This window comes from Hirundo rustica, chromosome 19 (assembly GCF_015227805.2).
Source record: "Hirundo rustica isolate bHirRus1 chromosome 19, bHirRus1.pri.v3, whole genome shotgun sequence".
NCBI classification, from domain to species: domain Eukaryota; kingdom Metazoa; phylum Chordata; class Aves; order Passeriformes; family Hirundinidae; genus Hirundo; species Hirundo rustica.
Window position 1 is genome coordinate 10,252,589 of NC_053468.1, and position 122,802 is coordinate 10,375,390.

At 52.2% G+C, this 122,802-nt stretch overlaps 3 protein-coding genes across 9 annotated transcripts; 2 read left to right on the forward strand and 1 right to left on the reverse strand.

The window, feature by feature from the left end:
* Positions 1-9,530: 9,530 nt before the first annotated feature.
* On the reverse strand, positions 9,531-107,302 carry LOC120761387 (S-adenosyl-L-methionine-dependent tRNA 4-demethylwyosine synthase TYW1-like). Of its 7 annotated transcripts, none has more exons than XM_040082587.1 (17): positions 107,121-107,302; positions 105,679-105,772; positions 105,370-105,536; positions 104,634-104,774; positions 103,992-104,093; positions 102,930-103,124; positions 101,300-101,581; positions 99,628-99,735; positions 89,019-89,124; positions 76,462-76,514; positions 73,221-73,339; positions 62,979-63,088; positions 57,229-57,406; positions 52,960-53,095; positions 32,177-32,287; positions 23,691-23,858; positions 9,531-10,570 (listed from the first exon to the last, which is right to left on the reverse strand). In XM_040082587.1, the coding sequence occupies exons 3-17, from the start codon at positions 105,502-105,504 to the stop codon at positions 10,349-10,351; spliced, it is 2,166 nt and encodes a 721-aa protein (XP_039938521.1). In that variant the 5' UTR covers positions 105,505-105,536; positions 105,679-105,772; positions 107,121-107,302; the 3' UTR covers positions 9,531-10,348. The 7 variants fall into 7 exon arrangements, with proteins under 7 accessions (XP_039938521.1, XP_039938522.1, XP_039938524.1 ...); XM_040082588.2 differs by having other exon boundaries at positions 105,679-105,812; XM_040082590.2 differs by having other exon boundaries at positions 107,160-107,285.
* A 36-nt stretch (positions 107,303-107,338) lies between these two features.
* On the forward strand, positions 107,339-113,421 carry SBDS (SBDS ribosome maturation factor). Its single transcript, XM_040082660.2, has 5 exons — positions 107,339-107,496; positions 108,197-108,326; positions 109,561-109,761; positions 110,305-110,469; positions 111,090-113,421. The coding sequence occupies exons 1-5, from the start codon at positions 107,369-107,371 to the stop codon at positions 111,216-111,218; spliced, it is 753 nt and encodes a 250-aa protein (XP_039938594.1). The 5' UTR covers positions 107,339-107,368; the 3' UTR covers positions 111,219-113,421.
* A 548-nt stretch (positions 113,422-113,969) lies between these two features.
* CCDC183 (coiled-coil domain containing 183) lies at positions 113,970-119,559 on the forward strand. The gene is made up of 14 exons (XM_040082839.1): positions 113,970-114,054; positions 114,138-114,259; positions 114,407-114,478; positions 115,155-115,322; positions 115,453-115,557; positions 115,708-115,815; positions 116,431-116,559; positions 117,117-117,171; positions 117,254-117,354; positions 117,607-117,767; positions 118,103-118,262; positions 118,382-118,501; positions 118,716-118,812; positions 119,447-119,559. The coding sequence occupies exons 1-14, from the start codon at positions 113,970-113,972 to the stop codon at positions 119,557-119,559; spliced, it is 1,596 nt and encodes a 531-aa protein (XP_039938773.1).
* The last annotated feature ends 3,243 nt before the right edge of the window (positions 119,560-122,802 follow it).

Below are 122,802 nucleotides of genomic sequence, written 5' to 3' on the forward strand. Positions count from 1 at the left end.
ACATCTCCTCCTGCACATCACCCGTGGGGAGCAGCGGTGATGTGTGCGACCCCCAGCCAGAGCTGACCTCAATAAGGGCGTTACAAAGGAGCAGATCTCCCTGCGCATCTCTCTCAGACCAGAGCACATGAGGGCAGTGGGGTCCAGCAGGCAGAGCTGGGGCTCAGGGAACTGGGACCATCCTCCAGGAGCACCTGGAACGCTCTGGAGCCAGGCTGTACCCACAGTGTGGGAGCCTGGAGCCGCAGCCACACCGGGCTGTGTGGGGATGTTTATGGGCTCTGTGGAAAAGGAGCTGATGCTGCCTCTCCCTGCGCCGCACAGCAGATTTACAGCCTCATCTGCACAGCCCTGCAAGGACACAGCTCCCCGTGCTCGGGAAGGACAGCCACTGCCTCCCCTCCTCCTCCGGGCCCAGCAGCTCCTTCCCTGCCTCTGAGACCTTCTAACAAAGGCCCAGCCCTGGCTCTTCCCTCCCCTTCCCTGGGCTCAGCTTTTGCTAGCCCAGCTCCAGAGCCACCGCAGCAGCTCTGCAGGGACCTGCCCAGAGTCACCCCCAGCCCCTGGTCCCCTCCTGTTCGTCCTTCCCAGCCCTGAGGCACCAAATCCCAGCTCTGCCTCCCAAACCCCTCGTGCTGTGTCCATCCCCATCCTCCTGGGCTCAGGCCCCTGAGGAGAGGGGCTCTGGGAGCTTTTCCCTGACCCCTGCACACAAATATATCCCCATGCTCCCAGAAATTCACGTCACTAACAGTGATGAGATTAAACATTTTCAATGGAACAGTTTCCAAGGGCTCTCCATTCCTTTTGTTTTCCCTCTCCCTTCCCACTCCTGTAGCCCAGAGGAGCCCATTTAGAGGAGATCCAGCCCTTGCTGGCCTGGCTGGAGGGACCTGGCCCTGCAGGGCTCCTGGAGATGTTTCTCCCCCTGGAACATGGGAAACAGCTCTGAGTGACACCGTTCATGCCACCAACCCCTCCTACCCTCCATGATGCTCCCTGAGGCTCACTGGAATTTTTGGCACAGGGTTTTTGGTTTGGTTTCATGGGTTTATTTTTTTTTTTTCTTCCCCCTTGCAAACAGGAAACTGCTCCTGCAAAATGCTGTCCCTGCTTTTCTGGCTCTTCCACTCATCTCTCTCATCCACTTCCCCATTTCCACCACGTTTCCTTCCCCTCCCTGCTGTGCCCAGGCTTTTCTCTCATGCATCATTCATCCCAGCTTAATGCCTTCTTTCAGGGCAGCCTTCTGGGAGCTGCAGATCTCCTCAGATTCCACTCCTCCTCCTGCCTCGCCCTGGTTTGCACTCACACCTACTTTCCCTGGAGTTCTTCTGGGAATGTTGCATCCACGGCAGAGCAGGAGGGAGGAGAGCAGCCTCCACACACCTTGCACCAAACCTTGGGAGACTTCCACCAAACTTGGATGTGCAGGGCCTGGCCTCGGGCTGGGCTGGGCTGGGCTGGGCTGGGCTGGGCTGGGCTGGGCTGGGCTGGGCTGGGCTGGGCTGGCAGCTCTGGCCCTAACACAGAGCCAGTAGGAGGGGCCAGGGTGACATCGTGGTGTCCAGCCTGGTAAAACTCGAGGTGGAATTGGTAAAACTCAACATGGAATTGTCTGGGAGCTGCCAGCAATGTTCCCCCAGGCTTTGGGAACGCTCAGGGTGCTGTGGTGGCTTCCCAGCCATGCTGATCCTGCTCCCAGCAGCATTTTTGGGAAGAGCTGCTACAGATCCCATCCCTGCACCTGCCAGCTGGAATTTTAACTGGAGCTCAAGCATCCACAGGCCACGGAGGTGTCCCTGCAGCTGCCACCACGGCAGTGTCCAGGGCTGAAAGGGACAGCATTTCCAGCCTGGATATTTCCATTGCATTTCTCTGTTGTTTGGTGGCTGCTCCTGGATCCCTGGAAACATCCCAGGCCAGGCTGGGCTGGGCTCTGATCACCCTGGGATGGTAGAAAGGGTTCCTGCCCACGGCAGGGGCTGGAGGAGATCGGCTTTAGGGTCCCCTCCAACCCCAGATGCTCTGTGGCTCTCCAGTCACCAGTGACAACTCAACACACTAGAAAAGTCCCCCAGATCCCCCAAAAGTGCACTCTTGGTGATACAAATGGCAGTCCCGGGGAGCACGAGCTGAAAGACGAACACAAACAGGAGGAAAAGCTTGGGAAGGGCTTTCCAGCCCCTTGCTGGAGACTCCCCAATTTCCATCGGTGACAGCGGCCTGTAAACGTCCCAGCTCTGTTCCTGACCCTCTTTAGGAGGTGAAAGCTGCTGAGGAATTCCCACCTGTACCCGGGGCTGCCAGGAGAGCTCCAGCTGGGATCTGGGCTCTGGCTGGGGGGAAGAAGGAGGCAGAGCCATCCTCACCTCCTTCCATCAGGAGATGCTCGGGGTGTAATTCCCTGGAGGGTGGGACAAGCTCAGTGGGCCAGAAACGCACACGGATTTTAGAGGCAGAACGTGGCAAATTACTGCCGAGGAGACAGAACTGCTTTGGCGGTGTTTTGGCCTGGACTGGATGGATCTGTCCCAGCAGCAGCTCCTCTGCTGGCTGGGAACCCCGAGAGCTTTTTCCAAGCACCTCCGTAGCTCTTGCGCCTTGGGAGAATGAATAAATAAAAAACCCTGTAACTCTAAATATTAAAATATAAATACAAATGTATAAATGTATAAATGTATAAATGTATAAATGCATAAATGTATAAATGTATAACAATAACAATAACAATAACAATAACAATATATGGATATAGATATAGATATACGTCAATAACTATAGCTATAACTATAAAACTGTAAATATAACCAATGCACACGGCAGCCACATGATCTTCCACCTCCTTTCCATGATTTTCCACCTTCTTTTGGGTTGTTGGATGTTTGGCTGCTGTCCCCCCGGGGGCTGTGGAAGGCCTGGAACAGGGAAAGCCATCAATGGGGTGGGATCTGGGCGTGGGCAGCTCCATCCAAACCACCCCTGGAGATCTCCTGGGAGCGCTGGAACTTCTCCAGGGTGGGTGAGGCACAGGGGAGGTGCCTTGGGACGCAGCTCAGCCTTATCCAACGGCAGATCCCGTGGGTCAGGGGTGCTTGGGCTCACCCCAGGGCTGAGCTGTGAGTTCCACCCAACGCTGGGATCCTGGCAGGAGGGGCGCCCATCCAGCTGTGCCACAGCACATCCCAGGAGAAAAGCAGGGGGCCAGCCCTAAAGAAGGACACCTGGAGTGCTCCAAGGCTCTGCCTGAGGGCTGATCCCACCTGGAACTCCAGGCCTGGAGGGCAGGGATCAGCTGCAATCCCTTACTCAGCATTTGCAAAGCCCCACTCACTTTGGAGGGGATTTCAGATTAAGCTCTTTAAGTAACAAAGCAAGATCTCTTTTTTAAACCTCTGCTTAATCCCATAATCCTGAGGGAAGGCCTCTCCTACCCCCGGGGAAAAAGGAGATGGAAGCTTTTTGCTGAGGGAGACATAATGACTTCATCCCCACATAATTGGGTGATATTTGCTGATCAGACACAGAAAGCCTTGGGAAAGTTGAATTTTGGATTCCAACTTAAAGATCTTTAAGGAAAAAAAAAAAAACAACTACCCACAAAACCACCCTAAAAGCTCGGGAAGAGCCAATGGGAGAGGGGGACAAGCAAAGAGCAGAGCAGGTTTGCCTTTGCTGCAGGAGGAACTCAGGGATTATTATGGACAGAGAGCAGAACAGCTGGACGTGCTGGGAGCCAGGAGTTGGACATTTGGGATGGCCCAGGGCAAAGCTCAGATCCTACATGAACAATCCCCGGATATTTTGGGATGGAAGGCACCAGTGGGGTCACAGCCGCTCGCTCCGGGGCTGGTCCAGGTCATGAATCCTTGCAGGGGCTGAGGCAGCACTGGAGCCAGACCCTCCCCTGCACCCTCCCACCTCCCCAGGGAACGCTGCCGGGGCAGGAACTGCCAGGGCTCCGTGCAGGAGCTTCGGGATCTCCAGGAACAGGGAAAGGAGAACGACTTCGGGATCTCCAGGAACAGGGAAAGGAGAACGACTTCGGGATCTCCAGGAACAGGGGAAGGAGAATGACTTCGGGATCTCCAGGACACGGAAAGGAGAACGACTTTGGGATCTCCAGGACACGGAAAGGAGAACGACTTCGGGATCTCCAGGACACGGAAAGGAGAATGACTTCGGGATCTCCAGGACACGGAAAGGAGAACGACTTCGGGATCTCCAGGCACAGGGGAAGGAGAACGAGGGTGATCCCTGCCGGTGCTTTGAAGGCTTTAGAGGGGAGATAAGGAACATCAAAACCTCACACTCTGTTATCAAGAGAGGAGTGAGGTCTGCAAATGGCCTAGAAAATCCTGAATGCTATTGATAAAAAATAATATTGACTCTCTAAACAATGTGAACACTCATCTTCTGTCTCGTGCGCATTTCTGAGTTTATTCAGCATTACTCGTAGTTAAAGTGATTTCAGCACTAATATCCAAAGGAAGCAGCCTCTGTGAGCTGGAAAGCTGTTATGGATGTGGAGCAGTGACTCCTGCCAACACTCCTCCAGAACTGCTCCTCCCTGGGTTAAAGTTTGGGATCTCAGGCTGGAGAAGGAGAAAAGCTCTGCTGCCTCTGGGAGCTGCTTGTGTCACTCAGAGACAGGAAGGGAGATGGAAACAGCTGATTGCAGGAGGTCCTGGGGGGTTAATGAGCACCTTGGGCCTTCCCACGCCTGAGAGAGGAGCTGCAGGTGTTTCTTTGGGGTGTCACACTTACAGAAACAGTCACACAATCTCCTGAGGCATAAGGACCCACCGGGATCATTGATCCAGCGCCTGGCCCTGCACAGACACCCCAACAACCCCACCCTGGGCCTCCCTGGGAGCTCTGGCAGCCTCGGGGCCGGGACCATTCCCAAGTCTGTCCAAAATCCCATCACCCCAACGCTGCCACCAGCCCGTGCTGGTGGCTGAGCAGGGATAAAGCAGCCCTTGGCTCACAGGCAGGTGTGGGAGTCAGCCAGAAAGAGCAAAGAGGAGATAAGGTTTGACCTGCCCAACCTGAGCCTGGGAAAGGAAAAATAAAACAAAAGTCCGAGTGAACCCTCCAGGCTCAAAGAACTGCGTCTCCACTGCTCTGGCTTTCAGCCATGGAACAGCTGGAGCTGTGAAGGGCTGCCCCCAGTCCAGAGGGGCTGAGGGAGGATGGGAACCCCCAAATCCCTGAAAGCCCCGGGCACCTGGATGTGCCCTGGAGGGGAAGGGGAAGAGGATCTGAAGCTGTTTGAGCCCGACCCCCCCCGGCTGTCCCCTCCTGGCAGGGAGTTGTGCAGAGACACAAGGTTCCCCCTGAGCCTCCTTTTCTCCAGGCTGAGCTCCTTTCCAGCTCCCTCAGCTGCTCCTGGGGCTCCAGACCCTTCCCAGCTCCGTTCCCTTCCCTGGACACACTCCAGCCCCTCAGGGACATTCTGGAGTTGAGGACCCCCATGGCCAGGATGCCCCAACAGCAGAGGCTGCACCAAACCCATCTCACTGCAGAATTTGCCAGCCAGTTCCCAATTCCATAATTCTGCTGGACCCACCTTCCAGAGGGGTTCAGTGCCACCCTCCCCCAGTGCCAGCCTGGGCAGGAACCGCCAGGTGCCCATGAGGCTCAGGGGATGGGGATAATTTGACAGGAGGCTCCAGCTTTCCCGGGCTGCTCGTTTTACAGCTGATTATTGCTGGCTTTGATGCTGTCGATGTTTCCCAACCAACACGGGTTCAGCACTGAGACGATTTAACAGCTGAGCCCAGGCCCTGGCACAGAGAGGGAGTTCAGCAGTGCTTGATCTCCCAGATGGTGCCCCAGAGGTGAGGATTATGTTGTTATCAGCATCCCTAAAAATCCCGGTGATGGGAACAGCAGAGACAGGGAGGGCATGGAGGATTTCTGTCACCAGGATTTCACCACCTTTTTTTGCAAGTAATTGCTGCTTTCTGAATTTTTTCAAGAGTTTCTTTGGGTTTTGTTGGGTTTTTGGGGTTTCTTGTCTCTTTGGTTGGTTGGTTGGTTGGTTTTGGTTGGTTTTGTTTGGTTTTGTTTAGGTTTTTTTTGTTTGGTTGTTTTTTTTTTCTGGACTTATTCCTTGCAAACCTCACTGACTTCAGTCTGTCCTGAAGAGATGGGGAATTTTTGGTTTAAAACTTTGTGTTTGGAAGATGCCCCCAGTCACTGTGCCCTGGGGTTCTGACTCCCCATGTCCAGGTGTGGCATCCACCCATCCCAGCAGCTCCAGAGGGCCTGGAGCCTGTCCTGAAATGGGCTGGGGAGAAGGTGGAACATCCTTGAGGCAGAACCCAGCCCCAAGGAATCCCAGAAAGGTTTGGGTTGGGAGGGACCTCAAAGCCCATCCAGTGCCACCCCTGCCATGGCAGGGACACCTCCCACTGTCCCAGGCTGCTCCAACCCCAGTGTCCAACCTGGCCTTGGGCACTGCCAGGGATCCAGGGGCAGCCACAGCTGCTCTGGGCACCCTGTGCCAGCCCCTGCCCACCCTCACAGGGAACAATTCCTGCCCAATCTCCCATCCAGCCCTGCCCTCTGGCAGTGGAAGCCATTCCCTGTGTCCTGTCCCTCCATCCCTTGTCCCCAGTCCCTCTCCAGCTCTCCTGGAGCCCCTTTAGGCCCTGGAAGGGCTCTGAGCTCTCCCTGGAGCTTCTCTTCGTCAGGTGAGCACCCCCAGCTCTCCCAGCCCGGCTCCAGCACTGGGAGCAGCTCCATGATCTCCCCTGCACCAGGGATGGGGCACTGGGTGCTGACAGCCATAAATCCCCTGCACTCCATGGGCTGGAATCTCCTCCACTCTCGTTGGCTTCCATCGTGCTGCTGCTCCCGGGTTTTAGGATGCAGGTCTGGCCTGGCAGGAGCTGGGGTGGGTCCCTTCCTCCCAAATGTCACTGCTGGACCTGGGACCAGCAGCTCCAGCCACCTCCAGTCCCTGCTCCAACTGCTTGGCTGGGGCAGGGAGGAGACCCAGGAGAGGGGGAACCTGCTGAGCTCCCACCTCTGGGAAAGCTCAGCTCCAGCAGGGCCTGGGCTACCTTAGAAAGATTTTGTGGGATTTATTGCCTCCCCACAGTGAAGGAGCAGATGTGTCCTGGCTGGGTTGGGTCCCAGCTCCTGCCTCAGTTTGCAGGTGACAAAATGAGGACGATGCCCTTCCTTCAATTCATTCCCACCTCTTCTTCCTTCCCCCTCAGGGCACGGCAGCAGCTCCAGCATCATAAATTATTTAGGAGCGGAGCCAGAGGAAGCCAAAGCTGATGGATGATGCTGATGCTCTGCTTGGGGGAATGTTTTCCTGCCGGAGGTTTTTAGGAAACAAATATATTTATCCTCATTCAAAATTGAAACACAGCCCCCACCCCAGGTGACTCAGCCCCTGAGTCAGGATCCAGCTGGAGCACAGCTGGGAAGAGCCCATGGAGCAGCCAGGAGGGATCCAGGCTGTGCCAGGGAACGGGGAACTGGGCAAGGCACAGGAGTCCTCAGGGCTCCTCAAATTCTCCCTGCCTTTAAGGGGTTAAAATGATTTTTTCCCCTCAGGATGGAACTTCCCGAGTCTCCAGGCTGGGTTTGGAAGCACCAGGTGCCCCTTTGCTGGAAGTGGCAGGCAGAACACGCTCTGTGCCTTGGCTTTGGCCAAACCCTCCCAGCCAGAGCGGGGGCAGCTCCTTGGGGGTCCTGGGCAGCACCGGGGGCAGGAGGGAGGATGGGGAACCCCCTGCACCCCAGCTGCACCATGGGCTGTGACCCAGCTCAAAACCTCTGGAAAATGGGTTGGAGTTACAGTCATTGAGTCAAATATTCTTAGGGCAGCGCAGGAGCATGGGCTGGTCCTGAATCGCGGCACCGGAGAGGTTCTCCCTGCCCTTGGCAGAACACAAACCCTCCCTGCCCTGAGGTCACTTTTCCCGGAGTGTCTCCCACTCACTCCCCTGTGCAGTCCCACACCTGGTGAGTGCCCGGAGCAGTCCCAGCTGAGGCAGGAGGTGCTGCTGCTGGAGGGCACCAAATCCCTGCTCCCGGCACGGGCGGGGCGGGATCCCGGAGCTCCTGCAGTGCCAGCCGGGTCTCCAATTCCCCGTGTCCCGAGAGCCCGAGGGCTGTGCTCTGGGGACTTGTGTTCTCTCGTCCCGCTGCAAGAGCTGGGCGTGAGCCATTCCTGGGTGGATTTGTGCGCTGCAAGATTCGCTCTGAGCACGAGGCAATCCCAGTGGAATTGCAGGAGCGGATCCTGCCCCAGCTGCCCTGGGAGCCAGATGTGGCCCAGTGGGTGTCCTGGTTCCCCCTGCCTGGCACTGGGGCTGTGCTTTCCCACCGGGCAGGGGAAAGCCCCGTTTTAGGACACGGCAGGTGCCAATTCCCGAGGGAACGGGTGGCACTGACCCCGTGCCACCCACATGGCCAGCTGGGAGCAGTGGGGAGCTGCAGGGAGAAGGGAGGGAATTTGGGAACATGGGGAGGGCCTGGGAGAGGATGGGGGGAGTGTGGGGCCATGGAGAGGATGAAGGGAATGCAGGGCCATGGAGAGGATGAAGGGAATGCAGGGATGGGCACACAGAGGATAAGGAAGGGTGGGGGGAGTGTGAGGACACAGGGGGGATGAGGAGATGGATGAAGGGAGCACAGGGAGGATGAGAAGAGGCCTCTGAGCTCCAGCAAGAGCTGTGAGCTGCCAGCGATCACAGGGGCCAGCAGGGAACTGGGATGGACTGGGGCGTTCTGTCCAGGAGGTGAGTGCAGGATGGAGGGAATTTAGGAAAGAGGAAGAGGTGCTGAAGGGCTAGGATCCATCGAGGGGGATGTGGTGGGTCCTGGTGGACACCGAACATGCCAGGCCCCAAAATTCCTGCTGATTGTCCAGGGTTAACTGGAGTCTTGTGTCCAGGGAAGGGAACGGAGCTGGGAAGGGTCTGGAGCCCCAGGAGAGGCTGAGGGAGCTGGAAAGGGGCTCAGCCTGGAGAAAAGGAGGCTCAGGGGGAACCTTGTGTCTCTGCACAACTCCCTGACAGGAGGGGACAGCCGGGGGGGGTCGGGCTCTGCTCCCAGGGAACAGGGACAGGAGGAGAGGGAACGGCCTCAGCCTGGGCCAGGGGAGGCTCAGGGTGGACATCAGCAGGAATTTCCCCATGGAAAGGGGGCTCAGGCACTGCAAGGAGCTGCCCAGGGAGGTTTGGAGTGCCCATCCCTGGAGGTGCCCAAGGCCGGGTTGGATGGGGCTTGGAGCAGCCTGGGACAGTGGAAGGTGACCTTGCAGGGGTGTAACAGGATGGGCTTTAAGGTCTCTCCCCACCCAAACCATCCCAGGATTCTGTGATATTTTCAAAATCTACTCGGGAAAGGCACCCACCATCCGTCACCACGCAGTGCTCTCCCTTCCACCCCACATCTCTTAGGAAAGGGCTCTGACACAACATCTGTGCTTCTCATCTCCTCCCAGCCAATCTCCCACCCTCCCTGACAGACCCTGCTCAGCAGCCACACACCAGAGGCGCTCTAGGCAAAACTCCTTTATTTTCCTTCTGCTTTAGAAACTCTGTACAGCTTAAGAAAAGAGGTTGGTTTTAAAAAGAAATGGAATCCCCATCCCAGGGATGCTTCATCTACAGCACTGGGTGCACACAGCTGGACGCTGGGCACACCCAGCTGGAGCCTGACAGGGCTCTGGGGGACTGGGCCTGTTGTTTAGGGCTGCTGGCAGTGGGATAACACTGCTCCTAAACCTCATTCCCAGAGCCATGAGGGTGGAAGACACTTGGAGAGGTGTCAGAAGCTGCAGATGGTATCCACGGGGTGCTGTTACAACATTCCCTGCTTTTGGCTTCTTGGCAATGGGGTTTTTTTTACAGGAAATGGCACCAGGGTTTAAAATACCTGAACCTGAACAAAGCCCCAGAAATGATGCTCCCAGCAGGGATCAGCTTTTGGATCCAGGTTTTGGATCTGCCTGCTCCAATCCAGCCTTGTGGGGCTGAATTCCCCTAGCATTTTTCCTTAGGGTTGTGGAATGTCTTGCTGTCAGGGTCTCCTTGCACAGGAGTCCAAGGAAACCTCTGGCCCCACATCCCACTCCGAACACTCCCCACTGAGGAGACCCCAGCACTGCCCACGCCCCCCTGCTGCTGAACCACTTCTGATTTATCTCAACATAAGAACCAATATTTTCATCCAGGAAGCCCTAAAAACAGGAGGGAAGGGTTAAATCCAGGCTTGACCCCCTTCTCAAAGATCAGGATAATCCAGGATGGATCCAAAATCAGTGTTAGCCCAAAATGGAGTCTTGGGAAGGCCAGGGTGTGGTGAGCTCCGGGCCTCAGCATCCCGAGATGTCCCGTGCCTTGTTCCTCCGCTGGAATCTCACATCTAAGGGGTCGAATCCCCGTTCCCTGGCCCCAAAGAGGGCCCAGGGAGGAGTCCTGGCCGTGTACTCGGCCGCTGTGAAGGTCCTGGAGCCGCCGCTCCGCTCGTACTCCCCAACCAGCTCCTGGAAACGGCTGTAGTCGATCCAGGTCCTCCACTCGCCATCCACCTGGAACTGGAGGAAAGGAAACTGTGAGAGAGCCAGGGAGAGCCAGGAAGCACCTAACCCGGGTTATGCTGAGAGCAGCTGGGTGGGGATGAACTGGGATCCCCAGCTGGGGTTCTTCCAGTTCCACACCACAGGGAACTGCAGGTAAAGCCATCCTGAGGCTCCTGTAGGATACAGCTTTAATAGGAAACAGAAGGAATTCATGTGGATAAGTACCCAGTGCCAGCAGGGAATTGATTCTCCACCTCTGCTCCACCCTTGTGAGACCCCCCCCTGCAGAGCTGCTTCCAGCTCTGGAATTCTCAGCACTGGAACAACCTCATTCTGTTGGAGAGCTCAGAGGAGGCCCTGGAGCTGCTCCCAGGGCTGGAGCCCCTCTGCTCTGGAGCCAGGCTGGGAGAGCTGGGGGTGCTCACCTGGAGAGGAGAAGGCTCCAGGGAGAGCTCAGAGCCCCTGGCAGGGCCTAAAGGGGCTCCAGGAGAGCTGGAGAGGGACTGGGGACAAGGGCTGGAGGGACAGGACACAGGGAATGGCTTCCAGTGCCAGAGGGCAGGGCTGGATGGGAGATTGGGCAGGAATTGTTCCCTGGGAGGGTGGGCAGGGCCTGGCACAGGGTGCCCAGAGCAGCTGTGGCTGCCCCTGGATCCCTGGCAGTGCCCAAGGCCAGGCTGGACACTGGGCTTGAAGCAGCCTGGGACAGTGGGAGGTGTTGTTGCCGGGATGGGATGGGATGGGATGGGATGGGATGGGATGGGATGGGATGGGATGGGATGGGATGGGCTTTGCTTTAAGGTCCTTTCCTATCCAACCCATCCCAGGATCCTGTCAAATCTCCATGAGGGCTGCACTGTTGGATGCTCTCCTGGAGCCTTGGAATTACCAGATCCTCCCCCACTTCAGCCCAACTTTCCAGGAGGGAGGCTCCTAAAACGCCTCCCAAAGCCTTTGCAGGCCTTCTGCCCTTGCCAGCTGACACTTTCACGGGAAAGCCCTTGGCACAGGGGGCTGGGAGAGCCCTGGAGTACAGGTGTGAATCTGGGGCCAAGCCCAGGTGCCCCTTGAGGAGAGATCTTGCCAAGGTCACCCCAACCCTGAGCGTGGGCCTGTGACTCCAGGGCAGCCCAGCCCGGGACAACGGCCCAGGAGCAGCACCAGAGCCACGTGCCAAGGGATTGGGATGGATCAGGGTGACTCTGGACAGAGGCAGGGCTGTGTTTGGGAACGGGGGAGATGAAGAGGTTTAATGACACAAATCCTCTTTCCATGTGAAGAATGGCTCACTTTGACAAGCTGGAGCTGCATTTGTCTCCCAGACCTCCTCTGCTCATTTAGCCCCAGCCTCGGCTGAAGCCTCAATTAGGATTTATCTCAGCTAAGAGCTTATTACGCATTTCATCCAAAAAAAGAGGGAAAACAGACTGGCTCCTTGGTTATTGTGGATTTTTTTCCCCCAAAACCTGATGGCTGTGCATTTCAAATGGCACTTGACTTTGTGCCCAAGAGCTAAAAGCTTTTTTGGTTGGGAAAACTGCTGACACCCCTGAAATTCTGCAATCAGCCGTGGCTGACGATCCTCCACCCCTGCCCATGGAATTACAGCGCGTCCCTGCCGGAGCCAGAGCCAGGAGGGGACACTGCAGAGTCACAGCACCGGGAATAAATCAAGGTGCCCAAGGCTCATTTTTCTTGTGCCAAGGTGGGGACACGTGTGAGGCCACCAGGAAAGCAACAGCAGAGGACACATCACGTCACCTGTAAAGGAAGGATCCCGATCCTGATCCCAAGGAGGATCTGGGCTCTGCAGCGCTGAGCTCCCTCCCGAGGTGGGGAGGTGACAGTGTCATACCTCGCATCAAACCCTGCTCCCTCCAGGTTTGATCCAGGAACACTCAGCAAAGTAAAGGGCAAACCCCAAACCAGAGGATCCAGCAAAGCCATTATGGCACAAGGGGGAATGGCTTCCCACTGCCAAAGGGTTGGATGGGATACTGTGAGGGAATTCTCTCCAGTGAGGGTCAGGAGGGGCTGGGATGGAATTCCCAGAGCAGCTGGGGCTGCCCCTGGATCCCTGGCAGTGCCCAAGGCCAGGTTGGACACTGGGGCTTGGAGCAGCCTGGGACAGTGGGAGGTGTCCCTGCCATGGCAGGGGTGGCACTGGATGGGCTTTGAGGTCCCTTCCAACCCAACCTGTTCCATGATCCTGTGACCCCATTCCTACCAGAACGACCAAACTGGGATCCATTCCAAAGCAGATCCATCAATAATCACCATTTTTAGTGCAGTGACAGCAGAGCCATGAAGCAGCATGCCAAAGGGGCAGGTGTGTCATGGGGAGAAATGGCTCCTCCAGAGGAATAAATCCCAAACCCAGAGTGGGGAAGAACAGCCACAATTGCTCCCAGGATTTACAGCTTGGATTTAACAATGTTGTGATTGTTCCACGGATAACAAAAGATTTAAGGCTCAAAGCAGTTCCACAGCATCCATATAACAGGTGAGCCAACCCCAAACATCCCTGGGATCCCAGCCTAACGCTGGCAGGGGTTTTAGGGAATTCTTCACTGCCTGTGGAGCCCTTCAGGGTGATAAATACATCGACAGGAGAAATGGCTGAGATCCCTCCCCTGGTTCTTCTGTAAGCTGGAATCTGTGTCACAGCTCCTTCAGCTGGCCCTGGGCTGGGCTGTCTGCATGGAAAAGAGAAACTCTCCCTCCCTGAGGGCCCTGCTCAGCGCTGGGGTCACTCAGGAGCCTTCCCTTGGAGCTCCTGTCCCCAGGGTCCCACCACCCACTGCTCCTCACAGACGTGGCACGGACACACAGCAAGGAAAACCCTGATGGAATTCTGCAGATCCTCCAGGGCAAGGAGCAAGGAGTTAATGATGGGATACAAGAGGCACAGGAATGAGGGGAAACTTTCAATCCCAGGCTGGGCCAGGCCTGAAGGGAGCACAGCGGGTCCCTGGTGCCACCTCCCTGCTCAGGCAGGGCCATCCCAGAGCACAGGGCACACGATTGTGCCCACAGGGCTCTGCAATATCCCCGCTGAGGAGACTCCAGCCCCTCCCTGGGCAGCCTGTTGAGGGCTGGGCACTGCCCAGGGCAGAAGTTGTGCCTCCTGTGCAGGGGGAATTGCTGGGCTCAGGCCCTGCCCGTGGCTCTGGTGCCACTGCTGGGCCCCGGAGCAGAGCCTGGGCCCTGCTCTGCCCCTCCCTGCACACAGGGACACCCAGGGCTGAGGGCCCCTCTCAGCTGGGGCTCCTCTCCAGGCTGAACAGCCCCAGCTCCCTCAGCCTTTCCTGGGCATGGAGATGCTCCAGCCCCTCCTCATCCTCACAGCGTGCGCTGGCCCCGCTCCAGGAGCTCCTGTCCCTGCTGTGCTGAGGATCCAGAGCTGGACACAGCACCCCAGAGGTGCCCCAGGGCTGGGATCCCTCCCTGACCTGCTGGGTGAGGACAATTAATTAAAACAATTCCTTAACCCCATGGCACCATTAGCCCCCAGGGCTCTCTGCTGACCCAGGGACAGTTCTTGTCCCCGAGCCCCCCCAGTACAACGGCAGAGCTGGAACGGGGCAGCCCCACGAGAGAGGTGCCAAGGGACAGAGGCACTGCCAGGGGCTGGGCTGGCCTGGCACAGGGCCCGTCCCTCACAGAGCCCCAGGCCAAACTGGGAAAGATCCATGGATCCACACATCCAGACTGGGAGAGATCCATGCATCCAATATCCAAACTGAGATATATCCATGTGTCTAACCTGGGATAGATCAGATCCATATATCCAAACTGGGATAGATCCATACATCCAAGCTGGGGTATATCCATATATCCCATCAGAAACTGGGAATGAGTGGAGAGCCATGCTTCCTGGGAGCATCTCCAGAGCCTGGCTGAGCTCTCCCCTTGCTCCTGAACTCCCAGGAATGGCCCTGACCAGGACATTTCTCTCAGTTCTCTCTGGCAGAGGGAGCAGCTCCTGAAGGAGAGGAGCCACACTCCAGATTTCTTTTCTCATCAACAGATTTGCAGCAGCAGTTTGGGGGGGCAGGGGGAGTGGGAACATGTGCACAGACTGAGGACAATCCAGGAGGACCATTCACTACATTCCCCCAGACATGAGCATCACCGGAAATAATCCCAGGTGTATCCAAGAGGATAAAATATGGGAGCGAGGCCGGGATGTGACACAGGGAATGCTGAGGAATGGAAGGCAGCAAAAACCAATTAGTTTGTCCTACCAAGGGTGATGTTGTATTTCCTTCAGAGCCAACCAGGGAGTGGCCTGAGCCACTCACTCGTCCTGCGCCACAAACATCCAGAGGATTTTCAGCACAGGAGAGAGTGGAGCAGAACAGGAGGAAAAGGAAGGAAAGGCTGTGCTGGCTCCTGCAGACCCCATCCCTCCCGGGCTGGAAGCACAGGGTCCATCTCCCCTCCTCGGAGCTGTGCTGCACTCCAGGATCCCTGCCGAGCACAGGGCGAGTGGGAGAGACCCCAGAGCTTCGGGGCTGCCACAGCTCCCCTCTGGTGAGAATCCTACAAACAGTGGGGGTGGAAAACTCCAGGATGATCGAGTCCAACCATCGCCAGCACTGCCAAGGCCGCCGCTGCCCCGTGGCCCCAAGTGCCACATCCCCAGGGCTGTTAAACCCCTGCAGGGACAGGGACACTGACACTGCCCCGGGCAGCTGTGCCACGGCTGGAGAATCTTTCAGGAAGAAATTTTCCGCAATATCCAAGCTGAACATCCCCTGGCACAGTCTGGTCCCTCTCATCCTGTTGAGGATTCAAGGATACAAAGTCTTTCGAAACCAACAAATGGATTTTCCCTGGGGGCTGCATGGGATTTAATGGTTAAATCCAGCAATTTTCAAAAGAGTTTTAAAGACCATACACCAAAAATAACAATCAGCGGCCGGCAGGGGAACCAGCCCCACAAAAAAACCCCACAAACAAAACACCCAACCCAGAACAAACAAAACCTGCCCCTTCCAAACCAAACAAAAATAACCACAGAAAAAACCCGCACAAAACGCTCCCCAAAAGATGAATCCTCAAAATCTCAGTAAATAAAAATGAAAGAAAACAACACAATTCTCCCAAAAAAATCCAAACTCCCAAAACCAATCTAAAACAGGAAAAAAACCTCCAAACCCAAATGAAATACTAGAACAAAACTCCAAATCCCTCCTCCAAAAAAATAAACCAAATAAACCTGAAGAAACCAAAATGAAGCAAAAAAAAAAAACCCAAATCAAACAAAAGAACCTCAAAGCCAACCAACCCCCAAACCAACCCAAGCTCACCAAAACCAGCTAAAAAAACCCAAACCAGACTAAGACTCCTCCCAAAGTAAACCAAACCCCCAAACAAATAAATGCAAAAGAACCCCCACAAGAAATTCCAAACCAAACCCAAAAGCCACACAAAAAACAACCAACCAAAACCCCAAAGCCACCAATCAAACACCCGCTGCAGAGACTTTTGGGAATTTTTGGGCATTCCTGGCCTGCAAAGATCCCGATTCCTGCAATCCTGAGCAGGAAGCAGAGGGAGTTACCCCTCTGCCTCACTCCTGCATCCATTTATCATCACTCCTGAGCAGAAATCCCTTCTCTGAATTATCTCCAGGAGCCCCTCGGCCTGGTTTTCCCAGTGTTCCCTGAGATCTGCTCTTTGCTGAGCTGAAATCCATTCCCTGGCAGTCCAGAAAAACCTTGTTCTGGGGACATGGGAGTAGCTCTGCACGTATGGCATGTTTAGCTAGTTTTAACTTCATTAATTCAGTTTTGGTTACTTTTAATCCCACACTCCCACATCCACAGAAACTCCAAAGTTTCCAGGGATCCCTGCAGTGCGTGCCCCTGAGCTGGGAGAGCTCCCTTTGGAGCTCCCTCCTCCCACACGGACACGCTGCAGGTCACTGATGTCAATAAATGTAATGTCTGTTAGCAACATTCTGAGCAAAAGATCCACAGCAGGGATTCTCCTCTCTTTGGGACCCTCTGGCAGCTGCTGGAATAACTCAGCCTCAAAACACAGTGAGATCCATCAGTCTGAGAGAGGGGAATATTCCCACAGATATATGGGAAGAGAGGAATATGAAATACATAAAGAGTATTTATATTTATTCTTCTATAGCTATTCAGAGAATCCCAGGATGGTTTGGGCTGAAAGGGACTTTAAGGATCAGCCCATTCCATGGGCAGGGACACCTTCCACTGTCCCAGGCTGCTCCAGGCCCCATCCAACCTGGCCTTGGGCACTGCCAGGGATCCAGGGGCAGCCACAGCTGCTCTGGGCACCCTGTGCCAGGGCCTCACAGGGAAGAATATTTTATGGATATGTATAAAAACACCCAAGAGCATAAAAATAATGTGTATTCTTTATATATCCTTGTATATAAAAAGGAGGTATTTATGTCCTATATAAAAGGGTTTACAGCATAGAATTCATATATAAAATATACATAAATCCCCAAATAGACCCATCCCTCCAAGGTTTTACCCTGGCCACTAACCCCCAGCATCCCTGGATTTTCTTCTCCCATTTGGAGTGTCCCTGGAGTGACCTGAGCCACCTGCAGAGCCCAGAAGGCCCCAGGTGGAGGAAGTCCCTGTGATGCTCACCTCTGAGGGGACACACATCTGGATTGTCCAGGGGGACAGGCAGACAGCCCGTGAGCTGTGTGCACAGGGCGCTCCCAGCTGATGGAATTGCAATCCCACAGCAGCAGCTGTGGGGCTGGCAAGGGCAGATCCCTCCTGCTCTGCTCCTGACCCAGCAGAATTCACCCCCGCATTCCCCCGGAACAGGAACATGCCACCTTCCCGGGGCTGCAGCAGGAGGTGCCAGAGCAGAGGTGACACCGTGCCCAGGTGGGACCCGGGAATGAGCCCTGAGCCCACAGCAGCCACTTCCCTGGGCACGGCATCAAAAGCTCCTGGGAACACGATCTGGGTGGCTCCGTCCCATCCCTGGGATAAAGCAGCAGCTTCGAGCCTCCCCACAGGCTGCCATCAAACACAGCACACTTCACCACCTGCCAGCACCAGCTCTCCAAGACAAACAAATCATTCCCACAATTATGACCGCCTTTCTCACCTCATTAAGGCTCACAGTTATTTAAAGCTCCCTTTGTTTGACAGGGAAAGTGACTGAACTGGAGTCGCTCAGCAAAACAAGGAGAAATATTGTGAGAAATTACTCTGAACAGGGTCACAGTGCCTGGCAAGAATCTGCAAACTTGGAGAATAATGGCCTTAAGAGGAAGGAGGGCAGGGACGGATGGGATATTGGGAAGGAGTTGTTCCCTGGGAGGGCAGGCCCTGGCACAGGGTGCCCAGAGCAGCTGTGGCTGCCCCTGGATCCCTGGCAGTGCCCAAGGCCAGGCTGGAGCAGCCTGGGACAGTGGAAGGTGTCCCTGCCCATGGAGGGGTGGCACTGGATGGGGCTGAGGTCCCTTCCCACCCAAACCATTCCCTGCCTGATCCCACACGCAGTGGGACGCCAGGCACACACAGCTGAGTCTCTCCACGCCCCAGTCCATGCGGCTGAAGGAAAACCAGCACAGGGACAGAGCACTGGGGAGAACCAAGCCTTGAATCCCTCAGCAGCTCCGCAGACAGGATGTGGGAACAGCTACCAGCAGCACGATTCCCATCAGTTTTGGGTGGGAACAGCAAGCAGCGGTCCCACCCTCAGTGACCAGCCAGTGCTCAGGAGCAGTCAGAGGAGCCAGGGCAGAGGGAACACCTCCAGAGGGAGCACATGGAATGTCTGGAAATGGAATTCACTGTTCAGGATTCCCAAAGAGTGGGACAGCCCGAAGTGCCCTGAGCTGAGCCCAGCAGTGTCACAGCCCATGGACCCTGTGCTGATCCCCTGACCCCAGGGAGTTATCCCAAGCCTGCTGCCGAGCGGAACAGCCAAGCTGCCAACAGAGCCAGGGCTCCATCTCAGCAGCTCCCATTTCCAGGATGCAAGCCGGATAACTTCAGCACAACGGAGAGCTGCTTGTAATCACGGACACATCCAGCCCAGCAGAGCCAGCCTCTTGCTGCCAGCAGACAAGGGAAAGGGAGAAAACCTTCGGGAATTCCACCATTCTGTTCTCATGCCTGCTCTTTGTGCACACCTGGGAACACCTTGTCCACACTGGGCTCCACTCCATGCCCTGCTCTGCTGCAGATCCCGGGATGTTCCACCTCTTTGTGACCCTGCGCCTCCCAAGTTTGGTTTTTCCTGTGATGCTGTCCCTGGATCCGGGATGTTGGATCCCAAGGACAGCTCCCACTCTGAAGGACGGAGGCAGGAAGGAACTAAACGTGATGGACTCTTTGTCCCTGATCCACCCCTTGTCAGGGGATGTGCAGCTGGGAGTGAAGTGCTTCCTCTTCCTCCCTAAATATAGCTGGGATGCTCAGCATGGGATGCTCAGCATGGAACAATTCAGTGCCTTCCCGGAGCTCTGGAGCCTCCCGGGCCCAGCTGAGCCTGGCGGTGCCAACACCAGGAGGAAAAGGCCAAGTTCCTCCTGGGTGGGACGATTTTGTGGCTGAAGGGAGGGAAGGGCACCTCTGGCCAGGCTGTTCCCTGTCCCCAACACCTGCCCTGGAGGTGCTGTGACACCCCCAGCGCTGCAGCCACACAGAATCCTGGGGTGGCTTGGGTGGGAAGGCACCTTAAAGCCCATCCCACCCCTACCATGGGCAGGGACACATCCCACTGTCCCAGGCTGCTCCAAACCCCAATGTCCAGCCTGGCCTTGGGCACTGCCAGGGATCCAGGGGCAGCCACAGCTGCTCTGGGCACCCTGTGCCAGGGCCTGCCCACCCTCACAGGGGAGTTTGGATATGGGAGATGAACTGATTTGAAGGGATGTCCCCAAAAGCCTCTCCCTTTGTGGATGACAAGGTGACCTGACCACGCTGGAGAACACAACGCTATCCCAGACCACAGCCAACAGGGAATAAATCCAGCTGGTGAGGCAAGGGAGGGCTGGAGCACACAGCTGCACCACGAGGGAATGTCTGGATGCAGGGGTGGACACTCTGCTTCTGCATGTCTTTGCTTATGCTGGAGGGAGGTTGGGTGTTGGTCCCTTCTCCCAGGGAACGAGTGAAAAGAGGAAGGACAAGAGGAAAACAGTCCCAGGTTGTGCCAGGGGAGGCTCAGGTTGGATATCAGGGAAGATTTCCTCACTGAAAGGGTGGTCAGGGCCTGGCACAGCTGCCCAGGGCAGGGCTGCAGTCCCCATACCTGGAAGTGTCCCAAAGGTGTGTGGATGTGGCACTTGGGGACATGGTGGCACTTGGGGACACGGGGGCACTGCTGGGTGGACAGTTGAACTTGATGACGGAGAGCTTTTCCAACCAATCCCAGGATTCTAAGTCAGGCCTATCAGATTAATTAATTGAAAGGGCTGATGGCAGCAGGGTGCTGACCCCACCCTGTTCGTGTCACCCTGTGAGCTGAGACCTCCAGAAAGAACAGGCACTGGAATTCCAGGAGCATTCCCTGGGCTGTGCATTGCCCAGGGACATGGAAATCAGCCCTGGGATCACAGGGATGCTCAGACATGGAACCCTCCAGTTCTGCCCCAGAACTCTGGGATCCAAGTGCCTCAGGCTGCCTCAGGGCAGTAGCAGCATACATTGAAACTCTCCAGAAATTATTGTAAAGCCCCAGAGATCTGGAAAACAACCACCTGCTCCAGGGGGTAAAGGGTTAAAGAACAAAACGGGAACTGCCAGGAAGTGCTTCGGGACAAGGACAGGGTGGAACACACACAGAAAGCAAATCCAGCACCATGGGGCCAAGGGGTTTAGTCCAGAAATGACCAAGATAGTGAATTTCCTACAGAGAAATCCTCCCTGCAAGGCAGCTGCAGCACCTCCTGCCCTCTCAGGAGCTTGTTTGGTCCTCCTCAGGATGCACTGACTGTCCCATCCAGGAACCGCAGCAGCCTCAGGCCTCGCTCTGGAAAAGGTCCCTTGAATTAACTGTTCCATTAGAAAGTTGCTCCTGCGTGGATATCTCAGCCCATTAGTTCAAAGTGATGCCATAAATCCCATTTTTGTGATTGTGGTTTATTGGATTTACTCGAAAGCAAAAAGAATTACTCAAGAATTCAGCACTGTTGCTAGAGAATCAAAGAGGATGGAGCTCAAACACCAGGCAACTCACAGAGAGGGATGAGAACCAGGGCAGAGCTGGGAGGAGGGTGCAGGAAGGGCAGGGAAGAGGAGCTCCCACCCTTGTGAGCCCAGGCTGAGCCAAGGGAAAGCTGCACTCAGCCCTGGCTGTCCCCACTTGTCCCTCAGGCTCCAGCAGGACCCAGCCATCCCTGGCAGTGTCCCAGGCTGGACAGGGCTTGGAGCAGCCTGGGACAGTGGAAGGTGTCCCTGCCCAGGGCACTGGATGGGCTTTAAGGTCCCTTCCCACCCAGACCAGTCCAGGATGCTGAGGACCTGACACCCATGGAAATCCATGGAAATCCCAGTAAAAGGTGGATCCTCAGAGCACAGGGAGCAGGGCACAGGGGTTGTTCTCTGGGAAGGGTAAGTGGAAATCAAACATCTTGCTGTGAGGATTCAGTTTTTAGGACTTTTTGAGCTCCCCTGGGATCCGAAGCTCTCTGAGGTTAAAGTAGGACCCGTCATTCTGTGGGTGCTGGGGGCTCCCACAAGCACCTGCCCTGTACTTGCAGACACCCCCAGAGAGCAGAACCCACTGCTGGCCTGCAGGGAAAAGGGATTTGTGTCTGGGAAGAGACCTGGAGGCTGAATGGGAGATTTTCAGGACCCTGAAGGCCCCCAAGTGCCCCAGTTCCCATCTCAGCACCAACCTGTGACCTCCAGAGAGAGAGAAAATAACACCAGACACAAAACCTGCAATTTGCTCTCCTTAAAATCCCTCTTCTCCCTAAATCCCTGCCCTTAAGAGACTTCAGAGCTCAAGCCCTGAACTGTCACTCATCACAAGCAGGTGCCAATCAATGATCCCATCCATCCCAGGCAGCAGCTGCAGGATGAATTATTCCTGACATTCCCAGACTCTTTCCTATAGGCTGGCATTCAATGGCAGCATTAAATTTATCAGGAGCATTGTTTGAACACCTCCAAACTCACACCTAGGAAAACACAGTGAAATAAATCACATTTCTTAATGATTTTTATTACACTCTTCCTGCAACTCCTTAATTTTTTAAAGACCCCTTTGATTTTGCAATTACTCACTCCAGTTTGATCAATCACAGAGCCCAGGTTTTCCTGCAAATAATAGGCACTGACAGATTTTATTCTCCACTAGAGCCTGAAACTAAAAAATTAAACCCTAATGAAAATAAATTTATTTTTCATTAGCTATTTTAGCACCGACAACAGATTGTTTCCTGCAGACACCCTCTGCTAATGGCTGTGGAAGGAGAAGCAGCTGTTGAATTCCTCCTGGGCAGGTACCAATTTATTCCCCTTGCTAATGGTGAAAGACTTCTCCTTACTTAAATTCTGCCTCAAGAAGCTTTCTGCAATCTGTTTGTTTGCTTTCCTGGACCTTACAATGCAAAAGATTTTACTTTCTCAGGAACAGTTGCCAGTGGCAACAGCCAGGAGTGAGACTGTAAATAAAGCCAATTTAAGGTGAGATCAAACACAACCAGTGCCAGGTGTCCTGGTTTTCAATGCTCCTTCCCAGCTGCTCCTTTTGCAGATTCCAGAGTAGGTTTACATTGGATACTCAGGAGAAATTCCTGCCTGGGAGAGTACTGGGGCCCTGGCACAGGGTGCCCAGAGAAGCTGTGGCTGCCCCTGGATCCCTGGCAGTGCCCAAGGCCAGGCTGGATGGGGCTTGGAGCAGCCTGGGACAGTGGGAGGTGTTCCTGCCCATGGAATGGGATAGGCTTAAAGGTCCTTCCAACCCAAAGCATTCCAGGAGTCTACAATTTCATCAGGTGCCCAGCTGGCACACTATTAACTTTTTTTGCTGTCCTTCTATTAATCTTTTCTGAAGCTCAGAAAGCAAATATGTACTCATTATTTTTCATCTCCTGCATCCTTAAAAACAACTTTTTTTTTTTTTTTTTTGGCATTTCAGTTGTATTTCATTTCCTTTCCAGTACTTGAAGGGGAGATGGTGACAAACCTTTCTAGCAGGACCAGTCGCAAGGCTGATGGATTTAAACAGCAGCAGGGTCGATTTACATTGGATACAAGACAATATTTTTTACCATGAGGGTGGTGAGGCCCTGGCAGAGGCTTCCAGAGAAGCTGTCATGACAAGAAAGACCTTGAGGAGTTTGAGCATGACCTGGGAAGGGAACGGAGCTGGGAAGGGTCTGGAGCGCCAGGAGCAGCTGAGGGAGCTGGAAAGGGGCTCAGCCTGGAGAAAAGGAGGCTCAGGGGAACCTTGTGGCTCTGCACAACTCCTGACAGGAGGGGACAGCCGGGGGGGTCGGGCTCTGCTCCCAGGAACAGGGACAGGAGGAGAGGGAACGGCCTCAGCCTGGGCCAGGGGAGGCTCAGGGGGGTATTGGGAACAATTCCTTCATGGAAAGGGTTGTTCAGCCCTGGCACAGCTGCCCAGGGCAGGGGTGGAGTCCCCATCCCTGGAGGGGTTTAACAGCCCTGTGGATGTGGCACCTGGGGTTAGTGGTGGCCTTGGCAGTGCTGGGGGTGTCATTGGGCTTTTCCAACCGAAATGATTCTGTGGTTCTCTGATTCAAATGTGGTGATCCTGCCTTTGGAGAGGTGGCTCAGACCAACAGGAAAATAACAGAGCATCCCTTGGGTCCAGGTGGCATCCAGGGGTGTGAAGGGCTGGAATACTGGGGCACACTATGGATTATACTGGCCAGTGACTGGAGGGGCTTGGGAAGCTTTGGAATGGGCTGGCCAGGGCAGGGGTGGAGTCCCCACCCTGGTGTAACACAGGTGTGCATGAGGCACCTGGGGACATGGGTCAGTGGTGGCCTTGGCAGTGCTGGGCTGGGCACAAAGACCCCAGAGGGCTTTTCCAGCCTAAACAATTCCGGATAACTCTGGAGAACAAGGCAGTTAGAAGCAAAGGCAGTTGTGCTGGCCCTCCCCAGAGCAGCCCAGGCCAGGTGTGACCGGGGCAGGCTCACCTTGCTGTGGGCCATCAGCAGGCAGTTGGAGTGCTCGTGCTCGCAGGCGATGCCGTATTCCGGGAGCAGCCGCGCCAGCTCCTGCACGAAGCTCACCACCTCCCCGTGCCACGGCACGTTGGCCATGGTCAGGCTGCTGGCAGAGCTCTCCCCGCAGTAGGTCACACCCTGGGGACACAGGGAAACACGACAGTCAGCTCAGCCCTCCCCAGCCCCGCCAGTGGCGGCCACAGCAAACTCTGCAGCTGCCACCTCTGTCCCCCTCATACTGGATCCCACGGCGAGGTCACAGATTCAAAGATGGCATCAAAAATGGGTCCCTCCCGCAGTGACACTTCCCCAGGGCACTGTGTTTGATCCTGGAACGCTGCTCTAACAGGAGTCAAAGGCAGGATGCTCCTGAGTGACCTTGGAGAAGGTCACTGGGGTTGGAAACGTGACAAGTCTGGAAGAGTCTCATGGACAACCAATGCCATGGCAGCGGGACACTCCCAGAGATCCTGTCCTTGTGCCACAGAGGGAACGAGCTCTGGACCCCTTCCTTCCAAGCCCAGGCTGTGATTTCTGCCCTGTCCTCCAGTATCTGTACCCAAATCCAGCAGGCCCCTTGACGGGCCGTCCCCATCCCGTGCACACAGCGGCGATGGGCACCAGGAGCACCCCATCCTTGGGCACAGCAGGGACTGACACAAAGCTCAGTCCCTTCCTGGTGGGGGCACTGGAGCCTTGGGAAGCAGCTTTTAGGCTGTGTTCTGCAGGCACCCCCAAAACTGACGCCGAGAGGTGAGAGGTTCAAGGACCCTGCAGATCCCGAGGTGTTCAGAGAAATGGGGCTCCTGCTCCCCTGCCAACCCCCCACACAGCCCAGAATGGGTGGAGAGCCCGGAGCAGGACACGTGTCCCTCTGTCCCCACACTGAGCCAGGACATGAGCACTGCTGCTCTGGGGGTGGAACACCTCCAGCTCTCCCACACCCCAGCCACCAGCTCCAGGCTCGGAACCCCAGAATCCCTGAGGATAGAAAAGCCTCCAGGGTCACTGAGCCCAGCCTGTGACCAGTCCCCACTGTGTCACCCAGCCCAGAGCACTGAGTGCCATGTCCAGGCCTCCCTTATCCAGCCTCACCATTCTGGGACCAGCTGCTCCTAGCTGGGAGATGTGATCACCTGAACCTCCTGAGTTACTGATTTATTCTCAGCCATTACCTCAAAATCGCTCTTCCTTTTTTCTCTCCCTTTCTCTCTTTCTTTCTTGTCATTTTTCTTCCCTTCTTTCTCTTTCTTCTTTTTTTCCTTTCACTTATTTTTCTCTTTTTCTTCCCTTTCTTTTCCTTCCTTCCTTTCTTCCTTCCTGATAAAATTCACTGAATTCTGGTTTAACCAGTGCATGACACAAAATCCTTTCACAGAACAGAACATTAAAACACTGAATGTAATGTAATTTGGCCCAAACCACAGGCAGGTCAGTGGGTGGTGAGCACTCAGTGTCACCCTCTTGGAGCGCAGACAGTGCTCGACTACAGGGTGTCCTTTAATGCCTGCTTGAAAATATTTCACAGCCAGGATCATGATCCACGTCAATTCCTCCCAATCAAATATTTAACTGCCGATTTCCCAGCAATTAATCCGCCATCGCTGAGAGGACATCACACACCAGATCCCAGGGCTGCTCAACCCAACAGGCAAACAGAACAAAAGGCTTTTCCTACAGACACCACCCAGTCCCTCTGCCACTCTCTGCCTGGTTCCAGCCCTTCTGCTCTTGGGCTGAGCTCTTTTATTCCAGTCACAAAATCCAATCAAGCACCAGCCTTTACAACACAGTTTTATGGATGGTTGTGTCTGGCCTGCTCGTGGTTTATCCCCGTGGGAAGAATACTTTGACCTCCTTTAAATGGAATTTGCATCCAGGTTCATGTGTGGCATGGCCATGGCACCTGCTCTCCGCTGCCACCACGCTCCCAACCCCTGATTTACCTGCATCTCCCTGGACATGGAATGTGCGGACACACCTTTGCCAACACTTTCAACCAGGGCACAATGCACACACAGGGCTGCAGGAGCAACAGCCTGCTGCTAATTGGGAACTTTACAAGTTTGGGAAGCAATTACTCTCTCACCCATAAATTTATGAGGGACTGCCCCCATCAATCTGCCCAGCACCGTAACTCAGAGCCAGCCTGGAGGATGATTGACAGGGCACAAGCCAGGGAATGCTCACCAGGGATGTACATTCAGGCTTTTTTAGCCCAGCTCTGTAAGTCTGAACCCAGAGTTTAAACATGTTCATTCTCTATTCGTCAGTGTTATATCAGAGCAACCAGCCACGCAAATCAGGGGTTTGGATCCCCAAAGTTCAGCTGGAGACACACAGCAATATTCTCCTCACACTCATTATCCAGATTATGATTTGAGCAGCATGAAAAATGTATGAGTACAGAGAGGGAAAATTCTTCAGAAGCTCCAACGTGATTCATGCTCTCAGTAAACTACAAAGATATCGTTTACAAGCAAAGAAAGCACAGAGGCAAATGGAATAAGTGAGTGTTTGGCTGGCTGATTAATTCCCAGCACAAATCAATGGGAATAAGCTTCCAGCACACCGAAGGAAAGCAGCTTTCTACTTCCCCAACTTCTTCAAACTGGAGTTAATTAACAGCTGATAGCACTTAAAACCCATGCGGAGTTGATGAGGGCGGTCACGTTCTGCTTTGCAGTAATACATGAAGACAGTTATTAAGACATCAAGAATTAAAAAGGAAAGGATCCCATTGTTCACCCAGAGCTCTCTCCCCAACCTCCCTGAGGCAAGAACAGCAACGATGCTGCCTCTTAATTACCTGCTTAATAAGGGTGCTTTGAGCAGCCTAATCCACAGAGCTCTGGCCAAGTACCTCGAAATGCAGAAGCCTTTGAAAAGCATCCCAGCTCTTCCTGGTTCTGCCAGGATGAGTGCAAAGCAGCTGTGCTGAGCACACTCTGGATTTCAGAGAATCACGGAATGGTTTGGGTTGAAAAGGACCTTAGAGCCCATCCTGTCCCATCCTAGCCATGGCAGGGACACCTCCCACTGTCCCAGGCTGCTCCAAGCCCCAGTGTCCAACCTGGCCTTGGGCACTGCCAGGGATCCAGGCCCTGCCCACCCTCACAGGGCACAATTCCCTCCCAATATCCCATCTAACCCTGCCCTCTGGCAGTGGGAAGCCATTCCCTGTGTCCTGACACTCCATCCCCTATCCAAAGCCTCTCTCCATCTTTCCTGCAGCTCCCTTCAAGTTCTGGATGGTCACCCCAAAGCTTCTCCTCTCCAGGTGAACATTCCCAGCTCTCCCAGCCTCTCCTCCCAGCAGAGCTGCTCCATCCCTCTGCTCATCCTGGAGCCTCCTCTGGGCTCCTGCAGCAGCTCCAGGTCCTGCCTGTGCTGGGCCCAGGGCTGATTTTCGGCTGTAATGGAGCTGAGTGAGCACAACTGAATTGACCAGAGCCTGGTGCCAGGGTGCTGGTGCTGTGGGAAGCAAGAGAAGCACATTCCTGCCCCCAGGATCTGGCTCCTGCCCCGGGATGCAGACAGCCAGCAATCCTTTCAATCCCCAGGGCTCTGAAGGAAACAACTACAGCTGACAGTGTTCTGTTTCTCCACTCACACCCCAGACTTCCCAATTTAATTACTGAACAAAACAATTCTCTCCACTCTGAGCCCACAAATTATAAATTTAATTGAGTCTCGTGCAAATTAACAGAGAACAAAGTGTAGGCCAAGCTGCTGAGTGACAGAGACGCTGTTTGAAATCTGGGGCAGCCATGACCCCAGACAAATATGAAAAGCCTCAATGCCTGGTGATTGCAGTCTCTACAATGAAAATGCTCCTGAGCTGAGCAGCAGCACTCCCCAAATTCCAGCCACAAGACCTCATGCACATCTCCTCCTGCTGCAGTGGATTCAGCTAGGATTCAACTCCTTGGCTGCTTTTAATCATCACTTTCAAGCTGATTTAACAAAAGCCATCAGTCCTTTGTGTCGCTTCAGTCTGCAGGGACGGCTGGAGATGGTTGGCTGTGCAGTGCAGCCCCAGGACTCCCCAGCAGCTCTCCAGACACCCCACACCCATGGGTGAGGGCCAAGAAGTGCTGGAAATCTGCAGGGATTCCCTGGAAGTGGAAACAATTCCTCCTGGGCAAGCTGAACTCAAACACAAGACCCAGCCTTTCATCCCAGCTCACCAAATGAGCCGTGTGGGGATCGAGAGATGAACGGCCACTGCTGAATCGCCCCCTCTGCTCCAGGGTCACAAACATGGAATTATCCCATGTGGAAAAGTCCTCCAGGACACCAGGTCCAACCTGTGACCAATCAGCCTGGAGAAAAGGAGGCTCATGGGGAACCTTGTGTCTCTGCACAACTCCCTGCCAGGAGGGGACAGCCGGGGGGGTCGGGCTCTGCTCCCAGGAACAGGGACAGGAGGAGAGGGAACGGCCTCAGCCTGGGCCAGGGGAGGCTCAGGGTGGACACCAGGGAAAAATTCTTCATGGAAAGGGTGCTCAGGCTTTGGAAGAGGCTGCCCAGGGAGTTGGCGCAGTCCCCATCCCTGGCAGGATTTAACAGATATATGGATGTGGCACTTGGGGACATTGGCAGTGTTGGGGAGTAGGTGGATTCAGTCCTGCAGGTCCATCCCAACCCAAATGATTCTGTGATTCTCTAACAGGAAGTGGCCAATGCTGGTCCAATTTTAGGTGTGGAGGTCATACATTATTTGGGTTTATTCACAGCAAGCACCAGAACCGGAGATTCAGCTCCATCTCTTCATCTAAATTCCAGCTGGGATGGCAGCAGGATCCTGAATGGGTGTCTGACAGGTGGGGGTAATCGCCTCTTGCTGCTTGCAATTAAAAACTCATTAAGGCACAGCTCATGTTCTTCATTATTTTAAGCAATTAAATAATCTTTCCTGTTTAACATGACAAGAGTGAGCAGATTGGGATAGACACTTCCCTCTGGCCCTTCCTTGTGCACTCACTCACTTCAATTCTGCAGCCAAGCCTCAGGCACCAGAGCAGGAGCTGAACCCAGACCAGCACCCTGAACTCAGCTGGACACCAAGATTATCCATCTACATCATAAAAATCAGCAGGAAAAGAGCTTTCAAGTGGCTGAAAACTTTCAAAAAGGCTTGGGAAGATTCTGTGCCATGACTTCGATCCCAGCTGTGCCCAAGTCCTGCCCACAGACACCATGGCACAGACAACCCTGGGACAAAGGGTCAGCCTGGCAGGTGTGGATTTCCTCCTTAAATTCTGAGGGATAGGGAGGAGTAGGAAGGCTCTGCTCAGGCTGGAGCTCACACTGCTGCTGTGAGCTGAGTGACACGGCTTCACTCTGCCCAGAGCAGCTGTGGCTGCCCCTGGATCCCTGGCAGTGCCCAAGGCCAGGTTGGACACTGGGGCTTGGAGCAGCCTGGGACAGTGGGAGGTGTCCCTGCCATGGCAGGGGTGGCACTGGATGGGCGCTGAGGTCCTTCCCACCCAAACCATTCTGTGATTCTAGAATTCAGCCCTAAGATCAAGCCCAGTGACTGACCCAGCACTGCTGAGCTCACCCTAACACATGTCCCCAAGTGCCATGTGCAGTCACCTTCCACACCCCTCCAGGGATGGGGACTCGAGCCCTGCCCTGGGCAGCTGTGCCAGGAACTGACCATCCCTTCAGTGAAGGAATTCCCCCAAATCCACCCTGAGCCTCCCCTGGCCCAGGCTGAGGCCGTTCCCTCTCCTCCTGTCCCTGTTCCCTGGGAGCACAGCCCGACCCCCCCGGCTGTCCCCTCCTGTCAGGGACTTGTGCAGAGACACAAGGTTCCCCTGAGCCTCCTTTTCTCCAGGCTGAGCCCCTTTCCAGCTCCCTCAGCTGCTCCTGGCACTCCAGACCCTTTCCAGCTCCATTCCCTGCCCTGGACACAAAAACGCTGCACATCAAACAAACCTCTGGCTTTCAAAATTCAAAGAAGGCACCATGGCAAGAAAATGAGTTCTGGCACATTCCAGACCTTATATACAACTATCAGCTCTGTACAAGTGTGACAGTGACATGCTGGCATTAGAACAGATTAAGGCAATGAATCAGTTTGATGCATTTTTAATGACTGAGTCTCCCTTTACTAGTGGCTTAAGTGGGAGAATGGGGTCCCACAGAGTTACAGCACTGGGAGGCACTCATGGAAATGAGAACAAGGATTAAACCCTGCCAGAATCTAAATCTCTCTCCATCCACCCCGTGAGCCTCTCTGGAGCAACACTGGATTAGCTCCCTTCCTCTGAAATGGACGTCATTTATCCCAAGTCTTCAACCAGAAAATCCCCAAGCTCAGTCCCATTGTTGGGCAGAGCTTTGCAGAATCTCCTCGTCACCCTTTGTTGGTTGGCTTTGAGCACCACCTGGTCCTGGGCTTTTTACTCTGGCACACTGAGGGGCTGCAGAAAAGAATGCTGAGGCCTATCCACGTCCCAAATATGCTTCATTCTCAAAGGAACACAGAAAATGACTTTGAAAATGACTTTTGGGGAAAATTGCCAAGTCCCAAATGCTGTGTGACCACCACAGTGTGAGGCTGGACCCCTGGTGCCACCATCCCACTACTGGATTCTGGGAATGTCACCCAGCCCTTCCCTGCCCCAGCTCACAGGGGAGCTGTGTTCAGAGCTCACAAACAGGGTTTAGAGATCCAGATAAATCCCTGTCCCAACTCTCACAAACAGGGTTCAGAGATCCAGATAAATCCCTGTCCCAGCTCTCACAAACAGGGTTCAGAGATCCAGATAAATCCCTGTCCCAACTCTCACAAACAGGGTTTAGAGATCCAGATAAATCCCTGTCCCAGCTCTCACAAACAGGGTTTAGAGATCCAGATAAATCCCTGTCCCAACTCTCACAAACAGGGTTTAGAGATCCAGATAAATCCCTGTCCCAGCTCTCACAAACAGGGTTCAGAGATCCAGATAAATCCCTGTCCCAGCTCTCACAAACAGGGTTCAGAGATCCAGATAAATCCCTGTCCCAGCTCTCACAAACAGGGTTCAGAGATCCAGATAAATCCCTGTCCCAGCTCTCACAAACAGGGTTCAGAGATCCAGATAAATCCCTATCCCAACTCTCACAAACAGGGTTCAGAGATCCAGAAAAATCCCTGTCCCAACTCTCACAAACAGGGTTCAGAGATCCAGAAAAATCCCTGTCCCAGCTGGAAGAGCACCAGGAGTACACCTGTGACCACTCACCTATCTCCTTGGCAGAGCAAGGTGGGATTTTTCCAGGACAGAGCTCTGGGAAAGCAGGACTGTGACACTGGGACAGAGGGAAGAGCAGCCCGTGCCTTGCAGGAGACAGATATTTGCCCTGGAAAGTTTCTGAGTGAATTCGTGCTGAAACATCAAGTGGCACCCACCTCATCTCACTAATTAACGTTAATGACCCGGGCAGAGCAGCCTGGGCAGCACCAGCCCCGCAGCGTCTGCTCCATCCCTGCCCTCTCCTCCCTGGCAGGATCCTGCACAGCCAGGAAGACACCCAGGAAGGTGGAAAACCGAGGGGTTTTCCCCAAACCAAACTCCAAACCTGAGCTGGGATGAACCTCCCAACTCCAGCAGCATACCTAGAGAGAAAAACCCCATGCTGAGAGAAGGTATCGAACCTCCACAGCAAAATCCAGGCTTTTTCTTCACAGCAGTAGTAAAAAAAGGTTGGGGAAAAAAAAAAAAAAAGGTTAAAAAATGAAAGGAAGTGTAAAAAATTATAAGAGAGAAGGAAAAGAGAGAAGATAAAGGAGAGTCCAGGAGTAACAGAGCTGCACAGAGTTAAGGGAGCTGTGCTGCTCTGCCGGGTGAAAATGCTCAGAGCACTTGGAAACGTGCCTTTTTTGCAAGTTTGTAACTTTTTCTACTGTATCTATTTACTAAATTGATTAAGCCCAGGATAAAGCTCCTCCTGCCCTGCCATATCTCACATCTCCTGCTGGCAGCCCTCAAATTCAGCCAAACAAAAACACATCATTGAACCTTTCACCCTTCCCCTGGCAAAATTTGAGACCAGAATGGGAAGAAACCTGCCCCAGACTACCTGCTTAACTTGGAATATTTTCTTTCAACTATTAATTCATATAAAGAAGGAATATCTATTTATCTTTGTTTCCATAGAAATACAAAAAAAGGCCAGAGAGTAATGATTCTGTTGGGCAGAAATCGTGGCTGGCTAGTACAGAGTTTGGTTTGTGGCACAGGGAAACCTGCTCCAAAGGCACACACAGGATACTAGAAAACATTATCTGAATGTTAATTAATTATTATTCACTAATATTAAAAGCAAGAGAAGAATTTCTTATGCATCGCTTTAGAAGAATTTTACTTACTCAGAAAGTTTAGACTAAAGGCAGGTGGGAAATGGGGACAAAACAATGGAAAATACTGCTGGAAAAACTAAAACAGCTCCATGCAGCTCACCTTGACCTCAATGAAGTCTGGTTTCCCGAGGGATATCAGGTCAGCATAAGCTTTGAGTTCATCCACATTCCAAGCTTTCACTAGGGTCAGCCTATAAACAGTGCGTTGTTGCTGGAATAAAGGAAAAATTCCATTATCATCCCACTCTGACCCAGAGACAAAGGAAAAATCCCACTGACATCCCATTCTGACCCAGAGACAAAGGAAAAATCCCACTGACATCCCATTCTGACCCAGAGACAAAGGAAAAATCCCACTGACATCCCATTCTGACGCAGGGAAAAAGAAAAAATCCCATTGACATCCCATTCTGACCCAGAGACAAGGGAAAAATCCCATTGACATCCCATTCTGACCCAGGGACAAAGGAAAAATCCCATTGACATCCCATTCTGACCCAGAGACAAAGGAAAAATCCCATTAACATCCCACTCTGACCCAGGGAAAAAGAAAAAATCCCATTGACATCCCATTCTGACCCAGGGGCAAAGGAAAAATCCCACTGACATCCCATTCTGACCCAGAGACAAAGGAAAAATCCCACTGACATCCCATTCTGACCCAGGGAAGATGTTCCAGCCTTGCACACAGATTCAAACAGGAAAAAGAAATTAAATCTTTTATTTCAAGAACTCAGAGATTGAACCAAACCAGATCCAAACCTGTTCCTTCAGGAAATCTGCTCCAGAGCACCTGGGCTGAGCCACCTCATGCCACACAAATCCTCCCTGTGCCAGACCTCATATCCCAGGCACTCTGTTTGCACAGGAATTTAACTAAATGGCAAAATAAGCAGGAAATGTCTCTCTTGGATTTGCTTCCCCAGGCACAAAAGCTCCCCATCAGTTAGAGGTGTTTTAGTGCACCCAGCTGGATCATCCAGCACAGGGGACTCTCACAGAAACAGGGAATGATTTATGTTAGAAAAGCCATCAAGACATCGAGCCCAACCTTGACCCAGGAGTACCAAGGCCACCACTGCCCCATGTCCCCAAGTGCCACATCCCCAGGGCTGTTAAACCCCTCCACCACCTCCCTGCACAGCCTGCTCCTGTGTTTGACGACTTTTCCATGAGAATTTTTCCCCAATATCCAACCTGAGCCTCCCCTGGCCCAGGCTGAGGCCGTTCCCTCTCCTCCTGTCCCTGTTCCCTGGGAGCAGAGCCCGACCCCCCCGGCTGTCCCCTCCTGGCAGGGAGCTGTGGAGAAGGTTCCCAGATCCACTTCCTCCTGGAAGGTGGCAGACAGCACTCCCAGCACTTCTCTGCTTGGAGTTATTCTGATTTGTCCTCTAAGGGCTGCTCTTCAAAGGAGTCACCGGTGACAAAAGGCCTCTCAACACAAGCACTTGGACATGGAACAAATCCACTCCTCACATCCGCTTGTTTCCATCCCTCCCCTCCCCTTCATCTCCTACTGATGTTTTATTTCACTTATTTTTGGAATTTATTTTTATTTATAGAGCAATTTTCTGGCAAATCTGCAGTTTGGATTAACTCCTTTGCTGTCCCTGCACACTGTGGATTGGAAAATGCAAATGTTGATCCCAGAGAGGGCACAGAGGAGGGATTGGGATTGTGCCCCCGTGCTCAGGTGAGACCCCACCTGCAGAGCTGCCCCAGCCCCGGGCCCAGCACAGGCAGGACCTGGAGCTGCTGCAGGAGCCCAGAGGAGGCTCCAGGGTGAGCAGAGGGATGGAGCAGCTCTGCTGGGAGGAGAGGCTGGGAGAGCTGGGAATGTTCACCTGGAGAGGAGAAGCTTTGGGGTGAGCTCAGTGTGACCTGAAGGAGTTGACAGGAAACATGGAGAGACATTGGACAAGGGCCTGGAGTGACAGGACCAGGAGGAAGAACTTCCTCCCTGTGAGGGTGGGGAGGCCCTGGCACAGGGGGCCCAGAGAAGCAACATTTCCATCCTTCAGGGCCTGACTGCCTCCTCAGTGAATTCTGCCCTCCATACGGAAATCATGGCATCGCTCCCCTACCACCCATTTCTGTGTGTTCCACATGGGGAAAAGTCATTTCTACATCAATCTGCTATGGAAACCTTTCAGGTTATTTACTAAGAAATAACTAGAGGAGAAACAAATGAACACCAGGAGCATCTTCCAAATATGTCAAGAACTAAACCAGCTGACCTCTACCCGTGGCATTTAAGTGGATATTTAAAGAACAAGAAATTCTTGTGATTGGAATGGATTGGCAAAAGAAAGGTCAAGAGACAAGTAGGAAATCAACTGTTAATTACTGAAGAGAGAAGAACAGTAGAGGAGCTAATACAGAAAAATAAACACGGTGTTTGCACAAAACAGAGGAAGAAGAAAGCAGAGGGAAAAGATCTAAGGAGGAGAATCTGCAGTGCACACACTCCATCAGTGCTGTGGAATGATCAGATACCAATTAATGAGAACTGGCTCCCCATGGGCAGCTCCCAGTGGGGAACAAGTGCAGCAGCTTCCAGGCACCAGTGAATACCAGTTTGTATTTAACATAACTGGTCCTGTTTCACAGCAGCCCCAGCGAAGGCAGCACATCCTCCCAGGCAGGGAAGTGGGGCTTTCTCCCATTTAATCTCATTTTACTACTCTCCAATTCACATCCCAGCTCATTTAGAAGTTTAAGGTCAAGGACTTCATAAAACTAAATGTGCTATGAGGAAATTTAAATCTTCTCCTCCTGTGGCAGCACTGACAAGCAATAACTGCAGCCTCTGTGTGTGCACCACTCCAACACCTGAACTACCCCAAAACCTGCATGAACTCTCCACGGCTGGGGGGTGAGGGAAGGAAAAGCAGGGAAGGAAATTGAAACTGCCAAAGGCAGACAGCAAACAGGTAGAAAAATCAGAAATTAATCTGGAGAAGCCTCCTTCCAGAGGGCAATATCTCTGCAGTGCTGTTGAGCAGAGAAATGCTGGTAGAAGGCACAGATCAAAACGAGCAGTATCCCAGAACGTTATCTGGGAGCAATCCTTGCAGACTGCCAGCAGTACAAACAGGCAGCCTGTTTTATTCACGGATTATTTGTATTTGTTGTACAATAGGGCCCCAGGAGATCCTCTCATAAGCACAGCAAAACAAGAAATAAAGAGCTTAAGCCGTGAGAATTTAACGATCTAAAGCATCAGGATATAAAAGCAGCCCAGGATGCTCCACACTCTGTGTTTCCAGGAAAAGCAGTTGTTACTCTGCTCCAGTCACGAGGAGAAGAGAGAGGAAGAGCAGATAGTGTGAGAACAGCCCTTCAGACGGCTGGCAGAGAAGGGTGTGGGTCTGGTTTATCTCTTTGTGCACAGGCTAGCCTGGCAGGGAGCGGCAGCTCCAGGGGTCCCAAAAACGCAAATCAGTGGGGTGGGTCCAGCTCAGGCTCCTGTTCTTCAAACTCTTGAGAGCAAAGGAGGGCAGAGTGAGCCAGGGGATCCCAAGCCTTTTCCCTCTGGGCAATTCCTGCTAAAATCCTGCCAGGCTACCCCAAGGAACACTGCAGCCTTCAGTGTCAGGACAGGGCACCCGGGAAACAAAGACTGACCAGGCTTAGGGGAGGATCCTGAGGATAAAGAATCCTTCCACTGGGTGGATCTGAGATCCTGGCCTCAGCACACCCAGCAATGGTCCCGGCCCCGAGGCTGCCACAGCTCCAGGAGCATTTGGACAGCGCTGCCAGGGATGCCCAGGGTGGGGTTGTTGGGGTGTCTGTGCAGAGGCAGGATTGCACTGGATGATCCCTGGGGGTCCTTCCAGCTCAGGATGTTCTGTGATTCTGTGAAAAAGACCAAACCTTCTGTCTCAGGGTGTCTCACGCCTCAGTCCCACACCGGCAGTGCCAGAGTCAGTGGCCAGACTTCAGAGTCAGGATTGGGATCACCTTAACATGGACAGGGCTCCTTCCCTCCGAAGGTTCAGCTGAACCCCCAGAGGAGTCCCCAGGCTGCTGCACCCTTCCTGCCTCCAGCAGCTCTTGCTGGAACACACCAGGCACTGGGAAGCTCCCTGGTCCAGCTCGGAGAGCAATGGGACTGCTCCCACGGGACAGCTCCCACGGGACAGCTCCCAACAGGACAGCTCCCACGGGACAGCTCCCACGGGACAGCTCCCACAGGACAGCTCCCACAGGACAGCTCCCACGGGACAGCTCCCAACGAGACAGTTCCCCACGGGACAGCTCCCAACAGGACAGCTCCCACGGGACAGCTCCCACAGGACAGCTCCCACGGGACAGCTCCCACGGGACAGCTCCCACGGGACAGCTCCCACGGGACAGCTCCCACAGGACAGCTCCCACAGGACAGCTCCCAGCTGGACAGCTCCCACAGGACAGCTCCCACGGGACAGCTCCCACGGGACAGCTCCCAACAGGACAGCTCCCACGGGACAGCTCCCATGGGACAGCTCCCACGGGACAGCTCCCACGGGACAGCTCCCACAGGACAGCTCCCACGGGACAGCTCCCACGGGACAGCTCCCACGGGACAGCTCCCACAGGACAGCTCCCACAGGACAGCTCCCACGGGACAGTTCCCCACGGGACAGCTCCCACGGGACAGCTCCCACGGGACAGCTCCCACAGGACAGCTCCCAGCTGGACAGCTCCCACGGGACAGCTCCCAAGGGACAGCTCCCAGCTGGACAGCTCCCACGGGACAGCTCCCACGGGACAGCTCCCACGGGACAGCTCCCACAGGACAGCTCCCACAGGACAGTTCCCCACAGGACAGCTCCCACAGGACAGCTCCCACGGGACAGCTCCCACAGGACAGCTCCCACGGGACAGCTCCCACGGGACAGCTCCCACAGGACAGCTCCCACAGGACAGTTCCCCACGGGACAGCCTGGAGCGCAGGGGCAGCGCTGACTTGAGCCTGTTCCCCAGGCAGGGACATTATCCCTGGAAGCTCTCCTCACATCCTCCTAGGCTCCTCACATGTACCAACAGACCTGTGCTGCCTGTGCAGGCTTTGCTGCAGGCCCAGCCTCAGCCCCAGCCCAAGCCCAGGACACCTCTACAGAGGACTCGGTGTCACTTTGACAGAGTGCTCCTTTCCCGCTCCAATAACCACCAGGGATTTGGGCTGCCTCTTTTTTATCATTTCTTTTTAATTCCTTCCTCCTCAACATTCATCTTTTCCTAGATCAAATGTAATTACTCTTCATGAAACCCGGGTCTAATCCCAGGAGGAAGAGGGAAGGGGGAGCACATCACCTGCAAAGAGCAGGATGCTGGAAGGACATGGGCTTGGCTGGGACAGGAGAAGCATCTCCCTTCTCTGGCCAGGACAGCGAACCATCTCCCTTCTCCAAGGGGAGCAGGGAAACATCTCCAAGGCCCTCACCTTGGATCCTGTCACTTGAATTCACTCTTTTGTTCAGGCTGAGTAACAATGTCCCCTGTTTGGAAGTAAATAGAATTACTGCTAGCTGCAGGATGCTGGCTTAGCTCAGGTATCCTGAACACTTACATGCATTTCTTAGGTACAGATAAAATTATTTTATTGCCATTTCATCCACAGACTCCTCCACCTATTTTTGCAGGTAATGAATCTCAGCACTCTCAACAGAAACACAGCACAGCTAGATGGTAAAAGCACTCTTAGGGGGGAGGAAATGATGCTGCAAACACCAAACAGAAGCTGCCCTTTGTTTCACACAACTTCACATCGCTTTGCCAGCAATGGATGAGGAGCAGGAACCACTTCAAAGGCAGCTCCTTTCATCAGGATTTTCCTCCTCTCTTCAAGGAAAGGCTCCATTTGCAAACTCTCTTCATAACACGTTCTCAGAGCTTCTGAGCTCTGATTGTGGTATGAAGCAGTCCCAACACGGGAGGTGAGTGCAGCCTGAGCCCGGCGTTCCCAGCAGGAGCAGCCCCGGAGCTGCCCCTTCCCAGCTCCCCAGGCTGGCTGTCCCCCTGCCCGGGTTATGCAAGGGCTCCTGAGCGAGCCAGCGCTCAACAAAGATATCAAAGGAATTTTCACACTTGTCACAAGGATGTGGATAGAAGGAAAAAAAAACCCTGCAGCCAAAATCTCTTCCCCACCGACGATAAGGAGCTGCTTTATGCATAAACCTCACCAGGGAGGAAAGATCCAAAATACAGCCCGAGGCAATCTCAGATCCCAACACCCCCCAGATTCCACTGCTTTCCAAAGCCTTCCAGTTCAGCCCAGAGACAGCGCCCCTCTAAAAGGGGTTACTCCTGCCTCTCCCAACTCTGCTGAGCTCCCCTGGAGCTCTGCAGATCACAGAATCCTGGAATAATCTGGGCTGGGAGGATGTTAAAGTGCATCTCATTCCACCCCTGCCATGGGCATGGACACCTTCCACTGTCCCAGGCTGCTGCAAGCCCCAGTGTCCAGCCTGGCCTTGGGCACTGCCAGGGATCCAGGGGCAGCCACAGCTGCCCTGGGCACCCTGTGCCAGGGTCTGCCCACCCTGCCAGGGAACAATTCCTGCCCAATCTCCCATCCAGCCCTGCCCTCTGGCAGTGGAAGCCATTCCCTGTGTCCTGTCCCTCCAGCCCTTGTCCCCAGTCCCTCTCCAGCTCTCCTGGAGCCCCTTTAGGCCCTGGAAGGGGCTCTGAGCTCTCCCTGGAGCCTTCTCCTCTCCAGCTGAGCACCCTCAGCTCTCCCAGCCTGGTTCCAGAGGTGTCCCAGCCCTGGGAGCAGCTCCATGACCTCCTCTGGACTCTTTGTAGGACCCATCACATTCCAGAGCACCCTCAGGGAAGGCTCAGTGTCCTTGGAAGGATGCAGATGAATCCATTCTGGTACCAGGAGCCCCCTGCCCACACGGGCTCCTCTCTGCACTGGTCCATCCATCACCGGAGGCGCCATCTCCTGTGACAGTCACAGGGCCGGGGAGGGCTCAGCTGAGCACATTGCACAGCACAGGAGGGATTTTTTTTTGCCCTAACAGCTGAACTCAGCACAGAGCAGAGAAGTTTTCAGCTTCCCTTCTTCAGGCAAATGATCGTTAAAGCAAACCCTGAGCAAGCTCCGCTGTGTAGGATCCCACAAAAACACTGAGCATTGTTCCAGCAGCTGCTGTTAATACCCAGGTGAGAGCAAGTGCAGCCTTTGTCTCCAGTGCTAAAAAGGTGCTCATTAGCATAGGCTAATTAACACATTAACTCTGCTGTGAAACCCCAGCAAAGCTCAGAGCAGGGGGGTTCAGTGCTTGAGAAGTCAGTGCTCAACCCAGGCTCCACCTGAGGCTCGGCTCCAGGGCCCTGGCTTCCCCCAGGACCTTCCAGTTGTCACCACGTCATCCCCAGGATGGGGACAAAGCCACTCTCGTGTTGGACCCTGCACAACATTTCACCTCTTATTTCAGGACCTTCTTTGCCTCCTGTCTGGGTGTGGGGAAAAGCAAAACCAAATTACTGAAGCTCAAGTACTTGGGGGTGTGGATTTTCCATGATTCTGGAGATTCTGAAGGTTCAAAACCTGGAGATGAATCACTGGGCCCTGTGTTCTCCTGCCTGCAGTGACCCAAAAGTTGCTGTAAACTCCAAGCTTAACTGGAATTGAGGCGTTTCTAATTCTCAGTCAGCCTTGAGTTTTCAGTCACACTACACTTCCAAAAGTGAGGTTTTCTTTGGATTTGGATAAACCAAGTTTATTACTGCATAAAACCATCAGAAAATCATTTGCTACATGGATATAACAAAAATGTGAAACAAAGGTATTTCAAGCAGGGCTCAGAAATGACCCAAAATTTGTCTTTTCAGGTATGTCTAAGCACAAAAATATCTCTTTAAGTGCTCAGTTTTTCTCAGCTGAGATTTAAAAACTTCCCTCAAAGCAGATGGAGTGGGTGGCACCTCTGCCCATGGCTGGGAGGTGGAAAGGGATGGTCTTTAAAGTTGTTCCAACCCAACTGATTCCATGATTCTGTGATCTGAGCGCTAATGCCAAAGAAACTGCCATGTTGCTAAAAAATAACCTCAAACTTATTAAAAAAACAAACATAAACCCCAAACCAAAGCACAAACCTGGCACTATTTTTCCATGCAAAAGCCAATCCTACTCCTTGTGCGGGAATCAGGAAAAAAACCTAATTAGGGAGTCAGGAAAAATACAATTACAAGGTGATGTCCACATGATGAGGACTGGTCCTGCATCTTGTCTGGAACCTGGAGCCCAAGGCAGTCCCTTTAAAGCAGTTTTTAATTCTTTCAGCTTTAATATAAATGTGTAAGAACCAAAATTGTCTCTCTGAAGTATAATTACTGTGAGGAGCCAAGCCTGATCTCCATATGAAATTCCTTGTTCTTCCAAGGCCTTGAAGATAAGATGCAAACTGTCCTGAATAATAATTAGGAAAACAGCGAAATTGGACATTTGGACCGCGTCAGGTTTTTTATCACCCAACACCACTGCCCTGGTGTTCCTCCCAGCTCCGAAATCCTGCCTGCAAAGAACAAGAAAGTCCTGCAATGAGATGAACTCATCAGCACTAATTCCCAAGCTGGAATTTTACACCAGAAAAGCCCCTCAGCCTCTGCACAGGCCTGCTGATGTGTGAAGCACAGTAATGAGGGATCAGGACTGGAAACCAAGAAGAAAAAAACACTAGATTTCACTCCCCTCCACCCTCACTCTTCCTGTGCTTGTTTGTAATCTACTTTATTGCTTCACACTTCAGCAGAAATTAATCAAATTATTGAAAAATCTCTAGAAATAAAACAAAGTAGAGCAACAGCTTTGTTTTGAGAGCTGAAAATGTTGCTCTTAAGTAAATCCAAACCATGACTGTTCTTTATCCATTTTCCATGGACTCGGTTTTAACACACCCTTGGAAATCAGCACCAACAACATTCCCGTGATTATTTCTTTCTTTTCCATATTACCAGCGCAGTTTCAAGGAATCATGTAAAATTTATACCCAGGGAAAAAGAAGCCCAGTGCAAAGGAACTTAAAATAGAACAGCATGAAAACAGATCCTATCAAACCAGCAGCAAAACCCACTTCAAGCTTGCTGTTAAAGAGGCTTGAGATGGTTCTTTTCCCAGGAAAGGATTGATGTTTAACTCCAAAAAGGCAGGAAAAGCCTCATCAGGAGCCTGGGGGTGCTGTCCCTGTGGCACAGAGCAGGGGCAGCACACCCAGGCTCCAGCCTGGGCTGGGAGGGGGAACAAAAACCAATTCCAGCAGCAGCAAAGCTCCAGCGAGTTCCTGCCCGAGTCCCTGTGACTTTCCCAAGACTCAAAGCAGCAGCCTGACGGGCTGCTGCCGTGAAGGCTCCCAGGACAGGCAGGATCAGGACCTTCTCTGTCCCTGGGTTGGAGCAGCAGCTGCAGCAGCAGCAGGGACCTGCCAGGCACATCCCAGGGGCCAGGGCCTTGTCCTGCCCCAGCTGCTGCTCTGCCTCATGACAGGAGCTCAGCCAGGCCTGACCTTGGCTCCAGCCCATCCCTCCCTGCCCTCAGAGCTGCCAACTCTGGAGAATCCCTGGCTCCTTCCCAGGGACGGTTCCTCCTCTACTGCCCCATGACAGGCCCTGCTGCAAGGGCATGGGATGGGGGACACAGACCAGGGCTCAGGGGGGAAAAGCCCTCCAAGGCTGAGCTCAGCCCTTCCCCCAGCTCTGCCAAGGCCACCACTGACCGTGTCCCCAAGTGCCACGTCCTCAGGGCTGTTCAATACGTGCTCGTGTCTGGTCAGGTGTGGGAAAGAGCCTTCAGAGGGGGAAGAGCTGAAGGCAAAATCTGGGACTTCCTCCAGCCTCCTCTCCTTTCACATCCCCCAAAATGTCCCAGACACAGCTCCACAGTCACATCCTGATGCCCCATGACCTGGTGTCTCAGGCTTGGCTCCTTGGCCAGGATGAGGGAGATCTTAGCAGTCTTGGAGAGGCACCATGGCAAAGCTGTCACCTCATGGTGACAAATGTCACCTCAGGGCACAGTCAGACCCCAGCAGTGCAGGGAAGGCAGGAGAAGGACAAGATTAAAGAATAAACTACAGGGGAATTCCAAAGAAGGTGCTTGGAGCATGTCCAGGGAAGGGAACAGAGCTGGGAGGGGTCTGGAGCCCCAGGAGAGGCTGAGGGAGCTGGAAAGGGGCTCAGCCTGGAGAAAAGGAGCCTCAGGGGGAACCTTGTGTCTCTGCACAACTCCCTGCCAGGAGGGGACAGCCGGAGGGGTCGGGCTCTGCTCCCAGGGAACAGGGACAGGAGGAGAGGGAACGGCCTCAGCCTGGGCCAGGGGAGGCTCAGGGTGGATTTTAGGGAAATTCCTTCACTGGAAGGGTGGTCAGGCCCTGTCACAGCTGCCAGGGAGGTTTAGAGTCCCCATCCCTGGAGGGGTTCAAAACATGAGTGGATGTGGGGACAGGGCCAGGGTGGGCCTGGAGGAATGGCTGGACTCAGCTCCCTGGAGGCTTTTCTAGCCTCAGTGACTGTGTGGCAAGAACTCGGCCTGTAACAACAACACATCAGTGTGTTAACACACGGACTGGGACACATCTGAAAGGGCCTGAGAGTGGCACAGGCAAAGAGGAATTGGGGGAGAAAAACAGCTCAAAAAGAGCAGCTCAAACCCAGCTGCACTTTAGGCAAAGGCTAGGCTGAGGCAGGAACTGAACTTTCCCAGAGTCACTCCAGATCCAGGCCTGGAGCCCAGCCTGCCCCATGGCACTGCCACCTGCTCAGGAGTTTTAGGCCATCTCAGTTATTTACACACCCAGCCAAAGACTTGGATGCTTCCTCACAGATCTCTGTAGCTGGAAATCTCAGCCAGGAAAACAACTTCCCACTGAGATTTCCCAGCGGCCTGAAAGAATATTCCTCAAAATCGCTGTGTTTTGCTCGGTAGTAGGGGACACAGGAAAGGAGAATAAACTGTGTTCTAAATAACCCTGTAATACTGAAGGATTGAGGGAGCAACTGCAGGATCAGCCTAGAGGAGGGAAAGTTTTGGAGTGACCCATTTGTGGCCTCCCATCACCTGAAGGATTCCACAGGAAGGATGGTGAGGGACTTTGGACAAGGCCTGGAGTGCCAGGACAGGGGGATGGCTTCCCACTGCCAGAGGGCAGGGTGAGATGGGATATTGGGCAGGAATTGTTCCTGTGAGGGTGGCACAGACAGGAGCTCAGCCACAGCCTGGGAAGGGGTGACTGTATTTATGGGAACAGTGACACTCATTATCCTGGGGAATAACAAACCAGCAATGCAACTTCCAGCGATGAAAGCAGAGATTAAGCTGCCATAAAAAACATAATTACCTCGTTAAAAAACACTCTTGCAGGCTGTGAAGCAAATGATTTATATTTTTCTTCTGGGTTTTGTCCAAATAATCTAAAAATAGATTTGAAAGCCCCACCAGGATTGCTGAAAATCCTGCCCAGCTCACTTCACAAGGAGCAGTGTAAACAAGGAGTCTGACATAAATTTCTCTTATTGATTAAGCAATCCTTGCAAACACAGTGCTCTTGTAAAGCCTTAATTCAAGAGTTGGGCTCTAAAAGAATGACAATTATGGTCTTGAAACACTTTAAGTGCCCATTCTGGTAAATAGGTGAGCCTGAGCTGGGGCTGAGAGAACTCCTGCAGGTGCTGGAGCAGAGCAGGGGAATGATAAAAATTGCAACAAAAGATTTACTCAAATCCTGACTGTCTGTGGATTCACAGTGCAAGGCGTGCTCCACCTGAGGAGCCTGCCCAAGGGAGACCTGGAATTCCATCACCTTCCTTTAGAGGCCCAGTGTCCATGAAACGCCTTCAGATCCTGCTGCTTCCACAGCAAGCTGCACTCAGAGAGGCCAGAGGGAGATCAGAGTCCCCTGGATTGTTAAGCAAATTCCAGCCACGAGCTAGAAGGACATAAAAGCAATGATGCAAACACACACACACTTGTACAGCTCTGTAAACAGTTGTTTTCTATTATTTGTATTTATTACGGATCATCAGCTCTCGAGTTCCAGGGCTCATCACCCCCAAACACTAACTGCTGGGTTTAGCATTAAGCTGGGTTTAGCACTGAGCACTTACAGGGATCGTTTGCACTGCATCTCATTTGGTTCTTGCACCAAACCGATTTTGTCCCCCTTGTCCTGTCACTCTCCGCCCGTGTCAAAGTCCTCCTCCCTCCTTTTAAAAGCCCTCTTCAGGCCCTGGAAGGGGCTCTGAGCTCTCCCTGGAGCCTCCTCTTCTCCAGGTGAACACCCCCAGCTCTCCCAGCCTGGCTCCGGACCTTGGAACATCTCCATGGCCTCTCCTGGACCTGCACCAACAGGTTCACATCTTCCCTGGTGAATTCTATGAATTACCACATTATAATCAGAATTATATGAATTCCTGGGAATTCAATGGAAGATGCCCCGGCAGCTTTGCAGCTTCAGAGGAGACTCAGAATCCTTGTGCTGCAGTTCCTGAACTCCTCCCATTGCCACACGCAACAGCAACTTCATCTAAGGAGAACACACAGGGCTCGGCTCCCAAGTGCACAGCCTGCAAGTCAACAACCTCCAGAGGGGTCACTGGAATAGCCACGGAAACCACGTGGTCTGGGAGGTCACACCAGCACTTAGAGCCACCAGCACACGGTCAGAGCCACCAGCTCCCAGCTCCCCATGGCCTGGTGGGGGTGGACAGGAACAAGGCCAAGGCACCCTCATCCCCATGGAACAAGGGAAGCAGCACTCCCTGGCATGAGCCTGTTTATTGCCCAAAGCCACCCTGCCAAAGGAAGTTTGGGGTCTCTGTGACCCAAAGGAGCTGAACAGGGAGCTGAGGGAGAAGATCAGTGAGCAAGCACTAAAGGCACAGCCATGCCCTGAGCTCTGCTGCCACATTCCTGCTGCAGGATCCTGTCCTGAAGGTCCAAATGAACTAATCAGGTCCAGTTCCCTTGGAGCCAAGCACACGGGTCTCACCCTGGGGCAGGAGAACCTCCCCAAGGCCACCCATAAGACACATGGCACTGAACAGCCCTGGGCACCGCGTCCATGTGCCCGTGTGTCCCTGTGTCTGTGTGTCTGTGTGTCCCTGTATCCCTGTGCCCGTGTGTCCCTGTGTCCGTCTGTCCCTGTGTCCAAGTGCCCCTGTGTCCCTGTGTCCGTCTGTCCCTGTGTCTGTGTGTCCCTGTGTCCGTCTGTCCCTGTGTCCGTCTGTCCCTGTGTCTGTGTGTCCATGTATCCCTGTGTCCGTATGTTCCTGTGTCCACGTGTCCCTGTGCCTGTGTGTGTCCCTGTGTCCGTGTGCCCATGAGGGTGACCATGTGCCTGTGTGTCCCTGCGCCCGTGTGTTCCTGTGTCCATGTGCTCCTGTGTGTCCCTGTGTCTGTGTCCGTCTGTCCCTGTGTGTCCCTGTGTCTGTGTGCCTGTGTCCATGTGCTCCTGTGTGTCCCTGTGTCCGTCTGTCCCTGTGTCCATGTGCCCCTGCGTCCCTGTGGGTCCCTGTGCCCATGTGCATGTCCCTGTGTCAGTGCAAGCCTGGATGCAGCATTCCAGCCCTGCCATCCAAGCACTCCTGCACACAGCCCATCACAACCACCCTTCAGGAAAGGATTTCTCCTCTCTCCAAAGCAATGTCCTCCTGATTTTGCCTTTCCCAAACCCAGGAGTGTGTTCCCACCATCACCGCATTCCCACAAAATCCCTTTCCTTGCTTGCAGTGCTTCTGTCTCAGTTCTGCACTCCCCATCCCAGATGAGCAAACACATCATTCCTGCAGATGCTTTGTCAACTTGTGTTTCCTGAAATGTCAAATGCAAGGATCCAAAGGAATGGATTCAATGAACCCAATGCATGCTTCTCACCTGACTCCTTGTGTGAGAGCTGTTGGTGATCGGTGAGTGAGGAGAGAAATCCAGAGTTAACGCATTTAGCAACTGGAGTATGCTGCACTGCTCTGCACAGGCCCCGTCTGTGCCATTCAGCACCGTTAGCTCAGCTTTAGCGGCTGAAAGAAAACCTTAGTTGAAAGCAAAGTGCAGCCCCAGATTTCCCTTGTTGCCACAAGCAAAATTTTAGGGTTGTTCTTTCCTTCTGGAGCGTTCCCATATAAACACACACAGGCTCAGCCTCCTCAGGGGGGCTGTCCATGAAAACTGCTCTAGTTCACAACCAGAGAACAAAAATGTGACTAAATGTCCCCAAGGCCACAGAGGCTGCTGAGGAAGCTGGGAACTCCCAGAGCCAAGCCCAGGGAAGGAAACAGCCCTTGGGTGGTTGGGTAATAAATAACCTGGAAGAGGAACAGAGACTGCTTTGAACCAAGCTCCCTAAAAGCCAAGGCTGACATCTCTCAGGCAGCTTCCAGAAGAGCTCAAGGCAAAGGAGAGATGCTCTTTAACAGAGGGTAAGAATTGCAAATGCTCCCTACACGCTCAGCAGCAGAAAAGCTGGGCGAGGTGGACAATGTCTGCTGCCTGAGGAGGGAAGGGATGAGTGCAGCTGCAAGGACAGGAGGAGGGCCCTGTTACTGCTCCTTCCCAAGGCCATGGGAGGGGGCAGGGGTGTTGCCCTGTCCCAGCCCCGAGATGGCACTGGGCACCCTCTGCAGCCATGGCCAAGAGCAAACAGTGCCAGGCCTGGGCAGAAATGAGAGGAGGGGCTTCACCTGGGATCACGGAGCGAGAGGACATGGATTCCATCCCCTATCTGTGCCTCGGGCTCTCCGGTTGGCCACAGAACCCTCCCTTCCCCCAGCCTCACTCTCTGCCTCCCCAGCACACACAGGACAGCAGTAGCTGGAATAACACATCCCTTTGACTGGAGCTGTGCTACAAACATTTCCCCCCTTCCTTGCCCGCAAGCAAACCAGGAGGGACTGGCACAGCCAGAGAAATGAGATTTCACTCCCTCAGAAGCCAAGCATCTTGCTGAAGCCTGGTTTGGATTGGTGTGAGGACACTGAAAGGACAGGATGGATTTCAGAGGCAATAACTCCATAATAACATCATACCTGTGTCACACTCCTCAGGCTGCATTGCCAAAGGCTTTTACCACAAGTCTCATTAGCAATCCCATTAAAACAAGAACACAGCTGGTGAGAGCATCTACTGTGCAGAAGAGTAAAATTCTTCTAGATTTATAGTGGCAAAATTGATTACTGATTCTACATCTGTTGCAGATTTTACATTTAAATTCTCCTTATAAAGTCCCCCAGCTCAGAAACATCAGACGTGGCTCCCCTCCCCCAGGAGCCACATAAATCATCTCCCTGCAAATCAAAAGTGTCTTTTCATAAAAACAATTGTTCCTGTCATTTATTACATAATAATCAGCACTAAAAACTGCTGAGGATGTAACTCAATGTATTCATGCTGTTTGTAATCACACAAAGACAAGGGTAACTTGGAAGACAGGATAATGTTGGGAAAAACAAAAAGAGTTAAGTAAATAACAGCAGATGTGAGGCTGGGAATGTTTAAATATCAAACTGGTCTCTTCATCACCCAGGAATATAACAGGAGCTACCTGTGAGCAGTGTGAACATGCAGACCCAGAGTTAATGGGAGATGTTTTTCTATCTCCTGTTGTACCTTCCCCTGGATAAACCACTCCTAGCACCTGCCAGCAAGGAATATCCAGCCACCAAACCTAGACAGTGCCAGTGTGTGATATCCCAGCACAGGCAGAGGGAACCATTTCCCTTCTTGATCTTTTTTTAATAAAGGAAAAACCCAGGTGTCTGCTTTACCTCTCCCAGCAAGCCCTGACCCTGGTTCTGCAGGAAATCCTCAGCCCCTTGAAGTAGAAAAAGGGCGAGGGCAAGGTTAGATCCCAGATCTGCAGCAGCGTCGTGTGTGATGTCCAAAGGCACAGTCTGAGCTCCTGGCAGTGCCAATGAGCTGCTTCCTTTGCTTTGTGACCCTCCTGGAAGGACAAGGTTCTGCTCCATCATCAGTTCCAGCAGTGCCACACCATCCCATTAACCTGCAGGGCTCGTTCCTGCTCTGTGCATGGCTCCAGTCTGTTTGAGAGAACATTGGCACCCAGCCCCTGCAGGTCCCAGCAGCCCAGCTCTGCCAGCCTGGCTCTGGCAGCACAGCAAGTCCTGCCAGGCCAGCCCATGCACGGGACAGGATTCATCACGAGGAACTCCAGGAGGTACAGACAGAGGAGGTGACACCACGCCAGGGCTGGAAGATGTTCCTCAGAGCACGAGTGACAGCAGGGACCTTCAGACCAGAGCTCAGCAAGCCCATGGACATGCAGCCACTTGTTCAAGAGCTGTTGTGCTCACCCCAGGTCAGGAGAGGCATTCCCAGCAGTTCAGGGAAGAATCCTGTCCCTCTGCCCAACCCTGGGGGCACCTCTGGGGTGCAGTGTGCAGCTCTGGATCCTCAGCACAGCAGGGACAGGAGCTCCTGGAGCGGGGCCAGTGCACACTGTGAGGATGAGGAGGGGCTGGAGCATCTCCATGCCCAGGAAAGGCTGAGGGAGCTGGGGCTGTTCAGCCTGGAGAGGAGCCCCAGCTGAGAGGGGCCCTCAGCCCTGGGTGTCCCTGTGTGCAGGGAGGGGCAGAGCAGGGCCCAGGCTCTGCTCCGGGGGCCAGCAGCGGCACCAGAGCCACGGGCAGGGCCTGAGCCCAGCAATTCCCCCTGCACAGGAGGCACAACTTCTGCCCTGGGCAGTGCCCAGCCCTCAACAGGCTGCCCAGGGAGGGGCTGGAGTCTCCTCAGCGGGGATATTCCAGAGCCCTGTGGGCACAATCGTGTGCCCTGTGCTCTGGGATGGCCCTGCCTGAGCAGGGAGGTGGCACCAGGGACCCGCTGTGCTCCCTTCAGGCCTGGCCCAGCCTGGGATTATGTGAAGGCAAAAAGCCCCCTCAGAGCTGCTGCCAAGGGATGTGAACCATGAATAGAACATGTGCTGCTCTGTTCATCACCATCTTCTATCCAGCTGTTTTCCTAGTGCTTGGGTAGAAATCCATAAGCACTTTGTCACACTGGGTCAGTGCATCCCCATTCCATTTCTCAGCAGGAGATTCCCATTTGTCCTAGCCAACATCCCTACTGCTTGGGAAAACACTCAGTGATTTATGGACAACAACCAGGACAAATTCCCAGAGTCCTTCAGCCTACAGAACTTGGTCCAGTCACCCCAAGGGAAACAGAACAAAGCAAGCACTAGAGGATCCTGAATCTGACTGGGGGGGATGAGAGCTCACAGACATGGGTTGTTTTCTTGCTCAGCACATCTGGTTAAAGGTATTTTGGAAAAAAAGCATCAACTTGATATTGAAATCTCTAGGGATGGAAAATCTCCCCCTTCACTCCTGAGCTGGACCCTCATCACTGGTTTGCAACCCATTCCTCATTGGATATGGATTAGGAAGCAGCAATGGTTGGAAGAAACATCTTTCAGCAGAGATTTCTCATCCTGATGATAAGGATTCACAGCCTCAGTGCCTGCTCCAAGCACTTGTCCATCAAGCCAAGTCACCTCTCAATCACTCTCACAAATTCAAGGCTGTCAGATGATGAGGCTCCAAAACCTAAATGTGGTGTTTGGGAAGGGCACAATCTAAATTGCACATGCTCATGTCTTTCCTTTCCCTCTTAATTTAATTTCGTGGGTAGAGGATTCAGGAAAAGAAACAAAGGGAGCCTTCGGGAGTCCACCTGCTGTTTAACATTAATTCCTCTCTCAAAAAGTGTTTCTCAGCACAGAAAATTTAACACAGAGATCATTTGAATGAGAGCAGCTCTAGAAAGGATCAAACTTGCTCCAAGCAGCAGTGGACAAAGGGAGAGGGGTTCATGTTGTTTGCCTGCAGAGAGAAATAGCACAAAAGCTTTTTATCTTTTATTCCTGGGCTTCCTTTGAAAATGGATGTAGCAACTAATCTCCTACATGTTGGATGAGGCTGTCAGATCATCCTGGGAACAATTTGTTACTAAATCCACTCTTTTACTGTGGCGCAAGAACCTTGTGCAGAAGTTCAGTCAAAAGCATGAACTCCAAGGCCAGGCAGGGCCAAGGCTAGATGGGGCCTGGAGCAGCCTGGGCTGGTGGAATGGGTTCCTGTGGGTTGGAATGAGGTGAGTTTAAGATCCCTTCCAACCCAAACCATTCCAGGATTCTGAGGTTCTGTAACCACCTCACTGGGGCAGGAGGTTTGAAGCCCATCTTTGCCTAGGCCCTCCCATATTTAACAAGACCTGGGCTTTGACTGGAGGAAAGAGAACAGCCAAGCCAAACATCCTCTCTCCTTTCTCACTTAAAACCGTGTCCTTCCCTCTTCCTTTCTCCTACTTCTCAGTCTTGGATTATCAAACCAGAGGATTATTGTGCCATCACCTAGGCAGGGGGTGAGCAGGACCAGCACCTCCCAAACGCCACAGGAGTGAGCACAGCAGGTACAACTCGTGTTCCTGTAAACTCCCTTTGCCCACTTCTATCTTTCAGTGTGCCCAGCTCAAAGCTGCCCATGACTGCGCAGCAGTGACTCAGATGAGCTGCAGTGCCAGCTCCTCTCGGCCTGGGAAGGACTGAATCAGCCTGGAAGGTTTGTCAAGAACTGGGAAAAACTGGAACTTTTATTTTTTCCAGATAAATTAACATCACCTTCCCAACACAATGCAGCAGCATCCCACACCCAGCCTTGAAAAGGGCCTGTATTTCACAGGAATGCGCAGGTGCTTTAGCTACCACCACCTCCTGTATTTCACAGTCCCACAGAGCAGCTCTTGCCAGTGCAAGTTCGGGCCAGGACAGCTGGGAGGGGAACAGAGAGGTGCTGCTGCACCTCGAAGCTTTGGGTACCAGAATCCTGTGTTTGATCAGTGCAGCCCCCTGTGCTGGCACTGCTGGGGCACCTCCACTCCAGAGTCAGTTTTGTGCCCCTCAGAATCATGCAGACCCTGAGGGGCTGGAGTGTGTTCAGGGCAGGGAACAGAGCTGGGGAGGGTCTGGAGCGCCAGGAGCAGCTGAGGGAGCTGGAAAGGGGCTCAGCCTGGAGAAAAGGAGGCTCAGGGGGAACCTTGTGGCTCTGCACAACTCCCTGCCAGGAGGGGACAGCCGGGGGGGTCGGGCTCTGCTCCCAGGGAACAGAGGACAAAGAGAAATGGCTTCAAGCTGTGCCAGGGGAGATTTAGGCTGGATATGTGGGAAAAAATTCTTCATGGAAAGGGTGGTCAGTCCTTGGTAGGGGCTGCCCAGGGAGGTTTGGAGTCCCTACCCCTGAAGGTGCCCAAGGAAGGCCTGGAAGTGGCACTCAGTGCTCTGGGCTGGTGACAAGGTGGGCATCAGGCACAGCTTGGACTCGATGGTCTGGGAAGGGTTTTCCAACCTCACTGATTCTGGGATTAAGAGAAAACCAATAAACAGCAGCTTCCCCAAGATTTCCTGCTGTCCCCACACATGATGCTGCCTTGTGCAGCTGAGCAGGGCTGGCAGAGCAGGGTTTCACCAACTGGAACAACCATTAACTGGCTCTTGTGTTATCAGTGTTTCAAGGACCCTTCAAAGTGCAGTTGCTCGGAGGAGAAAATGCACCTGCTAGTGGAGCTGCTTTCTCCTCTCCTCTTCACCTTGACCAGGGTATTTTTAGCTGTATGGACAGACTTGCCAATACTTTCACCTTCAATTGCTTGCAAGGAAACTTCTCCCAGTAATGAACACTCGGGGTCAAGAGAGGCAGCAGGAAAGAAATGACGGGCAAAAGCAACTTCCCAAAAGGCTTTTTCAGCATTTTGTGCCTTCAGTATTTTAGCTCCCCGTCTTCCCACAGATTTCCCTGCTAACAGAGAATTTAGTTTGCACTTGATTTCAATACCCTGAGTGTGGCCTGAGGCTTTGCACAAGAGCGCTGCACCTCCCACACAAAGCACCTGACCACGCTGCCCATGTGCCTTTGCAGCTGAAAGAGCCACTCAATTCCTCTGAGTCTCACAGATCCACTAAGCTAAGTTCATTTGGCAGAGAATGGTCCAACACTGTCATCTGAGAAGGCAGGAAAACTCATTATTCCAACAAAACCTCATTATTCAAAGGCAACAGTCTCTCTTGGCTGTTCGTCCCAGCAGGTAACGTGTCAACGTCTGCCAGATCAGTAAACACAGCCCTGGCTTCCATCAGAGCCCAGGAGCAGGAACAAGACAGGCAGACATGCTTGTGAGGCACCACTCTTATCCAGTCATCTGCTGCTGGGCCCAGACGTGCTTCATTAATTACTCAAGTCACCTGTCACACAGAGCCTGAGCTGACACCGCCCCAGGGCCCCAGGTCACTGCTCAGCTGAGTCCAACACACGCAGGGCAAAGGCTCCCCCTGCTGCTATGCTCACATCCCATGGGTTGGGTCAATCTTCCAGAAAAAAAAGCAGATTTCTCTGCAGCAGGAAGGTGACAGAGCTACCAAACTCCAGCATACACATTTTAACGTCCTTCATGTGATCCATTCAAAGGGAGCCTCTGAGAACCAGAGCAAAGGAACACAGGGGATTTACAACTCCTCCCTGAATTTCCAGCTCTCCTTCAAAAGCCTGTTTTTAGTGTAACTCCTTTGTTAGGACATCTATTATTTGATAATCTCTTCATCCCTCACAGCACCTTTTATTCACAGAGTTTACTGCCTCATTTGACACACACATTCTGCTCTGGAAAACCACTCAAAACTGCTGCACTTCACACACCTGAACACCCCAACCATGGAAGTAAACTCCCAACACACTCAGAACCCACTCCATGGTCCATCTTAAAGCCTCTCAAGTCTTCTACTTCTACAGAAAGTAGAAGCAGGTAAGGTGAGAAGGAAGAAAAAAGGTGTGGTGAGTCAGCAAAGTGTAGCAGGAAGGGAAAAGCCATTTAAAAGCCCATTCTTAAGTGGGTACCTTTTCAGCCAAGGCCTTTAAGCTGTCTAGAAACCTCTGCCAGAAGTCCTTGAAGAGCGGTCTGTCAATCCTCTTCAGGCTCTCCTTGGTGCTGGCATCCACACTGACATAGAGCTGGGTCACAGGCTCCAGCCTCCTGCGAATGGAAAAGGGAATTGCTGCTTTCACAAGTCTGCTGCTTGAGTTTGTGTTCTCCTACAAAAGCAGGAACAGCAACTGGACAGTATTTCCAGGGAAAGTTCATCTCTGCCAAGTGACCAGCAGCAGCAGCAAGGTGTTATAACCTCAACACCCCCGAGGCTGAGAACTCACGCACACAGCCCTTGGCTGACAATTTCACTGTCATTTCCTCCCTGCACCAGGATGGACTTCATTCCAGTGGAGCTGTAACACATCAGGAAAGGCTTCCCAAAGGAAGGGGTTCAGGTGAGGCATGGAGAGGTTCTGCAATCCACAAAGCTCTGCCCCCTCTCCATGACATATTTGGCCCATGGAAAAACAATCCCATTCAACAGAAAGGGACATCAGCAGGAATTTCCCCATGGAAAGGGTGGTCAGCATTGACAAGGGCTGCCCAGGGAGGTTTGGAGTCCCCATCCCTGGAGGAGTTCAAGGAAGGAATGGAGGTGGCACTCAGTGCTCTGGGCTGGGGACAAGGTGGGGATCAGGCACAGCTGGGTCCTGATGATCCTAGAGGGATTTTCCCACCTCAGGGATTCTGTGACTCTAAATTCAGCCCTAATTCAGCCAGTTCCTACTGCTGGACATGCTGAACTCCCCTGACCTGCAGCAGGATCATCAATGACACTTTTGAAGGGATCTCAAAGCTGTTTAGAAAATAAACCCACACACAAACCACCACTCCTTCCTTCTCTCCTTCCCCTGCCAAGGCTCTTATTCCACAGAAATCCTGGAGCAGAGCCTTTCTGGTCACAAGTGCTGGTCCCAGCACCTGGGAGCCCAACACTGGGAACTCCTGAAGGGACTAAACACCCTGTGGTGTGGGAAGAGCCTGGGTGGAGTCTGATCCCCTCCATAAATGCCAGGGGAATAAAGGAGAAGCAGCAACACCACAGTCCATCAGCAAAAGGATCAAAGGGATTAAGAACAACCTAGAGAGGAGCTCCCTCAGAATCCCAGGATCACCGAGGTTGGAAAAGCCCTTCAATATCACCAAGCCCAGCTGTGCCCAATCCTCACCTTGTCACCAGCCCAGAGCACTGAGTGCCACTTCCAGGCCTTCCCTGGGCACCTCCAGGAGTAGGGACACACCTCTAGGATGGAGATAAACCCTCTCCACTGACAGAAGTGACAAAGGCTGTGAGTGTAACACACCCACCCCTCGTGGCATCTCCCACCCCGAGGGCTGCAGCATCCACAACCATGTCCCAGTGTACCACAGAGCTCTCAACATTTGGGGGCAGCATTTTGGGAGTGTTTTGCCTTAAGTCTGTAATGAGCAGGCACCAGTCCCAGCTTCATTTGGTTCTCTAGAGAAGATGACAAGAAATCAGAAGCTATTGTTCAGCTGCCAAACAGTGCCACCTAAAAATACACTGTCACACAAAGGTGACAGAGGGACAAGAACTGTCCAGAGTGAGACTGACCAGAGCTCTTTGTGTCCAGAAAAAAATCCACTTAACATGGGCACTCAACCAACCATCAGAACACATCCTCTGTGTGTGTATTTAGACGGCAAAATGAAATAACCCAGAAAAAAACTGAACACTTCAGGTTAAAATCTCAGTTTGGTAAACAAGCTTGTCTGGACTGGCAGCCCAAAGCCACAGACTCCAAAATGACCAAATGTTCTGGGCCTAAGTGGATTGAAGTGCTCAGTTTCCAGAAATACTGAGCCAAACTCTTTCTTTACTCAGTGCTGTCCTTGCTTAATTAAAAGGGGCCCTAGTAAAGATGGAGCAGGTGCTTGTCAAAAGAGGGGCTGAGAAAAATCATCTTTTCTCAAACCTAGGGACAGGCAGGAGCACGACTCACTGTCAGCATGGGGGAAATGAAGGAAGAAGAAATGATCCCAGGGAGGGATTTCAGCCCCAAACAGGAATGGCCCACAGATTTCAGCACAGCTGGGAATCAAGTCAGGGTGAGCTGGGCACGTTCTGCCAAAGGGGAACAAGGAGAGAGGGCAGCCATGGGTGCAGTGAGATCAAGGACACAGACTGGTGTTCCTGGGACACAGCTCCAGTGCAGAATAGCAACAGATCTAGCTGTGTGGCACCAGGATGGATTTTGGGTGTGAATTTCCAGGCTAGCTCAAACACCTGAGGTGAAACGCAGGAGACCAAATGCATGGCATTCACACATGGATGGGGGCAGAAATCCTGATCTGAAATCTTCAGCTGAGCTGTGCCACTCAAATAAACTGACTTCAGGCCTCCAGCCCTGAGGTGGCTCCACCAGGCAGGTCCACAAGGACCAGGAACAGCTACGTCAAAAATGAGAATTTGCTGGTCAGCACTAATAATCATCCGCTCATTATTGGTATTGTTATTGATTATAAAGGTAAACCCACACACAAGGGTTGTTCACAGCTATGGATCAGAGACAGGAGCCAGGTACAGGTTCAGTAGGAGCTCACCTGGTGTAAAACCTTCCTCAGTTTATTGTGAGCGTGGGACAGATGAAGCTGCAGCCCAGAGAGGAAGAGGAGAGGAAGGCACAGGGGTCACCTGCTGGAGCGCGTGTCCTGCTTCCAGCAACACCCCAGGCCATGCTGCCCTCTCCTAGAAGGGGTTGGGAGGAATCTTAAAGTTCATCCCACCCTGGGCAGGGACATATTCCACTGTCCCAGGCTGCTCCAAGCCCCAGTGTCCAGCCTGGCCTTGGGCACTGCCAGGGATCCAGGGGCAGCCACAGCTGCTCTGGGCACCCTGTGCCAGGGCCTGCCCACCCTCACAGGAACAATTCCTTCCCAATATCCCATCCAGCCCTGCCCTCTTGGAAGCCATTCCTTGTGTCCTGTCCCTCCAGCCCTTGTCCCAAGTCCCTTTTATCTCTCTTGCACCAGAGGTCACCCTTCCTACCGCAGGATGAACTTTTTAACTACAGCTCCTCCACTGACAGCACAGAAATGAGCTGGGTCCTTCAGTTCCCATATTAAGCAAATCATCTGCTTTGATGAGCCAAAGATCAGCTGCAATTTTTAAGACAGCAAGACTAGCATTTCATCCCCTTCATTTTTGTTTCTTTTTTAAAAGGTTCAGCAGATCCAAAAAGTGCAGTTTCAAAATAGAGTGCGTGCTCTCTTTTTAAACTGCTATATTTAGGAAAGAGCAATTTCTATCTACCAGGCACATAATACATGACTTAAAGTAACTTGATTACACAATTATTCAATCATTTGGAATGCCTTTGTAGTGTATAATTACTCACTCATAAACTGCCTGCGCTCCTCCCTCAGTGCCAGATTCAGACCACGAGGAGTGCAAAGGAAGCTGTCCCAGGAGCACTGACACAGAGGAGGAGCTGGAATGAGCTGGGTGACACACCAAGGCCACCCTGCCCACAGCTCCCACAGCTCCAGGGCTGGATTTGCTGCTGTTCTGAACTGCTGGGATTCTGAGGAGCCTCCAGCCTCACTGGAGCTGAGTTTCCCCACAAGCTGCACTTTCTTGCTACACTGCTTCAGACTTTGGTAACAGCAGTCTGGATGCTCCAAAACATCAGAAAAAGTGATTCTTTACCTTTGTAAAGACTCTGAAAAACTTCATTAAAGTGTTTGGAAAATTTCACTCAAGTCCCCCTGAGGGAGGTTAAGCGGATCCCACTTTGCTGATGAACACGTGCTTGTCACCCCTCCTTATCCTGCTGGGGCTGCTGTGCTGGACAGAGCCTTGGGTTGAGCCTTTGTAGCTGCCCCTCTGGGGTCAGAACAAAGATCAGCCCCAAAAAGCAATCTCTGAGCTCAGTGCCCTGCGCTGGCTGGCAGGACAGAAGTTATCCCTGCCCCAGGCACAAACTCACTCACTGCTCCCCTCCTGTCACACCTTCACAGGTGCCACATTCCATCTTCTCTGCTTCCACAAGTAACCACAGATTGTTTAGGAGGTACAGAAAAGAAAATTGAACTGAAGGGAAGAAAGGGATGAGAGGGAGCATGGGGAGATTGAGGTCAAAATCAGATGCTGAGGGGGATTTTTCATTGTCAGTGCTCATGCAAAGCTGTGAGGGGCCACTAAATGGGATTAGGACACAGGTCAGCACTCCAATGTTTCAGCAGGAGCTTCAGGAGGAATTTCCTGCATCTCCTACCTGATCTCCTCGGGGAACTGAGCGTTGGTGACCAGGAAGGTGGAGATGCCGTGCTGGTGCAGGAGCCTCACGAAGCGGTTGATGTGTGGGTACATGATGGGCTCCCCCACCAGGGACAGGGCACAGTGCTTCACTGCCAGGGCCTCCTCCAGGCGAGCTGCCTTCACTCCTGACACACCTGGAAAGGGGACAACAGCCCTAAATCAACAGTGGATGGGGCCCTGAACAACCTGGTCTGGAGGAAGGTGGCTCAGCCTGTGGCAGGGGTTGGAACAAGATGATTTTAAGGTCCCTTCCAACCCAAACCCTTCTGTGGTTCTGTAACAAACCCCCCTCCCAAACATCGGCATCCAAAACACACCCTGGCACAAGGAGGGCTGAGAAGAGCAGCTGGAGCCCTCCCAAAGCAGAGGGGACCAGGCCACAGCCAGGGCCCAGACGGCAGCTCTGCAGCACCCAGAGCCTGGGGCTGGGTGTGCCCTGGGCACTGCTGAGAGCAGTGTGCAGGTAGCACCTGAGCCAAGATTAAACCTTTGAGCCAAGCTCTCCGCTGCTGGGACCTTGGGGATGCTGCTGAATGCCGAGACACAACCACACAGAGCAGCTCAATGCCACTCTAAGCACATGTGTTAAGAAAACAGCCCAGGCCAGGGCTGTGCTGCTGCTGGTCCCCACGGGCCTCCAGGAAAAGCAGCTCCTGGAGGAGCCAAGCACAGCTCCCCAAACACAGCAAGGGACTAAAACCAGACTGGAAACACAGAACATGCAGCTCCACAAAGGATGTGATCAAAAGAAAACCCAGCACGTGGCATGGTCCTGAACAGCCAGAGACCTTTCAGAAGGAAGAGGAAAACACAAAGAGCTCAAATGTAGCATCCATGTGAAAATACCACCTCAGCCCCACTCCTGGTGCCCACGGGAAGGAGGAGGAGCTGGATGCTCCTCCAGCCCACCCACACCTGACCAGGTGCTCAGGACCCCGGATGAAATCCGCTGTCTCCAAACAAGCTTGTTCCAAATCTGTCACTTCACATTTCCCTGACGCGCTTTGATGTACTCGAATCCTATCTGAGGATTTAGATTGGGGGCTGGTCTGTTTAAAAGATAAAAAACAAAGCCTGGAGTGTGAATCCAGGTCCTCAGCTCTCCTCTCATTGCCTTGACACTGCAGTACAGAAAATTACAGCTCTGCTGCAAAGCCCAGATAAAAGAGGTGTCTGTGGATATTGCTCCAGCCTCACGTAGCAGAGCTGGTTTGGAATCAGAGCAGGGCTCAGTGCATTTTCAAACAGCCAGGCTCAGTCCTGAGGAAGTGACAGGACTAATGGTTATTCCATAGAAACCTGACAGCACTAAATGAGAGCTTTATTGGAGAAGAAAGCAGCAACTCCAGCGCACGCTGAGATTGAAGGACTAAGTTTCATATTCCTAAAACTACTGCAAGTCAGTTTTGGAATTAATTAATTTCTCTCTCTCAGCATTTTGCATCTGGACTCCCATAATTACCCTGCCAGCTTTATAAGCAGAAGAACAAAATCCCAACATCCCCTAAAGTCTGAGTGGAACTTTCCCAAAGCAGTTGACACCAAAACTGACACATCCACCCAGAGGAGGAAGTGGGTTTGTACACAACCATTCGAGCACACAAATCACCAGCCAGGCAGGGACAAACTGCCCAGGATCGGTGTATTCCAGGAGGGCAGGGCCTCTCCTGTATCCCAATGGCTCTGCTCCTGCCATCACCTCCCAGCAGAGCACATGTCCCTGGAAAAGCTTATTCCAGCTGCTCCACTAACTTGGGAAAGGACAGCACCGCTTGGCACAGCACCCTGGGGAAGCTGGGGGCTGACTCTGGTACCCCTTGTAAGGACCTGAGCAGCACCACGAGAGCCTGGGGGACAGGGGGCTGAGGGACCGGCTCTATCCATGCTGATCCATGGGTACCCCAAGGATTTCCTAGAACAGGTCATGCATTTCTCTTTGGCTTTTTCTCTATATTATCAAGACTCCCACTCTCCCATTCCTGAGTTATCTTTCCATCCTGTGTATGCCTTTTGCAAGGGCACACAGATTTACAAGTCACTCCCCAGAAAAATGTATCCATCAAATAAACTTCCCAGCCTCGCTCCCCACCAGCGAGGTGTCTCTCCATCATTTACTCTGAGAGAGAATTATGGGGCTTTAATGGCTGTGCTCTCCAAACCCAGTACAAATTGTGGCAACACGAAAGCAGATTATTTGCCATCACCCACAGGCACCCACAGTATAGAGGGCTATCCTGTAGGGTATCCTAAAGGGTAAAGGGACACAAGAATTCCGTTCCTTGAAAGGAAATCTCATTTTTACAGCCATGGGTTGAATGAATAAAGCATCAGATGAGCTCACCAATTTCTCTGGCCCATGGAATGGGTGTGTGGATGTGTCTGCCTGCAAAGCTATGGGACTGGGACTGGAAAGAGCAGCATCAATTTAGTCAAATGGCTCAGGAGGTACCTGAGCAACACCCCCAGATATTCCAGCCCTAAGGACTCCCTAGCTAAGAGTCCTAACTTCCCATGTTTTGACTCCCCAGAAGCCCAAACAGTCTGTTCTACATCAGGGACCAGGTTGCAACCTGGCCTGCTGGGACACCTCTGGAGTCCCTGTGGGTGCCCAGCCACTACTGCAGGATCTGACACATTAACGTTGGGAAATGGAGATGGAATCCAACCATTCCTCCAGCACTGCAAGGTCACCATTAACCTGTGTCCCCAAGTGCCACATTCCACACAGTGTGTAAATCCCTCCATGGATGGGGACTCCATCCCCTCCCTGGCAGCTGTGACAGGGCTGGAAAACCCTTTCCATGAAGGAATTGTTCCCAATATCCACCCAAACCTCCCCTGGCCCAGGCTGAAGCCGTTCCCTCTCCTCCTGTCCCCGTTCCCTGGGAGCAGAGCCCAACCCCTCCGGCTGTCCCCTCCTGTCAGGGAGTTGTGCAGAGACACAAGGTTCCCCCTGAGCCTCCTCTTCTCCAGGCTGAGCCCCTTTCCAGCTCCCTCAGCTGCTCCTGGCGCTCCAGACCCTTTCCAGCACTGTTCCCTGCCCTGGATACACTCCAGCCCATCGCTGTTCCTCTTGGAGATGCCCAGGACTGGAGGTGCCCCAGCAGTGCCAGCACAGGGGACAGAGCCCAGGCACAACCCATCCTCCATTCCTCACAGCAACCTGCAACACCTCACTGCTCCAGCAGGTGCTTCCTGCGGGTTTGCTGGCTTTTGTCTCAAAAATCAATCCCAAGAAACACCCCTGGTGTCTGTGCAGAGTTGCTGGGCTGGCTGGAGGAGCCACTCCTGCTCCTGCCCAAGGCAGCTCCAGCCCTGGCACCGCATGCTGGGGACTCTGGTCCTGCCAGAGCTGAATCTCTGTCTGTCCCCGGCTCCGTTCACTCACACTGCTCCTACTCAATTTGGCTTTTGCTGCTTCCATTCTAACATTTCCCCACACACCTGAGGGAAGAACGATGTAAAATTCACTAAATGGAACAGGAGCTTCTGGGCTTTTCTTACCAATTTTTCTTCTCCTTAATAAACCTTTGACTCACAGCCGCCAGGACAGGAATGTTGCCATCTATCACTAGAAAAATAAACCAGCTTTTCTTATCCCACTTTACAGCACAGTTCTGGTCCAGAGCTTTTCTTTTTTTCTCCTTTCACAGTTCCAGGTCAAGGGTAACTATGCTCAGATGCACAGGCACATTTCGAGTAATATTTATGAATCTGTTTAACAGAAAATAGGCTCCATAAAGAAAGAATTGAGATGTCCTGACAAGCCCCCTGACACTTCAGCATTATTTCAGATGCCGAAAAGTCTATCCATAATCATTCCCTCTCCTCAACCCATTTTGGGAAAACACCAGGGTCAGGGAAGGAGAAGGTTATTCCTCAATCCAGGGTGATAATGGCTCTTCTCCAGAGACTTGAAAGCCTCCAGGGCTGGAGGGTCCCCACCCCTGCAGGCACCACCCCGGCTGAACAAGCTCGTTTTGATGTGTAACTTGACCCTCGCAAACAGAAACCAAGCCTGTTGTCCCTCGTTCTGGGGACAGGGACAACCGACAGGTGGGACTCCCAGCATGGATCCATCTGAGGTTGTAGATCTCTGACAGAACCTCCCAGTGCTCAGAACCACGGAATAACAGGCTGGGAAAAACCTCCAGGATCAAATCCAAACATTCCCCCAAGCACTGCCAAGGTCACCAATGTCCCCAGGCGCCACATCCACGTGAATTTTGAATTTTTCCAGGGCTGGGGGCTCCACCCCTGCCCTGGGCAGCTGTGCCAGGGCTGAAAAACCCTTTCCATGAAGGAATTGTTCCCAATATTCCCCTGAACCTCCCCAGCCCAGGCTGAGGCCGTTCCCTCTCCTCCTGTCCCCGTTCCCTGGGAGCAGAGCCTGACCCCCCCGGCTGTCCCCTCCCGTCAGGGAGTTGTGCAGAGACACAAGGTTCCCCTGAGGCTCCTTTTCTCCAGGCTGAGCCCCTTTCCAGCTCCCTCAGCTGCTCCTGGGGCTCCAGACCCTTCCATGCATCCATTGGCTCAACCATGATGTTTCTCCAGGTGCACCTGACATAAAGTCCTGCCCTTAGTGTGCCTCTCACCCTCCCCAAATTCCCCTACACAGCTGTTGAGGGTGTTTCAGTACTTCCCCTGGGGTAGGGGATGTTTGACACAGCGCCAAAAAAACTCCAGGCTCAGGAGTGAGGCTTCCCTGGAGCTGCTGCTCCAAACTAGCCATGTGAGGAGAATGAAGCCCATGGGGCCTTAACCCAAGCTATTTTTCCACCCAATATCCAACTGCAGAGATTGAGACAGAGCAGCTCAGCTCTGCTGACAGAGAGTTTTGTGCCTGTCACATCCTGGATCCATTGGATTCTCTTTGAGCACAGCCAGCTTAAACAATTGGGTTCCCAAAATGACAGCCAAGGCTAGGGCTCCTCTTGCACGTTTTATGGCTGTTCCACTCCATTTGTGATCCCCACAGGCAGTTGGGGAGAGCAGAACCCTGGAGCTGTCCTGCCAAGCTGGGCAGCCCTGCCAGTACAGACAGCTGACCTTGGCAGAGCAACCAGATCATCACATTTGGGAAATAAAACCCCCAGCCTTCTCTATAGTTCTAGACACAGAACATCAAACTCCCAGGAACTTCTGTGGGAAGCAAGCTGCAGTGCTTTCTAGAGGTGCTGTGGAACCACAGCTTCAGTCACAAACACAGGTACAGAATAATTCCTGAATTCAAAAGCCCCTGCTTGCTGCTGTTTCATTCTAAATGAGACAAACACAACCCAGAAGTTCCAGGGCTAACACAAAGCTGGGTATTAATGTTGGCAGTGTATTGCCTATCAGGTAAAAGGCTGACTGCTTTTGCTTCCTACCTGCCCTCACTCTTCCAGAGGAGGCAGGATCCCTCATCATCCAGGCTGGCCTTAACCTCTGTGGAAGGCTCTGTGCACACCAAGGGAAAGGATTTGACAACTACCAGGACGCACCAGAGGCAACTCCACTCCCTCCAGGCAGCAGCATGTACTCAGCTGCTGAGAATCATTTCAGAAAACATTAAATGTGCCACAGCAGTTTCTTGTCCCCCATCTTCCTGACACCCTGAACCTCAGGCCTCCTTCCCATAGAAGCAGAACATTCTCACCTCTCCTGAAGATGTCACTGCTGGTCATCATCCAACAGCATCAGGGGTGGGGACAGAGGAGAAGTTACCTTTGAACTGCTTGATCATGTTCTGGTGCTTCTCAATGGCTTCCTGTAGGATCACCTCAGGCTGGTCCATCTTCCACCGCCACTCAGTGCCCACAGGGTTCGTGTGGTGTCTGAGGGAAGAGGGGACAGTCACTGACCCTCACTTGGAACCCACCTGGAGAACTCACCTGCCACCTGGGGACTTTGGTATCAACAACATTCAAAACCACAAATTCCCACCAACCGCCTGCTGCTGCCCCAACCTTTGGGTATCACCTCTGAACACCACTCTCGCACCTCTCTCCTTCCAGGCTCTGGTCTCCCAGAAGGAAGAATGAGCTTTCTGGATAATATTAAATTTTATACACCTATTTTCAAGCACAGGTAAAAGGTTTCTAAGCTAAAATAATGTCTGCAAAAGCCTCTGTAAAGAAAGGGAAACTGGTTCTTCCTCCTCTTCTGCTCACAGCTGCACAAAGCTCTGGAGAAGGGATGCCCCAGGCGATTTTTAGCTCCACCCTGAGGACAAGATTTCTTTCTACCCCAATGTTTGTGTGGTGCTCCGGTACCAGGCAGGAAGCCTGCACTGTACCAGGAATGCATTTCTGGGGGGATCTGGGTCATCTCCCAGATTTTAATCCCCCCCGACCCAAGCAGATTGCAGGGGGAAAATCCCAGTTCTTGCATCTGAGGAACAGCTGGGTCACACTGGGTTGGGAAGTCAACCTTGCCTGGAAAGGATCACTGTTCCTGTATTTTATTTTCTTGGAAAACAGCAAAAGCCAACCCAGGTAAATCAACCCAAACACCATGCTTACTTTATTAGCATGAGAGGATCATCCAGGCCTTAAATATCATCTTAAAGAAGTCAGTGAAATTTTGTGCTTTTACCTCCTTGTTTTCTCTGCACCTTTTCCTGCTTCATCCCAAAATATTCTCCAAAAGTCCCTTCAGTTTTTCCCTACCACTCCCCCCACAGCCCACATTATGCTCTCATTAAGAGCAGCACATTGTGCAGGGTCTTCCACAAAAGCTCTTGGATTAACTCACTTCTGGACAGGAAAACAAGGCCAAGCAAAATACACTCCTGACACCCTGTTTTCCAGGCAGGTGACCTCTGCTTCTTGCACCCCTCTCCACCATCCCTGGCAGTCAGCCCTGTGCACACCCAAGAGGTTACAGCTGCATTCAGCCTTCCAGCTCCAGGGGATTAGGACAAGACTCCCAGCATTTAACTGCGAGGGACAAAGGACAGGGAAGTGCCTTCTCAGGATGAGGGGGCTGCTTCAGTCATCACCAAAGGCTCCCAATGAGCTCTGGAAAAGGGAGAAGGGATTCAAACCAATTGAGAGTACATTTAGGTTGGATATCAGGAGAAAAATCCTCCCTGTGAGGGTGGGCAGGCCCTGGCACAGGGTGCCCAGAGCAGCTGTGGCTGCCCCTGGATCCCTGGCAGTGTCCAAGGCCAGGTTGGACATTGGGGCTTGGAGCAGCCTGGGACAGTGGGATGTGTCCCTGCCATGGCAGGGGTGGGATGGGATCATCCTTATGTTCGCTTCCACCCCAAACCAGTCTGGGATTCCCAAAGTAAGAAACACCTGCAGCTGCACCCTCTGACAGTGCTAAAACACGAACTCCAAACCCAGGCTCAATAACGTCAGCCTTTTGGCCCAAACATTTCTTCATCCACTTCAGGAGCAAAGATTCAAACGCTGCTCTCAAACTTCACCACCTCAAGGATCCCTTAAGCCAAAACAGCTTTTTGAATTTCCCCTTTATTTCCTCATCTGGCAACATGGAAAGTTTTCTGAATGTCAGCTATAAAAGGCATTTATAAAACTCTTCCATGTTTAACTGCAAAACTTGTACCTTGTATATTTAATAGGGCTAGCCAGCAGGAAATCAATAGGCTCTGGGTGCACCCCGGACAGCTATTAGTGTCCAACAGGCCCTGCATTTTTAACACATCCCACTGCTTAAAAACCACACCAGGTTAAGTCTACAGAGCTGCTTATTTGGCAAAAAGGTTCTCAGCCAAGAGGAGTATCATGGGTTGGCGCATTTTTCTTTTCTGGTTTTAGAGAAATGTGAAGTGTTTTTCCCTGCCAGGACCGTGGAGTGGTTTTGGGGGGGGAAGGACAGGAATCTATCAGAAAGTTAGCCAAGATATTGGCAGCTAGGTTAACCAATAAGGATGTCAATGCGACTTTGGAAAGGACATTCAAAACTCCAGTCTGCAGCAGATCAGTCTCTCTCTCACTTTGGAATCAGCCATGAGGTAACATCATAGGCGGTGGGCAGGCCTGGGTCAGGCCCTGCTGCCTCTCTGGGCGGCCAGGCCAGGCCTGGCCGGGCCTCTGAGAGCTGCTGCCAGCACAGAGAGCAGGAGGAGCCCGGGTCAGGCTCCCTGTTGCAGGCTGGGCCAGGCCTGGCCGGGCCTCTGAGAGCTGCTGCCCACACAGAGAGCAGGAGGAGCCCGGGTCAGGCTCCCTGTTGCAGGCTGGCCAGGCCTCTGAGAGCTGCTGCCAGCATGGGGAGCAGGAGGAGCCCGGGTCAGGCCCCCTGTTGCAGGCTGGCCAGGCCTCTGAGAGCTGCTGCCAGCATGGGGAGAAGGAGGAGCCCGGGTCAGGCCCCCTGTTGCAGGCTGGCCAGGCCTCTGAGAGCTGCTGCCCGCACAGAGAGCAGGAGGAGCCCGGGTCAGGCCCCCTGTTGCAGGCTGGCCAGGCCTCTGAGAGCTGCTGCCTGCACAGAGAGCAGGAGGAGCCCGGGTCAGGCCCCCTGTTGCTGGCTGGCCAGGCCTCTGAGAGCTGCTGCCCGCACGGAGAGCAGGAAGAGCCCGGGTCAGGCCCCCTTTGCAGGCTGGCCAGGCCAGGCCAGGCCTCTGAGAGCTGCTGCCCGCACGGAGAGCAGGAAGAGCCCGGGTCAGGCCCCCTTTGCAGGCTGGCCAGGCCTCTGAGAGCTGCTGCCCGCATGGGGAGCAGGAGGAGCCCGGGTCAGGCCCCCTGTTGCAGGCTGGCCAGGCCTCTGAGAGCTGCTGCCCGCATGGGGAGCAGGAGGAGCCCGGGTCAGGCCCCCTGTTGCCAGTGAGCCAGGCCAGGCCGGGCCTCTGAGAGCTGCTGCCCGCATGGGAGCGGCCTGGGTTGAGCCCTTCTACAGCTTAGTGGCAGCTCCGAGCCGGACTGCCCTGGATGAGACTGAGGGGTGGAAAAAAGGACATCTACCAGCTTCCTCCATCAGCACAGCTTTGCATTTCCTTCAGCCCCATGCAGCCCAAGGTGCATGTGGCCCTTGCAGGCCCGGGTGGATTTAACCCTTTCCTAGCAACATGGGGTTTTTAAAGCACAACTCTTCCTTGAGAAAAAGAAGAAAGAAAACAGAGGGTATGTGGAAAAGACACTGAATGAAGTCAGTTAGATTATAAGTAAAAAAACTAATAATATTAGAATAGTATTGAAGAAATGGACGTTTTTAACTGGACTTCTCTAGGGTAAATTATGGAGAAATGGACTGTTCTTTGTAGCATCTTAGTGTTGTTGGGGAGAATGCTATTCTAATTGAAGACTGATGTGATTGAGATTTAATTGAGAACTTTAAAGCCCCTGCTCCTAGGTTAAAAAGAGGTCTCAGCCTTTGAGACAAAGATGGTTTTAGACTAGAAGTATTTGTAAATAGTACCCCAGATACACTGAGAAGCTTTGCTGATAAAACAACACAGTCTGTGAAAACTCCGGGTGGCAGCAGATGTGTGACATTGAGAGCACTGGACTACTTTGTCTTGTGGCCAAACGTCTTCATAAAAAGGTCTTAGAGAGACTCTTCTCCTAAAAGTAATGAGTGATTATGTCTAAATAGTGAAACTGACTGAAAATCACAAGTTGTGTCTATGTTGTTTAATAAGAAAGTTAATAGTTTGTAAGGAGAGAGAAGTGTGTTTTAAAGTGTCATTCTGTTTTAGTTTAAGTTTTCTTCTTCTCAACTTTTTTTCATTCCTGTAGTGTGTGTTAATAAAACTATTTTTGTTTATTTTTAAGCTTAAGCCTGTTTTGTTTTTTCTTCTCCTAATCTCTCCCTCCCACAGAAAAAGAATAAATACTAAAACCTCCACACTAATTGGTGTTTCTGCCTAGTTTCATTAAATTAAGACCATTACAAGGAGGAAAAGCAGTAATGTCTTGGGCTCAGGAGATTGTTCCCCAGTCCCCAGCAAAGACAGAATTCCATAGTCACCTTCCCATTCCCCCCAGGCTCTGTGACCTCCTATCATCCACCTCACTGGCTATGCCAGTACTGAGCAGGAATTTGTGTCGGGGATGCCTTCCTTCCCAAAATAACACAAGTAAAATGAGAACTCACCCAAACCCACACACAGCAGAAAACCTTGATTTTAGCAGAGATTCCAGGTGTGAAACAGGTTTGGTTTGCTCCTTCAGAGGGACACCTCAGTGCCAGAGACTGCAGAGAACACGATGGGAAGCTCCTGCTGGCTCCCTGGAATCTCCCCAGCCACCCAGCCTACTGCCATCCAGCTTTCCCTGCGGTGTCAGGACACCTCTGATCCACCAGGAGCATGGGACAGCAGTCCCAGTGTCCCTGGCAGGTCCTGGGAGTCCTGTGAAGGTGCAGCTTCCTGAGGCTGTGCTCTGCCTCCCCAGTCGCTTGGGGGCTGTGATAATAACACAGCTTTTGCTTTGAACATTCTGCAAATGGTTATTATGAAGCTCTGAGGGTAGATGCAGCTCAGGTACAAAATATCACTTACTGCAGGCATCGACTGACCCAGGGTGATACCTGGTGGGGAACAGGAAGGTGAGGAAGTGACGGTGACAGTGACATGAGAGGACAGAGCACACCATTCCTAGGCAGAGCAAGAACAGAATAAAAATAAGAAGAATTCAAGAAGCAGTCTCAGTGAACCCCAAGAGCCAGCAGGGAGATTCCAGAGGAGAAGAGCTTAAGGGAAAAGAAGTTCAGGAGAAGTGGCAGTTTTGGAAGCCCTATTAAGGCAGAAATGCAAACTGCAGCAATAAAAAGCAAAGGGAGAACAACAAAATCAATCTGCTCTTCTGCAGCCTCATGAGCCTACAGCTGCAAACAAAAGGAGGAGCACAAAAACACGGGGGCATCAGCAGAAAAGGGAAGGCAAAACATCAGCCATGACCAGGAAAGGACACACAAAAGAGATCCCAAGGACTTTCCCTGGAATGATGGGAGGATAAAGAGGGAGACCATAAAAAAAGCTTGGCCAATGCACAAGCCAACCATGTTTAGTGTTCCTGCTGGTGCAATCTGAAACATGGCTGTACCTTTTCTTATGCACCTCCTGAGAACAACAGGAAGAGCCCAGACTGGGCTAGGCAGAGACCAGAACTGAGATACGGAATCTGACTGAAATGTTTCCCCTAGATGGGTAAAGTCACCCTGCAGCAGGCTGGATAAATTGGCTGACAGGATCAGAGGGTGCAAGGGCTGCCTTAGACTGGATATTAAGGGAAATTTCTTCATGGAAAGGGTTGTCACAGGGCAGTGGTGGAGAGGTTTAAAAGCCCCATGGATGTGGCACTTGAGGACAGGGTCTAGTGGCCTTGGCAGTGCTGGGGAAACAACTGGACTCAAGGATATTAGAGGGCTTTTCCAACGAAAAGAAATCTGTGATTCTCTTCCAATTGAAACCTTAAAGATGGAAGATGCTCCATGCTGAAAAGCTCATCCCAATTCTGAAATGTTCCCTTTTTTAAGACCAGAATCTCCTGAAAGGCAGGTGATGCTCAGTGTCTTGTGTTTGTGTCCACCCATCCCATCCCACCCCATCCCTGGACTCTGCCAGCACAGCTTCCACACTATTCCAAACCTCATGTGGATGTCAAAAGTGCAAATTCACTTTCAAAGCTCCCAGTCACTGCCCACATCAGTGACTGCTGGACCTGGCACCATCCCCTGCAGGGACAACCGAGGCCCAGCATGGACATTTCACAGCCCATTATCTGTTTAGATTCACTACTGAGACCAGAAATCTGGGAGCTGATTGGAGCCCCAGGACCTCCAAGAAGTCCAAGTCCAGGAGAACACAGAGTCTCTCTGAGCTTTCAGGCTCAGCTTCCAGGTGTTCCAGACCTTCAGCATCCACTCCTTTGATATCAATACTCCCCTTTCCCTGAAGAATTTATCCTCTGGAATCAAGTTAGTTACCGAGGAGAAGCTTTTGTTTTCATCTGTTTTCAGTTTCCTCTAAATTTTTTTAAGACTTTAAGTACTTCTCCTGTGAGAGATTATTAATTTTTAATCTCTGTGTTTTGCAGGGCTTACTGTGATGCCTGGCTTTCGGCCACCCACTGATTTAGTGTCTGAACACAACTTCAGTTGCTGTCTACAAGCAAAACCTGAAACGTCCAAGCACAGGTATAAGCTTTCAAGTTACAGCAGAAGAAATACAAGCCAATTTCTTCACAGGATATTTCACTTTGTCTGGTTTGCCTCCTCCTCAGGTGCAAACGTAATAAACCCTATTAATTTAAATCTTATTTAGCTGTTCCATCTCTCCACAATAATTGATTGGGCTTTGGACACTGAGCCAAAAACCCTCATCAAATCAGGTCTGCCTGGTGCCTGTGCTGCAGGGAGATGTCACAGAGCTCCGAACCCACACTTGCTCTAATTGATTAAAAGATTTGGTCACTTGCACATTTCCATTTAGGCAATTAAGCTAAAGAGACACAGTCCTGGTGAGAACAGCTGGGAGCAGGGATGGAGAGTGACAGATTCCCTTGGAGGACAGGATTATGACTGGGTATGTTGCAGTAATTCAGGTGTGGGGTGTCCCATTCAATGCTTTTGATGGAATAGCCTCAGTGCTGCCTGGGGGAACACCAAACAATCCACCTCAGAGAACCATGGAATATCCAGAGATGGAAGGAACCATAGGGATCATTCAGTCCAATTCTGGCCCTGCACACACCCCCCAACTCCTGGGCATCCCTGGGAGTGCTGTCCAAACACTCCTGGAGCTCTGGCAGCCTCGGGGCCGTGCCCATTCCCTGGGGAGCCTGGGCAGTGCCCAGCACCCTCCAGGGAAAGAACCTTTCCCAAAATCCAACCTGAGCCTCCCTGACACAGGCGTGTCCACCTCCAGCTGTTTCCATCTCCCAGTCTGCTTTTCCTGTCCCCACAAAAAGCTGCCACATAATCCTGCATCCCCAATCTCTCTGAAGGGGACAGGCAGGGAAGCACGAGCCAGTGAGGGGGCCCTGGCAGCTGTGAATGCTCCCAGGAACAAGGAGGACAAGGAGATCATCCAACGTAGAGAGAAGCCACATCTCTGACAATAACCCCGAATTTTCTGAGGGTGTTTGGATACTGGCTCCACCCATGTGCTCTGGTGGAGGTGACCTGCTCACAGCAGGGCTTGGAACTGACACCCTTTAAGGCCTCAACTCAAACCATTCTGTGATTCCATTACTGGTTTGGGGCCAAAACGTGTCACAGCCAGGACCAGCCAACTCCAGTGAGATCCAATTCCCAGGGAAAGCAGCTGAACTGCAGCGCTTCTTGCCAAAGTGAGGAAGAGGGAATAAACAGGTTCCTTGGGATTTGCTTCAGCCGTCTGGGGAGAGCGCAATGGTTGTGCAGTTAGAAACATTGGCAGAATCTATAAATGTCAAAATCCCAAAAGAAGAGGTCAAGAAAGAAAGAATCCCAGCAGCTTTATCTGCAAAGCAGCGTGCAGAGCTGAGGAGTTCAGCAGAAAACCTGCCTGAAAGACATTCTGCCAGCAGCAGATAAAACTGGGATTTCACATGTCTGTACCAGCACAGACAGCACCTGCTGCTCAGGAGCTGCCTCGTTTATCCTGCCCAGCCACCAGGGCCTGCAGCTCCACTTCAGTCTTACACACTGAACAAACTGCAAGGTGTGGGGGATAAAACAAAAAGTACAGATAGGCCTGACTGCACGGTTTGGGAGCTGGGCTGGCACAGGATCAGCAGGGATTGAGTGTGGCAAGGAGGGAGGGAACATCCCTCTCACAGCTACAGGAAGGCTGAGCAGCCCAGGCACAGGAGCTGGAAAAGTCATCAAAAAGAAATTTTCTTTCAGCAGCAATTCTGGTTTAAGTCAAGCTTAAGGTCCTGGGATGAGCCTCAAACTGAGCCTTACATTTTCCAACTCAAACCTTCCAGTTTCCAGGGCAGACCTGAAGACAGCCAGCTGCATTTCATATGGGAGAGTCCAACACCTGCCCCTCACCTCACCCACAGCAGGGAAATAAATTAATCAATGCTAAAATCTCTGAGCTCAGTGCCCTGGGAAGCTGTTTCCTTGCACTCAGTGATTTGGGTTGTAGCCATCAGGAAAATCAGCACTGTAGCACTCGTTGTCATCAGGCTGCTGCTGCCAGATCCCTCTGAAGTGACAGGCGACAGTGACAGCATGATGAGTTAGACACACAGGGAACAGTTCTCTGGGTCTCTACACTAATGGACTGATTTATCAATTATTGATAAATCTGTACTATCTCATTTATCATTTTCTGCACTCCCCAGTTCACACTTGCTGGATTTCCCTGATTCAGCCTATTCCACATCCAGGCTGCTGCCAAAAAGTCCTGAATGAGGGCATTTAGAAGAGAAAATGGGAAATGCTCTGAGGAGCAATGCTGGGAACAAGCCCCTCATCCTGACCACGTTCTTGTTTGCTCTTTAGGATGTACCTTGTGCGTGGGGACAGAGGGACAAGGACAGGCAGGGCAGTGTCTCTCCCAGCACAGTCCCACTGCAGGACTCCATGCACACCACGCAGAAAGCAGACATGAGCAGAAGGTTTTCCTTCCCAGTCACTGCCCTGCTCTGAAGCAAAGCAGAAGCTGCACATTAAAGGTGCCATTTGCTACCCCCTTCCCAGCCAGGGGATGAGGAAAGCCCATCCAGAGCACCAAGGAACACTTTGGAACAGACGCCCAAATGCAAACTGCACAGGATGCCCAGGGCCCAACGCTCATGGGAGACAGCTTTCAAGCACCCTACTAGTTAGGGCAATCCTTTAAATGCTCCCATGAAATACCTGCATTATTAAAACATGAGAACTGTGAAAGACAGAAAGAGACACTCAGAGGAATTTGGCTGGTTTTGCATGGAAATACTATTGCAGAATCCCAGAATGGTTTGAGTGGGAAGGGACCGTCAAGCCCATGTCATTCCATCCCCTGCCATGGCAGAGACACCTTCCACTGGCTCAGGCTGCTCAGGGAATACTCACTGGGATGCTGGACCACCATCACCCAGCCTGGGGGAGGGAACGGGTGCTGTTGGCAGCCCGGGGTAAGGTGTAAATCCCAAAGGAAGTACAGCTCCCATGGGATGATTTAGCAGGGTGGAAAACAAAAGAGCTCAAAGCACAACCTCCCTGTCCTCCCACTCCAGGAGCTCTCACGTCACTGCTGGCATTTCTGCTGAGCCTCAGCCTCTCTTCGCAATCCTGCCCTGCACTCCCCCAGCCTGGCACACACCTCCCTTGGAAGCCCAGGCAGGAGTGAGTGAGTGAGTAGTGCTAGAGCAGCTCAGATCCAGCACAGCTCCTTTCCTTCAGGAATTCACCACAGAGTCAGTCCTCTGAGGAAAGGGGATACTTTCCTGACCAATAGGAAGTCATTGAGTTGAGGACAGGTTGCCCAGCCTGGAGAAAAGGAGGCTCAGGTGGAACCCTGTGGCTCTGCACAGCTCCCTGACAGGAGGGGACAGCCGGGGGGGTCGGGCTCTGCTCCCAGGGAACAGGGACAGGAGGAGAGGGAACGGCCTCAGCCTGGGCCAGGGGAGGCTCAGGTAGGACATCAGCAGGAATTTCCCCATGGAAAGGGTGCTCAGGCACTGGAAGGGGCTGCCCAGGAAGGTTTGGAGTGCCCATCCCTGGAGGTGCCCAAGGAAGGGCTGGAGGTGGCACTCAGGGCTCTGGGCTGGGGACAAGGTGGGGATCAGGCACAGCTTGGACTGGGTGATCCTGGATGGCTCTTTCTACCTCAGTGATTCTAGGATTTACCAGCTGCTATTTTAGGAAGGCAACAATTACTGAGTGATCACTTTTCACCTGTTTAGAGCAGTGGAATTGGTGGGGGTGAAGGTATTTAAATATGGAAAATGGTCCAATTTCCAAAGACACTGCCATTGCTCAGCACCTCGGGGCGTTCACACAACACACCCAGCCCACGCTCTCCTGAGCACAGCTGGCTGAGGGACAGCTGGCTGTGTCACATAGAGCCCCCCTGGCCAAACTCCTTACCTCCAGCAGAAGACACACTTGTTGGCACAGGCCAGGCTGGGGGTGGCCTCCATGCAGCGGTGGCTCTCAATGCCATAGAAGGTGTGCTTGTAGCAGCCCCCACGGCCCCGCAGCATCGACTGAGGACAGGGAAACACACACCACGAGAGTTAAAAACCCACCTGGGGCCAAACTGAGGGCAGGGGAGCACACACACACACACACACCACGAGAGTTAAAAACCCAGCTGGGGCTAAACTGAGGGCAGGGGAGCACACACACACACACAATGAGAGTTAAAAACCCATCTGGGGCTAAACTGAGGGCAGAGGAACACACACACACACACAGAGTTAAAAACCCATCCAGAGCCAGACTGAGGGCAGGGGAGCGCACACATACACACAGAGACAGAGAGTTAAAAACCCATCCAGAGCCAAACTGAGGGCACAGCCATGCATCTGCTCCCTTCAGCCACCTGTGACTTCAGTTCCAAGTCCAGCAATGCCCTGAGCAGGACTGAGGGACACCAGTGCCACCTGCCCTGAGAAATCCTCAGCTCCCTATAAAATGTGACTCTTTACGTGCAGCTTGACTGCATTTAGGAGGTCAAACTCATCCCTGTGTTAGAGGAGAAAGAACTCTAAACTACTCAGTCCCTCCTCTGGCAGACCCCAGCACAACAATGTGCTCTCCTGCAGCTTTTCAGACTCTGCCCATGAAGAGAAGGTGAAGCCTCTTGAGCTGCAGAAGTGTTCCTGGAAAAGCTCACTCAGGAGCAACAAGGATCCATTTCAAGGCTGTCCTACTGAACACTCCATTCTTTTCATTTATCTGGCAGAGTATGTCTTGCAGCACTAAATTAAATAAATGACCTGACCTTATAAACCCTCACTCACAGCCAGCAGTGGCTCCAACAGGATGTTGCACTTCCCTTCTCAGCACAGCCACAGCAGCTTTCCTAACAGGATTCAACTTCTATTTAACATGCAAGCTGCTTGCAGAAAAGGCTGTCTTTCATTAGCTTGGTTAAATAATAAAAAATGAGAAAGAAACTTTATTACTCTCAAGAGAAAATCCGAAATATAACACAGCAGCTTTTAATCTGCCTTCCTCTTCCTGGAGAGTCCTGGTGATCCAACAGAAAGGAGCAGCAGGGAAAAATCTACAGCTAATCCCTATCTGGTTTTACAGGTGGGAAATTAAATGACATGGAAAATGCTGTTTATTCTACCCATTCTTCAAATTATAGAGACTTCAGGAGATTCACAAATTCAGGAGAGCAAGTTATATTTGGCTTTTCCAAAGGCAAACAGACTCTTCTAGGGTTTCTGGTTTTTTTCTGGAATTTGACAGAACCCAATCTTTTCCATCTGAGATGCCTCTATGAAACTCTCCTCAAAACTGATCCTGCCAGCCCTGCTCCTGCTTTCCTCTAATACAAATCTCCACAAAGGCTCCTGAAGGCCCTCACACACTGGTGTGAACCTGAGGCAAAGCCACTGCCTGGAACCAATTTCAGCTCAATTTATTAGAAGACTTTACATTCAATTCCTGCTTAAGCTAAAAATAGTGTGGGCCCATCTAAGCACACAGAGCTGCTATTTATTTTGTGAAATGGCTTTACGGTGCTGCATTAAAGTCTGGGTCTTTCATAAAAAATAGGTCCTCTGGCTTTCTCAGTCACAACGCTGAGGTTTGGCAAGTTTTTCTTTAAACATTTTGTGATCATGTCTGCCACTAAAAATGATAGAAGAGAGAAATGGGTGTAAGAGTGACCAGCAGAGCAGCGGTGCATCTTTGAGCCAAGGGTGGGCTCTCAAAGCTGCCAGGAGAACAAGGCTCTTGATGAAACAGTTCATTGACGCCAGGCACTGCAATGAAAACTCTCTGCAGCCCACCTGGGGCGGCATCCTAAGGGCTCTTTCAACAATAAACAAAGTGAATCATGCAGCAAAGGAGAGCTCAGACAGCAAGGACTGTCACTGCCAGGGCACAGGAATTACAGATGTGTTGGCATCTTAACGAGGTGCTGATTCCAGAGGTTCCCATCCAGGGATGCTCGAGACTACCAGATGTTGCAACATGGTCAGTGAAGAGTCTGGAGCCCCAGGAGCAGCTGAGGGAGATGGGAAAGGGGCTCAGCCTGGAGAAAAGGAGCCTCAGGGGGAACCTTGTGGCTCTGCACAACTCCCTGACAGGAGGGGACAGCCGGGGGGGTCGGGCTCTGCTCCCAGGGAACAGGGACAGGAGGAGAGGGAACGGCCTCAGCCTGGGCCAGGGGAGGCTCAGGTTGGATATTGAAGAAAATTCCTTCACTGAAGGGATGGTCAACTCCTGGCACAGCTGCCCAGGCAGGGGTGGAGTCCCCATCTCTGGAGGGGTTTAACAGCCCTGTGGATGTGGCACTTGGGGAGATGGGTCAATGGCGGCCTTGGCAGTGCTGGAGGAATGGTTGGACTTGATGATCTCAGAGGGCTCTTCCATCCTTAATGATTCTCTGATCAATGCTGCTCCCCAAATGTACAACATTAGAGACTTGTGAGCTCCAGAGGGACCTGCCAAGGACAGCTGAAACCACACCCAGCCTCAAGGGGCTGCAGTTTGCTCTCCAGGGCTCTGTGCCTCTGCTGGGAATGTATTTAAGTCTGGAAACTGCTACTGAGTTCCAGCTCCTCCAAGAGCCACGTGCAGGGCTGGAAGGAAGCTGTGTCACACAGCTCATACCCACAGGCATTGTACACAGCCACAGCCACACACACCCCACAGAGCAGGGAAACATTAACAACAGTGAAATCATTAACAGCACCTCCCTGTGGAAACCTGATCTGATAAATGCTGAGAACCAGGGGAGCCCCGACTGTCACAACCCACCCCCAGGACAGGGGTTCAAACAGCCCCATGTGCCTGTTCAGGTGTGGCAATGGCTGAGTTATCCCCGTTCCACAACCTCACACCGGGGATATAGCCCTCCCACCTTTCCCTCATGTGCATTTCAGTAGGCAGAAGATGTTTTAGCAGACAGCAGAACAACATGAAAAACCAGAAAAGGATGTTCCCAGTTCTGTGCCACAACCGTATTCTCACTCTCTGCAGAGGGATTTTAATAGCTGGAAATGCAAGGTTAGAGCTTCAAAGATGGAATTTGGGTTTGCATAAATAATAGCACATTTTTAAATTATATTCATCAGGAAGTTGGAAACCTGAGCAAGTCTCTAGCTTTGTTTTTATTTATGAAATGAGAAAAGGAAACAGAGCATACCTTTGTCCACCGGCAGAGCTTCACCCCAGAATGGCTCCCAATGAGTTTATAACCTGAAAACAAAGCACAGATCATCACACAGTAGAGTTTAGCCTGCAAGAATTGACATACAGAATATACCGAGGGGTACTCACAGTGACTGACAGCATGGACTCAGTGCTGTTCCTCCCCACTGGCCCCAAGGTGACACCACCGGCAATGGCAGTGCCAGTCCAGGGACCTCAGCCAACTGGAAAAGGTTTCTTTTAGAGGGATATGTACTGATATTGCAGAGTCTGGTTTGAGTCAGGGTGCCCAGGGGACTCCTGCACAGACTGGATGGCAGAGGCTGGCTAACCCAGGCTGTGGGACAGCTCTGAGACCCAAGGAACAGGACAGGGAACCAGGAGCCATGACCCCAGAACAGCCTCCTCCCCAGAACCCGGGATCCCTGTCCCAGCCTGCAGGACAGGAGCTGATTCCCAGTGCAGCTGGGAGGGCACAGGAGGGGAACACAACCAGGGCTCAGCCTGAATCCCACGTGAGCTTCACCAGTTCCACCCCACTGGTTCTGGGGCAATGAGGGAGCTGCTCCTCCACACCCAAAGGAAAGCTGAGCTCAGATCAGCTCCTCATTCTCCAGCCAAGATCAAAACAATTCCATTCCAATGGGTCCAGGAGGATTAATTGCACAATGTTCGGTAAGCACTAAGTGCTATTATTACCCAAACTGCTCCAGTGGGGTTATATTCCTCTTTGAGAGAAGAGCTTAGAGCCCAATATGTCTGAAGGATTAAAAGTGCCATCAAAATCAGCATAAAAATAAGAGAGATTTGAGACGCGTCGCTGTGTCCCTCACAGCAGCGTTCATACGTCACTGGCCTGGCTGTCCCCAAACCCAGCACCTCTCAGCTGCCTACTGCAGGCTGCTGCTCTTATTAACACTTTCAAGGGAAGGAAAAACATCAAATCTTAGCTGTCAAGTCTTCTTCCTGCCAACCAGCACAAACGTAACAGGGAAAAAGCCTTCAGCTCAGCAAACTGGCCTTCAGTTCCTTCACAGAGCAGCAGCACAAGTGCCCTGCCCTGCTCCTCTGTCCCTGAACAGCTGTGGCACAGCAAGGTCCCAGCCAGAGCAACTGCATCCCAAAGTCCCTCACACCTGCAAGGACACCGAGCGAGCCAGGAGCAGCAGATGCCACACCAGCTGCAGCAGGCAGAAATGAAACCGTGTGCACACAGACAGGGCTAAGAGGAAATCAAACAATGCTCTGCTCCTGCCATTCAAACCCAGCAGGGACCTGCCCAGGCTCCTCTGCCCACTCCACCTGATGGTGTTCGATCCATATCCTCACACTGGAATATATAGGCAGAGTAACCTCTGATGCAAGAAGACTGGAGAGGGACATGGGATAAGGGATGGAGGGACAGGACAAGGAGGAATGGATCCCCACTGCCATCCAGCAGGGCTGGATGGGGTATTGGGAAGGAATTGTTCCCTATGAGGGTGGGCAGGCCCTGGCACAGGGTGCCCAGAGAAGCTGTGGCTGCCTCTGGATCCCTGGAAGTGCCCAAGGCCAGGCTGGACAGGGCTTGGAGCAACCTGGGATGCTGGAAGGTGTCCCTGCCCTGTTCCTTTAAGGTCCCTTCCAGCCCAAACCATTCTGGGATTCTGAGACAGCCCTTCTAAGACAGTCCCCAAAGGCATGTGCAGTCTTGGGGACACCTCTACCTCAGACTGGCTGAGAGCCAGAAGATGCTGGTGCAGGTTCCAGGCGCACAGCCACACATACACAGCTGCACATGGCTGGAACTCAACACCTCTCCGCCCTGGTTCTGTCCTGCCTCTTTCTGCAGCTTTTCTCTGCTTGTCCAGCAAGGTCTAATCTCAGCTGAGACCTCCCTGCACTGCTACACTGTGTGTCCTTACAGGATTTGTGGATGAGAGCTGAAAAGGTGCTGCATTCCTCCTCCCTCTAATACAGCCGTCCAAGGCACACTCTGCTGCTGTCACCTAGCACAGCCCAAGTCTTATTTTTCTCATTTCTCCAAATCCAGCACCAGCGGTCACATAAGATTATTTTCTTACAGATCACTTGTCAGTAGCAGCAAAATGGCTGCTTTCAAATGGGTTTTGCAGAAAAATTACATTGGAAATAGGACATGCCCACCCAGATCTGCTATTGAGTTGCTTGAGGGTAGAGAGGAAGCAGCTGAACTGAGCAAGGTGCCAAGCTCCAGAGCTCCAGCATTTTCTCTTAAGTTCCTTAAATCAACTTCCACCATCTGGAGCACCCACAGCTTCCTTTAAAGGCCCAGAAAATTGTACATGTTCAACATCAAAACAGTCTTACAAACACCAGCCAGCTTTGGGGGTGAGAGGGGGGTTACTCATCTCTGTCACAGCCAGGAGCCCCAGTGGTGGTGACAGGAGGGAGCAGCAGAGATGTGCAGAACTCCTAAAGCCACAGAACTGGGGTCCTGCACTGTGTGGGGAACTGGGACGTGTGGTCACCCAGCACTGGGTGCTGGCCATGCCAAGCTTCTGACACTTGGGAATGAAAGAAAATACCGGAGACAAAGGCAGGACACTTGTTCCACCCCTGCTGCAGGAGAGCAGAGACTCTACAACACTGCAAAGCCTTTCTTCAGTGCTGGCTGTGCTGCTAGGAAGGAGGCAGCAGAGCAGTCTGGGCAAAAAGAAAGGGCAAAGGTTCAGCAAGAAAGTGGGTGTCCCAGAGTCACAGAACTGTTCTGGCTGGGAAACCCCTCTGAGATAATCAAGCCTAGCTGCTCCCCAGCACTGAGCCTTGTCCCAAGTGCCACATCCACAGGGCTGTTAAACCCCTCCAGGGATGGGGACTCCACCCCTGCCCTGGGCAGCTGTGCCAGGGCTGAAAAACCCTTTCCATGAAGGAATTGTTCCCAATACCCCCCTGAGCCTCCCCTGGCCCAGGCTGAGGCCGTTCCCTCTCCTCCTGTCCCTGTTCCTGGGAGCAGAGCCCGACCCCCCCGGCTGTCCCCTCCTGGCAGGGACTTGTGCAGAGACACAAGGTTCCCCTGAGCCTCCTTTTCTCCAGGCTGAGCCCCTTTCCAGCTCCCTCAGCTGCTCCTGGGGCTCCAGACCCTTCCCAGCTCCGTTCCCTTCCTTGGGCATGCTCCAGCCCCTCAATGTCCTCTCTGCAGTGAGGGCCCAGAACTGTCCCCAGGATTGGGGTGTGACCACAGCAGTGCCAGCACAGGGGGACAGGCACATCCTTACTGCAAAGTTTCAAATTAAACGTGTGGAAAAACTGTGATCAAAGCCAGCCTGAGGGTCTCCAGTCCCGTTCCCCTGCTGAGCCTCCCTTCTGGAAGCTCAGGCCAGCTCCACTCTTCCATCAGCTTTGCCACAATGTCCCCGTGGCTCTGCCAAGCCCAATGGTGCTTGAATCCAATCGTCCTGATGGCCCCAAGTCTGGAGCTTCGGGTGCCAGGAGTCCCTGTGAACACATTCCCCCCTTGCTCTGAAGGGCCGTGACTCGTGACCAATAATTCTAAGTGGATATTTGGACACAGCACCTTCCAAACAATCCAGTGTTTGATGGACCTGCTGCTCCCCACCCCTGTGTACCTTCAGACACTAAAGCTGAACAAACCAATCTATTTATTATTTCCACAGTCTAATATGCAAAGGATTACGTCAATCAGAAGCAAGCTCACAGTAATCAGCCCAGCTCCCAACTAAAGGAAAGAACATCTCATCTAAAGGCTGCATATGAGTTGGTCCTATTCTAGATGATAAATTGTAGATGACCTAGAAGCTTGCCAAACTTCACTGAAATTAAGTGTCACTTTTATAGATGTGAATTAAGCTTTTAAACAACCTTTGGGGTAAAATGGGTGTTATCAGGCAATAACACCAGGCCGAGGAACATGTGGTGATTGCTCACCCTGACAGGCCAACTGGAGTTTAATAGAGCACAGAGGGACGTGGAACTGGAGAGATAGCCAAAGTCACAGCTCCTGAGTGCTCTAGAGGCTGGGGCAGGACTGTGCTCAGCTCTTTGGAACCACATTGCAGCACTTCCACTCCATCCTAGAAATAAGAGTTTAAAAGTTCTTTCTCTGAAACTCAAAGAACTCATGGAGGGACCCAGCTGACTTCCCAGCACTAAGCCAGGACAGTGCTGTCTGTATTTCCAGGGCACATTTCAGTATCCAGGTGCCTGGGGTGTGGTTTGCCAGTTTACCAGTCCCAGACACACATCCAGTCTTTCCAAGCTCCTGGACAAGGATGAATTATGTCCATAACTGAGCAACTCTGTTGTTTTTGAGAACAGAGCAGATCAGCTGAATTTCTCCAAGCACAAGTGTCCCTATCAGGAGCCATGTCACACCACCTGCACTCTGAACAACTCTAAAAGCTGTGCTGAGCAGCCTTCAGGGATTGCAGACTATGCCCAGTTGGCAAAACGTCCAGAACAAAACTCACACACGCTGAATCCTTGAGGTTAGAAAACATTTCCAAGGTCATCCAGTCCCAGCTGTGCCCGATCCCCACCTTGTCCCCAGCTCAGAGCTCTGAGTGCCACCTCCAGCCCTTCCTTGGACACCTCCAGGGCTGGGCACTCCAAACCTCCATGGGCAGCCCCTGCCAAGGCATGAGCACCCTTTCCATGGGGAAATTCCTGCTGATGTCCAACCTGAGCCTCCCCTGGCCCAGGCTGAGGCCGTTCCCTCTCCTCCTGTCCCTGTTCCTTGGGAGCACAGCCCGACCCCCCCAGCTGTCCCCTCCTGGCAGGGAGTTGTGCAGAGACACAAGGTTCCCCTGAGCCTCCTTTTCTCCAGGCTGAGCCCCTTTCCAGCTCCCTCAGCTGCTCCTGGTGCTCCAGACCCTTCCCAGCTCCGTTCCCTTCCCTGAACACACTCCAGCCCCTCAGGGTCTGCATTGTCCTCAGGGGCTCTGAAGTGCCCCAGGACTGGAGGTGCCCCAGCAGTGCCAGCACAGGGGACAATCCCTGCCTGGATGACACCTCCCGGTTCAGATCTCTGCACCACCAAAAGCTTGCTTTGACCCAAAACCCCAAAGCAAGGGATTCAATACCACAAGAAAGAAGGAGATATACAGTTGAAAAAGCTCCAAAAATCACAGGGAAAGGACCGAGCCAACCTTCTCCAGGAGCACAGGCACTGGGAGCTGGGGAAAGCCGCTCTGAGGCCTCATTGTGCCTCTCAAACTCTGCTGCCTGTCAGAGGGCTGCCCTGAGAGGAGCAAAGTACGGCTGACACCTCTGCATGGGGACTACCCAGCTCTCTCCTGCAATAAAATCGCTGCTCCTGAGGCAGTGATTATCTGCTAGAGATGCAGCTCAGGGCAGTCTCACACTAGCAGAAGGTTTACAGGGAAAGAATTCCCAATTTCCTATGGTTCTGAAGGAGTGCAGTCTAACAGAACCAGAGCTGAAGGTCAGTGACACAGCAGGATCCATCCCCACCATTTCTAAGGACCATTTTCCACATTGAAACAATTGCTGTGCTTGAGCCACCATCCAAAAGACAAAGAATACTTGAAAATTAAAAATAATAACAATAATAATAGTAATAATAATAACAACAAGAAGAAATGCCCCTGGTGAGGCACCTCTTCAGATTACTATCAATATTTTAAATAAACCTACAAAGAAGGAGACTCTGGGAAGTGGAATTTTTTAGATTGCCAAAGCATGACAAGAGACACCTCCAGGTTCATTCCTAGAACTGCTCAGCTTTGAAGAAATTCTTATCAGATGCACCAAGACCTATTTTACATTGTCTCTCTGAAAAAAGGCTCTTAAAGAGTACAAAAGGTTTGTGATTTGGGAAGGAGTTCTTCCACGAGCTGAAAGCAGGAACGGGATGGGAGCAGAGATTGCAGGACTGTCCCTCGTTAGTACAAACCCCATTCTTCCCAAAGGGATGGGAGGTTTGGCCTCTCAGCTGCCTCAGATCCCTCTCACTGTACACAACACAAACATCTTGAACACTTTTATGACACAGTAAAAACCTCCTGGGGGCAGTGAAAGGGATTCAGCCCCTGCAACGGCAACCCAGAGACAACCTAGAGCAAGGAAAATGAGACTGGCAAAGTTCAGGGGTGGGAATGCCAGGAGCTACCACAAATTCCATAGCTGATCATAAGAGACCTCAAGGATTCTCAAAACCTGACTTTTCCCTTAGACCCAGATGTCTCCTTTAATCCAAGAGCACTTTTCCTTCTGAAGCACAGCAATATAAAACCTCCCACAGCCAAAGGCATCATTTCCTGTCAAATAATGCCTGAGCCAGAAACAGCCTCAGAGACCACTGCTACTCTCACCTGCATCAACACCAAAGAAAATGCAGCAGAGCCCTCTGTATCTGACTCCCTTGTCCAAAAGCATCACCAAACCAGAGCGTTCCCAAAAAGGGACCACGGACTGGTTTGGGTTGGAAGGGACCTCAAAGATCAACCAATCCAACTGGTGATTCAACCATTGCCATGGGGAATGGCTTCCCACTGTCCAAGAGCAGGGCTGGATGGGATATTGGGAAGGTACTGTGCCCAGTGAGGGTGGGCAGGCCCTGCCCAGAGCAGCTGTGGCTGCCCCTGGACCGCTGGCAGTGCCCAGGGCCAGGCTGGACACTGGGGCTTGGAGCAGCCTGGGACAGTGGGAGGTGTCCTTGCCCATGGAGGGGGTAGGATGAGATGAGCTTTAAGATCCTTTCCAGCCAAAACTAGTCTGGGATTCTGCAATTCTTTATTCACTGGAAAACTCAAGAAATCTGCAAGCACTTGGCATTTTTAGGAGTTGTACCTCAGGGTCAGCTTTGGCTGAAGTCTGGAATGGGAGGTTCCACCTGCACAAGCCTCCTCCTGAAACACCCAGAACAAACCTAAAAGGTAACAGGCAGAACTGCTGACTGCTATGAGCTGCATCTCTTTTCTGTTCTGTTTTCCTGAGACACTTTTCAGTCATTCAGAGCACATTCCCTTCTCCACATTTCCATTTGTCTGAACTGTCCCCTTGTGTGCAGCGGGTGTCACACCACGAAGAAAGGACAGCAAATTTTACCCTTGCCTGAACATATCCTGTACTTTGTTCCAGCTTAGACTTAATTTCAAAGCCCAATACTCCCCAAAGCCCTGCCAAAACCTAAAACAAACCCAAAAAGGACGCATTTCAATTATAAATGTGTTTATTTCTATTTTCCTCTGTTACACATGGGGTTTTTCTACCAGCTCTGGTAACACATGAGAGAAGAATCAGCCCCCTAAACATGATTTTCCCATCTCCTCTGCTCCTGCTCAGGTGTTACAGCTGTGCCAGCACATCAGAATTGCAGTCAGCTCTCCACCAGCTCCTGGCAGCTCTCACACAGTGGGGCTTAAGCAACTTCTGCTGCCGGGATTCCTTCCTTTTACTTGTGTGTTTGCCTTTTATTTACAGACATTTCCTAAGGAACTGATCAAGTCCTCTCTGTGCCTGGGTTTGGTCATTGTATTTATTCTGCTCACCATGAGTAATTTGTTAGTTAGCAAAGTTATTTTTCATCTGCCCACGGCTGGTATTGGATTTCTGTGGCACATTCCTGGGACTGCACCAGTGTCACTAATCTCGGAGCCAGCTGTGGGCCGCTAGTGCCACCTGGAGTCAAAGAGCTCCTCCCAAAGCCTGCCAGATCCCAAACCCTGTGTCATGCGTCTGTGCCATGGCTTGGGATCCCACTTCCACATGCTGGACACTCCAATGGCTCAGCACAGAGAGCCAGGCTGAGAAAGGCACAAGAGCTGCAGGCACCGGGAACCTCAGCATAAGAAGGGCCAGTAAAAGCCATCAAAGCTTTAAAAAACCTCAACTCCATGTTGGTGAGCACTTAAAAACCCAGCCTTCAGTATTTTTCTGAAGTCAGCCTCTTGCCTGCCCTTCCCCACTAAAAGCCATAGGCAAAGTACAGCTTTAGCTGCAGCACAAAGTCAGAGCACAACAATTTCAGTGGCTGCTGAAGCACAGACTATTTCAAATAAGAGCTGTCTCTTAATGCACCACTTGTCTTTGGAGACAAGTAAAATAGAGGTGTGCTGGGCACCCTGGGGCTGAATTGTAGCCTTCCTTAACCAGTAAGGACAGAACCAACTGAACTGCAGCAGAACTGTCCTTACGGGACAGAATAATTTATCCAATGTCAGCAGGTCAGCCTTTGGCATCATTAACACATTCCCACAGTACTGCCACGCAGGGAGAGCAGGGATTTTTGTGTGGTCCTGTTACAGCAGGAGAGAAGAAAGCAAAGAGCATGGCAAAACCCCGTGTAAGCAGCTTCAGAAATCCTGGAATCATGGAATGGTCTGACCTGAAGGGATGTAAAGCCCATCTAGTGCCACCCCTGCCATGGCAGGGACACCTTCCACTGTCCCAGGCTGCTCCAAGCCCCAGTGTCCAACCTGGCCTTGGGCACTGCCAGGGATCCAGGGGCAGCCACAGCGGCTCTGGGCACCCTGTGCCAGGGCCTGCCCACCCTCACAGGGAACAATTCCTGCCCAATCTCCCATCCATCCCTGCCCTCTGGCAGTGGAAGCCATTCCCCATTGGAGCCTCCTCAGTGAACACTCAGCTCTCAGGGCTTTGGGCTCATTGCTCCTGTTCCATTCCTGCCTCGTTGAGGGACGTGCATCAGAGCTGACCTGGGGCTGCTGAACAACCCCTGTGACAGGACAGGGCTGATGGAGGTGGTCAGCACTGAGACACATCATGTCTGAGCTCCAAATAGCTCAGGCAGGCAGTGAACAACCCCTCTCCTAGCTGCCAGCATCCAGCAGGACGTGGTTGGCTTCATCAGACCATCAGCATCAATAAAGCATTTGGCAAATCCAGGAGCAGCTGTGACTAATGATGGCACCAACCCCAGCAGAGCACAGAGTCATGGTCAGTCCCTGAGTCACGAACAGCCTGACTGGAAGGGACCACAGGGCTGATCCAGTCCAGCTCCTGTCCCTGCACAGACCCCCAACAATCCCAGCCTGGGCATCCCTGGGAGCTCCTGGAGCTGTGGCAGCCTCAGGCTGTGCCCATTCCCTGGGGAGCCTGGGCAGTGCCAGCACCCTCTGGGGAACCTTTCCTGATATCCAGCCTAAACCTCCCTGATACACAGAAGGGTGTTTCGGTTTTTTGTTTGTTTAACAGGAAAAGAAAACCTCACTGTGTTTTTCTACTTTCCTCTTTCCTATTGAAACAGCAGACTTGAGACTCTCCCTAAAGAGAGATTTAATTTGAGAGTGGATTTAAATACACTTCCTGAAAAATCAGGAACACTGGAAAGGCCCACAAGTCCTTCACGCTATACCAAATCCTCCCAGCAGCCAGGCCAAGGTAAAAGCAACTTTCAGCCCAGAAAGGATTGTGTCAAAAATTAACAAGCAACCCCAAAACTGGGCTGTATTCCCTAAGCACCACAAGAAATGTGAACATGGGAAGTTTGTTTCTCTTTTCAGTTTATTTCATTTTCTTCAGGCTACCTGAACACACAGAATGACTGAAGCAGTACCAGGAGCGCTGCAAACCAACAAACAACCACTGCTGGCCTCTCCCCCACTGCAATGGGCACTCACCAAAGCCCCGGTGCTGTGGTGGTGTTTCAGGCAGGGCTGGGCACTGATGGAAATGGAATTGTGCTGTCTCTGGCTGAGAATTTCAAAAGCAGCTCTTGCCTGAGTACCTGTTATCAAGGTATCAGCAAGCTGCACAGGGGCTCACACCTCTGCAACCCAATGGGGAAGCTAAATTTAGCCAATATTCAATGCCAGGGCTAAAATAAAAACCTTTGCTTAAGCACTGTTCCCTTTACCTCCAGGAAGGTAAACTGCTTTGAAGGTGAATCCACAGTGAGCACTACCATGGTCTAAGGAGATGCTTCACCAAGGAAAACCTCTATTATGCAACTGCAGTATCAAAGAACAGCTCTCCCTGAATCACTAATACTCATTTTCCTTCTCTTGGGCTAATTATGCCCTCAGGGATACTCTTGAAAAGACACTGAGCCTACACCCAAAGAAACCAGTTGCTACAAAATAAATGAGATAATCTTTTGACTACATTGCACTTGTTATTTTAGGGGAATGATGCTGAGGGAAGAAGGGAATTGTTTTATTTTTGTAGCCACAAAGCCTTCCTGGTGTTATTTACAGGAAAAAATGTTATATGACATTAAAAAAAAATGCAGTTTCTCTTTTTCACAGCTGAGTGACCACTGAAGAATTTGGTGAGCAGCAGAGGAGGGAGAGATGGGAGAGGCAGCTGGGCTTCAAGGACACAACAGTTTAGAGTCTTTGAAAGTGCTGCTTTATGTATGCAGATCCTACCAGTGGCTCAAATACTGGCACTACCATGAGCACTGCAGGAAGGGAGAAATGTGGACCCACATACCTGGATAATGGATTCCTGTCCCTGGAGTGTCACAAGGAAATCAGAGCTCTCTCGGGAGCCTTCTTTGAGTCAAAAGATTTATGGTAGGAAGGTGACCTTCCCTCCAGCACTGCTTCATTTTCCAAATAGCCACTTTGTACAAAATCACAGCTCCATTCATACCCAAACCCAAACCAGCAGGGATGGTGAGACTGAGCCAAGGGGAAACGCTCCAATCACCACACAGAGCACAGGGCCAATACAGAGCACTGCCCCCAGCCCCTTTTCTTTAGTAGTACTAAAGAAATGAATAAATAAAAATGAAAGCCTGCCATCTTAAACACAAAACAAAGTAAAATATAAACAAAACACAGTCAACTGCATGACAAACAAAACCAAAGTAACTGCCACCACACCACAGCCTTCAGGACTCACCACAGCCTTCAGGACTGAGGCTGTAAAGATGGATTGGTCCAAGGCCTGCACTGCACTGGTCCCAGCCAGCAGCAGCTCCCTGAGGGCCATGAGGAGAAGACAAAGTCTCTGCCACCCCTTGCTGAGCCCTTGGGTCATTCCTCACACCGCACAGCCAAAGAACAGTTCTTTGCTTCCCAGCTGTGACAAGGCTGATGCAAACCCAGCGACCAAAGCTGGCGGCCACAGGCTGGGCAGAGCGCTGCAGGCACTGCAAAGCTCAGGGCAAAGAGCAGCCGAGCCCTGGGAGCAGCAGGGCTGGGGTGCACAGCTGGACCCAGCCAGGACACGTCAGACTCCAGGGCTCAGCTCTCAGTGACACAGAGGCGTTCCCATGAGCTTCAGGAGAGAGGCCCAGGGCAGTGGGGGGTCCCTATCCCTGGAATAAACTGAATAAACGCGAGGATGTGGCACCTGAGGTCACGCCTTAGTGCTGAACATGGGGGTGGTGTTGTGTTGGTGGTTGAACCTGATGGTCTTAAAGACCTTTTCCAACCTTAATAACGTCATTACAATACTGATTTAGCAGCAAACCAAGCACATTCCACCTCAAGAGAGAAAAGAAATCAGACTAAACTGCCTTTAGTCTCCATGTGAGCAGCAAAAGGAAGCTCCCATCACTTCCTCCTGGCTCTGCCACTCCAGCTGAGGCTCTTGAACTGCAGGACTCAGTCTGGCTCTCCTCATGCTGGTCCTTTGTTTTAAAAAAAGGATATTAAATCCACTCCAATTGCTCTCATTGGAGAGCTGCTGATCTAAACATCTAGTGGATGGTTAAAATTAGTTTGAACTACTTCCTTTTCTGGAAACAGTGCTTCAGCAACAAATCAGAGTTTGAAAATGAGATAAAAGCAAGGGACTAAGACGCAAAACAGATGCAAAGCTGACCTTTAAATATTCCCTGACAAACCTACACTGTGGGAGCTGCAGAGTGTGGGACCATTGACGCCTTTCTCAAGCTGCCCCAGCAGGTACATCAAACCCTGGGAGCTCCAGGCGCTGCATGAGGAGCTGCCCAGGAGCCAGCAGTGTCCTGGGGGCATCAGGAAGAGCATTCCCAGCAAGTCAGGGAGCGATCCTGCCCCTCTGCTCAACCCAGGTGAGGCACCTCTGCAGTGCTGTGCCCAGTTCTGGGCTCCACAGCTCAAGAAAAACCAGGAGCTATTGGAAAGGATCTAGTGGAGGCCACAAGGATGATTTGGGGTCTGGAGCGTCTTCCTGGTCAGGAGAGACTGTGGGAGCTGGGCCTGGTCCTTCTGGAGAAGGGCAGGCTAAGAAGGATCCCATCAATCCGTAAAATATCCCCAAGGGGTATCAGAGGATGGTGCCAGGCTCTGTTCAGTGGTGCCAGTGACAGAATGAGGAGCAATGGCCGTGAACTAAACCACAACAAATTCCATCTCCACATGAGGAAGAACCTCTTCCCACAGAGTAGCAGAACAGCTGCCCAGGACAGGCCCAGTCTCCCTCTATGGCCACACGCCAAAGCCCCTCAGACACTCCCTGTGCTGCCTGCTCTGGGGGCCCTGCCCTGGTTCTGTTGGACTGGTGATGCCTAGAAGCCTTTCCAGCTCCAGCCATTCCCAGTGTCCTCTCTGAGGCTGGGGCCTGCCACAAGGGCCCAGGGCAGCCCCTTTCCCACACAGAGCCCCTCTCCCACTGCTCTGCTCGAAGCCAGCACCAAGATCCTGAGCTGTGCCTCACCTTGTTTTGTGAGTGCCTCCCTCAGGGCCGGGGTGATCATCTCTCTCCTCTCCGCCTCCTCCTTCCTCCCAGCTCCAGCAGCTCCTTCCTCCAGCTCCCGCTCTCTCTGTTGGAAGACAGGGAATTACAGCCAGTTAGAGCCAGGCACCACCTCAAACACTGGGGCACAGCCACACACCTGCTGGACTGAATTCAGCCAAGTGCCACACAGCAGTTCCTGCTTCCCTGTAATCCTGCATCTCATCCTTCCTCCCATCAGTAACTTAGGACAGTAAACTGGAAGAGGAACAACCCCCAGCACACCAGCTCTGTCCCGCTGACACAGCAATAAAATTCCCAAGGATATTTCAACAACCAGCGTGTGAAATCTCATCCAAAAGTGACTCGGGGTTTTAAGCCCAAATGTTTCATGAGTGCACAATAACCTCACAATAACCAAACCAGTGTGTGCCTGGAGTGACACTGCTTGGGAGAGCTCAGGGAGAAACCCCAGGAGTTCACACAGCAGAGAAGCCCTGGAGCAGCAGCCACCTGCACCATCAAAATTCAGCCACAACAAAGGCCTGCAGGGAAAGGCTGCTCCCCCTGTCCCACAGCCCCCCCCCAGCAGCACCCCATGGAAGTCTGGCTTCCAGCTACTTCCACACACAGCTAAGCCCTGGGCAGGAGTTCCAGATACTGGGATAAAGTCACAGGCAGGCCAAGCAAAGCCTGGCACGTAACAAGTGGTGACTCCCCTGCTGTGTGTGTCACCGCTGAGACTTTATGGGTATTTATTGTTTCATGTCTGCACAAAGAAGCATCAAAGTGGAAATAATTACTTCGATATTTTATGCAACTTGTAATCTGTCAGTCCTTTATGGCTTTTATTGAAGGAGTTATGGATAAACAACAAACAAAACCCAGCAGAGGACATTTTGTCTTGACAACACTGAGGCTATTTCACATCCAAGCCTCTTTTGTGCCAAAGCCATGGAAAAGTTAATGGAAATGCTTCCAGTTTGAGTCTCCCCACCAGCTGTCAGTTTCACTAAGGAAACCAGTGCTTCTGACTCGCCAAACTGCTCTTCACAAACAGGGAGAGGAGTCTGGCTGCTCCTGCTCATAAACAGACTGGTTCTGTATCTGAGTAACATCTCAGAAAATAAAAGGTGACTCCAAAGAAAAAGAAATTTAAATATTAAATCCTCCCCACACAAAGGTTCAAGTACAAAACAGAGTTCCTAATAAACACTTGAGAAGGAAATAGGAGAGTAAAGCATTCAGGGACAGAGATTATTACCTTCCCTACTCGTTTTGGATAAAACTGTGCTCACAGTCTCAGGGATGTTGTTCAGAAACGTATTTTTCAACAACCGGTACCACAACACGGTAGGCTGGAGAAAGCTGCAGCCACCTTCTACTTCTTTCCACTCAGCTTCCTGAGCCTTTAGGCAGGACTTCATTGGTTTCTGTAATACATCAAAACTCCCCTGGAAGCCTACATCTAATAATTAATTGTCATTTAGTGGGTTTTAAAGCTCATTTCTTGAGCCTCGATCTTAATTTATCAGCAAGACTCTTCAACAGTAAAATATTAATATTGCTGGGAAAGCTTCACGCATAAGGAAGGAGATAATAGATAAAAACTTCATCTTCCAAGTGTTAAATAAAGAGCTTGTCCTGTCACAAGCCATCACTTAACCCAGACTCCAGGCAAGGCCCTACCTTAGCACAGATTGAGACCTGGGCTGGAGGAAAGAGGCCCTGCCCATGGCAGGGGAGTGGGACTGGAAGAGTTTTAGGTTCCCTTCCCACCCAAATCACTCCCTGATCCTGTGATTTGGGAGCCCCTCGAAGCCCTGAGCAGGATTTAAATGTGGACAACTCCTGGCCTGTGCCCTACCGTCTCAGGCCAGGTCAATCCTCCCAGAAGAACTAAGTCTCCACTATGGAGCATATCCTAATATTAAAAATGCAGCCATTGATTTAATTACAAATGAGAGACCCCATCCAAGAGAGCCTCCAAACACAGACAAAGTCCTTCTGTGTGGAAAACATTTGTATTTCTACCTCCCTGTCACTGAAGCACCTGAGAAAAGCACCACAATAGAACAACATCCAATTCCTTCCTGGTAGGGCAGAAACACAGTTCATTTTCCCCTCCAAGAGAGAATGACAATTCTCCCTGCCCACACCATGATGTGAGAGCCTGTAAACACAACCATGCTTTGCTCTGCTCTGCAATACCTGACCTGCTCACCTTGGCAGGGGACTGGCTGCACACGCTCCTGGTGGGAAATGGAATTCAGTGCACGGGGATTTTTACTTATTTGCTTAATAAACCTTTCAGATCTCTTATTGAGGGTTGGAGAGGAGGGGAAAAAGTTAACTTTGCACAGAGCAAACTTCTCCAGTTGTGGTTATTTAGTAGAAATATTTGCCCCGCAGTAAATCCAAGGCAAATCACTGTCTTTCCATAACAAATCAAACAAGCAGTGACAAGAGCCAGCTTTTCAGGCCCTTGAAATGCTTCACTGCCAAAAACTGAAGGTGCAGCTCATAAAGGAGTGAGCCCAGAGATGAGGAAAAACTCTGGATACACCCTGATTCCTTGGAAGGCTCAGCACAACTCCGCTGCAGGCTGGAGGGGTGTGGTTGTGAATAAAGGCAGCTGAACCTCAGGTATGATCCCCTTCTCTGCAGCTGAAGGAAAAAGGAATCCCTTTCCCTCTCACACAGGCAGTACAACAGGCAGAGGTGGCACATTCCCAAGGCAAGGAAAACACATCTTCCATGGACCAAGAGCCCCTGACACAAGTGAGGGCCTCAGCATTCCCAGCCCCAGGACAAATCCCAGCACCAGTGTTTCAAACAGCTTGCTCCAAATCTGCCTTCCAAACTCAGCACCAGTCACCTGCAAAGGTGGCCACCAGGACATACTACTGCCCCTTGTCCTCCTCTCTGAAGCGCTCTCCAGGATGCCCAGGAGCCCGAGAGCTCCCTGTGTTTCCCACTTTATCCATCAAACTGATTGTGCAGGGAGGAGAAAAATAAAAAAGGCACCAAAACTCCACACAAAGGCTGAGAAGCTTGGGACAGTTCAGCCTGGGGAAGAGGAGGTTGTGTGGAGACCTCACAGCAACCTCCCAGGGTCTGGAGGGGCTACAGGGAAGCCAGAGAGGAACCCTGCATCAGGGACTGGAGTGACAGGACAAGAAATAACAAGTTCAGTCTGACACAGAGGAAATTAGGGTTAGACATTAAGGAGAAATTCTTTCCTGTGAGGGTGGAGAGGCCCTGGCACAGGGTGCCCAGAGAAGCTGTGGCTGCCCCTGGATCCCTGAAGTGTTCAAAACCAGGCTGGACATTGGGATTTGGAGCAGCCTGGGACAATGGAAGGTGTCCCTGCCCATGGCAGAGATGAGCTTTAAGGTCCCTTGAAACTCAAAGTATTCTATGATTCCCTAAATTAACTTAATTTAGCATTTTTAGCCTCGTGGCTCTATTTACTGATGTGCCATGGCAGGGGAAAAAAAGCTCCCCCAAAAGCTTTTACTCTCAGAAAAAAATTTACACCCAATTATGACTCAACTTTCCTGTTTAGCATCCCAGTGGTCAGACAAAGGGAACCCCTGGCCTTGCCATTATTTACAGCCTCATCCATCTACAAGCTCCAGGATCTTTTCCCAAATGAAAAGCACAAGCATTAAGCAAACAGGAACACACCAGGGCTGGAGCCAGCACTAACAGAACAGCACTGAGGGAACGCTGGCCAGGCTGTCAGGAAAAGCTGCCTGGCAGCAAGAAGGATTAGCAACACTTCCCCAGGGGCTAGGGAATGAACTATTAAAGTTCATGAATTACATGAGTGAGAGTTAAAGTTCACGGAGCAGAGCTCTGGAAGCAATGCCCCAGGGGCAGCAGGACAGCCAGCAATGCTGGCAGCTTCTCCCCTCACTCAGCCTCGTCTGGCAGGGACATCTCTGACAGGAAGCACGTGGGGATTTGGGAGCTGATGGGACACCAGGCTGCCCACAGGAATGGCACTCCTTTCCTTACAGAACAAGCTCCCTGGAAGGCTGAAACACATGGGGAAAAGGGGACAGGGAGCCCACTCCACAAAGACACCCCTAACACAAGCCCAGGAGCAGAGGGTGCACTGTGGGGACTGTCCTCTTGCAGGAACGCAGCTGTGGCTGTCACAATTCAGCTGTGACAGGCAGAGACAGAGCTGCAACTGGCTGAGCCCAGGGATGAGCACCCTGTCAATCCCGCAGCACCCCAGCCCTCGCTGCTGTCAGTCACCAGCAGGGATGGTCTGGAGCTCCGGCAGCAGAGAGGAGAACTGAGAACTCACAGTGAGCAAGCCATGAGCCAGCAAACAGCCCAACAGACAGAAAATCTTATTAAAAACAGCTGTCAAGAGTCTACAGAATCACAGGCTACACACCCCCCAGCACTGCCCGGTGAAGTACAAAGAGCTGAGAGCAGCACAAGGACTTGAGACAGGAACAGCACAATGCAGCACCTGGCCATGACTGAAACATCAGCTGCCTGGGGCAGAAGGGAAGATTGTGGCCCACTCAAAAGTGGCCCTAAAGTCACAGAATCACGGAATGGACTGGGAGGGACCATAAAGCTCGCCCTGTTCCACTCCTGCCATGGCAGGGACACCTCCCACTGTCCCAGGCTCCTCCAAGCATCATCCAGCCTGGCCTTGTGCGCTGCCAGGATCCAGGGGCAGCCACAGCTTCTCTGAGCACCCTGTGCCAGGGCCTCACCATTCTCCCAGAGAATAATTCCTTCCCAATATCCCTGCCCCCTAGCAGTGGGAAGCCATTCCTGGTGTCCTGGCACTCCATCCTCCTTGTAGGTTACTTTCAAAATGGGGAAAGTCCCTAAGAAGTTCTGACTGATAGCAAAAAAAATCCAAATTCATTTTTTCTCCTGAAGTAGAAACCCCTGTGAATTTTAAATAAGGAGGTGGAATCCCCATCTCCCTCCCTATGCTGTATGATAACAGAAGGTCCCTGCTGCTATCCTGAGGCAGCAGCTCCCACCGAAACAAAGGGAATCAGACCTGCAGTTCCATCCTCACAGAGGGAATTCTCCATTTCCTTTTTCTGAAAAGTCAGTGCTGAGATTTCTGGACATTTACAGCAGCATTTCAAATCCCAAACTCCTGCAGACAAGCAGTGACAGGAGCTTATGCTGCCATCCAAGTGCATCAGCCTGAAAGTGCACTGCACTGAGCAACTGCCGTGAAATGCAGAGGCAAAAATGATCCCACCAACGTCATGTTCTTGTAGGTTCAACATCAGCCCAAGTCCTCAAGGACAAGAAACCTCCCAGGTCACAACTTTCCAATGTATCTGCAGGGCTGCAGTGGGGGTTCAGAGTGCTACACTGAGCTCCAGCAGCACTGCTCTGCTGTAGGGCAGCTTTTACAAGGTGCTGCTGAAGCACAGCTCCAACTCACACACTGCTGAGGGATCCTGCCAGCGTTTGTTTGATTTGGGTAACTTCCTTGGACAAGCCAGGAAGAAGATTGATTTTCAAAGGCACCAAAGGAGTCAAAACTAACAATGTGTCTGTGTCCACCCAAAAGGGATTACTTATACTTGAAAACTGAGCCATGTTTTCACATTTTATTTATTTCTTCTGTGCTACAAAAATCCCAACTGAAACTCAGTTAACACAGTTTAACAAGTGTCTCAAATGCTCAAATCCAAACCAGGAACATTTTCCATTTAGTCTCCTCTGCTCTCTCATACACAGAGCAAGCAGCACACATCCTTCCACACTCTTGCCATCTTTTGCAGATTCTTTTTTAAATGGCTCTTCAGAGCCTTCCTCCCTCTATTTCTTTCTTTTCCATGGAGTTCAGGACTAAAAGAACATTTCATTTCAACAGCAATTTTTGAAGTCGCCAAAAAAACCACAAAATCCTGGAATGGGTTGGAAGGGACCCTAAAGCCCATCCAGTGCCACCCCTGCCATTGCAGGGACACCTCCCACCATCCCAGGCTGCTCCAAGCCCCAGTGTCCAACCTGGCCTTGGGCACTGCCAGGGATCCAGGGGCAGCCACAGCTGCTCTGGGCACCCTGTGCCAGCCCCTGCCCACCCTCACAGGGAACAATTCCTGCCCAATCTCCCATCCATCCCTGCCCTCTGGCAGTGGAAGCCATTCCCTGTGTCCTGTCCCTCCAGCCCTTGTCCCCAGTCCCTCTCCAGCTCTCCTGGAGTCCCTTTAGGCCCTGGCAGTGGCTCTGAGCTCTCCCTGGAGCCTTCTCCAGGTGAACACCCCCAGCTCTCCCAGCCTGGCTCCAGAGCAGAGGGGCTCTGCTGCATTGATTTGTAGAATTTGGGGAAGTCTGCTCAAATCTGTCATTAGACAGGCAGGAAACTTTAATAATGCACCACAAAAAAAGAAAGTCACCTGAGAAATGCAGCACAAAGTTGGTGAGAAATGGTGAGCAGGAGGGCTGGGATGCTGTCCCGACCAGCTCCACCAAAGGATGTGGTGAGGAAATGGCTGCAAATAAACTCAGAGCTCTCAAATGCCTTTACCAAGGAAACCACTTCCATACCACACGTAACCTGTAGCACAGGTTACATTAAAGTTATTCTGGGGGTTTAGCCTCAAGGTCTCCTGTAATTTTGTTTAGCAATTGCAATCCTTTCCACTAGTCAGGGTTTAGAGGAAAAAGATTTGAACCCAGGAAAGGAAAAGGGTGAAGTGTCCCCATGGCAAATTCTTCTGTTAATGACAGAAGTAATCTCCAAAAGTTAAATTAAATTTCTTAAAGCTCATTTTAAAATGTAGGCTCACATTGAATTCTTAACCAGAGTAGCACAGGTCAGAATCTGACCCAGAGTAGCTGCTGCAGATAAGGGCATATCTTCCATGAAGGAACCCTTCACCCACTGAAAGCTGAAGTTTTTGGAGCTGTCCACGTCAGTTTTAACTTAAAGTTACATACTCAATTTTTTTTCCATTTGGTTAATGTACCACTGACTATTCTTTCATCCTTTAAAAAGTTCCTAGCTGTAGCACAAAGTTGCACATGACCCTTGGTCTGTAAACCTTAGGCCTTAAATATCTCATTGCCCACTGCCCCACTCCAACCAAACCCAGCTTCCTTAAGAGCTCCCAAACCCAGGGCCTGCAAGGTTTGGGCTTCCAAAGCAGCCCCAGGCTCCAAGGGCTCCCAGGAAACACTGGAAGGAGTTGGATTTACAATGGCTAAGCCAGGGTTACTTCTCAGGGAGCAGTGCCAAAGGGGCCCAGGGATACAGAGGGACACAAACTGAACACTCTGGAAACTCTCGGTGTGTTCCAATCACCCCCTCTCTCTTTACATTGCAAATGAGCCTGTCAGCATCATTACACTGCTTGTTGTAGAAAACATGATCATTAATCTCAAAATTGTGTCAACAAAATACACTCATTTGATTGCTTTCAAACCCATCAAACAAGGAATCAGGATATTATTATTGCTATTACTCATGCCTGAAGTTTATAAATGTGAAGGTTAATAAAGTCATTCCAGTTCCTGGGAATGAGTGTAGATGTATCTGTCCTTTCAGCTGATCTCTCAGCTGGGGGAGATAATCCACACCAAGAACTGGTGCCCCTGTGATTAATGGCACCTTGCAGGCCACAAACACCATCAGAGATCACTTTCCCTGACAAATCCACATCAGGGGAGGAACCCTGGAGGACAGGCAAAGTGTGCCACAACTGCAAAACTCTCAAGTCCACCCCATTCTTAAATGTACATATTATGAGATTTGGTAAACTAATGTGGAATTTGCTGTTGGATCAGTTAGCAGTTAATATAGTTAAATATATCTCTAATATCTATCTAACCTTGTGTCAGTTTGGGCTCAGACTCTGTGCAGAAGGCACCATCACCGTGAATTGTGTAACTTCACACTTAGGAGCTCCTTAAAAATCCATCTCTTCTCTACCTCAGTCTGTAATAGCTATAATTCAACCCAACAGAGAGGTTCTGGCATTCCCCTGGAACTCCTGAATCCATCTGCCTGGTCCAAGTGACTGCAGGAATCCAGTGCCTGCTTCAAGGCCTGGGACAATACCTTACAAACCAGCAGAATATGGGGGGGGGGGGGAAGCTGTAACACACATCTCAGCCTTTATTTCCATCAAGGCAAACAAGAAAAGACAGATGCAAAATTAAATTAAGATCACGTGCAGAGATGTGAGCAAGCATTTATTAGATCCCATCACCTCCACAGCCTCACTCTGCCATCCCAGAAAAGGCAGGACAATAAGGAATTCTGACTCTCTGTGCCTGCACAGCTGCCTTACCTGCTAGCGAGTCTCACAAGAGCCAATCCATGCAGAAGAGATGAGAGCTGGACCCAAAAGCATTTCAAGTTAACTACAATGCACAAGGCAGAACCTGCTGTTCCACATCCCATAGGCAGAGGGGTGAATACCCGAAGTGTCAGGCTCATTCCAGACCCAAAGAACTCTGAGGAGGAAGAACCTTCTGTGAAATAACCTTGAAGAAAGCCAAGTTTCTCTCAGACTGGCTCACCTGTGTGTGACTACATCAGATCCCAAAGCCCAGAGCACTTGGCTGTGTGAGCAAGGAGTCCTGCAGGACAACAGGTTAGCTCAGGGTAAAAAACCCAGTCACACCCATTTTACACCGTTCAGCATTCCATCAGAGGGAAAATGGCTAAAATGGCCAAAGGGAGAACTACTCACCCAGCACAGGAAACCTCTCAGTGCAGACTCAGAGCCTAGAAAGGGGACAGGACTTCAACAGAGGTGTCCCTATGCACACTCAGAGTGAGCGCTCAGGCCCACACCAACACTTGTCCCCTCAGATTTAATCCTCTGCAGGAGGGCAGTGTTCAACTCTCACAGCAGAACAGCTCTGCCAGCTCCTCCAAGGAAAAGGTTTAAAGGATCAACTCCTGCAGATTCCAGCTCCAGGTGAGTGTCTGTGCTCAGACAGCAGTTGCCCCTCTGATCAGGGCGGCACTTGGGTCACAGCCACAGCAACCTGATCTGCACAGTCACAGTTACTGCAGAACATAAAGCACATCCAACACCCAGGCCTCTGCCTGCTCCAGCAGAGCACCAGGAAAGCTGAGGAGAAAACAGTTTGGATCTTGCCTCAGCCAAGGCACAGACAGCAGTGAACTTCCCCTGCCTGTGTACAAACCCACACCACGCTGACATCAGCACTGACTTCTTCCAATGAACAGCAGGAAATATTTTATTGCTGTGCTCGCTTTTTATTTGTAAACTAGCCTATGATATGTGGTTTTCCTGGATTACACTGCTCCTCGATCATGATGTTGCCGTATTCCGTCGGTCAGGGAAAGCTCAATGCCCAATTCTTCACAGGACTGCTGACTGTCACCACTGCCCCGGCAGGGCTGGAGCACCGCCCAGGAGCTGCTGCAGCACCCGCGGTTCCCTTTTGGCCGCTGACCTCTAGTGGTGAGTGAAGCAGAGAGGAGACAGGAACAAAGTTCTCCATGAGGAACCGTGGTCCTTTCTCCCTCCAAAGGGAAACCAGAAGGTTCCCCAGCCTGCTCTCACCAGCTGCAGTGCACAGGCCGACCCTGGCTCCGAGACAGCCCTCCCACAGCAGCCGGCCTTGCCCCATCACTGGAGCTCCTCTCCTCACAGAGCTGGTTACAAACAGCAGTGTTTAATTTATCTCCTTCCCCCCTCTAAGGGGAGGAACAGAGATCCCTGTGCTCCCCTAGTAAGCTCCTGCCCTCCAAGCACACACCCTCCTGTGAGCCACAGCCTGGCTTCAGGTGTCCCAGCAGTGCCACCTCAGCACAGACCCCGAGGACACTGTTGTATTTTCATAGTCACAGGGCAGTTTGGATCAACAGGAACCTCAAAGATCATCTCATTCCACCTCCCTTCCACAGGCAGGGACACCTTCCACTGTCCCAGGCTGCTCCAAGCCCCATCCAACCTGGCCTTGGGCATTTCCAGGGATCCAAGGGGCAGCCACAGCTTTTCTGGGCACCCAGTGCCAGGGCCCCATTTTGGGAAAGAGCTGTGAGAAGCCCCACAGCGCAGACACACCTAAGGTAAGGAAGGTGTAATTACAGAGAGGTCTGTTTGGTGAGAAAGGCATGGGCAGCAGCTCAAGCGTACACAAGCAGTGACAGCAGGATGCAAAGGTCACTGAGCGTGAAGGGGGAGAGCAGATGGGCTCAGAGCACATCACAGGCCACCCCTCCCCACCCTACCAACAGCTGGGCTCAGCTGGCAAAGAGCAGGGAGCACAGCGAGGCCCTGCAGCTGTTCCCTGTCCCTAATCCTTTGTGTGGGTGAGGAAAGTGTGACACATCCCAGCTCAGACTGAGCACAGGAAAGGGACACCAAGAGAACCATTGGGAACAGAGCCAGCAAGAGCCTGGGATGGAGCACAAACTGGGGCTGTGTGACAGCCCCAACACACCTCCAAAGATGTTCTTTGTGGGGACAGGTCCTTCATTAGCTCGTATTTTACTCTCCCTCTAACCAAAACCTACAGATTTGAATCAGTTACATTGTAATCAATCCAGCTGCTCAGTGACCCAGACACCACCGTTCCATACCCTCTGTAACAGCAGTACCTTTGCTTTCTTCATGTGGCCCATGATATTGCCAAGATCTTCAACATCAATGACAGAATCTGTGCCTTCAGCTTCCTCCTCACTACTGGTTTCAAACAATTCCTCTGTCTGTGGGAGAGAGCAGAGAAAAAACAATTAAGAATTTATCTCACTGTTAAATGTAAAACTAAGCTAACGGGTGAAATGAGCTCTCCTCAACAGTAAAGACCACTGAAAACCAGCAATAGCCTACCAAAAACCTGTAGGATGGATATGGAACTCTGAACCCCTTTAAACCCAAGTGCCTCGCTGACAGCAAGATTTATTCCTCCTGCTCTGCAGCACCCAGCACTCCCAGACCCAGCCAGAAGAACCACTTATTCTCCTATAAAATTCAACCCAACAATAACCTCCAACCCACAGTAAATGGCTCAAGGGAGGATTAAAGTGCCATAGCAGCTCTGGGTCTTGCACTGAAGAGCAATAGAGAAGACTTCTTAGTCAAAATCTGAAATCAATAAACACTCCAGAAGAGAGAAATGATTACAAGCAGACACACACAAAGGACATACAGGGCTTGCTAAGGTAACACACCCCAGCTGCCTTTGGAAAACCCTGAGATGCAGGCTGTCTTGGATTATGTAATCTAAAAAATGTGTATTCTATTTCATCTGTTGAAAGTTGGTTTGGGGAGATGTTTTATCCTTGTAACTCCAGGGGGAGGGGAACGGATGCCTTCTGATAATGGCCCAGCCATTAAAACCAGCTGGGGCAGTGTTTCTTATCTCTTTCACCATCCCTCCATCCTCCAGGGGGACATCTTCTGATAACGGGCCATTAGGGCCAGCAGTGACATGACACATTCCATCACCCCATTGGGAGATGCTCCACACAGTGGGGGAGGAGCCAGCTGTTCCCAGCTAGATAAAAACTGGCACTGAAGGACACAAGGGATCTGGCTTTCCACTGGATTCCCGGAGGAAGACTGGACCCATCTTGTCACCACTGGACTTTCTACAGGACCACAACTGTTACTCGAGGAGGGCTTATTTGGACTGCTTCCAACACCCTGACCCTATCAGGGTTTCTCCAGGATTTTTGTTTGTTTCCTTCTTGTTTTTTTTGTACTGCTACATTTGTATTTCCCTTTTTTTTAATACTCCTAGTAAAGAACTGTTACTCCTATTCCATATCTTTGCCTGAAAGCCCCTAATTGCAAAATTAAAATAATTTGGAGGGAAGGTGGTTTACATTCTCCATTCCAAGGGAGGCTCTAGCTTTCTTGGCAGACAACTGTCTTTCAAAACCAAGACACAGGCAGAGCAGCTGAGCTTCACTGGGTTGAAGGGGAAGCAGGTTAATGACTCACAGGGAACCGAACAGCCCCCCTGGCCTTGGGATAAGGCAAAGCATCTGCTGAGAACCCAGCCTGGCTCCCTGGAACATCTGACCCCAGCCAGGACCAAGACTCCCTCATCACACAAATGCCATCGAGCCTGGGTCCTTCACCAGTCCTTTGGTCCTTCTTTTGGATGGTTCATTCTACTTGTTATTGCCATGGGATCTTGGCTCTCTTCTCCCCCTGCTCCAGAACAAGTATCAGGCACCCACAGCACCCCTCTGGGCTGCAGGAGGAAAGGGAGAAGTCAAACAGTATTCCAAATAACATAAGGCCTTAAGGATTTGTCTGTACCTCAGTATTCTCATGTTCTGATGTCCCATGTTCATGGTCTGAGCTTTCCTTGCTCTGCTTCCCTGAAGACTTGCACTTCCCTTTCTTGCACTTCCCACTGCAGGGCTTCTTTTCCCCTTTGCAGAGCACCTGGAGCCGAGTCAGGAATTTGGTTTTCCAGGCCTCAAAGTCAGCCTCGATGCTGCCGTGCTTGCTCTGGGTTACATTGCAGTCCCCCTCAGCCCGAGTCATGATCCTGCTGGCACTGAGCATCCACAGCCATCTGTCCATCCTCCTTCCAACCTAGGGCAGGAGGAAGGGTTGGAACGGAAATTAAACCGGGGCCAAGCGCAAGCAGCCAACCAGAAAAGCAAGGATCAGCCCTGGGAAGAGCCAGTGAGCTGCAGGGCAGGCACCTGGGGAGTCAATCCCAGGTGCTGGCTCAGCACAGACACAGGGCAGTCTGAACAGCACCACATCCCCTCAGACTCCATCAGAAAATCCCTCTTATATCCCTGGGGGGAAGGGATGGGCCCTGGGAACAGACTGCTCTGTGTGGTGCTTGTTGGTCAGAATGGTCACATGTGTGACACACGGTCCCAGCTCTGAACACAACCTGTGACAAATGATGACATTTTTCTGTGTGAGATGAGAGCAATGACCAGGCAGAGATACTGCCACAGTTCACATCAGGGAATAAAGCTAAAACCCACAACATAAAAAGGAGCCAAGTTTAAAAGGCAGCAAGAGTTTACAGTGCTGTGCCCTCAGGTGATTGCAGAAAGCTTTCAAAGCTGGGAAATGAACTCAGTAAGGATTTACCAAATGTGTCACCACACCTTCCAGTGCCTGTGAGACTCATTTCCCATTTGAAACCCAATTGCTTCAAAGCTGAACTGCCCAGGCGGCCAAAAAGGGCAATAGCACGGACTCATACCAGCAATGGTGTGGCAGCAAGACCAGGACAGCAACTGTCCCTCTGCTCTGGCACTGCTGAGGCACCTCCAATTCTGGAGGCAGTTTTGGGCCCCTCACCCCAAGAAAGACATCATGGAGGAGGCTGGAGCATGTCCAGGCAAAGGAACAGAGCTGGGAAGGGTCTGGAGCCCCAGGAGCAGCTGAGGGAGCTGGGAAAGGGGCTCAGCCTGGAGAAAAGGAGGCTCAGGGGAACCTTGTGTCTCTGCACAACTCCCTGACAGGAGGGGACAGCCAGGGGGGTCGGGCTCTGCTCCCAGGGAACAGGGACAGGAGGAGAGGGAACAGCCTCAGCCTGGGCCAGGGGAGGCTCAGGTTGGACATCAGCAGGAATTTCCCCATGGAAAGGGTGCTCAGGCACTGGCAGGGGTTGCCCAGGGAGGTTTGGAATTCCCATCCCTGGAAGTGCCCAGGGAAGGCCTGGACATGGCACTCAGCACTCTGGGCTGGGGACAAGGTGGGGATCAGGCACAGAGTGGATTCAGTGATCTTGGAGGCTTTTTCCAAGCTCAATGGCTCTGAGATCCTGCCCATGCCCTAAACCCAGGCCTCACCCAGTCAGCACAACAGCTGCAATTCCCCACACACCAGCAGCCTCATTCAGGTTTGAAGCACTTCGTGCAGCTGAGGCACTCAAGGAGCAGAAGTCAAAGCAGGGAGCTCAAGGGACACTCACTGTGTTATAATGATCCACATAGGCCGAGTTCCCCAGCCCGAACACGGCGTATCTCAGGCCCTGCAGGAAGCTTTTCCCCACACGGAAATCATTGGCTGCCTCTTCCAGCCACTTGCAGAACCAGGCTGCGCTCTCTGGGGGCTGCCCCTCAGTATAGGTGGCCACCAGGAACACACAGATGTTCCTGCTGCTTGTCTGGTCGCATAAACAGGACAGGAGAGAAAAAAAATCACTGCATTTTCCAGAACTTTCTGTTAAAGCAAAGAGTTACAACACCTAGGCAGCTGGGAGAAATCAAAAGACAAGGCTGTCTCCTGTTGGGGTGGTGCATTTGTTAATCCCAAGGTTGCTGAACAATCTGCACAGCACCTTAAATTAGCAGAGGGAGGTCAAACTGAACAGGGACACAATGACAGAACAAAGCTGGACATCCACCCCCATCAGAGGCTTCCTGTCCCAACTCCTTCAGCAGGGAAGTGCCCCACGGATAAACATTTCAAACTCCTCCACCTCACATTTACAGGTGTGTTAGGGGCAGTATCAAATGCTGGCAATTCATACTGAAAGCCAAAGGAATTCCCAGCACACAGTTCCCATCAAAACTTTTTATTACAATTAATTCAATTTCTTAAGTAGCAACTATCAATATTCACAGAAGAAAAACTCATCAAGGATTACTCCACAAAAAAAAACACCTCACAAGCAGTTTCTAACTTAAAAGCCTCTAAAGGCTGCAGAGGCATCACCTGTTCTGGTTCTGAACCTTGCCCAGGTGTACAGGGCAGCTGGGGCAGCCACTTTCACCCAGCTCACCCCTGAGTTACAGAACTGGCTCATACAGAGTCACTGCCACAGCAAAATGTCCAATTGGTGCTTTGAAATTCTCAAAATATATGTATTTTCTGCTGAGGGCTGAAGGGCTACATTTGCATAGGTAGGGAAGCAATTCAACACAAAGCTTTGGGGATTTCCAGAACAACAGGAGAGAAATACAAGAGGGAAACAGCCTTGACAACCCCAGGAAAAACCTGTACTTATTACTGGTGTTTATGCCATACCCACCTCCTCTGCTAAACCATCTTCTGGATCGTAGTCTCCCATGTTAATGACTTCCACAGGCAAATTAAGGGAAGTAACAGCTTCAGCCAGAGTTTTGGCAAATCTCTGAACAAAGACACGTAGGAAGTTATCAATTACTTCAAGCCACACAAGCCCTGTTGTGCTCAGCCACAGGGCTTCTCCCAGCACAGGAAGAATAATGACACAGGAGGCCTGGACACTGGCACTGCAATTCCTCACATTAAACAAAAACAGAATATTCCTGGCTGAGAGTTACAACATATTATAATAACTAATCACTTCACAGTTACACACACAAATTACATTTCTTCTTGAGAAAGCACCAAAAACAGCACTTTCTTCTATGAAGCCTTCCTAGAAAATTAAAATTATGGTACAAGAGTGAATTGTTAGTTTTATAATCAATCTCTACTGCATGCCTTTTTTTAAGGGAGGAGGAAATCTGTTATTTTTATTTAATTTTTCACTTATCTTGCATGTTGGGCAATGACTGTAACAAGCTAACAAATATGCTGATGAATTCCCAGATCTGTACCCAGGGCAGTGTTTTAAGGCAAGCAACGTCCTCAGATCTCAACAATATTTCTAAGCAATTTCACAGATGTGCAATACAAGTACAGATACCTTTGCTGTGCCAGTCTGGGAGCCATAAAAAATCTTCACTCCAGCAACATGGACCTCCTGTGCCTGGGCGGGGGCACATCCATTCCCCAGCTTGTCTGCCGTTCCCTCAGGTGAAGAAGGATTCCCATGGGATTTCTCACCCTACGAAACAAGAGCTGTATCACATGCAGTCCCTTCTCCAAGAGCATTTCAAAGTCAAATCTTGGGGCCATTCTCAGCAACAGTCAAAGCATTTTGGTACCTCTCACACCCAGACAAACACACCGGGATCTGCTTTCCTGCCCCAGGCCACGCTACAATACCTACTTGTCTGGGAGGTAACAGGATCCAGCTCAGCCTCCCGAGTCCTGCAGCAGACCTTTACCCACCTGCACCAAGAGGTTTTCAATTCCTGAATGGCCTAATTCCCTCCCATCCCAAAACCAGCCCAACCCTGTCAGTAGCATCATGAAAACATAGAGCTGCAAACACTAGGCACAAGCAGAGGGGTTTACCTGGAGTGAGCCAGGGGGACACATTCTCCCAGGAACAGTGTGAGGAGTGTCCTGCTGAGCTCTGACCCAACATCATTTAGTGACCCACAGGCACAAAAAATCCAGGCTGAGGATCACAACCCGACAACCGAACTGCATTTGGGATTTGCAGGCCCATGGCAGGTACCTTTATCCAGTAACTACTCACTTCCACCCAGGTTTTTGGGGTCTTCTCAGAGAGAAGTGCTGACAGGCTCAGTTACCTTCCTTTTGGTTCCGGTGGTGGTGAACTGAATGACAATCCAAAGGCTGATCCCAACAGCGACAGCAGAATAGATGTAAAATCTGTGCAGCCATATGGACACCAGGCAAGTATGGAAGTAGCTCCACGTATCCATTCAGACATCTAAATCTGGAATGTCACAGATTCCTACGGATTGAATATGGAATGAGCACACACAAAATAATCACCCAGTACCCACAAGCCTCACATCATCACTATTGCCCAAGCTTTGCAGATAACAGCTTCTGGCTAAAGACAAGGCACTAAAATTGAATCGAGAAGCCCTCACCTCCTCAGGTGTGTCAGCTGAGCTCCAAGCTAGCATTCCACACTATGCTATAGAGTCAGAGGCAAACTCTGGGTTTTTACTTAATAGGTCAGCTCTGTTACAAGGAAAAGCAGAAAATACGTGCTGTCACGTGCCTGAAAGGAAAAAGTCCTTGTGAAACATCCAGTAGACCATACTGGCTTTAGTTTTACACAAACCCAACCAATGCAGCTCTCTGGAATGAGAAAGCTCCAGTCCAAGGGAGAAATCACCTGCATAGAACCCTCTGCTGAACACAACCCTTCCTTACACACATTAGATGTCACACTGATTACAAACAGAGTCTCAAAGCAGACTGAAACACGGATTCAAGCAGAAACACTTTCACAGAATTCTGTGATGCAAGTGAAGTTTGATTTGGAGCCACTGAGATGTTTCAGGTTGGTTCAGAACACTCAGGGCACCGTAAGCCAGGGTACAGCCAGGAATGAACCTGTGTGCTGTCTGGGAGTATCTATTTCATGTGGAATATTCAGGCACTTCAAAAAGGCTTGTTTGTGATACTTATAGACTGCGAAACACAGCTGACACCCTCCTACTGTCATCTGCAGTGAGAGCACAGAATCCAAGTATTTCCAAGAGGCTGGAAACTCATACTGACTGTTACTCAAGCTACCAGAGCAAAGGCTTAAGGGGATGCCCTTCACCCCTCCAGCAGGAACACTGAGACTCACAAAAGAGAAGAGCCAGGAGTACTTGCCCAGTGTTCCCAGTTTTACCCAAGCCAGCTATAGGGATTCCCTTAATCTCTATACAAATTCTTCAAATGCAACAGATGCTATATATATACAAGAGAATTTTAGCTCCAAAACAGGCACACACCCCCCTACACAACTACACATACCCCTTATGGTTATCACACACACACAGAGCTCACCCTCGTGGTTATTCCTCCTCCCAGGTTAATGCCCCTCTCTCCCCCAATACCCCCCACATTATTACCCCACCTTCTCCTTCCTCTCACGGTTATCATCCCACCATCCTCACAATTATCAAACACCCCTCACCTCAGAGTTACCACCCCCGTACACCACTCATGGTTAACAAATATCCCCACGGTCGTTACCATCCTCTTCCCCCACAGCACCCTCTCACACTAATAACCGCACACACACGCGGTTATTATATCCCCCTTCACGGTTATTACCCCATACACACAGTTATTACCCCACAAATTCGGTTATTATACCTCCCCCTTCACGGTTATCACCCCATACACACAGTTATTACCCCACAAAGTCGGTTGTTATATCCCCCCTCACGGTTATTCGCCCATACACACATTATTACCCCGCAAACACGGTTATTACCACACACACACAGTTATTACCCCACACACTCGGTTATTATATTCCCCCTCACAGTTATTACCCCACAAACTCCGTTATTATATCCCCTCTCACCGTTTTCACCCCCACCGACACAGCTATTACGGTCATTACCCCACAGACACGGTTATTCTGCTCCCCTCATCACGGCGCTCTCTCTCTCACGCACACAGAGCTCTCTCCCCGTCCCCTGCCGGGACTAACCCCGCTCCCCGCCCGCTTCCCTCACGCCGCCATGCGCCGCTCCCGCCCCTTCCGCCCGTGCCGGAGCGACCGCCATTCACTGCCGGGCCGGGCCGGGGGCGGAGCGGGCGGCCGCCGCCATGTCCATCTTCACCCCCACCAACCAGATCCGCCTCACCAATGTGGCCGTGGTGCGGGCACGGCGCGCCGGGAAGCGCTTCGAGATTGCCTGTTACCGCAATAAGGTCATGGGCTGGCGCAGCGGAGCGTGAGTACCCGGGCAGCGGGCGGGGAGGCGGCTCGGGCCCGGCGCGGGGCCCGGGGAAGGGCCCGTGCGGGGACCCGGGTGTGAGGGGGCCGTACCCGGGCACCTGTGTGGGGACTCGGTAGCGGCGCGGGAGGGGAGCCCGTGTGAGGACCAGGAAGGGGCCGGGGCGTGGAAGGGGGGTCGGCAGTGATCGTGCGGGGCCTGGCTGCCCCGGTCCCCGGATCTGACCCCGGGAGGAGGCGCGGGGCCAGTAACCGCAGCACTGTGCCCGTGCCTGGGCAGCGACACCTCTGTGCTGGAAAGTTCCAGCTGCGCTGATTCAGCCCGGGGCAGCGGGAGCTGTTTCTCCTCGCTGAACACAGCCGTGCTCCTGGCATTGCTGCTTTGCTGGAGAGGGCCTTTGGACAAGGCATGGGGTGCCACGATAAGGGGCAGTGGTTTCAAACTGTCCAGCCCAGAGGACAGGGATTGATAGATGGGATAATGGGAAGGAATTGTTCCCTGGGAGGGTGGGCAGGCCCTGGCACCGGATGCCCAAAGAAGCTGTGGCTGCCCCTGGATCCCTGGCGGTGCCCAAGGCCAGGTTGGACATGGGGGTGGAGCAGCCCGGGATAGTGGGAGGTGTCCCTGCCGTGACAGGGGTGGCACTAGCACCATTCTGGGATTATTCTGAGTTTTCTACACTTGTCTCAATCCCTAGGGAGAAAGATCTTGATGAGGTCCTGCAGACACACACAGTGTTTGTCAATGTCTCCAAAGGCCAGGTGGCGAAGAAGGAAGATCTGGTTAAAGCATTTGGGACAGATGACCAAACAGAAATCTGTAAGATGGTAAGTTTCACACACTTTGCTTTGTGAAAGGTGTGAGAAGATTGAGTCACACACTTTTAGGTTGGTAAGGGGTTGTAGAAGCGTTTGTAGAATGCTGCTATAGGTAATAGGGTTGTTTGTTAATAAATGGGTAAAAAGGAGCAGTAGCTCTTTTATAGTTTTAAAACACCACATGGCATATGCATGTATCTGGAAAGAATTCTGTCTAACACACAACTTGCATGCAGCGATGTGTCTGGACACAGCCAACACTGAAGAGTTCCTCACATAAGATAAGTTATTAAGAGTGCAGAGAAAGCAAGGGGAAGTTGCTGACTTTGGAGAGTTCACTTCAGTGTTAGTAACAGATCTAATTCCTTAGTCCTTACCAGTGGGGTATGAACTGTGGACTTGCTGTGGGTGATGAGATTTCAGTAAATCTCTTGAGACAGCATTGCCCTGGCAGCCAGAAGAGACATCCCTTTCCTGGGGTCACCAGCATCAATGGCTGGGCTAGGGAGGGGATTGTCCTCCTCTGCTCTGGGCTGGGGCGGCCTCACCTGCAGTGCTGGGGCAGTTTTGGATGACGCAGTATCAAAAAGATCTAAAGCTGTCAGAGTCCAAAGAAAGACACAAAGAAGGTGAAGGGCATGGAGGGGCCATGCAAGGAGCAGCTGTGGCACTTGGTCTGTTCAGCCTGAGGAGACTGAGGTCAGACCTCGTCAGGGTCTGCAGCTCCTCCCAAGGGCCAGCTCTGATCTCTGCTCTGTGTGACAGCGACAGGACCCAGGGAATGGCTGGAGCTGGGCCAGGGCAGGTTTAGGTTGGATTTTAGGGAAAAGTTCTTCTCCCAGAGGGTGCTGGGCACTGCCCAGGCTCCCCAGGGAATGGGCATGGCCCCAATGCTGCCAGAGCTCCAGGAGCATTTGGACACCACTCCCAGGGATGCACAGGGTAGCATTGCCAGGGGCTGGACTGGTTGATCCCCTGGGGATCCTTTCCAACTCAAGATATTCTGTGATTCTTGAAATCTGTGCTTCTCTTGCTGCAGATTAGTGTTTCTGTGGTAAGTTTTTTTGTCTGAAGCCTTTCCAATGCTGTTTTCTTGTAGTGATTCACATTATTAATTTGGTTATTGTTTGCTGCACTTCGAATCTCACCCAACCTTTCAAGCAGCTGTCAAATTTAACAAAGGTACTCAGCTTGTCACTCTTCAAATCCACATTGCTCGTTAACCGATTTCTCTGTTGTACAGATCCTATCCAAAGGGGAGCTGCAGGTGTCAGACAAGGAGCGGCACACGCAGCTGGAGCAGATGTTCCGAGACATCGCCACCATCGTGGCTGACAAGTGCGTGAACCCTGAGACAAAGCGGCCCTACACGGTGATCCTCATCGAGAGGGCCATGAAGGACATTCACTACTCTGTCAAACCCAACAAGAGCACAAAGCAGCAGGTGAGTTTCCTGCAGTATCAGCTCCTGCTCTGAGCTGGTGCCATCCGGTGTAATTCCTCAGGTCTCAGCCACAAAGGGATCAGCAGAGCCCCAGCATCTGAGACTCACAGAGGCAGCTGAGTGCTGGAGGGAAGCAGCTCCTGCAACTCAAGCAGTTAGTTTGCTAAGAATTCAGGGAAGGGAGAAAGAAAGGAAAAAAAGCAACATTGATACACTTAGAACAGAAATAAAAGGTTTGTGATTTATGCTGTTTGAGGTGGTATATCAGGTTTGCATCTGAGCCACGTGGGTTTGTGCTGTTCTGCACTATAGCTATTTAATTTTATTTCAGACAGCTTTTAAGTGTTTAAAGTGATCACAAACAACAAGAAGTTTGCCTTTTCTTGTTAATCTGTCAAAAGAGCCTGATAGCAACCTCCCTGCAGCAGAGTGGCAGTGACCCACACTGAGAGATGGCTCTGAACCTGGTGAGAAAGTTCAAGATTTGGATCTGGGTGCTGAGTTTTAAGCAGGTGTGTAAATGCTCTTTTTCTCATCCAACAGGCCCTGGAAGTGATCAGGCAGCTGAAGGAGACCATGCAGATTGAACGTGCTCACATGAGGCTGAGGTTTATCCTTCCAGCAAAGGAGGGCAAGAAGCTGAAAGAGAAGCTCAAGCCACTGATTAAAGTTACTGAGAGTGAAGACTTCCAGGAACAGCTGGAAATTGTAAGCAAAAAGCAGTCCCTGGGGTTTGGGTTTGGTCTGAGCTACACATGTGTATTTTACTAGAAGATTAATTCATAGATGGAAGTTGTTTAGATAAACTGCAGGCTTATCAGAGATGCTGAAACAGAGCTGCAGTTGGTAATTTTTAATTTCACACAGTCCAGCATGGAAGCAGCCTTTGGTATCCAGAGATTGCTGCTCCAAGGTGAGGAGTGCACAGTGCATTTCCTCTCAGCAGTGATGATCCTGCAACATGGATAAGTTTCTCTCATATGTGTAACATTACTGTTATTCATTTGGTGGCTTGGGTCTGGATTTTAAGAGTGGCTAATTCTATATTTTTTTAAATTGGTATGTGGTAAAGCAAAATGTGTTATTAAAATGTTCATACAAGCAGATTAGAATCCAGCAATCCCAACTGGCAAAAGCCATGTCCAGCATGGGGAACTGGAACTGTAGAACTCTGTGGAAACATTGCTGCCAGACAGAGCTTTTCAACTCCTCAGTCTTCCTCAGTAACTAACCAGGATTGTTTTAATGAGAGTGAATGCTAGGCCTTGGGTAGGGGCTGATGAAATTCAAACACTCTTGTCTAACTGATGAAATGTGGAACATTCCAGGTGTGCCTTATTGACCCAGGGTGCTTCAGGGAGATCGACGAGCTCATCCGCTGTGAGACCAAAGGGAAAGGATCCCTGGAAGTGCTGAGTCTGAAGGATGTGGAGGAAGGAGATGAGAAGCTTGAATAACAAAACCTTCCTGCAGCAGATCTGCTTCAACAGCCTCCCCGCAGTGACTGGTGTAGCCACTCTTCTGTTAGGCCTTTATGGTTTTTTCCAATCTCTTGCTGCCAAATATTTTCTGACACTAATCCTTTGGGATTTTTCCATGCAGTGTGCGTTGGGTTTTTTTTATCATTTTGCACTTGCTTGGTTTACAGATGTCTTTGCCTCTAAGAAGATTTTGTGACAGCGTTGCACTAATAAGGACTGAGTTAGGGTGTGGTAGGAGGTTACTCTGGCTTTGCTTTAGTTTCAGGGTTCCTGTTGAAGAGTGTTTTGAGTGATTTGGTGCCAATTGTTTGTACCTTCAGGTTGTCAGTGTTGAGTGAGAGATTGCACTGGTCACTGAGGAGTGGCTTTGTATGTGAGGAGAGAGACCTTAAGAGAGCTGCATTTTCACTTCTAAACAGGTGCAAAGTGTGGATTGTGTCTAAAAATTGCTCTCTTGGCAGTGTGAAGACTGACTTGAGCTTCCAGGATTGGCTGCTTGATAATTAAAGTACTTCAAAGGACCATTCCTAAAGAATTCCATCACTGGCTATAACACCACTTGCTGACATAGAGATGATGTTCTCCAAATAACTTAATTGTAGAATATATTTAGCTACATTAATAAAAACAAAATATCATCTATTTATATATTATAGATACAGAAAGAAATAAGATACTTATTTTTGTTAATAGTAGAGGAGATATCCCTGGCTGTGGCAGTGCTTTTGTAGGCTGAGGGAGTAGCCTGTGCTTGGGAGCTGCTGCTTTCACGTGATGAAATGAATCTCAAACAGGCAGTAGTGGCCTCTGGCCATGGAGCCAGACAGGCTTTTGTTGGACAGTAATTCCCAGCAGGAATTGTTTGTGTGTGCCCCTTTGCTTTTTAGTGCGACAGAACAATTCTGGCAGCTGTCCTTTATCCTCTGTCCTTTTTTTTTTTTTTTTTTTGCTGCTCTCTAATCCATGCACAGAATTTCCAGCCAGCTCCTGAGGCATGGGATATAGTTCTTGCTAATTCTGTTAAATATTGCTGCAGCTGTGTTAAACAAATGATTTGAAGTTGAACTGGGATTTCAAAGAAAAGGGGAAGAGAGGACAAAAATGGGGGAAGGAGATATTAAAATACAAATCACCTGGCAAAGCAGTTATGGTTCAGTGACTAAAAGCTAAATCAGCAGGAATTTGAGGAGCCTTTAACATGACATTCCTGTTTCTTTGCAGATAGCAGGCAGCAGGTGAGGGCCAGCCAGGGAGGAGATCTCTCCCAGGTGAGCATGGTGCTCTTTGGTTGCTGTTGCCTTCCAGAGACTCCCATGTTATGTGACAGTTAAGCAGAGCTGGGTTTGTGCTGCTGACCTTTCCTCTGCACCTTTAACTCATTGTGAATTTCCTGGAATTTCATCAGGGAGAGTGGAGATCAGCTGGAGGAGGGGAGGTTTGGCATGTGAGGGGGCTGCAGGACTGGAGACTCAGTCCAAGGCTGCCCCTTGGGACTGGATTTCTGCAACAGCCAATTTGTGTGCACTCGTGAAAGGCCTGGATCAATTCCTTCAGTGGTATTTTGGGAGGATCTGCCTCTCTAGAGCCTGAGTTTTGCTGAGGGCAGGTGAAACAGAGATTCTTGAACCACTTTATCCATTTTAGAATGCTTTTGTTTGTTCCCAGGGGTATAAATGCTGCCTAGGAAGTGCAGGGGGATAGTGACTGGATGTGCCATGTGGACAGGGCTTGGTGTGGAGAGCTCTGCGTGCACAGGCAGCTCCCCCTGGGTACCACCCTGGGCTGCTGCCTTCACTTGCCCATCTCTGCAGGCACACTTTGGGCAGCGTTGAAGATGATCATGTTGATACTTAGCTTGTCACTGGCAATGAGCACTAACATGCAATTCATAAATATGCAAATGAGTTGCTTAGCGAGAGCCTCAGAGGATATTGTGTCAGTAATACCTGATTTCACATTAATTTCTTGGTTTGCTGTGTTTTAACACCTTGAGCACAACAGGGTGGCAGCAGGTTAAAGACCTGGAGTTCCAGAACCTGAATCTAAACTGATTTTTGAGATTGGTGCTCAGAAGGCAATTTCTTTATAAAGTCTTTTTCTGCAAATCCAAACATTAAGGATTTTCTCTGGTAGAGGGTGCTTGAATTTATTTATGGACAAATAAAGATACATGCTGGCATTTCTCGTTATGTTTGTAGTTCAGCAAGAACATACGGTGAGCATCAGAATAAAGCTCAGGATTGTTAACTGGTTTGTCTTTGCCCATTCCAATGAGAGCATAACTCCCTGCACAGCCATTTCCTGGTGAGTTAACTGGAATTTCCAAATAGGTGGGCATTTAAGTAAGCTGGCAGCTTCCAGGAGAGCACTGCTGGTGTGTTTGGGTGCACACGCACATGTGTGTGCCCTGAAATTGTCCTGTTCCTAGTGGGGCTCAGAATGGTCCCTGACAGCTGCCACTGCCACAACAATGGAAGACAAAGCTGGAGGGCTTCTCTGCCCCCTTCCAAGAGCTCGTTAATCAGCTGTTAATTAATCTGTTCCCTGCAGAAATGTTGAGGAGGGGGCTGGGCTGTGGCTGAGCAGGAGCCGTGTGGCCGGTGGCAGTTGGCAGTGCCACGGTGACAGTTCCACGGTGGAACCCCACGGTCACAACGCCGCGGCACCTCCTCGAGGCAGCAGGGCCTCAACATCTGTCCCGCAGGGATTGGAATGGTGGGCCAAGGGATGGAGACCCCCGGCAGCACGCGGGGCCCCAAGGCCAGCCTGAGCCAGCGCAGCCAGGAGATGCGTGTCCTCGTGGGCCTGCAAGGTGCTGCCTCGGGCTGCTCGGGGACAGGGGGGTCACAGCCCCCTCGTCCCACGCGGTCCCATTGGCTGCCTGGTGTCCCCCAGAGCAAGGAGGGAAGATTTTCACTCAGTCCTGTGAGGAAAAGCTCCGTCAGAACAGGGAGCTGCTCCCCAGCCTGCAGGCGGCCTTGCAGGAGGATTCCGATGTCCTGAAATTTGTCCTGAAGGTACCAGCAGGTCCCTTCTGCTGTACCCCTGCCTAGTGCTGGCCCTACACCCCCAGCTCCTCCAGGAGCTGGCAGCACGGGCCAGCAAAAGGATGTGTCATTCCTAGGCTGACAATGAGCATCTCTTTGTCCCTCCCCTGCCCACAGTACAACAAACTCCCTATTAAGGATGCTTTTGCAGAGGGACAGGAGCTCGTTTCACTCACTGAGAGCCTGGAGGTAACGGCAGGGCTGGAAGCAGGGGCTGCTCGCAGGGGCTGGGGCTCTGGGGACACTGGGGTGAACCGTGCATGGCAGAGGGACATGGTGCCAGCACCAGGACAGCCCCACGGGGCAGCTCTAGAGACACAGGGTGCTCCCGTCTCATCCCATGGGTCCCTTTTCCCCCACAGCACCCATCCATGCAGTCCCAGCAGACCTGGCTGTCCCACTCCATATGTCCCTGGCACTGCCCAGATTCCTGCAGGGTCCAGTTGCATCCCTGGCAGAGAGATGCTGTCCCTGCCCTTCACTGCCTGTCCCAAGGTTGTGCCCTGGTTATAAACCCATGGAGATTGAGGCACTGTGCCCATGGAACTGCCTTTGCCCAGAGGCCTCTTGCAGGGACAGAGCGGTGCCACCACTCTCTGACAACATCCCCATCTGGGCCCTGATGGATTTTATTGATTCCCCAGCCCTGCTCCATGTTATGCAGAGTCCCTAAGCCCTGCCATCAGCTGCCTCACCCCAGCCAGCCCCCAGAGCAAAGCTCTACCAGACCCCATCCTGTCAAACCAGCAGCAACATCCTGGAGCAGGGTCTCAGTGTCCCCAGCTCTACCTTGGGGGGAGTTTTATGGGCAGCACACCCTTCTCCTGCAGCATCCAGCCTGGGAAATGGTCTCATGCCCATCCAGGTGATCATAAAGAAGGTCGAAGCCAAAGTCCTCGAGCAGGTGAAGGTGTGTGACATGCTGCTGCACCAGCTGAAACAGTGGACCCAAGCCAGGGACGAACGCCAGAGGCAACTGCAGGAGCTGCAGGATGCTGAGACAGATCCTAAGTGGCAAGAGCCAGAGTTGCAGGTACCCAGGAGCCCTTCCTGGTGTGCCAATACCCATGGGGGGCTTTAATCCAGCCCCTGCACCCCCAGCTGGGCACTGGGCACGGCACATGTAGTCACCTCATGCCTTCTCCCCACCATGTGTGCCCCAGACCATTCGCCAGCTGGGCAATGCCATTGAGAAGATGCTCATGAAAATTCACAGTGGAGAGATTGTGACCAACCTGTACCTGCAGCTTCAGGAGGTCCTGAAGAAGGTGAGCTCCTCCACACTGTCCACCACTGTCCCTGCAAAGGCAGGGTATCCAAGGGGCTGTGTCCCAGGGGACACCTGCTGGTCCCCTTTGTGTCCTGTCACAGCATGGGTGACCACGGTGGGTGACGTGCTGTGGCTCCCTGTGTGCCAGGAACTGGTGTACCTGCCTCAATACCTGAACCTCCTCTGTGGGATGACTGTGATGTACCACGAGGAGCTCACAGCCCAGAGTAACCTCAAAGCTAACGATGTCATTGAGGTGAGCTAATTGGGGCCCTTTCCCACCCTGCAGCACCCACACACAGCACCACGTACCTGGGCCTGAAAGCCATCCTTCAGCAAGGGGCAAAAAAGATGGAGCTGATGTTGCTCACAGCACACAGAGTCCTCCCAGGTCTCCCTCTTGTCCCCTGGGGCTGGGTCAGCCTGTCTGAAGTACCAGCCATGGCAAAGGTTGGTACACCGACACCCCAGCCCACCTTGCCGAGCTTCCTTCACAGCCTATTTACATGGACTGGGGTCACTTTTGGCACTGGGCATCCCAGTAGCTCATCCAGTGGCTCAGATAGCAGATTCATGGAGTGGTTTGGGTTAGCAGGGACCTTAAAGCTCATCTCATTCCAGCCCCCTGCCAGGGACACCTTCCACTCTCCCAGGTTGCTCCAAGCCCTGTCCAACCCAGCCTCGGGCACTGCCAGGGATCCAGGGGCAGCCACAGCTCCTCTGGGCACCCTGTGCCAGGGCGTCACCACCCTCACAGAGGAGAATTCCTTCCTTATCTCAATCTAAACCAATACTTGAACCTAACAACCCCGTCTGTAGAAAGCTCCAGCTGACTTTGGCAGCAACTCTTCCCTTCTCTGCTGTGCTCCAGAGACTCATGGCCAAGGCAGGACCCCAGGTCCGTGCGGAGAAACAGCTCAGGGACCAGTCCCTGGCTGAGCAGAGGAAGCACATCGAGAGCCTCCGGCGCCAGGAGGAGAGCGAAAGGCAGCAGAGGCAGGTGAGCTGGGGGTGTGGGGCAGGCAGGGCTGGGGACAGGTGAGCTGGGGGTGTGGGGCAGGCAGGGCTGGGGACAGGTGAGCTGGGGGTGTGGGGCAGGCAGGGCTGGGGACAGGTGAGCTGGGGCTGTGGGGCAGGCAGGGCTGGGGACAGGTGAGCTGGGGACAGGCAGGACTGGGGACAGGTGAGCTGGGGGTGTGGGGCAGGCAGGGCTGGGGACAGGCAGGGCTGGGGACAGGCAGGGCTGGGGACAGGTGAGCTGGGGGTGTGGGGCAGGCAGGGCTGGGGGTGTGGGTCAGGCAGGGCTGGGGACAGGCAGGGCTGGGGACAGGTGAGCTGGGGGTGTGGGGCAAGCAGGGCTGGGGGTAGGTGATTTGGGGATGTGGGTCAGGCAGGACTGGGGACAGGTGAGCTGGGGATCTGAGGCAGGCAGGGCTGGGGGTAGGTGAGCTGGGGATCTGAGGCAGGCAGGGCTGGGGGTGTGGGGCAGGCAGGGCTGGGGACAGGGGGCAGCCTGCAGTGCTGAGCCCCTAGGGGTGACAGTGACTGTCCTTGCAGCAAGCTGTGTCCATGCTCTCTGCAGAGCAGGACCTGAGCTCCTCAGACACGGCCGGTGAGTGCCTGGCAGGGGGCAGGGTGGGGGGATGTGGGCACAGCCACGAGCATCCTGTCCTGCTCCTTCCCTGCCACCCCAGGTGCTGACGTGGACGCCGCCAAGGCCAAGATGGAGCGTGAGGCCTTTGTGATGGACAAGATGGAGAAGGCAAAGACTGCCCTGCAGTGCTCCTGCCTCTGGGTAACGGAAAACCCATCGCTTCTAAAACCTGGGGCTGCTGGAGTGCTGGGGAGCTGTGACCTCTCTGCTCCCCCCGTTTCCCTGGGGAGTTATCTGCTCTCCTCTCCCTCGAGCCCCACAAAGCCCCTCTTTGCAGGCAGGCGTGGAGCTCCATGACCAGAGACGGCAGAGCTCTGCGGCGCTGTAACGCCCCCAAGGCCCTGCTTCCAGCAGGATCACCTTAGGCTGAGCCCGTGTGTCTCCCCTGGCCAGGACATCCCCAGCAGCATCCAGGCCCAGAGGAAATCCCTGGGGAGCCTGCAGCAGCACATTGACGTGTGCAGCGAGAGGAAGAAGGTGCTGAAGAAGACGCTACAGGAGATGGAGCTGAAGCAGGCTAAACTGAAGTTCAACCAGCCCGTCAGCACCACCAGGTGCTACTGGCCTCGCAGCAGCTGGACCAACCAGGCTGGCACCCCTGGGGGGAAAAGCGTCCCAAGAGGCACCCCAACCTCCACCCCACTGCAGCCACACACTCCTCCCGCACTGGGAGGGCTTCTGAGCTCCCAGCTCCGCTGCTGGCAGAACATCCAAAGCTCCCATGGGGGTCCTGGAGCTCCCTTTCTCCTTGCCTGGAGTGGGGAGTGCTGCCAGCAGCACGGAGCTGGGCTGCAGCTGGCGGTGGGGGAACCTGAGCAGCTTTTGGAGCAGCTTTGGGGTGTCCCTGTGCCCCTCTGCAGCTGTGTGATGTGAGTGTGCCTGGCTCCAGGCTGCGGGAAGAGAAGCTGCGGGAGAACCTGAAGCAGGAAGAGGCCCGGCTGGAGCAGATGCGAGCCCAGATGTTGAGGAACCAGAAGCGCCTGATCGAGTTTGAGAACATCATTGACAACCTGTTCCTCCGCATGCAGGGCATCCTCATCCCTGGGCAGGTACGAGAGGGCACCAGGGGCGCAGGGCATGCAGGCAGGGCTGCACAAGGACGCCCGGCACAGCCATCACTACCACCAGGACCTTGCTGTCCCTACCGAGGTGGCTCTGTCTCCCCCAGGAGGACTCTGTGGCCGTGGTGGGGCTGGAGGAGAAGCTGCAGCACTGTGAGCAGAAGCTGAAGCTCCTGAAGGAGAGGGTGGCAGCCCGGCCCGAGGACAGCACCGATGAACACAGTGAGGTGGGGGGCTCCAGCCCTCTGTGCCCCTGGGGACACGCACAGGGCCCTCACAGATGGCCACCCAAGTCATCCTTCCTCAGCAAGGCCACAAGGAAGAGCCATGGAGCAGCTCAGCCCTGGATGGCACTGGGCACCCAAAGAGTACCTCAGTGGGCACCCTTGGGTTGTAACACCCTCCTACCCTCCAGCGCTTCACCCAGGCTGTCTTTCGCAGACTTTTGCCAAGGTCAGGAACCTTCTGGAGAGTAGAACTGCCGATGAAACGCAGAACCTGAAGATTTCCTTCGAGGATGAAGACGCTATGGAAGACGGTAGGAGAGCACAGTGGGGACACGTCCCACAGTGACTGTCCCAGCCCCTGCCCCATGAGACATTTGGGAGTCCTTGTCTGTCTCCCGCTGACCCAGCAGACGCCAACCCACAAAGTGCCTCCAGGTCGCCCTGGGGCTCACCTTGGCTGTTTCCAAGGTTTTAGGCATGGGTGGAGGTTTTAGGCAGGGGAGAAGGAAGACAGATGGTGACATGATGAGCACCAAGCCACTGCAGGAGCAAGGAAAGATGTTATGAGGCAAGAGGGGGAGCCCTCATCTTCAAAATCACCTGGGTGAGAAGAATAATGAGTGCTTGGTTCTGCCTGTGAGTGCTCCTGGAAGAGGCAAAGAACTTTTGGCAGATTACCACCTTTCTTTAGCAAGGCAGGAGCTGTGCCCACCACACTGTAGCTCCAGACCTTTATGGGAAACCCCAGCAGTGTCGGAGATGGGCCACAGTGGTGGCATCACCAGGTCCAAGAGGTCACCCTGGGAGGCTGGGATGGAAAAGCCTAGGAGGACTCTCCGGGATCCCAGGAGCCCACCAAAATGTGCCAGCTCTCCCAGGGACATGGGCACAGCAGAGGTGGCCTCCAGCCCCTCCCCAGCCCCTCCTCTCCACTCTCCCCTCCAGACACCTTGGATTTTGAGGATGAAGACCATGACTACATCCCCAGCCGGGAGGACATCAAGAAGCAGGGGCTGCAGCTGATCAGAATGAACACCAGACGTCGCAAGAAGAAGTAGTGGTTTCTCCACGTGAGCACTGAGGGCCCCAGGCCACCCCTTTGTACCCTTTTCCTAGCAGGTTTAATAAATCAGATCTTCTTTGTTCCTCCCAGTTCTGTGGTAAGGCTGGAACAGGTGGGCCTAGGTCACTTCTGTCACTCAGAACACTTTGGGATCTGTCCTGAGGGGTTCTGAGGTGGGTTTGGAGGTGGAGATGGGTTAGGGACAGCTTCAGCCCCTGGAGCAAAGCTGGGGCTGGCCTGGCTTTCTCCCCATTGGTGCTGAGGGGCCAACACCTTCCTGGAACCTCCGATGACCCGGGGGCTAGAGCCTGTCTGAGCCAGTGACGGGGAAATGTGGGGAATGGCTGATTCCTGGGGGGCCCCCAGGGCGGGTGTCCTCGTGTCCGTGCATGGGAGCACAAGGGCAGAGCCTACCAGGGAAAGAGAGACCCAAACCTGAGCGGAATCCTCAGCCTGGAGTCTCTCCCCTCCCTGCTCCTGCACACGCGTCCTGCAACTCCTGCCCTGACCTTGGAGCAAGCGCCAGGTGTCATCTGTGGACTGCAGCAGGGTCTGGCGGTCAGGAACGTCCGGTGTGACCCGGGCCAGCAGAGCTGCTGCTCCGGGGTGGGAGCCCTGGTCCTGCTGAGGAGCACAGCCACACAGCCCGGCGGCCACCTTGTCCCCTCTCCTCTGGTGCTGCAAATAGATGGTGCTGTTTCTCCAAGAACGGCTGGCACCGAGCGGCTCTGCCTGTGCTCCTGGACAGAGCCAGGACAGGGGCACCTTGTCCCTTTCCACGGGAGAATGTCAGTATCAGAGCAGCCTTTCCCTGCCCGTTCTGCTCGGTCCCTGTGCTTCGTGCTGGCATCATCACTTACATCACCACCCAGAGGAGGAACGGCTGCTGCTCCCAGGCCTCTCAGCACTGTTCCTGATGGGTCTTGTGGAATGGGCATTATCTTCACAAAATACAGCACAACTTGAGGTTTTCCAGAGAAGCTCCAAAAATAACATCACGTGTCAGTAAAGGCATCTCACGGAGCTTCGCAGAATCCACAGACACAGGTGGGCTCTTCGGCAAGTAATTGCATATCCATCTGTTCATGTCATGTTCTTGTGTGCCCACCACAGCCTCACCACCCTCACAGCGAAGAGTTTCTTCCCAATATCCCATCTATCCCTGCCCTCTGGCAGCGGAAAATCGTCCCTTCTTGTCCTGCCCCTCCATCCCTTGTCCCCAGTCCCTCTCCAGCTCTCCTGGAGCCCCTTTAGGCTCTGGAAGGTGCCATGAGATCTCCCTGGAGCCTTCTCCTCTCCAGGTGAGCACCCCCAGCTCTCCCAGCCTGAGAAATGTGTCAAGCTCTTGGTCTGTTCTTTCCACGCTGGCTGTGGGGAACAGTGAAGTGGGAAAAGGTGTGGAAGAGCTGGAGCTGGCTGGAGGCTCCAGCCCGTGGCCCATTTTCTGCCTGGAAGGTAATTCAGGGGTGTATCAGCTGCCTTTACAGGAGGGGCGGAGCAGCAGCAATGGGCTTTCCCTTCTCCGAGCTCCTCCTGCCCTGAGCAGGGGATCCAAGACTACCTGCTCCATCAGGAGCATCCGCTGGATGTGTCCAGACACCGCATCCCAAACCCTCATCACAGCTGCCAGGAGAGCGCAAGGCTGTCACCCCCAGGCAGCAGCTCCCGGGCACACACAGAGCCGGGTGCAATCGGAATGACTGCTCCTGGCTCCCCTGGATCCAGGGAAATGGGAATGGGCACAATCGGAATGACTGCTCCTGGCTCCCCTGGATCCAGAGATACGGGAATGGGTGCAATCGGAATGACTGCTCCTGGCTCCCCTGGATCCAGGGAAATGGGAATGGGTGCAATCGGAATGACTGCTCCTGGCTCCCCCGGATCCAGGGAAATGGGAATGGGCGCAATCGGAATGACTGCTCCTGGCTCCTCTGGATCCAGAGAGACGGGAATGGGTACAATAGGAATGACTGCTCCTGGCTCCCCTGGATCCAGGGAAATGGGAATGGGTACAATCGGAATGACTGCTCCTGGCTCCCCTGGATCCAGGGAAATGGGAATGGGCGCAATCAGAATGACTGCTCCTGGCTCCCCTGGATCCAGGGAAATGGGAATGGGCGCAATCGGAATGACTGCTCCTGGCTCCCCTGGATCCAGGGAAATGGGAATGGGCGCAATCAGAATGACTGCTCCTGGCTCCCCTGGATCCAGAGAGACGGGAATGGGTGCAATCGGAATGACTGCTCCTGGCTCCCCTGGATCCAGGGAAATGGGAATGGGTACAATCGGAATGACTGCTCCTGGCTCCCCTGGATCCAGGGAAATGGGAATGGGTACAATCGGAATGACTGCTCCTGGCTCCCCGGGATCCAGGGAAATGGGAATGGGTACAATCGGAATGACTGCTCCTGGCTCCCCTGGATCCAGGGAAATGGGAATGGGTACAATCGGAATGACTGCTCCTGGCTCCCCTGGATCCAGGGAAATGGGAATGGGTACAATCAGAATGACTGCTCCTGGCTCCCCTGGATCCAGAGAGACGGGAATGGGTACAATCAGAATGACTGGTCCTGGCTCCCCTGGATCCAGAGATACGGGAATGGGTACAATCAGAGTGACTGCTCCTGGCTCCCCTGGATCCAGGGAAATGGGAATGGGAATAATCGGAATGACTGCTCCTGGCTCCCCTGAATCCAGGGAAATGGGAATGGGTACAATCGGAATGACTGCTCCTGGCTCCCCTGGATCCAGGGAAATGGGAATGGGCGCAATCGGAATGACTGCTCCTGGCTCCCCTGAATCCAGGGAAATGGGAATGGGAGCAATCGGAATGACTGCTCCTGGCTCCCCTGGATCCAGGGAAATGGGAATGGGTACAATCAGAATGACTGCTCCTGGCTCCCCTGGATCCAGGGAAATGGGAATGGGCGCAATTGGAATGACTGCTCCTGGCTCCCCCGGATCCAGGGAAATGGGAATGGGCGCAATCGGAATGACTGCTCCTGGCTCCCCTGGATCCAGGGAAATGGGAATGGATGTGACAAGTGGTGAAGAGGTGCGAGAGAGGAGGAAAAGAACCGGAGGCAGTGCCTTAGTTTCTGTATTTGAAAAGATGGGAAAAGGTGGGGCTTCAGGGCCTCTCCCATCGGGGAAAATATCATTAATTATATGAGGAGCGAATGAATAAGTGGGGAAGGGAAGGGGAAAAGGGAAATGGGAAGGAAGGGGAAAGGGAAAC

Bases quoted from the DNA above. Each gene is read 5' to 3' on its own strand.
- CCDC183 (XM_040082839.1), top strand. From the start codon at position 113,970: ATGGAGACCCCCGGCAGCACGCGGGGCCCCAAGGCCAGCCTGAGCCAG. The intron at 115,816-116,430 runs GTGAGCTAATTG...GCTGTGCTCCAG, and splicing joins AAGCTAACGATGTCATTGAG to AGACTCATGGCCAAGGCAGG. The intron at 117,768-118,102 runs GTGCTACTGGCC...GCCTGGCTCCAG, and splicing joins CAGCCCGTCAGCACCACCAG to GCTGCGGGAAGAGAAGCTGC.
- LOC120761387 (XM_040082594.2), bottom strand. From the start codon at position 105,504: ATGGATACGTGGAGCTACTTCCATACTTGCCTGGTGTCCATATGGCTG. The intron at 103,125-103,991 runs GTGGGTATGGCA...TTATGCGACCAG, and splicing joins AAGATGGTTTAGCAGAGGAG to ACAAGCAGCAGGAACATCTG. The intron at 63,089-73,220 runs GTAAGGAGTTTG...CTCTTCCCTCAG, and splicing joins AAGTGTGTCTTCTGCTGGAG to ACACCACACGAACCCTGTGG.
- SBDS (XM_040082660.2), top strand. From the start codon at position 107,369: ATGTCCATCTTCACCCCCACCAACCAGATCCGCCTCACCAATGTGGCC. The intron at 107,497-108,196 runs GTGAGTACCCGG...CTCAATCCCTAG, and splicing joins ATGGGCTGGCGCAGCGGAGC to GGAGAAAGATCTTGATGAGG. The intron at 109,762-110,304 runs GTGAGTTTCCTG...CTCATCCAACAG, and splicing joins ACAAGAGCACAAAGCAGCAG to GCCCTGGAAGTGATCAGGCA.